Source organism: Patella vulgata, chromosome 4 (assembly GCF_932274485.2).
Source record: "Patella vulgata chromosome 4, xgPatVulg1.2, whole genome shotgun sequence".
NCBI lineage: Eukaryota > Metazoa > Mollusca > Gastropoda > Patellidae > Patella > Patella vulgata.
Genome location: NC_065882.2, coordinates 20,070,767 through 20,191,869, shown reverse-complemented (window position 1 = coordinate 20,191,869; position 121,103 = coordinate 20,070,767). Strand labels below are relative to the sequence as shown.

General features: G+C 35.8%; 4 protein-coding genes and 1 long non-coding RNA gene across 5 annotated transcripts; 2 read left to right on the top strand and 3 right to left on the bottom strand.

Annotated features, from left to right (window-relative positions):
• Positions 1 to 9,993: 9,993 nt before the first annotated feature.
• Positions 9,994 to 15,798, top strand: LOC126817446 (polypeptide N-acetylgalactosaminyltransferase 1-like). The gene is made up of 2 exons (XM_050544425.2): positions 9,994 to 10,057; positions 14,021 to 15,798. The coding sequence occupies exons 1-2, from the start codon at positions 10,032 to 10,034 to the stop codon at positions 15,702 to 15,704; spliced, it is 1,710 nt and encodes a 569-aa protein (XP_050400382.1). The 5' UTR covers positions 9,994 to 10,031; the 3' UTR covers positions 15,705 to 15,798.
• Positions 15,799 to 33,085: 17,287 nt separating this feature from the next.
• On the top strand, positions 33,086 to 37,139 carry LOC126817444 (polypeptide N-acetylgalactosaminyltransferase 1). Its single transcript, XM_050544423.2, has 2 exons — positions 33,086 to 33,215; positions 35,246 to 37,139. Exons 1-2 carry the CDS (start codon positions 33,199 to 33,201, stop codon positions 36,996 to 36,998), a joined length of 1,770 nt encoding a protein of 589 aa, XP_050400380.1. The 5' UTR covers positions 33,086 to 33,198; the 3' UTR covers positions 36,999 to 37,139.
• LOC126817842 (lim and transglutaminase domain protein ltd-1) lies at positions 37,120 to 40,235 on the bottom strand. The gene is made up of 3 exons (XM_050545003.2): positions 39,988 to 40,235; positions 38,449 to 38,911; positions 37,120 to 37,296 (listed from the first exon to the last, which is right to left on the bottom strand). The coding sequence occupies exons 1-3, from the start codon at positions 40,233 to 40,235 to the stop codon at positions 37,120 to 37,122; spliced, it is 888 nt and encodes a 295-aa protein (XP_050400960.2).
• Positions 40,236 to 53,053: 12,818 nt separating this feature from the next.
• Positions 53,054 to 55,079, bottom strand: LOC126817467 (uncharacterized). Its single transcript, XR_007679017.2, has 2 exons — positions 54,902 to 55,079; positions 53,054 to 54,538 (listed from the first exon to the last, which is right to left on the bottom strand). It is a non-coding gene; the product is annotated as an uncharacterized LOC126817467 (long non-coding RNA).
• A 14,597-nt stretch (positions 55,080 to 69,676) lies between these two features.
• On the bottom strand, positions 69,677 to 111,981 carry LOC126817440 (hillarin). Its single transcript, XM_050544417.2, has 9 exons — positions 111,809 to 111,981; positions 110,979 to 111,635; positions 80,822 to 81,049; positions 77,610 to 77,840; positions 76,651 to 76,875; positions 76,209 to 76,291; positions 75,312 to 75,455; positions 74,641 to 74,796; positions 69,677 to 73,728 (listed from the first exon to the last, which is right to left on the bottom strand). Exons 2-9 carry the CDS (start codon positions 111,570 to 111,572, stop codon positions 72,213 to 72,215), a joined length of 3,177 nt encoding a protein of 1,058 aa, XP_050400374.1. The 5' UTR covers positions 111,573 to 111,635; positions 111,809 to 111,981; the 3' UTR covers positions 69,677 to 72,212.
• Between the last annotated feature and the right edge of the window lie 9,122 nt (positions 111,982 to 121,103).

Genomic DNA, 121,103 nt, shown 5'->3' with positions numbered 1-121,103 from the left:
ACATCAAATTTAAGAACTATATGGTTAAGAAAGCCGACAATGCCAGTGTCATCTGTTGCCTATATACCCTATTCAGATTAGTATCATGAAACAGTTTCATTGCAAGCTATATCGCACCCTTATTCGACCCCCCCCCCCTTCGTCCCCTTGAATTACGAACTGAAATTTCTTGTCTACTCGAGTTTAAATCTCGCTGGGTGCCTCGGACCCGGTACTTATCGTGTAATCGCCCCCCCCCCCCCATGGCGGGGTATTGGGTTCAAAATGCAATCTAGAGTAAAAAGCACAAAGTCAACAGTAAAAAGTAGAAAATCTAAAGTAGATGGGGAAATTATTTATCTAAAAGGGTATTTTTATGGTGAAAACCTGTAAATTTATGTACTTAGTCTGCAGATACCTCAAGCTTTTCAACTTTTAATCGCTATAATTCTACTTTCATGGACATAATATCTACTATCAACTTTTGACTTTCCGCTTTCTACTTTCTGCTGTCAACTTTTGACTTTCGACTTTCCACTTCAGATTTTCTGCTCACGATTTTCTAACGCAGATTTTCTCCAATATTATGGTGGCTGATAGTGGCCATGTAACTTTTCGCCATTTTCATAACCCGACAACACGACATAACAACAGTATTAGTGAGGGCATACATCAAAGTAGACTTGGATATTAGAGACTTTTGGCAAGCGTAAATTCCCGGTCCGCATCGCGTATCCATATGGATTTTGTGTATGACGTCATCAATGTGTGTGTATTCCTCATACGTGATACGGCACACGGATACGGCAGCACGTATCGAACAGCTTTCATACGGAAAGATCCGTATAACATCGTCGTCTTTTTATCGCCTTTTTTGCTACTTTTATACGCTGAAATGTTGTGGCATAGCGTTTTTATGAATCTATGTGTATCCTAGAACACGAAGGTGTATATTTGATGTGATTTTGACCATGATAAAGACGTGTTTTTAATCATTATTTTTTATAAGTTTTTCTCGGAATTTTCATATTTTTCCTGTTTGTCTGCATGCTGATTTATCTACGTGCTAAATTTAGGGAGGTGTAAATGGTGTGATTCTACCGTAAAGGGGTATAAACTTTCTGAAATGAGTGAAACCAAAAATTGCTGTCAAGTCTAGGCATTTGTGGCTAGGCACTTGACTAGCACTGATGATGATTTTGGTAGATAACCGTCGTCATGTTGTAAGAGAACTAAGCTCGGCTCAGCTACTCATACGTACGGATACGCGATACGGATGTGAAAAATTCCGATTGCCAAAATTCTATAATATCCAAGTCTACTTTGACGTATGCTCTCACTAATACTGTCGTTATGTCGTGTTGTCGGGTTATGAAAATGGCGAAAAATTACATGGCCACTATCAGCCACAATAGTATTGGAGACAATCTGCAATAGAGAATCCTGAGTAGAAAATCTGAAGTGGAAAGTCGAGAGTCAAAATTTGACAGTAGAAAGTAGAAAGCGGAAAGTCGAAAGTCAAACGTTGAAAGGAGAAATTTTGTCTATGAAAGTAGAATTATGACGATTAAAAGTTGAAAAGCTTCCACTGACTAAGTACATAAATTTATAGGTTTTCACCATAAAAATACCCTTTTAGATAACAATTTTCCTGTTTACTTTAGATTTTCTACTTTTTACTGTTGACTTTCTGCTTTTTACTCTAGATTGCATTTTGAACCCGATACCCCGCCATACCCCCCCCCCCCCCTCCATCCACCTTCATTTCTGTCTAGTACAAATAGACCTCATTTTTTTTTATTTCGTTCCACAACCTTCAAACTACAGTAAAATCTATTGGCGTTTTTGAGAAGTACAATCAGACCCCATATCCTTTTCTCTTTTCGTTTCATAATCTTCAAACTACAGTAAAGTCTAATGGCGTTTCTCAGAAGTACAATTATACCCCATATCCTGTTATCTTTTCGTTTAATAATCTTCAAACTACAGTAAAGTCTAATGCCATTTTTCAGAAGTACAATTAGACCCCATTTTCATTTCTCTTCTGGTTATATAACCTTCAAACTACAGTAAAGAGTCTAATAGCATGTTTAAGAAGTATACGTTCTGTAACGTCTGGTTGATTCCCATTCAGGGGCGGGTGCAGAAAAATGAACAGGGGGTGGGGGCCCTTGTTCAGGCTCTCTCATGGACTCACTCCTGGGTCTCCCCAGTATAGGTCGAAAATGATAGGCTCGAGAAAATGGCTCGTGAATTGAACTGAAATGGGGTTTAACGTCCGGCCTGGCTAATGAAGTCGGGTATTGTAGCGGTATTTGGTGCTATGATTATGCAATCGTATCGTTAACATGACAGACTGTGAAATTGCAAGTCATAATGATATCATCGGTCTCACCAGACAAGACAGTCGCTAAAAGTGTAGGCCAACGAAAATCGAAACTAAATAATAAAGATCTGATTTTTATCCCAGGACTAGATACCGGTTTTAAAGCAGTGTCCGAATAACAATATGAAACATTAACTTTATTCAGTTTCTGTGGAAATGTGTAACAAAATACACTGCACATGCCACTGTTTTAAGGTCATATGCAGGCCTACTGTATAGAGAAAGACGCTCGATGCAATATCCTACCTTTCGAAATCGCATGAAACTGTACACAAAACGTGTGTTGATTCAGGGAGGCTTATATTAGATTGGACAAAAATTAATCTTGACCGAGTCGTCAATTAAAAAATGTCACATCAGTTTGAACTTTAATATCATTCTGAATCATTTGTTTCGAATCCTTGAAAATGACAACACAGAAATAAGAGTTTTTATGACGATAAACTGAGTTCACTTATACACAATTTGAAATTAGAGATAGTATTAGAAGAAACTTTTTAAAGATGAAATTACTTTGATTTTAGTTTAAATTCCCACATCTAACATATCCAGCCATTATACTTCCTTTTTTCCTATTTGAGTTAGTCACTAAAGTTTCGGTCGTTTGTTGTCAACGTGAGATATTGTGGTATTAATGTTTATAGACGACATGATGACAAGGATGTTAGCTGTAACAGCCTGGGAAAGGGGAAATAACTCCTTTTAACACAACACACTTAAGCAGGGATCAAACCACTAATTCTAAATAATAAGATAAAAATATTGTTTCAGCCATCATATTTCTCCATTCCTTGTCGCCACGACAATATTGTTACATTATATTAGAGAAAACTATGTCATTAAACATATTTGTGTATTATATACGCGAACCTTGGTGCTTATGTCCGACAAAATAATCATATTAATACCATTTTGAATACCGGATTGTCAAATAGTCTATACTAAACTTATCGAGTCACTTAATATTTACAAATTATTGATTCTAGGTTCATAACCAAAAAAAAAGAAAGTATGCTGGTTATTTTGTTATGTTAACTGAGCTATAGATTAATGAACATGTTGGCCATTTACATGTTTCTTTATTATAAAATATATGTCATATTTGTTGACCAAATTAAGTAACAATCCCTGTCGATATCCAGGGTATGGTGCATGCCCATTCCATATTTGGAATTTAGCTGTTATCAGTCTTTTCGTAAATACCGCAGACAAAAGAATACCCACATATAAAAGACGGAGTGAGGCCTAGAATGGTCAGACATCATTGTATTCTTTAGAAGACGGTTTAGACATCATTGGGTTCTATAGAAGACCGGTGGCTCCTAATGATGTAGTGTTTTCCTGAGTCTAGCCACGCTGGTTAGACTTTTACAGGAGTTGGGGTTGAGAGAAAGAGATGTTAATTTTAAATATTGTAATGTATGATATAAAAACGTATAGCAAAAAAACTATCGTTGTTCCTGTTACATATTTGATATGGTATCCGCACTGAGAAAATACAACAGTGAAGTCCTTAAAAAGAGAGATACAGCAGCAGTCAGTCCAGGGTTAAATCAACCCCTAGACGATCAGGCCTAAACAATGAAATGAAATGAAATGGGGTTTAACGTCCTACTGTTTTGCTCCTAAACTGGGCTAATGAAGACGGACATACGCAACACAGTGTGCTATGAGGGAAATTTTGCCCGGGCAGCGGCGCTACGGCCTACTCTTATATCGAATTCCAACTGTCAAGGGATCTTTTACGTGCACGTCAATATGTACAATGGGACCTCGGTTTTTCGTCCCATCCGAACGACTAGACAGCTGTTCTTGCCAGGCCCTCCGTCCTGCATCACTGACAAGGGGAAACCACGCCGGAAAATCTGGGTGAACTTTCTCTGCCAATGCAGGGATCGAACACCCGACCTCCCGGCTAGCGAGCCACGTGATCCCTAGGCCAAAACAAAGATATGTGGTAGCGGTAGTGCTACACATGCTATTTTAAACAACTTTAACGTTCGAATACATTGAAATGACTAGGCATCTATAAAACATTTGCTTAATGGCGGTGATTTTTGCAATGATATCTGATAATACAGCAAAGGCTTGGCTGTCTAACGTCCCATATATGGCCAAATGTTCATTTATATAGAATATAAATTTGACTTTCAGAATCATGAAAGAAAAACTGATTATAAAGTAACTAAAAGTGTAATTTATACTTTCCTCTACATTGATGACATAAAAATGATAATGGAGCTTTTGACAAATATATAATGTACATGAAATTCACCCCACCAAGGCAGCGGCTGAACTCTGGTGGGTCCATGCACTCGTCCAAGCCTCTCTTCTACCCCCCCCCCCACACACACACACCGCTCGTCCCTGGTCGTCTAGTATCTGCGTCTCTCCTCCTCTCTCTAGACATCTCAGGTCGTCTCCAAACTCCTGGTTATATACCCTCCGACAATAGATAAGACTCATGATCATAGATGCAATTGTCTCTTTATCACGTCATGGTATGCTTACTGACCAGTGCGTATTCCTTTGAAGTCATGTGGAGCTTGTACACAGATCATATTATGTAGTTTGTAAATGACATATGGGATTAATTACATGTTTAATTAGAACGTGACTAAACAGAAGTATATAGAGTTGTAAGTCAATATCATATATATTATCAGAACCAACTGGGGTCAACAAGTTCACAGAATCTAAATAATAGTTCGAATTTTATAAAATAGAAAATTAAGCACTTTGTCACATTGTAGACCTACTAGTCTACCATAGATAAAATACTGGTACCGCGTACTTGACTCGGATCTAAATATGATTTTAATGTCGAAATTGCGATAGCGGATGAATTCGGTCTTGAAATTTTAATACCCTTCCTTCAATTAAAACGCAGTATATTTGTTTAGGGAGCAGGGCATCCTCCTCGGAGGAAATGTGGAAAAATCAGAGTGTCAATGGTGATTTGTGGCGCATAATATCTGGACCTGAATATAACATTCAATTTACATGTTTCATGAGAATGAGTTATTTAGGGGAGGGGGGGGGGCTTGGGTCCCCACCTAGACCCGTCTCTGTTTGTGTTTATAACCAAATTATATAAGTGATCTCTTTGATTTTATAAACTGGTACTGTATTGTTGTCAGATTATTTAATGGAATTCTTTTTACTTGATATAATGCATATCCATTGTCATGGTAATCTAAAATTCTACTTATGTATAAAGCTGCATGGCTTTAGTATAATTATTAATATGAAATATAACACCTGTTAACGCCCATTAATTGCAGACAGCTAGGTTATTTGACCTATATCAGAATAAGGAAGTAAAAGTGGTCTATTCGCTAATTTTTCTCCTATTTTGTAATTATATTTTGATTCTTAGATAACATATCGACTGAAATGACTTTCTTGTGAGTCTTGGTTTGAAATTTAGATTTCCCGGTGGTCTCATCAAGCATCACCTGTATGTATTTAAAGACATAAGTGGCGTTCGGTTCGTTCATTTTCTACGAAGAAATCGGGAAAAGTTCGTGGTTAAAAAACGAAGTACGAAATCGCGATTTTCTCGCTGATTTATGGATGAAACTCATATTTTAACGGTTTTATAGAAAGCTTGAACATTTACAATTCAGTAGAAGGTTGATCAGTGTCAAAGTGGTCGGCAATTGTTCTGTTTTTGGGCAAATTGCAATGAGCTTCTTTAACCAAACTAAACAGTGTTATTCCTTGTTTCAGGTGAACAACCGTGGAACTAAAGATCGTACTTCGGACTTCGCATTTTGGCGGAAAAATCTGTCAAAAACGAAGTACAAAGTACGTAACCGTGCTCGTAGTTCGTATTGGTTGCGGAACCTAATAACGAACCCCAGACTACTTTGTAGTTCATTATTGGCGAGTAACGAACCACGAACTAGTTTGTAGTTCGTCATTCACCAAGTATAGAATTAGTAATATAATAAAGGCGCTTTTATAGGGAATACGTTGGATGTGGGTTTTTATTAGCTGTTATAAATATCACTTCAAAGTCTTAATAAGCTATCTTTATACCCGAATAACGAGCTATTATCGAATAACAACCACGAACTAGTTTGTGGTTCGTTATTCTCCAGATTTAGATTTAGGACTATTATAGCATAGTTATTATAGTTGGAATACGCCAGTTCCTTATTTGGCGAATAACAGCAACAGACTCACGAACTAGTTTGTGGTTCGTTATTCACCAGATATGGAATTAGTAATATAATAATGGCACTTTTATAGGGAATACGGTGGGTGTGAGATTTTTATGAGCCCTATATTTCAAAGTCTTTGGAAATAGATTCTAACAAGCAGTCCTTCTACCTGAATAACGAGCTTTTATCATTAAATGGTGATCGTATTTTAATCCGTTTACATCTGCGCCATCCGATGGTCTAGAGAGTTGATTGAATTGTTTAAGTGGCATTTAGTAACTGGATGAGAATAACACATGACACAATTATATGGAATACAAGTTACTTGAAGAGTTTATTTAGCGACGTTTGGACATGGAGACCATTTTTGTTGTCAGGTATTACGCCCCTGTAGTCTTAAATAGAAAGCCACAACATGTCATTGAAGAATGACATCGCAGGTCAAACACACTAATTTTCCAATCTTTTAAAAATGGTTAAACGTTAGAAAATATTTGATTTACGATGTGTGAATAATACGCTCTTTCATAATTGGTTCACCAGCGACTGAAGGTTCCAATATTTTAAAATTTGGAAGACAGGGAGGGCGGCCTAAGTATCTCGAGAATAAATCTTGAAAAAATGAACGACGGCATGTGACAAAATAATGATTTGATTTTTAATAAATGAGTATAAGAATATTTCTTAAATAGTTACGAAGAATACCTCTAATTATTTGAGTTACAATTTTGATAACGCGTTCCCGTTTCTTGTTTACTGGATGTGTAGTGACCATTTAATCATGTTTGAATTATCCATAAGGACAAATTGATTTTATATCAAGAATAATATGGACTGACAATAGAACATGTTATTGAGAATATTATTTATTAAAATTGCATGCAAGTATGGAAACATGCTTTTGATGGATTGACTTTGTATGAAATCTCAATACATATTTGCAAGTATATGATTTATAACGGATTTCTTTGGTAATTTACTATTTAAAAAATCCATACTTATACTACATTATTGAGCGGTATTGACCTTTATTCAACGACAGCTTGCTTTGTGCTAAGCTTATTTTATTAATATAAGGCTTGGACAAAAGTTGCAGAAACTTATTTAATAGGTACATGAAATTATCAAAGATAATACAGGGGACAACATAGAATTGAGAAATAAATTGCAAGTTTGACACAAGTAAGAAATAATACGCGATAACTATTCCGATGTGTATAAGTTACTATAAGAACCTTGATATTATAAGTGTATCTGTAATTAACTTTCAAGCGAAAATATCAAAAGAACAGTTAAAGGAGGAAAGTCGCTAACTCAGTATCATCCACAATCTTTGACATTGCAAACACGAATTATTGGTCAATGAAAATTAACATTGATTTAATGAAAAACAAAATATTTTTTTTTTTAGAGCATTTACAAAATCACTTCTCTAATATACTATTCAAAAAAAGTAGAGATATTTGATTTTTAAGTGTTATTAAAGTCACCTAATGAAACTGACGAAGAAACAAATGACAAAATGAAATGAAGTTCACATTCATCGATTTATTCCAAATGATCTTTAGACTAAGTAAGGCACAGATTGACCATTATAAGGGTAAAATGATACCCGGGGTCAAACAGCAAAGTTACCACAGCATCACAACCAAGTCAGTAACGGGTAAATCCTCCTCTGTTTGCCAAACAAGCATTGATCCGACGTGGCATACTCCTAATGAGACGTCTAAGGTCATTTTGGTCCAGATTGTCCCATTCCTGTTGCAACGCAGCAGCAAGTTCTTGGACATTGGCAGGACGTTGTTGACGTTGACGTAACCTCTGTCCAAGCATGTCCCAGACATGCTCGATGGGGGAGAGGTCGGGACTCAGTGCTGGCCAAGGTAATGTGGTGATGTTCTGTTGTTGGAGGTAGCCTGTAACGATCCTGGCCCTGTGACATCTTGCGTTGTCATCCTGGAAGATGAAACGGCGGCCATGACGTCGTGCGAACGGCACAACATGGACTGCCAAGATGTTGTCCCGGTAGTACTGGCCTGTAACACGCCCTGCAACAACATGTAAAGCCGTTCTTCCAGCAACAGTGATGCCTCCCCACACCATAACAGAACCACCCCCAAATCGATCATGTCTGATGACGTTAACGTCTTGGAAGCGCTCGTTTCGACGACGCCACACCCTCCTACGTCTGTCCAAAAAATCAACAGTGAACCTTGACTCATCTGAAAACATCACATTGCTCCAGCGTCGATTATCCCAGTGTTGACGATCCCTACAAAAACGACGTCTTGCCTGAATGTGATGATCTCTCAAACAAGGGATCACGCGAGGACGTCGGGCGCGAAGGTGACCCCTATGCAGTCGATTCCGAATCGTCTGGCCACTCACTCTCACACCAGTGTCTGTTTGAAGACGAGCGCTGATCTGATTTGCTGTGATGACACGATTTCTCAAGGCCAAGGTACGGATAAATCGATCCTGGGCTTGAGTTGTCGCCCTTGGTCGACCTGAGCGTGGTCTGTCCTGTACAGATTGTGTATCACGGTATCTGGACCATAGCCTGCTTATGACAGACTGAGAAACATTCATCGTCCGCGCCACAACCGCCTGTGTTGTGCCGATCTGTAGCATGCCAAGGGCACGTAACCTTTCATTTTGGGTAAGCCGACGCATATCAAAATTTGTTTTCTGGTCACTAAAACAATTAAACTGATGTTTCCACCCTGGAATTCAATGCCACAATGACTGTAACATTCAAAGTCAGAGTCGTGCAAATCTTGGGTTGGACCCCCATGATGATCCCAAGCATCACCTGCATTCCATGCGGTAGCTATTGGTGCGTTTGGGCGTCACATGTAACTGGAAATGTTTCTTCTGTTAGGTTCTATAGTGACTTTTTTCGTAGTCATTTGCATATTTTAGTATCAAATATCCCCTACTTTTTTTGAATAGTATACGTTCAGATGCTATAAAAATATGGCCATGAAAGATATAAAATGTTAAGAGAGACTAGGACATTTTGGAACATATTTTTATTTGTTTATTACAAATGGGGCTCGAAACCATAAAATACACGACTCGTGTACTGATTATAAAGCAGTGTCTTAAATGATCCCGACAACATTCGAGCAGACTTCCATATATACCAAATTTGGAATACTTTTATTAGAAATAACTTCGTAATAAATACTTTCGTGAGAATGTATTTTAACGGGTTATTTCAAATAATACATGCATATGATATGGATTTAGAACACTAGATTTCATTACAATGTTATTACATTGTCTAATCCTTGAACTTTTCACCACCCCATAATAATGTATTAATATTAATTTTTATATTAACTTTAAGAAATCCATACCTTTACTTCATTAAAATTTGAGCTATATTGACTAATATACCATAACGGGTAAGACACGTGTCACATTTAATTTTATACTATTATCAATACACTCAGTACTTTATTTTTAACGGAATAATTCAGGTGTACTCAAGTATGATTCAAATGTTGAAGATGTTCAGGTATAGCAAATCAAATTATATTTTTTTATCTGAAGAAGTGACATTTTATTTTTAAAATTAATATCAGTACTGTGATTTAACTTCCGTATTTCAGTGAACAAAAGTTAAGCTTTTCGAATTTAGCAACAAAATTATATATATATTTTTTATTTTCTTTGATCTATCTGTTGTTATTAAAAGATCAAATACTTTAGCAGTTTTCAATTAACTTTAACGCTTCACGCTATTGTGAAAATATATGTATTAATATTTTATTTGGCATCTAGTGATTGTATACTAGTTCTAATCTTCATAGAAAAATTTAATTGATATTTCAGTCAAGTGCGACATAAGCCCAAGACACAAATGTTAAGGTCTACTAATTAAATTTACGATAATCACTAAACAAATGAACATAGTCTGTGTGTATTCCTTAAATATACATTATAGGAGATTAAATAAAGAGGTGACAGTTCTCACTATAATAGTTAAAAACTCGATAATGTAAAGGGAATTTGCTGAAAATTTCAGTCAGATTAATCCTAAAGAAAGACCGGCAATAGACAGATTTAGCTCTTGCATAATGTATGTTTAATCTGCTGGTATGAGAGCTTACTCTATACGTCAATGTATATTTCAAATGATCAAAGAAAAATATAGATTTAAATGGCATAATAAGCACATAGTAGCATAGGCGTACGGGGAAATTTTGACTGGGGGGGGGGGGGCGGTGGTGGTTGGTGCCCAAAAAATGTAGTTAGGTTCTTAGTATGTTACATAATAATAATAAATTCGCTGTTAAATTGGACACATTCAAGAACACACTATCTTTTTTTACAAAGTACAATTGTGTGCCCAAATTTTTCCCAGCATTTGGTGCCCAAAATTGGGGGGGGGGGCGCCCCCCCCAGCCCCCAGCTCGTACGCCTATGCATAGTAGTGATTAGTACCTGTCCACCAGGTTCATTCTAACTTTGAGTCCATTGTCATAATTGACATGAGATTGTTGACTAAATGCTATTACCTGATTGTACTAACTTGATAGAAAATTGGATCGTGATTCCTATTTATGGCACACGCCTCCCGCCTGGAAACCTTGTGTACATTTAAGAAATAAATCACGAATCTAAACGTGGACGATGAAGCTGCTGGTTGGTTATGTTACATTGCCTGGCAATCTATGTTTATATTGCTTTTCAATAAAAGTATATCTTGATGAATTATGTCCTCAACCAGGGGCGGCTTAAGGGACATGCAGGCGGGGGTGACCAGGCCCGAAAGTGTGTCCCGGAATCCTCTGTTGAAACACAGGATCAACAACTAGATTGCAATTAAAACATCTGACATGTATACAGACATAAAACTCACAAAATATAGGAAGCTCATTTAAACCCTACAATTGTCTCTGGCAAGGCTTTCCTGAACCCATGGCGATTAGAGTCGCTTCAATCCAGATCGGGGATGTTGGACATTGTTTGGAAATTACGTTCGGTAAAAGTTGAATATTTATACAATTAGCATACAATCTATGATCCCCAAAACTTGCACACATTGTTACTGAGGTTTTAAAACATATTTTTTAATCTTCAAATTGCCTTAGATTCAGTTTCACAGATGGTCCCTATCTTCTGAAATAAATAATAGGTTTTCAAACCTTCTTTTTAGATCACTACAGTCACTTCTCTAATGCCAAATTTGAAATGATTGACATTTCACGAAGAAAGAAGCAAAACTGTTTAATAATAATGATACCTGAATATATTTGTTCGAATGTAATAATGTAGACATAGAAATGAAGCACAACAGACATATCCATTTGATCAGATTTTTGGACACTCGAGTGTTGATTCCAAAAAGTCAACATGCAATTTAGTAGAAATAGGACTACAAGTAAAAATTTCTACTGTATAAGCAGTCCAAAAGTTTACCCCTCGGTTAAATGAAAACACTCATTATACAATTAAATATTTGATTAATGCGATTTTCATTTTCGAGGGCTTACACAGTGATCAGACATCTGTTATCGAAAGAATATTAATTGGGGTTTTTTTTCTCGAAAATTTGTCTGGGCAGACAATGATGACTTTCTCCTTATTCTCCACATATCAAAGTAAAACCCTACATATAACTATTATCTTCAGTCTGCTAATCACGAAAAACGCGACAGGATTAGATTGGCCTGGAAGGAGGCAACTGGCCAGAGATTACAGAGGAGGCATACAAACAGCACGGGGATGGGTCAAATATCTGTACATTATTTGACATGCATGTTCCCACAGTTTACAAGGTAAATGTAAGTGCTGTAAACTTTCTTCGGTAGCTAGGTGTGCCCAACTTAACTACATGTACCTTAATTGGAATTATAGACACCTCAAGGTTATTACAACATTTAGCATGAATGTGAAGCCAAAAGAGGTGTCAATGAAATTTCTACTGCCTTTACTCATAAGTTAGGAGAAAGAGATCAACAGGGTTATACCAGTCGTATCTTTATCGAATTATGTAAAAAGGCAGCTCTTCAGTTCTTTGAGTCGGGCAAACACATTAAATCAATTGAAAGGGTTACAGCCAAAATAAAAGAGCTTCACACGAAGACGTTACCAGTAACACACGAAACGTTCGAACAACCATAAACCATCCGATGTTTCTGAACTGAAATGGTGTTTAACGTCCTACTTTTCTGCACCAAACGGGCTAACGAAGACAGACAGATCAAGGTTATCAAGTTTACCTTCTTTCAAGTTACCTGGAACACATGAAAGATTCGAACAACCGCCAGTTATACAATGTTTCTGAATGAACTGAAATGAAACTGGTAGTGAAATGAGATCGAAACGCACTGCTCAAGACAATCCACCGATGTCCCGAAAAAGTCCGATCTATTCAAGTTGTATAATCTTATTCCAGGGCTGGGAAAATTACATTAAAAATGTTTTTAATTATATACATTACATTTATTTTTAAAGGTAATAATAATAATCAATTTCTCAATTTAATAATGTAATTTATTACCATAATACTATACTACTAATAATATATTAAGGTGTTATATGGACTTATTATTTACAGATGTTTTTGAAACAAGAATACTTTAAGTTGAGGGCTGGGAGATCGGGTGTTAGATCCCTGCATTGGCCGAGAAAGTTCATCCAGATTTTCGCGTGGTTCCCCCTTGTCAGTGATGCAGCATGGAGGGCCTGACAAGGACAGCTGTCTAGTCGTTCGGATGGTACGAAAAACCGAGGTCCCGTGTACACATTGTCGTGCACGTAAAAGATCCCTTGACAATTGGAATTCGATATAAGAGCAGGCCATATTGCCGCTGTCCGGGCAAAATTTCCCTCATAGACCACTGTATGGCGTATGCCCGTCTTCATAAGCCCAGTTCGGAGCAGAACAGTAGGACGTTAAACCCCATTTCATTACATTTCATTTTTTAAGTTGAGGGATTGAAACAACCCACTGCTGTTAGTTGTTGAATTTACTGTGGTAAATGGCTTCCAAAATGATCGGGATAGGAAAAGACATTCCCCGGTAACAAAATTGTACACAAAAAACTAACTCAAATTTGTTTCCATAATAACACAAACATTACCAAAAGCACAACTACTGTAAAAGGTTGATGTGTGTACAAAATTTCATAAAGATATCTTTGACGGTTTATGAGATATGTTCCGGAAACAAAATTGTACACCAAAAACTAAGTCAGCTACTGTAATAGGTTGATGTATGTATAAAGTTTCATAAGCATATATTGAACCGTTTATGAGATATGCTGCGGAAACGAAATCGGGACGGACGGACGCAACTCATTTCAATATCCCTCCCTAACTTCGTTCGACGCGGGATAAAAAGAGACCATGACTCTACGGGATAATGGGGAAAACGATTTACTATTCCAGATATAGCATGAAATTGATACTTGGCGGGGTAATTCCATTCTCTTACAATGCTTATTCTCTCTTTGTTTTTGTTTTTTTTTAGGTTTAAAAGAATTAGAAGATCACGTCAAATTATTATACTTCTCGGTTTTCATCTTGTCATTTTTTCATATTTCCTACTAAATGATCGTTTGAGAACTGCTGTACGAAGAAATACATTCGATGATGCCACGGAGCAAGTTGTTGATAGAAAAGTTCCTTATCATTCTGCTGAACCTCTAAATGGGGCGGAACTAAAATCCGAAGATTCCTTGGAGAATATAGATGTGGATTATTTGATATATTTGATCCATCGTACATTTCCGAAAACAGGTGACCCAAAATATCGACGCTTTAATGAAACCAAGAGTCATTCAATACCACTGGATAGAACTTCTAAATATGTTAGACCTAAAAGAGCATGTTGGGGTCACAAGTGGGTTATCCCCCCTGATATGAAAGTCGGCATAGTTATACCGTTTATAAACGAACCGTGGTCAACTTTGTTTAGAACTGTTATCGGAATATTAAAGAGGACGCCATTAAAATATGTACAAGAGATAATTCTAGTTGATGACCATAGTACCCGGGAATATTTACTGGAACCTTTAGAGCGTGTCCTCGGTCCCTTTAAACATATATCAGTGATTCGTACGCCATACAAAATGGGACCAGCGTCAACGAGAAACTACGGAGCCCGGCACACCAAAGGCAACGTTATCATTTTTTTCGATTCACATTGTGAGGTGGACAGTGGATGGATAGAACCATTACTAGATGCAATATCAAAAGATCGTACACGAATTGTTGTTCCTGTGATTAATGTTATTCGTCCAGATACAATGGAATCAGTCGGTTCTAATCAACGCATGAAAACTCAGATCAGTTGGTCCCTCGGTGCCTTATTTGGACCGTTCAGAGAATCAATTTGGGAAAAGCACAAAATTACGGACCCCATTCAACAACCATCTCTGATGGGTGCTATGTTCGCTATGGATAGAGAGTACTTTTTTAAGATTGGGGGAATGGGAGATTATTTTAATGGTTGGGGTGGAGAGGATGTTGATCTAGCTATTAAAAGCTGGTTGTGTGGCGGTGGTCTTGCTCTATGTAGATGTTCTACAATTGGCCATGTTTATAAGGCGCACCCTTACGTTAATACCAATAATCCTTTGAATAACGTGGCGTTAATGGCGGAAGCCTGGATGGGGGAGTATCTACCTATCGCCAAATGTGTTTTATTTGGAAGAAAACATTTGCCAAAGGTGGACACGACCATTCTTAGGTCAACTTTGGCTTTAAAAGAAAGGCTGAAATGTAAACCCTTTAAATGGTACCTAGAGAATGTTCTGCTTGAGTTAGAGATTCCAGAAACGAATACTACCTTCTACATGCTGCATAGTCATAGTTCTTCACTGAGTGTAGGTACAGACATGCAGACTCTTAAATTTATTCCCGATGTACTTGAAATCACGTGTCGTATTTCAGTCGTTAATGATAGACTTAAATGTAAAGGCCGGTGCTTGACCATCAAAAACGCTCGTTTAATTTTTGACACATGTGATGCTGACGACAAATATCAATACTGGAAATATACTGGTAATAAAATCCGACCCTACTTTGATAATAAATTGTGTGTCGCCGAAAGGCATGATGGAACGGGTACTTTAAAACCTTGTAATGAAACAGTAGCTAAGATTAAGTATCAATCCAGATTTGCATCGGGATGCATCAAGACAATTACCTGAGTAAGTGACGTTTGAATGCATCACATAAAATATAGACAAGAAAATATGTTTTATTTGATTACATGTATTATAAATAATACCCATGGCAATCACAGTGTGAAATGTATGAATTAACCGAAAACTATAAACCGAAAACTATGAGCTCACTAATTAAAAAAAGATAACAAAGACGCTGGCCAGGACTTATCAGCATCAACATAAATAAGAAGGCAGTTCTAGCTATGTTCAGAAAATATTATAAACAAGCCAACAGTGAGGCTTGTGTCACCCGCCGAAACCCAAAATAAACAGATGACATATTAATTAATTGCACATTTATCTCGTTTGGTTGATGCTTCAGGACACGATTACTTTAGTTCTAATTAAGTGAGAGTGAAGAAACTTAGTGTATAGTTTCATTACATCAATACCTTGCTTAGGGTAAGCGGAGATAATGTAACACTATTTTAGTGATAACAGAGATCAGTTTCGTAAATATAGGATTTATTTACATCAGGTATATAAAACATCTGCAGTTACATACATACAACAACAATATGGGAACTTAAACTATACAGGAACTAGACTACGACAGGAACACATATAACTATATTAAATCCACCATTCTGCCCCTCTGCCAAGGCAGCGGCTGAACTCGTGAGAGTCCATACGGCGGTCTCTCCGTCTCCGATCGTCTCTAGTCGTCTTTGGTTGTCTGCCTAACTGTCAGCAAACTTCCGCTTATATAGCGTACGACAATTAGGGAAAATGGTTAAGAGTGATCATCATAATATTATGATGATGGTATTGTTTATTTATCAGATTATGATATCTGTAATTGCACTGCCTATTTCCTTTGAAGTCATTAACAGGTCATGGTATGATGCACTGACCACTAGTACATTCCCTTCGAAGTCCTGCCGAGTGTTGCACATAGATCATGTGCAGCCCGTAAATGATATATTGAATTAATTACATGTTTAATTAGATCATAGCCAGTTCGTGCCTTAACAGAAGTTTATCAAAAACCAGCAGAGGTCATAAAGTTCTAAGCACCTAAAGGATCTTTCAATTTGATGAAAGTTATAGAGTACTTTGTCACAATAAGCAATTTGATTGGTTGATGCTTTAGGACACGATAACTTTAGTTCTAATTAAGTGAGGATGATGAATCTTGGTGTATGTTTCATCACATCAATATCTTGACTAAACACGATAATGACATTTTCGGCTTAGGGTAAGTAGAGCAATAACCCCCCACCCTGGTTCTCCTAATATTCATTGTCAGGCGATCCGTGCTTTGTCAATAAAACCTTATACTAGGCCCTGTTTATATATATATGACTTTATTTTTACGAGTATCCGTGCAATGGTTTCAATATAAATCTCCTATGTAATTGCCGTAATTTGATATCTTTGATATTCCAAACTCAAACGACCAGGCTTTGCTTTGATTGCAACACGTGGATCTGACAAAGTTACCCCCCCCCCGCAACATCAAATTCATTGGTTTCGCCCAACGCGTAACGAAAGTATTGTTGTCTTCCACGCAGTCGAAATTAAAAGTAAATAGACAAATTTTTCAAGAGAGAACTCTTTTGTTCGTTGGAATATTGTTCAACGGATTTTATTTAACCGGAGTTGATTTCAAACACACAGGCAAGTTTATGATAACCAGAGTTAAGTAGTTTGTTCATAATCGAAGAAATCCGTTTAAAATTTACGACTGTTCGGACAGTAGTCACCTATGCATAGTTTTGAGACCGTTTGCGGTGACTGCACTCATTTTGGGACCCAGGGGCGGATCCAGAGGGGGGTTTAGGGGGGTCGACCCCCCCCCCTCCACACACACACACACACACACACACCCACACACCCTGCTCAGCTACATAATTTATTTTTTTTTTAATCAACACTTTTTATGAGAAAAGTTTCTCGTTCGTGTGCTTTACCCTTTATCGTCAGATGTGGGACAGGATGGACACTCAAAGCACGAGATAATGATATAGGCATTATGTAATACCATAATTAATGCTTTGCATCAATGAAATTGAATCACAATGTCACTGTATTAATTCATAATAAAAATTGAAGTCAAACGGGGTGTTTAATTTCTCTGTTTAAAAAGCTCAATGTGTATGTTTATACGCCAAAATGACGATAGAGGCCATGCGGGAGGGGGGGGGGTACATTGTCTCAGGAACCCGGTAAACCCCCTCCTGCAAAAATTCCTGGATCCACCCCTGGGGACCGACCATGTTCCCCCACTCCACACACATTTACGCCCCCTGAACTTTGAATCTAACTGACGGAGAGTCATGAAACATAGTGTATATAGTTTTACTACCAGGTTCTTCAAAACCTTGACTGAATTTGATTGTGAAGAGTTTATGCTTCGACAAAGTATAGATAATCAGTTTGATTGCTCGATACTTTCAAAAAATAGTGACATATGGTTTATATATCAATAAAGTACGACTTCTACTAAAGACACGGCCTATTCTCTCGCTTATTAAAGCTTAAAATTACATTATCTTGTTTATGTTAGGGTCGTCTGATGAAAGTAGTTGCTATGCATGATACCCACACACTTTGAAAAAGATGGGTGGAGAACAGGGCTCATCCTCTCATTGTCCCAATGTCAGAATTTGAAAACAAAAACAATTCCCTTTGCAAAATCTTCGGAACCGGGAAGTCACGGAACGATGAATATCGATGGGGTTAGTTCCTTCGAACCCAATGCTTCACAGTATTTTCGAATTTCCTCTTAAAATCCTCTATTCCGTTCACAAGGTTTGCGGCGAAGGGGTAACTCCGGAACACAAGATCGCGGATTGCTGATTATTAACAGTGTTCGTCCATGACGGACAGACTGACAAACAGAGAATGATGAGAATCGATAGGTTCCTTACTACCAATTCATCAAATGTTGTTCTTAATGTTTAACGTTATTTTTCATTTCATTATCTCAGCGCACGCGCATGGGTCTTTCCTGTGGGACTAAACCGGAGTACGAGGAGTAAACCCACGAGGTTGAGAAGGCGCCGCTATCTCCAAGCCACATACGCTCACACCAAAAATTCATCACACTAGGAGTTCCACAAACTTAGTTACACAGTTTGCGTAAAGGGTAGGGAGGGGTGGATGGAAGTGTGCTATAACTAGCTAGATGAACTAGGATGGAAATAAAAGTTCATAATCTTATAATCTTCATCCTATATATAGTGGATATCTTCTCTTAATTTTTCAGGTTTCTAAGAATTGGAACATCACGCCAAATTATTATACTTGTAGGTTTTCAGCTTGTATTTTTTTCATATGTCTTACTAAATACTGCTGTGTCTTACTATATACTGCACGATGATGACAAGATGCAAGGTGTTGATAGCCAAGTTCCTGACCTTTCTGCTGAAAGACTGACTGAACGTAATTTACTTATAAATGGCCAAGAATCGAGAATAAACAATGTTGAAAATGTTCACAATAATAATAAGAAAACAATCTTGAAACTTTTCACAGTGCTAAACCCCTAAATTGGTGAGAACTAAAATCCGACGACTCCTTGGAGAATATAGATGTGGATTATTTAATATATCTGATCCAGTTTACATTTCCGAAAACGGGTGACCAAAAATATCCACAATTAAATGAAACCAGAAGTCATTCAATACCAATGGATAGAAGAACTAATGAATTACCCTCTAAACAATGTCGGAGTCACAAGTGGGTTATACCCAATCTGAACGACAGACTCACCCTACCTGCAGATACACAGGCGCATTTCTGCTCACTAATAATTCCTTCGAAGACCAAAAGTTATTATATGAGATTGTGGGGGGGGGGGGGATATATGATAATACAAAAAATATTGACTGTCACTAGATAAGAGAAAACGAGAAAAACAGAAAAAGTCCGTTATTCCCTATGCACAGGAAATAGTTTGATTACGGGCGGTTTTGGCTGCAATGTTAGAGCTAAGGACGTGCGAGATGGAAGGGAGGGGCCAGGGATAATCCTGCTTGTTGTCTAAGACAATTCCCAATGAATGCAGCATACGCAGAGATTTACCAATCAGATTAAAGTAATGTAATTAAATATGCGCTGATGGCATTGATATTGGGACCCGGACTTATTATGACGATATGTTCTTAGTGTGTTTTTATTTATCGACCAATTACATTGCAATGAGCTAATTAAATATACACTGATGATATCTATATTAGAAATTATATGGGAAACTGATACATAGAGTGAAGGTTTATTTGAAGTAGTATCATCCTCGGTCCACAAAAGGCTCATTTGCCTGCAGCCAAAATTTCTAGCTTGTGTATATTCCGCTACAAGGTCCGACCAACTAAATAAACTATACGTTATTGTCAAGTTAATGTTATATTTATACTAAAAATTATAAAGTTGACATAAAATTAAATATTGGCGATAACACTGAATGCCTTCATACTCGACAACAAATATGACATTAAATTTTGATTTAAACCAAAATGCAGAAAACATAATGTACAAGGGAACATACAGAATTATTTTTGAAATCCATTAAAGATACATTCCCGCGTACAAACTGGGTGATTTCATGATATATTGGGACTAAAAACATATTCAAACTAATTAATTTATCATAATCTTTCTTCGAATCCTTCTCAAAACATTGTAATTGCCAAGGAATACACAAGACGATGTTGTCTTTAATCGCTGACTATTTATTACAAATATCGAATTCTAATTAAATTCTCGGATTATCCACTGCCCGCGTCTTTTTCCGTGATTTTTTATCTCAGAAAGTGTTGTACGTCTAATTCTTCATAAAGTTTATCAACACGTACATCAAGCGCTCAATCTTTGCGTGCAACTTTCGACGTCACGCGTGCAGGTATTCCTAATCGTCGGGCTGTCGATTAGGGGAACCCATACATTTTTGTCCTGTATACGCCCCATGAGTGTTTTTCAGGGAATCCAGTATTTTTCTAGTAAGATTGGATATCTCTACTTTCCATATATACCAAAATTGCCATAGTTTTATTGGAAAAAAACATCCGATAAATACTTTTCTGGGAGCCTATCTTTAACGGTAATAGAGAATTATCTCCCTTTGTGTCAAATGTCTGTGTTGACTGCTGATGTTGTATGACGGAGAAAACTATGTGTGACCACACAAGCCCAATATTTATATCGTTAATGGGGCCCCAGGGGCCTGTAAGGTGAGCGGGTGTTTACTCAGAACCCATTTGCCCGAAGATTTTCTGTGTCACCCAAATTTTCTGAATGAATCAATCATTAACTAAAAGGAATTTTCCACAAAACTGTGGTGGTTGTTTATTTTTAATTAAAGATACATTATGGGAGATTAGATAAAGAGCTCGCAGTTCTCACTATAATAGTTAAAAACTAGATACTGTAAAGGGAATTCGCTGAAAACTTCAGTCAAATTGATCCACTATGAACCGCAATTATAGCGGTTGAATTTTCGGCTTAGCCTCGATCATCATTACTAAAGTCGGTAGGATAAAAAAGAAACATAGTCTCGATTATCCAATTTTTTATTTAATTATGAATGGAAGTCGAACAGCCAATCGGAACATAATCCAATAAACATCGCAGCCTAACTATGCCATCGAGAGTTGATTATGGTCTGGATAAGTTAATTAATGTCTAATTAATAATTTAAATAACATTTCAGGCCTAAAGAAAGACCTGCAATAGGCAGATTTAGCTCTTGCATAATGTATGTTTAATTGGACAATTATACAATTATATTTCCATGATATGGTCGCATTCTCGATTCTCTGATGTTTGCGCCCGAAAAGCTGAAATGCTGTGTCCTAAAAATGGAAATGAAATGAAATGAAATGGGGTTTAACGTCCTACTGTTCTGCTCATAAACTGGGCTAATGAAGACGGGCATACGCCATAGAGTGTCCTATGAGGGAAATTTTGCCCGGGCACCGGCGCTACGGCCTACTCTTATATCGAATTCCAACTGCCAAGGGATCTTTAACGTGCACGCCAATATGTGCAGGGGACCTCGGTTTTTCGTCCCATCCGAACGACGAGACAGCTGTCCGTCCTGCATCACTGACAAGGGGAAACCACGCCGGAAAAACCTAAAAATGGACGGTTTACCGAATCTGTGATGGGGTGGGGTGGTGGGGGGCATATAAGTTCTCCCAAAACAGTATATCTGTAAACTAATATATCTGTAAACCTTTAGTACATATTAGATCTGAGGCTAAATTCCTAACAAATATATGAATTGTGCAACAGAGTATCTATAAATATGCAATTTTCTCACTAAAATAGATATATGGAATAATGTAAGGGAGTGGCAATTGTAATGAAGAGAAAAAAATGAAATGGAGATTAATGCTAACTGTTCGGTATCATCCGGGATAATGAAGATGTACATACGCCATATATTATGCTATAGAGGGAATTTACGGGATCTCAGTTTTATATTCCATCCGAATAACTACACGCTGCCCATCACAGCCCCCCCCCCCCTTCCTGCACCACTGACAAGGCAAAAAAACGCTGGAAAGTTTGGGAAACTGTCTAGGTCAGTACGGGGATCAAACCCCAGACCCCGTCGTTAGTGAGCCACGGACAAGGGGAAACCACGCCGGACCAGTATCAAACCCTGGACCGCCAGATAAGTGAGTCCACTCCTTACTGACTCACCGCGGCCTCTTGCACACTAATGACACTTGCATGGAAAGCAGGAATAATAGCTCTACACGTACCCCCCCCCCCCCCCACACACACACTCACAAATAAACTATAATTTATGGCATATGCTCATCTTCATTATACGGGTTAGTGCAGAACAGTACGACAATAAACTCCATTTAATTTCTTTTCTCTTCATTACAATCGTGTCACTCCCATTACAGTATAATTTAGTTTTGGCCATATCTATAAAACTAAATATCTCTAGATGCTATGTTTCACTTAAAATATTTGTTAGACCATTAGTCTCAAATCCTATCTGAAAAAGTTGAACTTATATAGGCCCTTGTCTGTAGTTAAATCCTATTCAGTTTATTGAATAAATTCTTTAAACAAAATACTGTTATCAATAATTATTGATATTTTTCATAAGGGGGGATAACTCCTCTTACCATAAACGGATTTCCAAACTTCTGTATGTTCCCTTGTCCATTATGTTTTCTGCATTTTGCTTTCAATCAAAATTTAACGAATAGCATATTTTTGGCATAGGATGGTTTGTTTTCGTCAATATTTAATTTATGTATAAATATAGCATTTACTTGACAATTATCGAAATTTCCATCTGGCCCTAAATCGAGTTATTGCAAACATTTTGCATAGAACTCTCTGGATTTGTGTTCCTATTGTTAGAAGCTTTCCAAAAATGTATAGTTTGTTTAGCAGGGAGGACCTTGTAGCAGAACTTCACGCAACAATTTTTTGGCTGCGGGCCTATTATCAAGTAAAGAAATTCCAGCACTATGATAAAATATGGATAACATTTATGTTCGAACTTCGGCAATTGACCCTGACAATGAATTTATTATTTAAAGTTTTAATTGAAAAAATCTAACAATTAGACTAAATGTATAGCGACATTCTTTGAAAAGACCCTTAACTCGGTTTAATAGATTGGTTTGCTTTTTCGGATGGTTATAGCCAATATAGCCAAAAATGCAACATTCATTTGGAAACAGAAAGCCAAAAATGAATTTTAAATTAGTAAAGAAACATACTTCCGCTTAATCGTTTGTAATCGAACTTTAATTTTACAGAACTTAGTCCATCATTAATTAGGTCAATATTTTCTTTTGACCTACATCAACGCGATTTTAGCCCTTGAAATACTCCACAATTGAGAATGTTTTGATGGTTGCATACAAAGAAGAGGATATTGGTAATTTGCATTATTCGTATATTAAACAAAGGAATTATGATAAATCCTAGCCTGTAAAGATAATAGATCTATTATCAAAATATTAATGAATGTGACTATCCTACTACAGCCCTTTATTTTGAAAGAAGCATTAGAACTTCCGGTAAGAAAGCTTTCATATAATATATTCAAAATAACCAACGACCAGACTACTTATCGTAAACACAAAATCTAATCTACTTATACACCAACGCACTGAAATTACAATGGGCATGACGGCTAAGGAATTTTAAAACGCCTAGGCCAGACAAATGATAGGCAGATGTGTCTCAAATTTAAAACAGCCCAGATTTTTTTTTGTTACCGACCAGTGAAGATCGTCAAAATTCTAATTCAGTACCTCTTCAGACTTTACTTCATGCATGTAGTCTCCATCTACTAAGCAAACTCTTTCATTATCACATTATAACACTGAAAAAGTAAAACAACAAAAAGTTGAAACATTTAGCATATCATGTTTCCTAGTCCCTTTCTAAACTTTTCATCTTTTTTGGAAAGAATAACAAAGACAGATGAAATAAATAAATAAATATTTTACCCAGATATAAAATGCTGCTATGCCAAGTGTAGCATTTTTAGCCATTTCCACGTCATATCGATATATTAAAGCATGGGCTAATTGTAATTGGTCATATGTTGTCTCTTCTACTGTAAACCTTTTAATTCTTCTAATTACACCATTCTTACCAGTTGTTCTCATCTGGGCGGTGATATAATCCCAGTCCTAACAAATAAAATAAATAAAATGCACAGTCTTCGACATTGCAATTTAAATCAACATTGATGTTGTTATCTTACCGTGAAAAGTATAACACTATCTTAGTATAACAGAATATAACATTACTACATCAATACTACAGAAACTAGACTATACTGGAAATAAACTACATCGGAACACATATAACTATGTTAAATCCACCATTCTGCCCCTCTGCCAAGGCAGCGGCTGAACTCGGTGAGTCCATACGTCGGTCTCTCCGCCTCTCTCTGCCATGTCTCTGTTCGTCTTTAGTTGTCTTCAGTCGTTTGGCTAACTGTCAGTAAACTTTTGATTATATACCTTCGGATACATGGTCATACATGCAATCGTCTCTTTTATCTCGTCACGGCATGCTTACCTACCAGTACGTATATCCTTTGAAGTAAAGCGGAACGTGTGCACAGATCATATGTAGTTTGTAAATGACATATGGGATTAATTACTTGTTTAATTAGATCATCGCCAGTCCCTGCCTTAAGAGAAGTTTATACAGAGTTGAAAAGCCAATATCATATATTATCAAAAATCAGGTGAGGTCATAAAGTTCTAAGCACCTAAATGACCGTCAATTTGATGAAAGTTGAAGAGTACTTTGTTACAAAAGATGGGCTTCTGATATTCAATAATTAAAACAAAATGAAAATTTTAAAATTGGCACACGAATCGCGTGCCAGAATGCTTTCGTCTCCATTTTTAATGAAGCGACTGCATATCCCACAGAAAAACCAGACGCCAAAGACTGCCATACAATTTGGACTCTTCGCATATTTCGCCGAACAGAACTGATTAGAAATAACAGTAAAACAGAAACGATTGATTGTAAATCAGTTTATATATATTCATATTATATTATTATATGCGTTGCTACCCGTTTGTGCCCATTTCTTGGTGCCAAAGAGTAGAGATTTAGCTCTTTAAACATTCAACAGCTTAGCATTTCGTATTTTGCACCTATCGGTGATTACAATGTTTTGCCTTAACCCTTTCGAAAAAAGTGTTACGGGATTATCATAGCGTCGGACATCTATACGCAATATTAACTATTATTGATGTTGGGAACCGTGTGTTCGTATTCACAGTGCACCGTGTGTTTTTAAGGGAAATAACTCTGAGGGTTTAGTGACGTGTAAAAAAGGAATGCCATATGTGGCGTGGGAGAATTTGTCCTTTAAGTCAAATCAAGTATTTTTGATTGTAAATCGTGAAATGTTCGTGAAAACATATCAATTCGAACAACTGTCATTCGGAGAGTTGGGTTTTCATATATGTAGTCTAATAGTACTCAAATATAGATTGCCAGGTTAACACATTTTAGTTGACAGCTACACAAGAGAGCACCATACAAAATAAATGGTCATCAGTACATTGTCATCATCATTATTCTATCAAATTTGATCGGGTTCAGACGATAGTCTTATTATATTTTAAGAAATGACAAACTCAGAAAAGAAATTTAAACACTGTTTGCCATTCAGAAGATGTTTGTTTTTTTTATGTATAAATATTCCAGGTGCTAACGTCATAAATTTATTCTGAGAAACAATATGAATTTCTTGTTAATTTTTTGGGTGTCATTCTATAACCTTGACTAAAACAAGAATTACACTTTGGTGATAACAAAGTTTCTGGTCGCCATTTGGGGCTTTTAATCCCTCATTATAGAATTTAAATCAGCGAAAGAAAACCCATACAAATATGGTTCGATTCCGTTCAATATTTATAGAGATAATGAATTGAAAATGTGTCACAATTCGGCAGATCAATCCAATGGCGCTTAACCGAGAAGCTAAAATTAGATTGTAACATTTGCCCGAAATCAAACAGTAAGAACACGAGAACCACACCATACATAACCAACCATACATAACCAAACAGAAAACAATCTCACGGATAAGGTACCCACAGGGACAATTTTAGTGATAAATAAGAGTATTATCAAAAAAGCAAATAGACCGAGGGGGTGGGAACGAACCGTAATAGTAGGTGGGCACGCCGTTGTCCGGGCAAAATTCTCACCCCTAGCTAGGGGTCCCCAAATTGGTTCTAACAAAATTAATTTGTGATTTTATTTATAAATATATTTATCATACACTGAAAAAAAACTTGTGTTGAAACAACACAAACTTGTGTTATTTTCAACACAAGTTAGGTGTCTCTATTTAACAACACAATCTTGTGTTAAATGTTGAAACAACACAAAACTTGTGTTAAATGTTGAAACAACACAAAACTTGAGTTAAATGTTGAAACAACACAAAACTTGTGTTAAATGTTGAAACAACACAAAACTTGTGTGAAAATCTACACATTATTTGTGTTGAAATTTCTGAAACTTGTTTGTGTTGAAATTTCTGAAACTTGTGTTGAAATTTCTGAAACTTGTGTTGAAATTTCTGAAACTTGTGTTGAAATTTCTGAAACTCGTGTTGTTTCGTACAAACGTATGTATAACAAAAACTTGTGTTGTATTTTACCAATTTATATCCAGTATAACAACCTTTCGAATGCAACCCCTTCCATTCGTTCTGTTTAAACTGTAATTATTGATAAATGACATAATAATTTTGTTTGTTAAATTATTATTTATTCAATAAATGATATGAAAAAATAAATTAATGCCTAATTAATACCAATACAGACATCCCGAAGGTTAATAAACAAAGTTAATTCCAATACTAATAAAATTGTGTTATACAATGAAAAAATACCCCCCCCCCCCCATTCCCAATTATTAAATAAAAAGTAGCTATTTAAATTGAAAAATAAAGCACCGAGACATTTGGAATATTAATCAAAAAAGTTAATTTCAATACTAATAAAATTGTGTTCAATAATAACAATATCCCCCCACCCCTCAAAAAAAGCTATTTAATTTTTTTTTACAATTAACCTTAAAAAGAACTGAGAATATAATATATATGTTCACAATATCCCTACCCCATGGTCCCAAAACATACATTTTAAATATATCTAAATTTAATATCAACCAAACCAAGCACTAAAGACATTAATAATGCACTAAATTGAAATACTTTTAAGAAAAAATAGTCCCTTTAACAGATTAGGAATTCAAAATTTTCTACAGTATATAAATGGGAACTAATAGATAAAGCACAGGCAAATAATTATAGATAGATAAAATAAATATAGCATAAAAATCAAACAAAATGGAGAAAATTAAAAATTTGTAAAACAAAAATTGATTAATTAATAAAACCATTTATTAACATTCGAAATGTTCACTAAATGTTTAAAAATAAAGGTTGATTTCTTCCTACAATAATACATTTTTATAATTATCGAATGTTACTATTAATTATTGATGATCCCTCTATATTATTTCAAATTTTCAGGCCAAATCTTTAGTGTTTAGGATTACACTGCATTCTATATAATGAAACAATATTAGAGATGGTTTGGTATTTGACATTAAAAACAAAAATGTGATTAAAAAGGCAATGGTGACATATAACTTTTGGGTTTCCACAATAAGATCTGTAAAAGAATTTGATGACTTTATATTCAGAATTTAGAGTTGTTTTCTTTCTTTGGTATTAATATTCACTAAATAGATATAATTCTCCAAGGATGTTCAAGTGATTATTATAAATACACTTATCGACAAATGGGGTTTTGATGTGGATTTAACTTGGTACACCAGTCATGGGTATAGAGTTATTTAGATGGCAGAATAAAAGTAAAATAACTCATTGAGCAGGGGGCGGCGGCGGGGGCGGGGGAGTTGAAAAGAGCATAATTTAACAATATATTATATTATTTTGAGACTCATATGTATGACTACATGCGAATGCAAGAGGGGGGGGGGGGTATTTTAGTCAGGTAGCATTATTGCTTACTCATGTACACCAAAAACACGTCATCTCGCCTAAACAGATGTTTTACGCCAAAACGCTTCAACTTGATTGATTGCCATGTTTTTGGTGTATATTTATATCTTTTCCTGGGCGCCGAATCGAACTACGGCTTTTAAAATGTTCAAAAATCGACGTAAATTGATTTTTTCAACGATAGTTGGTATACAACGATGAGCACATGAGTGAGTAGACAGTGGGAAAGTTACGACAACTCATTTCCAGGCGCCATTTTGGGTCCCAATTATGACGCCATAAAAGCTATGACGTCATGGCTTCATACAGGTTTACATACCAAAATTGGTTTTTTTCTTGCAGTATTAGGCGTTGAGGGATAATATAATGTTTTACCCTAAAAAAAATGCAAAAGAAACCAATGCAGTTTGGTTCAGTGATAAATATATCAAACAAAATCATACCCAAAATCGGGGAATTTTCTGAGAGCGATATCTCGTAATCAGTGTGTTTTACTATTTACTCGTTGGATTATAAATGATTTCTTTTTAAATTCCTCAAACACAGAGTGGTTATGCAAGCGAAATGTGCCGAAAAATCGAATTTGACAAACGTCAAATTAAAAAAAAGAAGTATTTGTTATATGGTGCCGGGCGTTTCTTTCATAATGGCCGCCAAATTTGGTATTATTATTATTATTATTATTATTACAGCATATTTATAGCGCGCCCTTTCATAAAACATGTTCAGGGGCACTTTACAAAGTGACAATGTAATCATAAATAAACAACAAGATTATGGACATGTTAACAATTGTATACAGAGTCAGTTAAAAGCCTCATTAAATAAATGTGATTTAAGTTGTTTTTTAAAAGAATATAGCGATGTACAACATCTTAAACTAAATGGTAGATTATCCCATAAAACAGGTGCTTGATAACTAAAAGAGACTAGTTGAACAGTTTTGGGCTTTAAAAATAGTTTATCTGATGTACGTAATGTTCGACCATTATATCGTGGTTATGTACGCGAAATGTGCGGAAATCGAATTTGACAAACATCAATTAAAGAAATGTATTTTCCATGTGGTGCCGGGCGTTTCTTTTAAAAGGGCTACCGAATTTGGTAATACATGTATAAGGCAATTTAACAAAAAAAACATAAATTTGGTAGACTAAAAGGGCATCTCTTAAGATACGTAAGATATGACTTTTGCAATGTCCTTTATATGGTTTTCGATGGGAACCAAATGCTGGGAAAATTTGGGCACACAATTGTACTTTGTAAAAGTTGTATAAAAAAATATTGTGTTCTTGAATGTGTCCAATTTAACAGCGAATTTATTATTATTATGTAACATACTAAGAACCTAACTACATTTTTGGGGCACCAACCACCACCGCCCCCCCGTCAAAAATTTCCCCGTACGCCTATGGTTATGTGTAAGAATATTCAGTTCAATATATTCACGGTGTATGATTTTATTCATACTTCAATTTTAGTGAGTTACTTCTGCAACGTTTTTAGAAAAAATTGCTATTAATTTGGCCAGTACTGTAATAGCAAGTGTATTAATATTTTCTGTTCAGTCTGTACACAGTAACATATCTGAGAACCATATTATCATTTCTGCCCAAGGCTCCCTGTGATTTATAGTTAGCAGTGATACAAGGCAATTACCAATTTTCCATGCTCTTGGCCTGAAGAAATAAAATAATAAAAGTCAAGTTTTTATTATTATGCAAGTGGAAAAATACAATTCTTCATGGTATGATTTGAATAAATACAACTGATTTGAAGTTGGAATTATTATTTGTCTAAGATGACTGGGCATTTACAAATTGAAATAGCTACTCTTCATCAAGAAAATACATGAATGTTTTTCCCAATTCACCTGGATTTTATTGTAGGTCTTTGTACGTGAAATAGCTTTATTTAACGTCCGCTTCCACCGAAGTGATATTGCAGAAAATTAACAAATTCGGATTCCCTTTTAAAGGAATTAGACTACACTATCGCTGGATTGTATTATATTCAAAATGGCGCCCAGAACACAAAACAAACATTGCAATTCAGGGCGGACTGGTGTCGAGGTTGTATCCTAAGAATGATTTTTTGAATATTTAATCAAACAGAACACAATTATGCACATGCAGTTATGATATAATATTAAATTAGCTTACCTCAAATACCTCGAAATATACTGTTTGGTCAGTTTGTCCGCCCGTCATATTTCTATTAGTCACACATCCTTCGGCCAATTAAAATGGACGTATATTTTGTTTTAACCGAAACGAAAAATTTGCGTTATAAATACATTGTATTAGAAAATACCAAAATCACAAACCTGATATTTTTATTTTCTGAACAAACTTTTTTCACAACAATATCACTTTTTTCGATACTAATGCTTAATAATACAGTTAACATTTGCAGTACCACAGGGTTTAATACCGCAAAATTACTTCAATAAATATTTCTTTCTTTGTTTTAAGAGTAATTCATTTTAATTGGTCATTTACAGGTAAGAATAAATTTCCAATTTCGATTTATGAACCAATTAAATTAAATAAAAAGATTAACTCGACTATTTCCACGCCCATTCAAACATTTTTTAAAACGTAGATATAACACAATTGTTATTGTCTTTGATGTGTCAAGTTTATTGGGACGATATCAATCAGACACTTCCAAATGCAGACATTGTAATAACCTGTCTCTGTATATTGTCTGAGACAAGATGTGAAAATAAACAAAGAGTAGAATCAGAATAATCTTTTATTATATCTAATTAAATAAATAGTTTATATTTAGATAATAATTGACTAGAACTTTGATCTCTTATATCAGTATACTGTTATAAAATACGTTGTTTTAAAAGAGATATTAAATGCATCGCACGATACATACATTGCGATTTCTACTTAATGTTTGTAATAATTAATATATCCTTTTAGATAATTAGAAATATTAAAAAATAAATCAAGTGAATTACTCGACATTCAAATTCAGGAAGAGTGGTTTTACATATAGGCTAGGCCAGATCCCTAATCCAGTTCCCCAATCCCATTCAGATTTTCTCAATAAATAAAAAACATAATGTGATAAAGGAACATAATAAATGTTATCTTTAATGTCGACGTAATTAATTATATGGAAAAAAAAAACCACATAAGATTTTATAAATGTACACAAGTTTGTGTTAAGACATTGAAAAGAACACAAACTTGTGTCATTGCAATGCAATACAACACAAACATGTGTTAAATATTTTTAACACAAGTTCTTGTGTTGAGATCCAACACAGGGTTTTTTTCAGTGTACTGGCATACCAATTACATTTGTGTGAGTGTCACGGACAATGACCATAATATGCCCACTTTTCACAGTTAATGCAGGGATCCCAGTGACATAATATTCATTTCTATCTTTTGATTATATGTCGACCTACATTTTAAACCTCAAATATACACATTAAATGATATTTGTTGTAACGGCCATTATTGACCTATGTTATTTGCAAGCAAATATTCTGACAGATAGTAGCTAAGTGCATTGATTTCCGAGTCATTTTGTGTTGGATACAGTAACAGATGTCTTTAAATCTGCGTCTTATTTTTATTTTATGTTTTTTTTAAGTGACGGTTGGTTGCTGAAGGCGGTGGCTTTTGTTGAAACCCGATCAAATCTGTTCAGGATTTCTGAAGTTGGCGAATTTTATACGGAAAAAAAAAGTCACAAATGTACAAGAATGTCATTGTAACGAATGAACGAATCATAAGTGAAAATAATTATAAAAATAAGCAACAAAAATTCTAAGAATGTCCACTGTTTTCAAAGTCAATTCCGATTTTGTCCTAATTCCAATTATTTCAGTGGGTCGAGAAGAAATTAGTAACCTTTTTCAGTTGTGGGTAAGGTGAAGACGGCAGCGAATACTCTTATAAATAAAAGGGGGGGGGTGTATGGCTTAGTGGTTAGCACGTGCGCGCTGTATCATTAAGTCTGTCATTGAGTCAACTGGCGTGGGTTTTCTCCGGGTCCTCCGGTTTCCTCCCACTGCTAAAGACCCCTACGCGCAAGCGAATTATGGAAATAAAATTGAACCATATGTTAGTCCCGAAATGACCTAGTTTGTGTCGAGTGGACGTTAAACCCCATTTCTCACTCTCTCTTATAAATAAACCATATCACGTAGATACCAAAGGCTATGGTGATCTTCAGTACAATTAAGCCAAGAACCCCACCCACAGCATTCTTTAAACCATAATTATTATGCTAATTGTTGTTTATGACCAATAGACCTGGTTAATAAAATTCATTTCTGTAACACTCCGGCCATTATCGAGCCATTTGAATTGTTATTTCTGACCTATAGACCTTCTTTTATAGGGTTAATGGAATTCCTTAACAAATACAATATAATCATAAACGAACCGAGAATACATTCCTACATAAATAAAATTTGTTTTTGCAACAGATGTCTAAGTCTATCTGACAAAACGGCCAAGTGACACAGTTTTACAACAATTACGGCAACCATGTAACGACACTAAGCAGAGCCTGGATATTGTGGAAATGGATGAAGAGTTGTCAAAAACGCATTCACCAAGCAAATTTCTGGGTGGCATGGGAATACAAAACATTACTATTTTTGTTCCAAGCAAATAACCAGATGCCAGTCCCCATTCCATTGCACTTAAAATCCAAAGATTTAATTCATGTAATATAATTAATATATATACGTGACGGGAAATATCAACGATTAAATTATAAAATTATAATGTATTTCTATTTTATTGTCAATGAAATATCCATACATGTACATGTACTTCATTAAAAGTTGGGCGATATTGACTAATATACAACAGCAGTTGAGAATTTACTGAACGTCACATGACGTATGTTAAATAATAGTACGGCCTAAAGTCGAGGTAATTCACTTGTAAAGGAATTATCCAGGTGAATTTAGGTATAATTCAATTATACAAGATGTACAAGATGTTCAGGTATAGAGAAGTGATATTTATTATTAGCTTTTATCTTTAAGATTAAATCAGATGTATTTAAAATCTTTATACATGTATTCCATAAATTGTTGTATTTACACAGACTTCCGACTGCCATCCTAATATATTGTAGTTTAATTTTCTAAATAAGACATTGTTCCTGACCATGTTTAATGGTTTATTACTTTATGTACATTATATGAATTGTAAAAATTTTAGTACAAACAGTACTTAATCTTACTTGCATTATTTTGGGAGATGTTTTATAATATATGTTTTAGACATAACTATAGAAACAGTTGATGCATGGATTGAACAAGAGAAAGCAGAATCCAACTTTATCATAGGGCAACATTTAACAAATTAAATATAGTAATTATCAAATTGTTAACATTAATTCTAACTCTCATCACTTTCACTTTATCATATATATAACAGCATAATATACTGTTTAAATATAATGGTCGTACACAACTCTTTGGATTATTTTATTTGCAAAATAAAGTCTGATTTCTGAAATAGATATTATAGGTAAAATTAATTATATTTATGATGTGTTCGTTAAAAAAGTATTAACATTAGTGTTACTTTGCTCTTATTTTTTTTTAACAAATTTTCACAAGTTGATTTCCTTTATTTTGTTAATGTAGAATGGTAATGAACTGCTCTTTTCATTTTCTTTGTTTTATTTGTTTCGTTTGAATTTGATTTATCAGTTTAGTTTTTGATTGTTTAATTTTTGTTAATGAAGTTGATTCTTTTAAACTTCGTTTTTATTTTTGAACTCTACTTGGTGTAGGTGTTCATCAGGTAATACCTCGACTGAGTTCAATATAGAGATTAGCCGGTTGATTTGTTGGATATAAACCTTTGAATAATAGCGCCTAACAGGCAGCTGTGTTTAATTATATTCTCCTGATTTTGATTGTTTTTGTGTGTTTGAAGTATATGTTTGTGATATGCGCTTAGAAACACTTCACGTGTAATGAAGCGCTATATAAATCGAACAATAATAATAATAATAATAATTATAATTTACACTTTGTCTTGTGAAATGGAATTATTTTAATTCCACTTAATTTTCTTGTTTAGCAACTAAATGATATATTTTAAAATCTGTGATGTATCTAATGTTAAAGGAGCTAAATCTCTAATATTTGGGACCTACAAATTGACACAAATGGGTCGCAACTTATATAATAATGTAATATGAATGTAAATAAACTGATTTACATTCAATCGTTTCCGTTTTTACTCTAATTTCAAAGCAGTTCTGTTCGGCGAAATACGTCAGAAGTCTCAATCGAATGGAAATCTCTAGCGTCTGGTTATTCCAGTCCACACCGATAGTATTTATTGCGCATTCTCTCCAGATAAGAATATGGGGTCACCGTTTGACACGACTTGTGGAAAATGTCTAACCTCGTTCTTCCGAGTCGCTTGTTACAAATTGCACTGAATCGCATTATGGTACACGATTCGTGTACCAATCGTAAAATGTTTATTTTGTCTTAAATATTGGATATCAGAAGCCCATCTTTTGATTATATATGACAAATAATTCGTGTTTTCATTGTCGAAGGTTTTGGATGATACTGAGTTAGAGACTTAGCTACTTTAATTGTAAAAAGTAAACAGCTAGGGTTTGAGTTACTATTGAACAGGTGAAAATGGTTAGGGTTACCATGGCATCGGTAAAGGGGTTATGGTTGTTATGGAACAGGTTAATAGGGTAGGGATCTCATGGAATGGGTAAAAGGCTAGTCACATTTTTTCCGATTTTGAATGAAGTTAAAACATGTGTTTATATCCCAACGATCTCAATTCCGTTCGATATTCACGCATATCGGACCGTAACTTCCTGGATTATGGCCCCTGATTTTTACGGAAAATCACGCTTTCTTTAGCTTGTTCTCTGTCCATCTCTTGCATAATGTGGGCCTATCTTGTTGGGTACTTTGGTGATAATAGTCGCAGATAAGGCATTACATTAAAAGTAAGCATTTGTTTTCTTCTCGTTTCTGTTTCAGGTTCATGAGAATTAAAACATCACGCCAGGGTATTTTAATTCTCTGGTTTCTTCTCGTCATGTTTTTACTATATCTAATAAATGATGGTTTGAAAAGTGCCGTACAAATGCACGAAGCCGGGGTTGATAGTGAAGAACATAATTTTGTTTCAAAAAGAGTGACTAAAAGCAAGCCTTTTATGGAATCTAAAATGAAAAACCTTCAAACTTTTAACAGTGAAAAATCACTAAACAATAGTGAAACGTTGTACTCAAATCCGCCGGAACTAAAATCCGAAGATTCCTTGGAGAATATAGATGTGGATTATTTGATATATTTGATCCATCATACATTTCCAAAAGAGGGTGACCCGAAATATCCAGGATTTAATGAAACCAGGAGTCATTCAATACCACTAGATAGAACTACTAACTATCATACATCCGAACAATGCCAAGGTCACAAGTGGTTTATCCCCCCTGATATGAAAGTCAGCATAGTTATACCGTTTATAAACGAACCGTGGTCAACTTTGTTTAGAACTGTTATCGGAATATTAAAAAGGACACCATTAAAATATTTACACGAAATAATACTAGTTGATGACCATAGTACCCGGGAATATTTACTGGAACCTTTAGAGCGTGTCCTCAGTCCTTTTAAACACATTTCAGTAATTCGTACACCATATGCAATGGGACCAGCTTCAACAAGAAACTATGGAGCGCGGCACACTAAAGGCAACGTCATTATTTTTTTTGATTCTCATTGTGAAGTGGGCAGTAGATGGATAGAACCATTACTAGATGCCATTGCTAAGGATACAACTAGAATTGTGACCCCTAAGATTGGTGTTCTTTCACCCGACACAATGGAAGCACGCGGTGTTGGGGATAACATAAGATCTCTCATTAATTGGTCTCTCGGTTCCTTATTTGGATCATTCCCAGAGTCAGTTTTAGAAAAATACAATATTACCGACCCAATTCCGCTACCATCTTTAATGGGGGCTGTCTTCGCTATGGATAGAGAGTACTTTTTTAAGATTGGGGGTATGGGAGATTATTTTAATGGTTGGGGTGGAGAGGATGTTGATCTAGCTATTAAAAGCTGGTTGTGTGGCGGTGGTCTTGCTCTATGTAGATGTTCAACAATTGGCCATGTTTATAAGGCGCATCCTTACGTTTTTACCAATAATCCTTTGAATAACGTGGCGTTAATGGCGGAAGCCTGGATGGGGGACTATCTACCCATTACCAAATGTGTTTTAGTGAGAGGAAATCTTCTCCCAAAGGTGGACACGACCATTCTTAGGTCAACTTTGGCCTTAAAAGAAAGGCTGAAATGTAAACCCTTTAAATGGTACCTAGAGAATGTCCTGCCTGAGTTAGAGATTCCAGAAACGAATACTACCTTCTACATGCTGCATAGTCATAGTTCTTCATTGAGTGTAGGTACAGACATGAAAACGCTTAATTTTATTCCCAATGCACAGGAAATAGCTTGTGGTGTATCAGTTGTTAATGATAGACTTAAATGTAAAGATCGGTGCTTGACCATCAAAAACGCTAGTTTAATTTTTGACACATGTGATGCTGACAACAAATATCAATATTGGAAATATTCCGATGATGAAATCCGACCGTATTTTGATAATAAATTGTGTATCGCTAATAGTTATAAATCTGCTATTTTAAAACCGTGTAATAAACACCTATCAAAAATTAATCACCAATCAAGCTTTGCATCGAGATGCATCAAGAAAATTGCTTGAAGACATACAATAATATTCCGATTCAGTCAACTATGAATATTATTGGATATCCAGCGAAATGATGTGCCCATTATAACTTGATGGGAACTTTAAAACAACCGGAACCTGTAAAGTATTGGGACTAATAAATTAAAAGGTTTACCTCTAGTTTTTCTTCTTCTTCTCCCAATAAAATAAATGTTGCTTTCATGATGTCATGGATTATTCTGATTGGTCGTCTATAATTAAGGATTTCACTTATCAAACCCTGTTGTACGCCTCTGCTGTATACGTCTATTGCTTGTCCCTGGGAAGGTACCTACAATACCAGAGTCACAATAATTGAAATGGTTATAATTGCTTTAAGGAAATTTCCCAAGAAGTACACCCTACCTTCAGCCAAAAATCTAATTTAAATAATAATCAAGCACATTGTATATTTGCTGCATATTCTCTATTATTTGTCTACCACTGACATATTTGTATCATTTATTTTATAAAGACGAGTGTTTCCTCGTCGAAACATCGCTTAGTAATAAACACAGTAATAGTGTATCAATAAAATTGTAGCTTTTGTTAATATTGATCAATTAATAAATGCCTATCAAGAAAACATTACATTTATTAAAGTGAGAGGTATTAACCAGTATCACGGTGTGGCTTGGTACCCGATTTGGCTTGGTTCCTTGTGCATAGCACTTATGTTAGAAAGCACATGTTGGGGAGCCACTTGTTTAATTGATACGCTTTTCATCTCCGCGAAATCTATTACACTTACATGTTGTTAATAAATGTCAAATACAACTTTAATGTTACTTACATTAACAGTCTTCTGTTCTGTCTTTGACTGAATCAAATAATTACAAACATTTCTACACGGGCGTGATCGTTTCTTATCTCTCGCGTTAATCTCTAGAACTAGTTTATCATCAGCAATTTCCATTGGAATGACCACCTTAATAGTCAGTTTGTTGTCTGCAGACACGTTGGTACTAACACATTCTTGGAGCTTTTGGTGGTTATAGAATCTGTGATATAAAACTGGGTTAACGGCGATTCCAGGAGATATCGTAAACTGGAAAATCTTCTCCAGATTCTTCGGAGTTAGAACAACCCCTTGGTAAACAGATGGTAAAATCAAACCATTAGTCTTGGTACGAAGGTTGTATCCAAAACCAATAATAGGATTTTTGGGCAGAGGTACACAATTTGGAAATGGACTGGAACAATGGATCTGAAACTCCGCGACGATCTCTTGTCGCGTCCATCCAGCCCGTATACTCAGTTTATAAATACCAGTAATAGGAAGTCGGGCTACAAAAGAAATTTTGTGTCTATCAGTGTAAATGTAGGAATAGCCTTTCAGTCGTAACGTGTCCTGGGTGCTTTTACAAGGTAAACGTTCATCGTAGTACAATCTATAACTGAACAACATCTCGGAATCCAAGTTATTTTTAAACCGTATCTCAGCCTGCCCGTCCGGTGCTTGAATCACCCCTTTTTCTCTGGACATTAAATTCATCTCATAAAGAAAAAAGGATTCATGCAGGAACGGCACGGAGACGAATTTCTGGTATGTCCACGGATTCTCCATTAACTGCCATCTTTTCATTTCTTCATTTGGTAAACAAAAGTAACAAAATTCGTCAGGATCGGTAAGAAAGTAAAATTCATCAATTCCAAAGACTTGATAACCACCCGATGGTTTTTGGTGATCGATCATTCCACGACTTTCCGCTTCTAGAGTTGTCCATCTCCCATGGTTGTATCCAACAAGACCAGTGAAAGCCCAATGACAGTGGATGATTCGCCATTCCCCGTCTATAAAAACACAATTCCAGATACTTCTCGAGTCATATAGATCGTCATCCCCAACCTCATATCGTGCCCCTTTAGCAATACCTCGTACAATAACACATGGTATATTTATAAATCTGTAAAAAGAGTAAACCACGGTTTTAAATTGGTCATAACTCTAACAATAAAAGATATCATTTTCTTGGATACATCTGTTTCTATATTCTAACAAGCGATTCTTAGTGTATGGATTTTCGGGCCCAGTGACCCCACCATTGCTCTTTTGGGTATCGTGGTTTCAATCTTAGATTTTTATGTGAGAGAGAGAGAGAGAGAGAAATGGGGTTTAACGTCCACTCGACACAAACTAGGTCATTTCGGGACTAACATATGGTTCAACTTTATTTCAATAATTTGCTTGCGCGTAGGCGTGTTTAGCAGTGGGAGGAAACTGGGGGACCCGGAGAAAACCCACGAGGTTGGACAGGCGACCCTACTCCTTGTCATGTACAACCGGGGATTCGAAACCACGCCAGTTGACCCAATGACAGGCTTTATGATGAAGCGCTAACCTGCTAACCATTCGGGTATCCACCCCCCTTGTACGTGCCATGGTCACAGGTTATTGTCACCTGTGTTTGGGAACCTTCGCGTGGATTTAAAGAACAATATTGGTGTCAGTCATTATCACATATGTGTGATAGAACTGGTTAAACACGTTCCAAATATAATTTTAACACAGAGATCATATCTACGATAGATGTGTAACGATAGTTTCTTCAAAGACCAAGTTGTTATATGAGACTGTGAGAGGATATCTGACAATTCAAAGAAAAATAATTGAATGTCATTACGATTCTTCAAATCTTCGTTGCGCATCTATCGTAGAAATGATCTCTGTGTTAAAATTATATTTGGAACGTGTTTAACTATAGTTCTATCACACATATGTGATAATGGCTGACACCAATATTGTTCTTTAAGAGTTAGACACGACAACAGACATTCCCTGGGATACTGTTAACGAAAGATGGGATGCAAACCAAATGATAAGTTGGGCTAGTTCGCAAATATAAAATTTCCACCGAAACCCCTAATTATGCGAATCGTTTGGAGAGAGAGAAAAGATTCTACAGAAAACTTAGTGTTACTTTGTCACTATGAACGTCACCCCTCGTGCGTAAACCATATAATTTTAAATATATTGTCAAACCTGCAAAGCTGTGCGAAAAATTCGGCGAATGTTCCATTTCCATTCTTCATATAAAGCATGTAGCCAAAAGGTGTTTTAATGTCGCTCATAACATCGTCCAAATATTTAATTCTCTGACTACCCAGCCAGATAAAAATAGATCTAACTTTCTCCAGATCAGTACTCAAACCAGTAAGCAGACTGTCTAACAATATCTCATAGGAATAACTATACTGTTGTGGAATCTGAAATGGATGAAATATACTCATTCTGCTAAGCTATATATTAAAAGTAGCATTGAATATTATTTGATAATGGACCTTATAATCTGCGCAATGACATGTAATTTCATATCCTGTGGTGGGAGGATTGAGGTCATTGGTTGGATTCAGAAACCAGAAACTGTGTTTATACAGGTTGTTAGTTAAATACTGTATATCTCAATTCTCTACGCCAACTAAATCCGCAATGCATCAGAAAAACACATATTGTTAAACATACATTATGCAAGGGCTAAATCTGCCTATTGCAGGTCGTTCTTTGGGCCTGAAATGTTATATAAACTATTAATTAGACATTTATTAACAAAAAAAGACCATTATCGACTGCTGATGGCATCAGATACTCGAGATTTTAACTAGATTGAAACGGTTCGCCATTTACAAATTTAATTTAAAAATGGGAAAGCGAGGCTAAGTCCCGATTATACCAGTGCCCTGGTTACCACTGTGCACACATCTTGTCAAAACTACAAACAATGATAACTTGGCTGAGAATGATGTAATTTGAATGAAATTTTCAATATTTTCTCTTTTTATCATCTATTTTTGAATTATTATAGCAAGAATGACCAACTCTTTATTAAACTCTTAACTAATGTATCTTTAACTCTTGTTGCATAATTTTATCCTAGCACTGTACAAACGGGAGTCATCTGTTGATCAATGAGTATGGCGCGGGCACACCAACCAAGAGATCCCGAAAAATGAACGCAAAAAGCGTCTGATCGTTCATTTGTGATGAAAAATCAAGGTACACCAGTGTACTCGTTTTATGTTTCACCATAAGATTGTCCTGAAGTCACAAATTTAAATTTCGTGCTATGTAAGTACCGGGATAACCACGCTTATATGTACTCATCGGAATGGTGTTGACATGGGGGTCATAGCGATTAATTAAATCCCATGTACAAGTTCGTAGCCTCGTTAGGCAAATCTAACCATTTTTTTCATATTTTGATTTGTAGCTGTGATAAATTGAGCTGCTGTAAATTGTGTTAACTCTCCAAATTTTATCCCAAAGTCAACCCACTGTATTTTCTACAATAAATCCTTTTGTCATTGTCAAATGATAACGCAAACTACTTGTAACCCATCAAAAATTATTGGTAACTTAAATATTTGATAATTGTAATTTTTTGAATGGACTTTTTCAATATCAAGCTTAAAACGTATAGTATGGCATCGGGCCAATAGAACGGAATGGAACAGTTTTACCTACCATAGCAGCTCTTTTATCTATGTGTAGAAAAAGCTCTGGTTCATAAAATGTTTTCTTTCTTTTTATAGGTGGACATGGTTCTGGATAATCATTTAAACAGTATTCTATATTCAGCTGAAATAGATTTAGTTTTAAACATAGACCCCTTCAATTATTTCAAATACTGACAACTCCCATTCAAAAATCGTGTTTTGGTTTCTTAAGATACTTACCTCAGCAACATTCTGAAAATCACCATCGTCACCATTAGGTTCCACAAGGTTACTGTTTCCTGTACCCATGGTAACGACGAAAAATATTTATATCAGCTTATAACATAAATGCCTGAAAATTAGACGTAAGAATATAATGGTCATAATCTTGGTTTGGACCGAATATTATATTTTATATATTTTGTTCAGTGACTTTTGCAATTGGGCTTCTTTTACAAAACTTTGTCGAACGCAGACGTTCCTGTCTATAAAGAGATTATTTTATGTTCAAGTAAAATAATGTTTTCCGTGTTCGCTGATGATATACGATCACGAGACTTCCCGAAATAACATGGTAGAAGGCTGCATTATGTGGCTGCAGTAGTGAGCAGACATCCAAAATGTGTTTTGAATGATCTGAGGCAATAATTAGTATGAATTCCCCCCCCCCCCCAACAAAATCTCAAATATACCTGTATGTTCTCTTGTCTTGATTCTTTCATTTCAGCTACATATAATGTCTGTTTTCAACTGATGTTTCCTCGGTGAACCGTTTCTATTTACCGTTTTCGATTTTCATGAATAATTTAGCATTTCATTTTAAAGAGCTGTTGAAGATTTCTGATCTTCAGTTCTTTACCCAGATTGAATATCATCCCAGATTCTTCATTCTAGATTAAACGTTTACGATTACATAAAATGAAATGAAATGGGATTTAACGCCCTACTGTTCTACTCCGACTGGGCTAATGAAGACGGGCATATTCCAGTGTGTCATGAGGGAAGTTTTGTCAGACAGGGGCGCTAAGGCCTACTCTTATATCGAATTCCAATTGCCAGGGGATCTTTTACGTGCACGCTTATGTTACACGGTACCTCGGTTTTTCGTACCATCCGCACGACTCGACAGCTGTCCTTGTCAGGCCCCATTCTGCATCACTGATGAACTTAATTGGCCAACACCGGCGGGGCGAACCCGCGACCTACAGGTTAGCGAGCCAGCGTCTTACTCACTTAGCCACCATGTCTCCACGAATACATAAATACTGACAGATAATTGGTTTATAATGAATGGCGTGGGTGCCTTTTACCGGAATAAGCCATTTCAAATTGATTCTAGCTCTACTAGAAAAATATGAACAATGGACGTAATCCCTTTATTGCGTCAAAACAATCCCTAGATTAGTTTTCATTAGATTCTCATATAGCACCAGAGCATAAATCATTTATCTATGTCTATGATATCACCTTGGGTGGAAGCGGGCGTAAAACCAAATAATATAGTATTTACCAATAAGTTGGCGTATAACGCCCTACTTTGTACATCGATTGGGCTCATGAAGACGGGCGGGCGCCATACAGTGTGCTATGAGGGGAATTCTGCCAATGTGTACACAGGACCTCGGTGTTTCGACCTTCCCACCTAGACACTAGTCTCTATCATCCAGACATATATTCTACGAATATTAGTCTGGATACGTTGTCAACATTTGAGAATAGTAGGTCATTGGCTAGATTATCCGGTCTTTTACATTATCATAAACAACGTCTAAAGGAGGTAACTCCTCTTAAAACAAGATGTTTACGCTCATGAAATTAATTTAAAAATGTCATTTCAAAAAAATCCATTTGATTGCATGTCAGTTAATTTTTTCATTGTAAATTTTCTCTCTTCATGGGCCATATCTATGCTTTTTAAATTAATCCCAATTCGTCGTCACGATTCATGTTTGCTTATATTAATACAAGAATTATGGTATTTATTATGAGAAGGGGTGCAACTCTTACTTGACTTGGCCAAAGATACTGGATAATCAACCACATTAAAAACCAAACTCCCGGTTACGCATGGGCAATGGACTTTACGTCAAATAGTGACAACGGTCCCAGACCCTCCGTATGTTTAAGACTAGGAGGTTCTGGGTGACCGAGACTACCTAGACACTGTCCTTACTAGGTCTTTCGTCCTGCATCCACTGACAAGGGGTGGACGCCACACTGATAAATCCCGGGATCTTTCTAGACCAACGTCAGGATCGAACCCCGCAGATCTTGGTAATTGAGTCACCGCCTTACTCACTGAGCCACCGCGTATCCCCATGTATCGGGTTATATAATAAAAACATGCAAAGTTATATGTCTTGACATTGCGAAAACGAACTAGCGTATTCCGGGATTCGAAAACTGAGAAAAATCTGAATTATTCTAACGCGTTTGGTATTAGCCAGTGATTAATGTTACAGGGTTTTGTTGAATACAACAGATGGGGGAAGTGGTATCAGGTATTCTAGAATACAATGTCTCAGTGATAATAAGAGAATATCCTATATAGGCATGATGTGCTTCACCTTTCTGAACGGACTATAAAAAGAAATTGGACTAAGGATAAAGTTGGAACCATTAAATACACTTATGATTTCTATTTAATTCAACACAAAGTATATAATATGTAGCTTATTTGAAGCAAACACATACAAGTATTGTGCACAGTGATATAAATCATGGTGGCATTTTAAAGATGTGGAAATTTATAGGAGTGCTGTGTACGTATATATATATATATATCATTATGTGAATCTAACACGATTTCTAGCTTTCTAAAGCAGGTCGATTACAATAAATAACCTGAGTAATCTTATTATCGTTAAATATATTTTCAAATAATATAATCAATAATAAATATTTCTTACTTAATGTTTCTAACCAAAGAATATAAATTCGGATGTCAAAATGAAAATAAAAGATGAATGGAAATCAGTAAAGATTGAGTGTTAAAAAATCAATATTCATCACAGCTGGTTGGTAGTTGAGATAATTTGTCATGAAATTATCAATATATAATACTGATAGATGGGGGGTTGTATAATCAGTGAAAATAACTTCAACAAATAATCAACAGCTGGAACATACATAATGTATATCAAAACACTTATCTGGCATTACATCATTCCTTCAATCAAAATATTAAATCTATAACTTGGAGTGGTAAACCAATTTGTACGGCCACAGATATTCGCATATTAAAAGAATATGTAAAGCAGTAATTGTGGCCTTCTAACCCGAACATGCCACAAACCTTGAATCTTAAAAATCTGGGCTTTTGGTTACGGAGGTCAAAAAGAAGCTATAGGTCGCCAGACACATTTTTCTTTAACAAATTTTATCTTTATTGAAAGCACTGTAAAGATTTCCCAGTGATTACCACGCGAAATTAACCCACCTTGCAAATTTGTACGTTCTTGGTTGACTATCGTTAGGCTTTGCATCAGTTTTCATTTGACATTTTATAGCATGGCAGATCACGTTGGCTGCTTCAGGGCCCCTTAAAACAAGTTATCATGGACACGTTCATGAATTAGACGAAAAGTTAGAGATTGATAGAATAATTTAATGATAAAATCTTCATGTTCGTGTTCGTAATCGACTCTTTATACACCTTTTGTAACACTATCTTAGTGATAACAGATATCAGTTTAGTAAATATATCATTTATTTACATCAGGTATATAAAACAGCTACATAAATACACCAGTAACATAATATTATACTATACTCTTCAAAAAAAAGTAGGGGATATTGAAATGCAAATACCTATGCAGGTCGCGATATGATAAATAGTCATGGACATTTGACATGCTTTGAGAGTATGTTCACTGATGAAGAACTTATCGCCCCAACAGAACCAGTGTCAACTTTGACACTTCATGGAAGGGTTGATGAAAACTGCCGCGCGCTGGTTTATCTTTCCACGTTTCCTTTCCTATCGGTTCTTGCATAAGTGTGTTACGTTTAATTTGATCGGGAGACGTGTTTGTCGACGTCAACGTCAACCGACAACACTGCAGGAATTGGCCGTGGCACTGCAAGAGGGGTGGGTCAGATTGACCCAAATCGCGATTGGACGGTTGATTAGGAGCACACCACGACGAACTACTGAATGTCTGAGGATTGGTGGAGCAATTACTCATTATTAACTGTTTATGTTCATGTGTAGGTAATTGGCCTGTTATTAACATACACTGGTTACCTCTAATAAAAACAGCAGTGCATTTCCGCAGTTTTGTATTGTTTCTGAATATCCCCTACTTTTTTGATGAGTATATTAAACAGAAACTAAACTACACCAGGAACATAAACAATAAGATCAACATAGTACATTAAACTAATATATGACTATATTTCAAGCATTTCGCCTTTCTTCCTCGGCAGCGGCTGAACTCGGATGCGGAGCTTGTACACAGATCATATGTAGTGTGTACATGACATATGGGATTATTTACATGTTTAATTAGAATATAGCCAGTTCGTGCCTACTGGGGTTAATAAGTTCTAAGCATCTAAATCATCGTTCAATTTAGAGCACTTTGTCCATAGCGGTTGGCATATTTTTGCAAATGCAGTGATGTTAACGTCTATGTTCTTCCATAGATTACAATTTATTAGTTATCTGTTAATTGATATTAGGGAAATTTGGCAGGGACAGATGCATTTCCGCCTTCCATTTCAACCGTAAAGGGTTCTTTTACGTGCACACCAACATATACATGGGGCCTCCACCCTGCATCAATGACAAGATGAAACCGTGCAGGAACTCTCTCAGCCAACACCGGAATGGGATTCGTGACCTCCTGGTTTGTTGGCCGACGCTTTACTCACTGGACACCATGGTTCCTTAAAATAACCTAGTATTGTGTTGACGAAACATTAAACATCTTTCCATTCTTTTCAAACCCAGTTAATACTCTGTACCGCCTGTGGGGCTGGTAAACAAAATGTGTTTTATTTGGTAAACAGAAAATTCATGTAGAAATTTGTAGTGCGTATAGAAGACATTTTGACAAAAAAGGGCATTGCACACGTAACCATTGTGAAGATTTTTTTACGTGACGTCTTAAGGAATGTATAGCTAAGTTTACAGACTTGGTATTTTTAAAACATGTTGCATAAACAATATATCGCTATGTAAACATTATTCGACGTACACGTCTCATATTCAGCACAACGGATCATATATCACAGTTTAACCATAACTTAAGAGATCACTTAATGGTTGCATGTTATAAAACATTCATTTTAATAGTCAATATTAGACACTTTATTGCTCAGCCAATTAGCTTATGCAAAATATAATACGAAACTAAACTAAATGAATTTATGGAAGATATATGTTTGAATAGCCCCATTAATGTCATAAAGCCTTGTGAATAGACTCATGTACGTAATAAAGATCACATTTCAACTGACATGGATGAATAATAAAGATATATGTACATAGGTATATATAGGTATATGCATTATGTAGATATATACTAGTATATAGATTGATTTATGACTTGAGAGTACAGGTAAAATAAATCTTAAGTAAATATAATAAAACTAATATAAGACAGGAGCGTTGATTTGTGAAGCAGAATTTGTGATTAGGTAATGGAGATATTAATAACGACCCCAGGTAACTTGATTTAAATATGTTTTTAGTTATTCGACGGTATGAAAATCAGTGAATGCATTTTTGTGAGTTCCGTATGGCAATTTCATCTAATTTGCTTGCTTCATGATGCAATAATCTAATTTAAGGTAAGTTTTAAGACCCATTAATGTGCATGACATAACACAAGAATAGCAACTGTATTGTCATGACATAATATATATATACTCTTACTCAAATGACGTAAGCTTTCTCTATTTCTGAAATAATTTTAATTACTTCCTTGAGGAGTATCCGTTTACAGTAATTATATCTTGTAATAAGCAAGGTCGACAAGGAAGTGGTTCGAGTCCCGCTTATGTTTTTATACTGGTTATGGTCCACACTATTATTACGTATGTGAACTGAATTGTAAACTGAAAGGAGATATCAGCTCGAACCATAATATTCACAAGCTAATTCCGATATCTCCCCATAATATCACATAACAACTCTTCTGTTAATGCTCAATGTCATCTGATTTTACTGTCGTAACTTCATCACAGAATAATTAACTGAAGTCGGCGGTATCGGCGGGTCTAGATTACGGGTCCACTACAGTCTATAATATTTTTATTTTATAATTATACCCTTGTGTCATATTCTATCTCATATGTAAAAACTGTAAACGGCAAAACAATCCATGATCAAATGTATTAAGAGATGGTAGCGCAACCTTGTTCAACTTCAGAACGGAAAAAAAATAATGTATGAAGATTTTCTGACGTGATGTCAAAACAGACTCATTCAATTATTTATATACCTTCCAAACATAAAATTCTCGTTTCTTTTATCTTGACGTAGTTTTCAAAAGAACAACATAGTTCGGCTGTGCCATTTTGTTCAGGTCTGAAAATGATAATGCGTCAGAAAATCTGCTGACGTGATGTAAATCTGATCCATTCCATTATTTATATATATTCCAAACATAACGTTCTCGTATCTGTTATCTTAACGTGATTTTCAAAACGACAACCTTGTTGGGCTGCGCCATTTTGTTCAGCTCTAAAAACAATAATGTCTGAAGATTTACTGATGTCAAACCTGACGTATTTAATTATTTATATATCTTCCAAATATAACATTCTTTTATCATGTCATACAATCAAAATTAATAAGGTGAAATTTGTGTCGCATTCTGTTATATCTGTAATATCAAATATTTCATTTTTTCCAGTGTCGTTATCGACATCTGCAAAAACAGTTTTGTTAGCCGGGGGTCACAGAATAATAGTGTGTAAATACAGATTTTGTTTGCTTTCAGATCTGTCGTCGCCATACTTGTTTATCACAAGTCAATGCCTACGGGTTACAAACACTGTGATTCTATTGAAATAATGATTAGAAGCTTTCCGTTTTTGGCACCGCGTTTTTAGAGACCATGAACACTTTTAGATTGGAGAAAATTGAAAATAGATTTCAAAGGCCTCTGTGCTTTGATTTGTACAATAAAGCCACCAACAACAATAACGGGTTACAAAATAACTTACGTACAGAATTAACCACGATCCAGAAAGTCTGCAAAAAGATTACATCTCAGAACCTGGAGCAAATCAAAGCAGAACAACGAGGAGTACAATCTTTAGTAAACGCACAGAATCATCCGCATTACAGCGATAGATTAATAAGTAACATGCGTGAAAAACATCAGGAGTTTTTCTTGCCGCCATGCTCAAACTCAGGAAGTGACGAATCCTTGTACAAAAACAGGAAACATTCTGCTTATCGTTGCTGCAAACACCGTGCAACAACTGCGTCCCTTCAACATTATAAACCTCCAAATGAAAAGGGGGGTAAAACTCGGCCTAAAACAATTAATGGTCAGACTGATTCGTCAAAAGGTGATAAGACAATCAATCGCAGAAAGGGTTATATGCTACCTACGACCGCATCTTTAAGTCGGTATGATATACGGGATATGACGTCAGTACCATTACGAATTTCCCTTCTACCAAGGAGACAAAATAATAAAAATAGAGAAGAGGCGGACATGGAAATAAAGGAACCGGAAAGACAACGCAATTACTCTTATACATACATTCCACGGAAATTACGATCACGGCGTCAACTTGAAGAAGCTAATCGCTTAGGACAATTTATGGTCGAACAGCCGTCAATATCCGGTTTTCAAGACATTCACAAAACAAAACTTACCAGTGTTCTGATAACAAATAAACTTTTAGAAAACCGGGTCAAAACATTTGTTCGCGAAATTGAAACTTTTAACAAATCTAAGATGAAAACAAATGATGAACGAGTGAGTTGACAAATATTAATAATGTTTTTCTTATCCTGAACTTATTTCAGTCGGTAACCCGATTCCAATTTCTTAATAGTCTACATGTCTGTGGCAAGAAAGAGAATTGAACAATAGACAATAGTGTTATCTACAACTGTTATTTATATGAGGGGGCCTTGATGTCTCAGAGACTAATACGCTTGTTCATAAATCAGGAAGTGGGCTAGGTTATCGAGTGATGTGACGCGTGTGCTTTATATCATAAGGTTTTTCGTTTAGTTTTTCGTTTAGTTTCAATCCCGAGCTTGTACGTGATATGCTATAGGGTCGTCTACCCAACCTCTTGGACTTTTTCGGGCCCTCCTGCTCCACTGCTAAAGACTCCTACCTACACGCAAACGAATTACTGAATTAAAATTGTGCTATTCCTCGGGACGTAGAGCCTAGTAAGGGTTATACGAAAAACCGAGGTTCCGTGTACACGTGGGCGTGCACGTAAAAGATCCATTGACAGTTGGAATATCGCTATCCATGGGCAAAATATCCATCAACGTACATTGCTCGTTTGCATTAACCCAGTTGGTTAAAGGTAGGACTCAAGTTAAAATCATACGCTCTGCGGTTAGATTTCAAATAATGGTGCCACTCTTTTCTTATTGGATTATTGTCATGGGCCCAGCCCATTTTCTGCTACACGAACTCTTCCAATGGATTTTGTATTGTATTGTGCTAGAATTATATCAGTCTTAATATTCCCGCGGCAGCTTTCTTGTCCACTGTTGTCTACAGGGCTTGAACGCGGGACCTCAACGTTGGCTTGCTGACCTGGAGGTCCCGTGTTAGATTTCTTGTGTTCATCGATGTTTTCCGGCGTGGTTCCCCCTTTTCGGTCGTGCAGAACGAAGGGCCTGGCAAGGGACAGTGTATATTCAGTTGAAATTCGATATAAGACTGGGGCCGCTATCCGGGAATAATTTCCCTTATATCACACTGGCGTATTCCAAATAATTAAGCATACTTTAAACAGTTGTGTAATGCTAGTCTTCATTGATAATATGGCTTCTAATATGTTAAAATGAAATGAAATCCGATTTAACGTCCTACTGTTTTGCTCCGACTGGGCTAATGAAGACAGGCATACTCCATGCAGTGTGCTATGAGTGAGATTGTACCCGGACAGCGGCGCTGCGGCCTACTCTTATATCGAATTCCAACTGCCAAGGTATCTTTTACGTGTATGCCAATGTGTACACGGGATCTGGGTTTTTAGTCCCATCCTGCACTACTGACAAGGGGAAACCACGCCGAAAAATCTTGATGAACCTTCTCGGCCAAAACCTGGAGCGAACCCGTGACCTCAACCCCCAATATGTAAACATTAGTTGGAAATACTTGAATCAATCGGACCATGTACAAGTCCCCAAGTGCTACTCGTCTTGTACTTTTTCTTCTTGTTGGTGCTAAGGCTCCGGTAATTCAAATAGGATCGACATGAAACTTGACATGTTTGTTTCTTGGGCAATTGTGCATTGATGCTAGGTATGACATCACATTCCAAGATGGACCCGATGATGTACGTCCTGCTTGGTTTCTGGGCCCTTTTAAGGATGGGGATTTTAAATTTGTTGATGTATAAAATCAAATTTTAGCTCATAGTCTATGACAAGTCCGTATTCTTATTTTTTTTTTAATTTTCATGAATAGGGACCCTCGCACACTCCTGCTTGTTGTAGTAGACAGTAATACATTGTTCTATAGGTAACTGAGTCTGACTATTCGCTGTTAATTATATCAACGACGAGAAGCTAGGTGTATTTATCAGCACTGACCGTGATGGTAATTTACTCCACATCAACGACCCAGCTTTAAGTGGGGGTATTTATCTTCTCTCACAGAATCGATTTTGTTATTGAGCGCTTTAATCATAACCCCGTATCTATACATACTTCCTTCATTTTGTACTCTGTATACCGTATATTTCCAAATATTAATAGATTCTCTAGCGTTATAGAACCATCAATCTACAAGTATACGACCATTTTATGAGATTTTTATGAGATACCGTGGCGATTCTGAAGTGATCATGTCAGAGGAAGAATAAATATTCCAACATGAATCTCATATATAGAGCCCAAAGGCCAGCGTACACGAGAGGTTAATACCGAATTGCATCATCGATTTCAAGATAAATCCCCATCGACTTCATAGTTATAAATCGAAACACGTGGGCCATATCAAGGGATTTAACAATTTCGGTTAAGAAAGGATGCATTTTTAAAAACTATTTTATCAGCCCATCATCTGCCAGTAATGCACGTATAACCCGTACTCGGCAAAGCCTGCAGACTCCGGAAATGAAATGAAATGAAATGGGGTTTAACGTCCTACTATTCTACTCCGAACTGGGGTAATGAAGACGGACATAGGCCATACAATGTTGCTCTTATATCGAATTCCAACTTTCAATGGATCTTTTACGTGCACGTCAATGTGTACACGGGACCTCGACTAAACAGCTGTCCTTGTCAAGCCCTCCGTCCTGCATCACTGACAAGGGGGAACCAAGCTGGAAAAGCTGGATGAACTTTCTCGGCCAATGCAGGGATCGAACACCCGACCTCCACGCTAGCGAGCCAGCGCCTTACCCACTTAGCCACCGTGATCCTGGCAGACTCCGGTACCCTACATTTAACCTCGGTTGTATGGCGAATTCCGCCACTGGAACTACTTTCAAGTTCCCGGATTAAAAATGACAGGGCCCATAAAGGCGCTTGTGAAAAGTGTTTTATTGTTTGTTTGTTTTTCTTTAAACAATGGACAATTTGCAATGAACACTCTACACACCTTCGAGCGACGCCATTTTGAGAACTTCTTTCTAAAAGCGGCAAGATTTCCTTATAAGATGAAATTCATTTATAATTTTAAAAGCAATCTACGAAATGCATTTCAAGAAATAGAACTAAAATGGAAAGAGGTAACAACAATTAAGTACAAAGGGTCAACCACAATCAAAAGCATTCTGATCCAAAAGGCGTTGGTCCAAACATTATATGAATCCATCAGTTCGGTAACTTAGGTCATAAAGAACTTTCTGCTGATTTTACGCGAGCCAATTTAATTTTCTATAGCTTTTAAAAATAATGATTCTTAGATTAAATGAGTCAAGCCATACAGATGTTAAGGTTGGGTTTGTTCAAAGATGCATTAATTAAGATGTTGATAAAGAGCTGTCCGTTCTTTATATAATAGTTCAAAAATAGATAATGTAAAATGAATATATTGAACATTTCATTCAAATTACTTTATTCTGAGCGGGGTTATCACTGTTTGATGTTTTGACAAGATGTGGCCTAGATTTTTTATTATCGTAGCAACGGTACTTGTTAACTGAGAGTAACCCTTGGTTCGCCATTTTTAGATTAAATTATTAAATGACGAACCTGTTTTTTCATCCGTTTAAATCTCCGCAATCCGAAAGCCTAGATAGATGATTATAGGCTTGTCCTATAAAAAATAGTTTATATAACATTTGAAAGAAAGAAAGTAAGACCTGCAATAAGCAGATTCAGCTCCTATATAAGGCATCTATAATTAGATTGTAATAACCATCTTTTATGTAACATGCCGCTTTAGTGGGTGTTGAAATTGTACAGGTTCTATGTTGTTGACAAACGAATTAGAAGATAACAATTCTTTTATTGATGATTTATTTTAAAACTGAGTAGGTTTAATCACAATATAATACCGATTAACCACATTGAATAGTAGCGGTTATTTACAGACTATCCTGTTCATTCCCGTTTATATACTCTGCTTTGGAGAAAAGTTACTAGAATAGATATAATCCCTTCTGACTATATATTGTGATTATTTAAGTACATGGTTATTTCCCTTGATCTTAACACGTTTTAAAGCAAATTTCAGAATTATTTTGAAACTTGATACATCCATCTGGCATGATAGACGCTGAAGTGCATCCTATGGAACCCATATATTTATTAAAGTCAGTTTGTAGATTTATTCATTTTATTCGATAAATATGTGTTCACTCTTGTTTGTTGTCAAGTCACCCCTTTTTAAAATGTTAATTGTAAGAGAGTTAATGTTTACACTGGTTCTAATGACAAGCTTGTCAATGACCCGCTTTTCGATGAAAACTAAAAAAACGAACAATAAATTTTCTTGACCGAAAATAGTTCATTGTGGTAGAGGTGTATTGTGTTAGCGTCCAATCCTCGTTAAATAGCATAATGGCTGCAAAATTGAAATAAAGTATCCTGGAATGGTTGTCCACGTCTCTAAATTGAACGGATCAAACTTTCACATTATAGTGTACTGGACATGGAGCTTCAAAACAAAACAAAACATAAACCACCATTTTACGAGCACATTTTTATCCACTAATACAAGGATTACAGTTAAGAATACACCAACTGATAAAAGGAAAACGCGACAACGAGGGATATTACAACCACAACCGCCGATACAAAATTTCGAACATTGTTTTTATCCGATTCATTATCCAGTCCTAATCTTGACAAATCGCCGCCATAAATGGAAGAGCGCCTTCTAGTGGCAGACGAAGGCCTACCGTCAGTTGGACTTAATGACAGTTTTTGTGTATCACTGCTAAAAGCAGGCAAAGAAAGTCTATGATGGTCACCGAATTTGTACTCACTTCGATCCTTTCTCTCCTCTTGAATAATCTTCGGAGAAAGATCCCCAGAGGAACTGCTCCGTGTAGAAATACTCGGAGGCAGGAGAAATGAATTCTCGTTAATTGAACGACGTCTGGATAAATCTGGTAATTGAGATTCAGATGGTATCATTAAACTCAGCCGCCGTTTCGGATCGTAACTTTTATGTAAATGTTGACGCATCATCTCGTTTATGATTTCACAAATGAATAAAAATATAACAAATCTCTAGAAACAATACGTTTTCACCTTTAGGGTCAGAGTTCAATAGTTCAGCATATTTTCTCGGTTTTCTTTTAAGTCATTTTACTCACTTTTTGAAGAAAAGATACACCAGTCTGGGTGGAGATTGAATTGTACTATTTCTTGTTGGCAAAAAAGTTGAAAATATATATGATAATTTACACTGTGGCATGAACTTGTTGTTTTCTTACACTAAAAATAAACATCACTACACTCCACGGGGTGTAAACAAACCCTGTAAAGAAAAAACAAACATTTGTTACGTTCATAAATCACGATTTAAAGCGGCTGTCGTTCACAAAGCTCCATATGTCATCATAAACGGCCCACCATCATAAAGATACGGATTTAGATCTATCACCTACCTTCAGGTCGAGTTATGTCTTAATCGGATTTTTAACAAAACAAATATACACTTGGCTTCAATTTCATCGTATCTATTAACTCGACTCTTGATTTTTAATACGAAAATTGAACTATTTATTATTCAATATATTCACGATATATAATTAAATAGGTTATATTGAATAATGAAATGGAACTCTCTCTACTTCTCTCTGTTACTTAAAAAGAAATCAATAAAGTAGAAAATATTAACCCACGATAGTTTATATAATTATGACCAGTATATAAAAACCATCAATATCCTGTACACACTATATGTTATTCACACAATTTACATAAATCAGATGTATATCAGTATAGACTAGTCATCCTTATGATTCAGTATTAAATTTACTCCCTGACTTATAAAACAAACAAACACAAAACAAATGATGTTTAACGTCCTTCTTTTCTTTACCGGCTGGGTTAATGAAGACGGAAACCCAACAAAAAGACACGTTTGTTGCATAATGTATAATCATAAATGTATTGTTAGAAGAATGGAGTGTGGATCATTAGCATCTTAACCAAAGAATATGCACAATGAAAAAATAAAAGAAAATGAGAACAAAAGATAAAATATAGAAAATATACATACATTATCAATGAATAACATAATCACGGCCAAATACTTATGTTAGTATAACCTTGTCTGTAGTCTCAGCTTGTACACGAATTCTTTTTACACAATACAGTATGTACCTTTGTATTTTAAATATTAAACAATAAAAAATCGATACTAGATCTATGTAGGTATAAAGCCTACATTATTAAAACATACATAGAATAAACGTTTTTTCTATATACTTAAATATAACCCAGCGCTAGCTCAGCTATCACTAACTTATATATATAAGAATTGATGCATGCACGGCCTTTTCTCTTTCTTCAGATTAAACAGATCCATCTAAAGATAGACAGAGCTTAAACCTTGCGGTATCATAGGGTAATTATCGAGTAAATTAGCCAGCGGCCTTTTACAGAAAGATAGAAATTGGTGTATCCAAAAATGAAACAGAATAGCCAAAAGCACCCTCTATTATAGATAGAGATCTTCTGCATAAACAACATCTTTATTACGTAGTTAAAGAGGTTATTATCTTGAAGTGTTACATGTCATTGTAGATAATGAGAGAGAGCGAGAGAGAGAGAGAGAGAGAGAGTGTGTGTGTGAGCGGGCGGAGGGGTTGTGGGATAACGTCCACTAAACACACACTACGTCAGTCCGGAGAAAACTCACAGGGTTAGGAAAATGAAATGAAATGAAATGGGGTTTAACGTCCTACTGTTTTGCTCCGAACTGGGCTAATGAAGACGGGCATACGCCATACAGTGTGCTATGAGGGAAATTTTGCCCGGACAGCGGCACTACGGCCTACTCTTATATCGAATTCCAACTGTCAAGGGATCATTTACGTGCACGCCAATGTGTACACGGGACCTCGGTTTTTCGTCCCATCCGAACGACTAGACAGCTTTCCTTGTCAGCCCCTCCATCCTGCATCACTGACAAGGGAGAACCACGCCGGAAATCTGGATGAACTTTCTCGGCCAATGCAGGGATCGAACACCCGACCTCCAGGCTAGCGAGCCAGCGTCTTACCCACTTAGCCACCGTGATCCCCAACACGGGGTTAGGAAGGCGACTCACAAGAGTGGGCTCGAAACGACGCCACTTTACACTTTATTCAATAACAGCGCACGCTTGAGACTATTTGACACCCCCCCCCCCCCCAACAAAAAAAAAAGAACCAACGTCATTTGAAATACCAGGTAATTTGGGAGTAACATAACGTATATGGAAGGAAATAGTTTTTAACATTTTTTCAAAAATTATGATCCGCAGAAAATCTTACGTACAGTTTATTAAGAAAACATCTGCCGAGCGGAGAAAGTAACAAAACAATAACACATAATTATAGTCATGTATCTACTTTTTAAAAAAATATTTTGTCAGACAATTGAGCATTATGGACTTTTGTTGTGCTGAGAATCTTTATAATAAATGCATACATTCATCTCAAACGACCACCATTAGAATGAAAAACTAACAGTACCATTTGACACTGTATCCCAAAAGGCACAACTGTGCCTTTAACCAAGAACGTAGAGGTTGTGAATTTTCATACTCGCTGTTCCATTTTTACCCTATGCTAGACGAGATTGGCTGGCTTCCCAGGCAAGTCTCCTGGTTTACACTTGTCTGCGATATCACCCTAGGTGGAAGCGGATGTAAAGCCCACAGAAGAAGAAGAAGAAGAATCTCAAACAACACGACAATACGCCTGGGGCCTGTTTCACGAAATTTTAACTAAGATAAAATCCAGATTTTAATAATTTGATTGGATAATATTGGATTGATTTTAGTGTTTAGTCAATCAAAATTGAACAATCTACTAAAATTTGGATTTTATCTTTAGTTAAGATTTCGATAAACTGGGCCCGGGTGCACAAACGACATATCAGTTTTGAAATTTTTGGTAATTTGTTCTTTTGTAGGCCTATTCCTTTAATCCGCTGACAGAAAGGGGGTGGAGGGCGGTGATTCTCCACTGCGCGTATATCAACATCAATGGAAACTAACCTTGAACGAGCTAAGAACTCTAATGTAATTTGTATGCAATATCACGAAGAAACTGGCTTGAAGTCAAAGGTTGTTTTTTTTATGTCGAGTTCAACAAACTAATAGAATAAAAGGGAGCCTATTTCAAGCACACATTCTTACACTATTGCACAACGTAATTCCTAGCAGCCAGACTTGACGTAAAATATTCACAAAGTATCCAAGCCAACAACACATTCCATATAGCATGCCTTAAAAATTTACCAGATAGATGTCCCTATCGGCACTTTGAACAAGGGCGTAAACTATTCACAAGGTGTCCAACACCACATTCCTTAAATTAAAATGACTAAATGTATCAAATTTTGGAATTTAAACATAAAACGACAAATTGTCCGTTGAAATATCACAAACAAACGCTTTAAATAAGAAGCTAAAATATTCCCAAAGTTCCCAAAATAGAATGTTTCTTTAATTTGGTTAACTGTCTACATTCTCTGAGATATACTACGAAACCAGAGAAAATAATATTATGTCCATCCGACATTTCCAATCATTAGATTCACCGTTCTCATGTGGTCATGTTTTTGTGCCGGCTTTGACATGTCACATTCTAACTGTAACGTAAAACTGTTTTATTCTAAGATCAATTCAGATGTTGAGCTTGGTAAACTAATTATTGAGCAAAAGAAAAAATTTATCAAAGACCTTACTACTGCAGTGGTGGTCAGACGATTGGGAAATCTTCAACAGAACACGTCTGCATCGTATTACCTAATTTTGTTACTAAGACAGCTCTGATGAAAATGTCTGCGCCTGGGTTAAAATATTCAATAGAATCAAGGAATTTCAGGAAGAAAGTAAAATACAACTCGACAATATAATGATGAAAGCTTCATCCCCATCCATTGAGGAAGATCATATTTCCTCACGGTTCAGTCCAATAACCGGTTAATTTTCTGATTCCACAACACAATGAGCATAAATTTCCATTATAATGTAAAAGGCTGAGTGTATCAAAAAAGGAAGACCAAGGAGAGAGAGAAAGAGAGAAATGGGGTTTAACGTCCACTCGACACAAACTAGGTCATTTCGGGACTAACACATGGTTCAATAATTCGCTTGCGCGTATGAGTCTTTAGCTGTGGGAGGAAACCGGAGGACCCGGAGAAAACCCACGAGGTTGGACAGGTGAGGGAAATTTTGCCCGGACAGCAGCACTACGGCCTACTCTTATATCGAATTCCGACTGCCAAGGGATCTTTTACGTGCACGCCAATGTATACACGGGACCTCGGTTTTTCGTCCCATTCGAAGGACTAGACAGCTTTCCTTGTCAGCCCTCTCCGTCCTGCATCATTGACAAGGGAGAACCACGCCGGAAAATCTGAATGAACTTTCTCGGCCAATGCAGGGATCGAACACCCGACCTCCAGGCTAGCGAGCCAGCGTCTTACCCACTTTGCGACGTGATGGTTTAAATGCAAAGGTACAAGTTGTTGAATAAGACGTAACTTAAATCAAGTTTTAGACCATTCTAAATAAAGACACGACTTCTTATCAGTGTAGAATATTAATGAACATGTCAGGCATAAGTTTACAGAACCGTCTGTGATTAATAAGTGACTATTTAAAAGACCTAAAATGCAAAGGTACTGGTACAATATCGTGAATTCTACTAAATGGAGCATGTCCGGTCCCATTCAGGATACATCTTTATCAATATAACATACTGATAAAATTCGACTAAACATGTTGCTATAGGATGAATCATATCCTGTCTCATTCACGACACACACGTAGACGGTTTGTTAAATATAATATATGCATACAGTGTGATAAACTGAAACAGAATAATTAAAATATGACTTAAGCTTACCTCTTTTACAAATTAGACTTGTATAGTACCATTACTGCCTATAATATCTAAATCAAGACCGTAGACTAACAGTTAACATGATGGTTAACGGTCAGCAGGCAATCGGAATACACCAGTCTAGAAAAAGGGATAAGATAGATAATTAGATGTTGAAGAAAGGAACGCCGGGTGAATACAACATTTCTCAAACAGGAAACATGTCGGCTGTAATTCCGGTATACCACGAAGAGGCGATTTTCTTCCACAACATGACCACTTTCAATGGAATTATCATCCAGTGAGAAGCTATCATGGACATGGGATGAATATCTAAAGACCTTATTGGCTGATATTGGTTCTTTGATACACAGATTAATATGATTAATTAACACCTTGATAACCTAGACTAAACTAATAGGGCGGTCGATAGTTTGTTTAATTCTTATCCTGTAATTGCAGAATTCGTTCCTTATCTCACAGTTTCTGGTTTAGTTGAGAAAAAATAATTAACTGTTTTCACGTGTTAACGACAATCCTGCCAAGTTATTACCTTCGAGTTTCTACACTATCGGTAATATAAATCACTATAAAAGTCGTATTAAACAAAATTCTGATTAATTTAAAGAGCGACTTTATGTAAGGTATCGATTACTTTATCGAAGAATATTCCCATAGAAAATTATTTCATACAATATGAAGATCAACAAGTAGCATGCAAGGTAACAAAATAAAATGAAATGGGGTTTACGTTGAACTGGTCTACCCCTAACGAAGGTGGGCTTATGGTTGAAATTTACCCGGCCATTTCGAATTCCAACTGTCAAGGGTTCTTTCACGTGCATGCCAATGTGTCCACGGGACTTTGGTTTTTCGTCCTATCCGAAAGAGTATACGTTGTCCCTTACCAGGGACACCGGAATCGTACACATGACCTCCGGGTTAGCGAGCCAATGTCACCGAGCATTTTCTGGTTTCTTTGTACAAGATTTGATATTGTAATATCAAAATATTTGTGAAACTTTTGTGTCATTAAAAGCATAAGAAAGATCGTTCGCATCTAAAAAATTTCAAAAAATATACACTACTTAAGGCTGTTTATATGTAATTAAGCATATTTGAGTACCAAAAAACATTCATCAACAATGGACTGACTTGTACGAAAATAAATGCAGAATTATTTTTACTATATTTGTCTAAGGGAAATAAAGATGGCGATGTTAAATCAATAGAAACCAATGCAATCTTGAAATGGTCAGTAATATACCTTTTAATATACCAATATAATATCAGTATAATAGTGATATAACAGAAGGGCCGCTGTGGCTCAGTTAGTAAGACGTTGGCTCGCTAACCTGGCGGTCCTGTCTTCGATTCCGTTATTGGCCGAAAATGTTCATCTTCATTTTCCGGCGTGGTTCAACCCTGTCAGCGGTGCAGGACAGGAGGTTAGCAAGGGGCAACGTATAGCCGTTCGGGTTTAACGTCCTACTGTTCTGCTCCGACTGGGCTAATGATGACGGGCATACGCCACACAATCTGCCTACTCTTATATCGAATTCCAACTGCCAAAGGATATTTAAGGTGCACGCCAATGTGTACACGGGACCTCGGTTTTGCGTCCCATCTGAACGACTATACGTTGTTCTGCACCACTGACAAGGAGGAATCACGCCTGAAAAATCCCGATGAACTTTCTCGATCAATGCAGGGATCGAACACGGGACCTCCAGGTTACCGAGTTAACGTCTTACCCACTGAGCCACCGTGGCTCCCACCTTCGTGCGTCTATGGCTGACATTAACACGCTTTGAAAATTCATTTGTTCTGATCGGATGAAAAGGCAGAATAATCCAAGACATAAAGCAGGAAATAACAAAACTGGGATTATATTTGATACTAACCTCTAAGATGAAGCGATGTCCCAATAGAATATGAATCAGCAACTCGTGGAATATTTCTTATTAGATCTGTTGTCGTCTAGTACCTTTCACACTGGCTGTCATTCAAATGACGTGATCCGAGCAATTTGTGATAAGAAGGGAAAAACTTGTAAGATGTGTAAAATGATTTGGAAATACTTTTAACCAATCAGTGCCAGCCCTTTGGTTGATTAGAATATGGTCGTGGTGGTGAAATATCTTGCATGTCAGCTCTCAGCTGTTTCAGTGCCAATACGATCCCTGAATTATTTCCAAATAAGATTGATTACTCGGAAACGATCTTCGAAGGTAGCGAGAGCGTGTCTTACTCCAGAGTGCTTTAGCTGAAACAGCAAAGCGACTATACGTTTAGAGACTTGGCTATCTGATAGGAATTGTTTATTGCTTTCGATCAACTACGACTAAATACACGAATAATCCATAATCAAAATAACCAAATAATGTGGGGTCAAGTGGTTATATCGTTGCATGCATTAAATTCTCTGGTCTTTGATCGACCAATGGTTAAAAGTGTTTATTTACACAAACATCAAGCCATAAATAAAAACCACAAGAAGAAAACATGAATTAAGCATGCACAAATGATAATGACGTAATTTATTGATCCAGCTAATAGTTATAGATTTATCGATTCAAACATCTCTCGCTCGTTTCATATGTTATGGCTTCAGGCATTTTCCGCGCGATTTCTTCGGTATGGCAGACGGCGTGAAATAAAAACAAAAAAAAAGCCCTGATATAATGATAGGAAAATAAAATATAGAGATAATGAAAACAAGCCATGCAGTTCAATATGTTCAATGATGACTCCCAAAAATATACATATAATAGGAGAACCAATGATTATATGTAATCCCTAAATATCTTCCCAGACGGTTTATGGCGTTCTTATTCAATAAAAAGTATACTTAAATTAGTTTATGAGTCTCCCCTGTATTAACACAAAGCCAGTACTTTTTTCTATTATTTCAGTTAAAATAGACATAAGCACGATTCAAGTTGTGCTGGCTATTTTTTGTGGTGAACCAAGAAAGAAAATCAAAACCTTTGATTCTTAAGAAGCGGTGTTCCTGTTACGCGACCGCGTGTTTTTCGCTATACTGCTCTTTAAAATGACCAAAATTAATATGTTTGTATTTCTCTAAATCACATTATTTTTTTTAAAAAAATGACTTGTTGCTGTCGTCTCAGCGAACATTTATTGACAAAATCGTGAGTATACCGTGCCGCGGCAAACTAAATTTCCCAGGCAATAAACCATCAGACGTCTTCATTATACCGGTTGGTGAAGAAATGTATTTAATCTTATTTTATTTTATTTCCAGTAAAGCGGTTCATTGCAGTCATGGATGGGAATAAATCTGTTATCAAACACAAAGTAAACAGTGTCAATTTTCAGTAGCTCTATTTACTCACACGACCAAATCGAACCTGATCAGATTAGTTTTTTTGAATACTAAATCAAGAGCAACGAAAGTTTCCTTCAAGAAGGACCGGGGTTAAATGGCATCATTGTCTCGTTTTGGAGCCCAAGTCTGAAATAACAGTAAAAACGGTAGGGTCGTCTACTTAAACTCACACTTCTAAATACTTAGCGGAGTTGGGTGGCCGAATGGTTAACGCGTGCGCGTTGGATCAGGTGGTCTGTCATTGAGTCAAGTGGCGTGGTTTCGATTTCCCGCTTGTACGTGACAAGGATTAGGTTTGACTGTCCTAACTCGTAGGTTTTCTCAGAGTCAATGGTATTTTCCCCTCACTGCTTAAGACGCCTATTGAACTGAAAGTGAACCATATGTCTGTCCCAAAACCTCCTAGTTTGTGTCGAGTGGACGTTACCCCCCCCCCTCTCTCTCTCTCGAACGCTTGCTTAGTTTATCACAATAAAAGTGGGTTTAGGTATGTAAAGCAAACACCAAACAATGACGATATAGTCTATTTACCTTATCTGAAAATCTCAAATCAAAATATTGAGCCGTTCGCTATTGATCGCAACATTTGCTTACGGATTACGAAACTCGTTTAAGTAATTTCATGCTTTAATTGTATGAGTGACTTGATATTTGCGACGACCACTAGCAACTATATTACCTAAGCAAGTATATATAGACATGACAATCCAGTCATTTTCACCAACCCCCACATGGACACTGAAAGTCTGTATTTCGTCGAAAAAGTAACATATAGGGCTTCACAGTTGCACGGGACTAGGATACATATTTGGTAGAGTTTTCCACCTCAAATTTAAACAGTTTTCAGCTACTAAGTTCATCTGGATTTTCCGTCGTGGTTCCCCCGTATTAGTGGTGTAGGGCCTGGCAAGGGACAACAGTCGTTCGGATTGGACCAAAAACCGTTGTACACATTGGCATGCACTAAGAGATCCATTGGCAGTTAGAATTCGATATAAGGGTAATCCGTATAGTGCCGCTGTCCAGACAAAATTTTTTTCATAGCATACTGTATGGCGTGTGATCGTCTTCATTAGCCCAGTCGGTGCAGAACAGTAGGACGTTTATTAAACCCCTTGTTCATATCAAAGTTCTATTTTCACACAGCGAGGTCGATCCACACACATCTCTTTAAGTGGGAAATTCTTACTCTGTAGTTAAAAAAATGTTATTCTCCACCCAGGATGTCATTTTTCATTTGTTACTTTAGATAAAAATATTTGTTGTGTTGGTTATTATAGAGAATTGTCGCTTCGGTAAGTTCTGTCAGATTCATTTAAACAAAGGTGATTGTGATCGGCCATTGAAGACAAGAAAGGTTATTTCATTTTTCACAACACTAATGAACCGAGTAGTGTGTTGGATTAGACAATAAAAAGATCCAGAAATTACAGGTTCATTAGCGGTTTGTTCAGATTGTGGTGCTATGGTTAATATATTTGAGTAAATATGTCGGGAAAGGAAAATAAAACAATTACGTTTAACGTCTCATTAACAAATAATTTGAGACTAACATATGTAGTAATATCGGACTTCCTTGTTGTGTTCCTTGTGATCGTAATAAAACTACAGGTTAGATGGTTTCTACAACTTTATTGTTAATCTAGTTGACTTCGAAGGTCCCTCGTTCTAAATAAAGCATAGATGATGGCTGCTCGGAATATCTGGGTGAGCTCTGATCAATTTCGCTCAACACCCTCTTTTATAACCCCCTTATTTCTGCATGTTATAGACTGACCTTGACGTTAATTTCCTTCCCAAATATGGAATAAACACCCCATTCTCCAAAGACAAGGGGGGTGGGGGGATGTGGAGATCATTACCTTATTTGGTCTACCAACCCCATGTCATAAACAGATAGAATTTGATGGATATTTTGACAATGGTTAGGATTTTACCAAAATATCACTGTTTTTTATACACAAACATGTCGTCCGCTTTTATTAGTACGTGGGATTTGACTCCATAGAAAGAGTGAACCAACAATTAGTCAAAGACACAATATGGTCTTAAGTACCAAAGTCTTACAATTAAAACACCAGAAGAAGCCCAATGAAAACAATAGCCCATATTTGCGACCATGTGTACCAATGGATAATGAGCTGAAAATGCTACCATTCCGGAAAGTGATTGCTCTTTGGTTGCATAAATAACAATTCTGTATATTAACCACGTATACACTTTTTATTAAAAAAATTAAAGCATAACTTAGATCGATATTTGCGTTCAATCGTATCCCTATGGAATTAAAATATAATAGATATTATCAGAAAGAAATTTAAAGCGATAACAGAAAACAGTTCCGGTCTCTACGATTAATGGGACAAGATCATTTATTGACAAGGCCAAATTGAACACTGATAAAACTATGACGCCTAAAGCCTCAACAATGTAGGTCAAATTTTAAGAAATTAAAAGATTACAGTGATTATTCATGGCGCCATATCGGGTTTGAACACGATGTCAGCTTTGTAAGCCAATTCGTTTATCTGATTATAAAGACTATATACGAAGGTCGTGTATTTCAAGTCAACATAAGGTGGGCAATAGTACTGCGCTATTTCCAGTGCTGCCGTTAGCAATATGAAGAGACGAAAGCAGCACATCCAAATACTGAGTGGCCTGGAGGTTCCCTCAGGTTCAGTATGGTTTCTTTCTTGAAGACACAATATGGGGTGAACAAAAACCTGTTGAAATTCATTATAAATTCTAATGAGAGTTTTATGTAAAGCGGGATCCACTGTGGCTCAGTGAGCAAGACGCCGAATTATTAACCAGTACCAACCATATCGATCAATGGGATGCGAACCCTTTTGGTACTCAGTGTTCACGACCTGTTGTTAAGTATCTAACACCCCCACCCCAACAACAACAAAATCCGTTCCAGGGTTACCCACTGTTCTGAAAAGATTTCTTTACGCGACAAAGGCTACAATTTAAATGGAAGTTTATCAAATTTGATGTGAAGTAGGACAAACGGTACCACGAGATTTTGTTTTGGAGTTACCGAGGCCCCTTTCCCAAAATCTTGTAAAAGCAAAGGAATATTTATATACCGTTGCTCTTTAAATTAGGTTTCAAGCATGGGCTTCATGAGAGGACGAATCCTAATCTGTATTTCAGTATTCTAGGATTCCTGGTTCCTGAGATATATGATGTGTTCAGAAAAGCTTGTGAATGCGACAGAGGTTGGATTTCTTAAAGTTATCTTTATCAAATTTGGTCAATATCTAAGTTTTACTTTTGGAAAAGCTGCGAAATGAAATGAAATGAAATGGGGTTTAACGTACTACTTTTCCGACTGGGATAATGAAGACGGGCATACGCCATACAGTGTGCTATGAGGAAAATTTTGCCCGGGCAGCGGCACTATCGCCTACTCTTATATCGAATTCCAACTACCAAGGGATCTTTGACGTGCATGGGACCTCGGTTTTTCGCGCCATCCGAACGACTATACAGCTGTCCTTGTCAGACCCTCCGTCCTGCTGGATAAGCTCTGGGGTATATTGTTTTCGATACATATTTCCACGCTTTGCCCGGCTATCGTGAAGTGATAAAACCAAAGGTATATGCGAATTAACGTAAAGTGTAAGAAAAAGTCTGATTCAAACACAGATCCTATAGTTCAAAATTTCGTTTTATTTGTCTGTACTACACTAGGAACCTGAAGAGTTGTTATATAACCCGCGTTCTGTAAGGCGTGATGGATTAGCCTATGAAACCATCTGTTACCGCGACTTTTTGGCGTCCGATGCACGGAACTGTGGGTAATCTACTAGAAACGTCAACGCTGATTGATTAATCAATCAATGCCTGACGCCATAAGGTCAAAAACCGTTCGTACGACCTCTGACGACACCTGTTACTACATAATATAGATCCGTATTTTAATCAGATTGTGCAAGAATCAAACGTGTTGATGTAATATTATGTATACTGGTTTACCAAGTATCAATGTCGGTACTCGATCTGGCTTACTCTAATAGTTTAAAGAGACCGAAGCCTGGATATTTTTAAATGTAAAATGGTTGGCTTATATAATTTACGATTCAGTCGACATAACAATAAATCAAAAGGAAGCCTATATGAATAAATAAGAAATCAAAGTTTTATACTAATATAATATACACTAGGTTGTTTCGTCAAGAAATATACATTCTCGACTGTTCTAAAATCGGTTTGAGATCTTACACAAAAATACCGATATGAACGAAACAGATACATAACTGATGCCTCTTTTTATCGAAACTCTTGCACTAGAAACCTACCCAATTGGGATACCGAATAAACACAATGCATAACTCACCCTTTCCCCCTTTCAGAGTTTTAGAATAAATGGGACAATGTTCAAATCGAAATCAATGATTATGTGATTTCTCTTGGTGTGTCTTCAAGATGATATTAATACACAAAGGACAGGCGTGAAGTGGGTTTTAAAACTTCATTTTGTGCTACAGCGCATTCTGCTACTTACAGCAAATATTACAATACCTAGGGCATTTCAGACAGTTTGGGTTTGTTTTTTTGTTTTGTTTTTTTTTTTGCTCTGGCGGGGTTAAGTGTGGCGGAATGATCTAACACGTGCGCTGCAGATCATTAGGTCTGTCATTGAGTCAAGTCAGTGACGTTGTTCGTGGTGAAGTTTTAACACGCCAATATGTACTCGAATTGGGAAACACTTTCCTTGCTGTTTCAGGAGATGCCACTGCTAATGATATATATGTGCTCAAATAAAGGAAATGAAATAAAATTTAAATTGCTGTCGTTCTGTTCCGACTGGCCTAATGAAAACGGCTCAAATTTAGGTTCCCTTTAGGGCAATTAGTGGCATGTCTCTACTTGTTCGTCGTATTGGTCTTAAATGTGATAATTATAAAATCCCGTCATATTTTATATTTATCACTGCTTAATAAAAACTTGAGAATCCTAGTGCATGTCTGTAGGTGAGAGATCCGGTCATGATCAAACCCCGTCTATTTTCTACACGCATTACTATCCTCCCCGAGCTATTTTTTTAAACTAATCTTTCTTCCTCTTCATCTGTGTGAAATTTGAAATGAGTCTTGATCAAAACCCCGTGTATTACTATCCTCCCCCAGCTATTTTTTTTTAAATAATCTTTCTTCTTCTTCATCTGTGTGAAATTTGAAATCAGTCTACAATGAAAGTACGCACGGCTAGTAAGTCTGGGAGGGTATTTAAAAGCAAGTTAACAGAGAACTCGTGATCTTGAGTTCGTGTCTGGAATTAATACTCCAAATATCCAGTCTCATATCTTCCAAACTTGGCAGTGCTGTTTAGATTAACTTCGATGGTGTTTCTGATTGAATCTTCACTTGAAGATGGTGTGGCTAGACCGTCCATATAAAATAATCTGTAGCATTATGGAATATATTATATTGTAGTGTAAGATATCCTTCACGCTAGACAAGGTTAAAATATGCCCAGTTTTAATTCCTTCCGCCATTTTAGTTATTTCACCTTATGCCATGGTTTCGTCACTAACCCCTTCGTTGGTGCATGGCGCCTATTGAAAATTTGCCAAAACATCTCTCATTGAGATAGGTAAATGCCTAAATTGTCGCCTTTTCAGTTAGCTTTTGGTGATCTCGAAATTAAAGTACAAAAAAGTAAATTACAGAGGCACCATAGCCGTTTTAGTCCGAAAACACGCTCTTTATTGTTTTAACTACACGAGCTGTGCAATGAACATTTTACTATCTCAATTATCGTCCCACCACAATTTTTATTCATGTCATAGGTACACATCATTTCTAATCATGACAAGTTAGTGACATTGAGTCTAAAGCAGTATAATTTATCATTAATTTGCCTTTTATTATCTCAAAGACGGAACTTACTGTAAACAAACATTATTTTTGTCTACTTACCACCTTCAGAATTTTAAAAGCGTTTTCAAATGTAAGGAGTTTATCCGATTCAATAAAATTGTAGAATATTGTGCAGTGGTTCCAAACGTGGGGCAATTTGAAAACGATGTCAATAAGAAAAAGTTTCACCTGTTCCATTATCACTTTTACACCAAAACAACTTTTGGTACAAATCAATCTGGTTAAAACACAGATCCTATTTCGTTTCGTTTTTATAGTTCAAAATTTCGTTTTACTTGTCTTTACTACCCTTGGATCTGGAAGGGTTGTTATTTAACTCGTGTTCTGAATGGTGTCAGGGATAAGCCAATGAAACGGTCTGTTACGGCGAGCTTTAGGCGTGTTTTGCACGGAACTGTGAGTAATAGTTAATCAAATGTCTGACATCATAGAGTCATATGTCGGTCTTTTGACCCCTGACGTGACCTATCGCTATAACTTGTCAGATCTTCATGCAGCCATCGAAAGTATAAAAAAACGAAACGAAATATAGATCTGTATTTTAATCAGATTGGGTACAAATTACTCCCGAAAACGCCTGTCTCCCCTCCTCCATACATATTATCGTGCATCTGGCGCCACCTCTACGACAATTTGACTACAGGTTTGCACAAGGAAGTTTAACTCTATTATTATTAACTGCGAGTTATCAATTTTCTTTTTAGAAAACTCAATTTTTTTTCATAACAAACGGCACAAAATAATTTGCGATGTTGAGCATGGTACACAAAAGGTTGTGAACCACTGATGTAGTGCTATTGAATGTTTTAAATGAAATGAAATGGGGTTTAACGTCCTACTGTTCTGCTCCTAAACTGGGCTAATGAAGACGGGCATACGCCATACAGTGTGCTGTGAGGGAAATTTTGCCCGGGCAGGGGCGCCAAGGCCTACTCTTATATCAAATTCCAACTGCATTGGGATCTTTTACGTGCACGCCCTTGTGTACATGGGACCTCGGTTTTCCGTCCCATCCAAACGACTAGACAGCTGTCCTTGTCAGGCATCACTGACAAGGGGAAACCACGCCGGAAAATTTGGATGAACTTTCTCAGCCAATGAAGGAATCAAGCACCCAACCTCCAGGCTAGTGAGCCAGCGTCTTACCCACTTAGCCACTGTTTTAAATTCGAGTAAAGACTGGGTGTGGTTATTATTTACAAATAAAGAACAATACTGCTACTTCAATGACAGACAGGTTCCTAATCTTTCAGACAGTTGACAGATGTTATGAGTAATTCTGTGAATATATCCCCATCAAAAATACACAAAATAAGGCAAAAACGTGACGAGATATAATATTTTTAATCTCTTAAATAGCAAAACTTATATAATGAGAAAAATATAAATTACTGGTGATAAGATATTTAACACATCAAATTGGTTATTTTTACTTATATAAATATATATGAGAGAGAGAGAGAGAGAGAGAGAGAGAGAGAGAGAGAGGTGTATATTTTATAATCAGATCATCTGCTATTTACAAAGTGGAATTCTCGAATATGAATGAAGAATTTCATTTAATAAAAAAAAAAAATCTCTGAATTAAAGATGGCTAGATCATCAAATTCTCTAATACCAGTGGAAAATTTCAATTTATAACAAATCTCCATATCAAAGAAGGCTAGGCTCTAAAATAATTTATAACCATGATAATATGTTTTCCAGGCAATAGCAATATATAGCAGATAGAAAATTCATATTGTATATATCTAGACAAAGTTGATTAAGTAATAAGGTGAAACTGTACATATTATTGGATTATTAATTATATGTTTTAGTATTTATTAAATATATAATAAAAGTATTAATATATCAGTATTGCTAATAATTCACATAATATACTACTTTCATTTGAATGTTTCACAGTCAACATTATTAACAAAACTCAAATGAAACATTTCAGTTCTCAACACATATATTCAAATTGCTGTTGAAGGTTATTCCAACTTTCTTTTTGGTATTTTATTATTCGATGTCAAAAACTAATGGAACCTGGTCAATATTTAGTCTATAGGCAATTTATATAGTAATATCAATTCAATAAATTCAACTATTCAGACAGGAATATATAACAATTTCTAAGAAGCACAACTTTTGAAAATGCTAAAATGAACCAAAAATGTTCCAAAAATTGATTATAATGAATTGAATATTTAAATAATTAAATCAGCATAATCGGCAAACACAGTACATAATGTTATTTGATTTCATATCTATAATATATACAAATTAAATATTATTCATTCAGAATCACCAATTATTTATCATATTGCTGTATGCATACATAGTTATTGCATGAATCATTTGACTAGTATAAAAAAAATCAAACATAGAATATTCAATAAAATACAAATTTAACCTTTGAATTCAATTATTTAGAAAATTTACTCAGCCTAAATATTACTTCTAAATTTCTGCACCAATTTTATAAACACAAAAGCATAACAAAAGGGGAAAAAAATTAAATTATTTTTTTAAACTGTACTTATTACAGTAATTATTAGTTTCTTCTTTTTTATGAATTCATTATTTTGAAAAAAAACTAAGAGAAAATTGCACTTATTAAGAATTATACTACAAATCTTAACAATCTTAGATAATTAGCTTTTTGTCATTAAGTTACAGCAAGATGTTTCAGGGACTGCTTCCATAAATAGCCACCCAGATCTACAATTTTAATATAGGCAGTGGTCTGGGTCCAGACTATACATAAAAAATCATTGTGAAATATTCCCAGCCAGATAGTGAAGTACAGGTTGGCAGTGGTGTACAGAGAGGGGGTGACTGCCCAGTCATCTATTCAAAGGGGAATCCAATCAAAGTGTGAAATAATTTTTTTTTCAAATTAAATGTTAACTTTGTTAGATACGCTGATCTACTTAATCTGAATATATAGTTTATTTCATTGGTTTTTACATATTTTCTCATATTTCTGAGCATTAGGCCCTATACTTGAGTCTTGGGGGCATGCAATCACAGAGTTGGCCTCAGGTATCGGCAATCCTCTGCACGCCACTGCATATTAGATTTATTTGTAGGTTGAATAATCATGTGATATTTTTTTATCCTCAAGATCACTTGATAAAGATTTATGAGATATGACAGTAATATTATACATGTATACTTCTTCACATGAAAATTTAATCGATCTTTTGTAATTAATGACTTATTATACTGAAAACAGAAGACTGATCAACCATTTGAATAATTTACTAAATAATCAAGTACTGATTTTAATACAACTCAACTTTTTTGAAAGGGTCCCTGCATATCTAAGGGCCAAAAGATTTTTTTCTCTTAGCTCCATGGGTAAAAAGGTAGGCCTACTATTCAAAAAGTATTATTATCATTATTACAAATCAGATAACTGAATTTAAAGGACAACAGTTAACTTGCAATTAATTTAATAAATATAAGTATGCAGACAGGCATAATGAACATGCACCAAGCTGAACTAAATTGGGTGGGTTTTTTTTGCATGGAATGTTTGTAACTTCTTTTGAAAGTATGCCTTATGTACTTTCAACCAATTTCTTTCTATAAACAAAACTTTTTATCTACAATACATAATATCATAACAAACAAAATATATCCCCAATAATTAACATAACACGAACATATTAACTTTTAAACATGTATTTGATATTGGCATAAAATGAACAGACCTCCATTTTGAAGGAGCCATCTTGTATTTGATTCACAAAACGAACTGGCCAATATCTTAATTAATTGAAGTCTGTAAAGCCCTGTACCCAACCAGGGACATGCGTCTGCTTTTACAAGTTATCAACACAGATCTCTGTACTCCCATCATATCATTTAGGATTTATCGGAACCCTTATCTGAGCCCTTATCCGAATATTTATCAAAACTTCCTGAACTTATCTTCTTGGAGAATATTGATTTTTTGAAAATAGACGATGATTTAGATGGAACAGTCCCATTTGTATCTCCAGACGGGTGAGTGTATTGTATTAGGTAGTTGTAAATATTGGGTAGGGATTTATCGTCACTTCCTGAACGACGCCCATATAAGGACAACATGTAATTACCAGATTTGACAAAGTTTACATTTAATTTAACGTTGCCGTCTTCCCGTTTCATGGTACAATACTCGCGATAATCCTCATCAGGTTCACGGTTAAACTGGTATGACAGATAAACATGCTCGGGTACGTATATCTCGATGCAAATTTTCGTAGTGTCCGTTATTCTCATCTTAGCCTCTTTATGAGACAACAATTTCATGCCAAGATCTTCAAAGTGAGCTGTTGGTCCCCATTTGCTACGGTTGGATAAATTTGGGCTAATTTTTGGTATATCCATAGGTGATGAGACCTTGATGCAGTTAATCAAATATTTACAAGCATGGGATAGAGTACTTCCTTCCGTGGCTCCCTTTGGCCTGGCGTAAAGATCTATACCATACTGACCAGGTTGAGGTAAAGAAGCAGACACGGTTAGTACTTGACCTTCTGCTATAAGATGGATGAAAGGTTCCAGAACATAATCTTCTACTTGATTCATTCGCAGTTTGGCAACAAATTGCAATGGTCTTGGAATCTGGAATCGAATCACAAACTTATCTTCCACTGTCAGCATGCCTGCCTTGATTATCTCTAAATGTTCTGGTTTCTCAACTCCATTTGGACTTGTGGGAAGAATGGGTATGAGGCCAAAATGACGGAAGGCTTTCTTTGGTCCCCATTCTCCAGCAGCACAATTAGGTAAAGCATGCATTTTACCTACTAAACTACTACAAGTCACTTTAAATTTACAGGCACATTTCAATCGGAATGGCGCCAGGTTGGAATTATTATCTTCAATACAGCGATTTGTTTCATCGATTTTGTTTGCGAAAACTTCAAAGAAATACTCAGCAACAGTAGGAACATGAATACTAAACGTTACTTGATTATCCACCATAGCTTGAAAAACAAATCTTTCTAAATTAGCACCACGATATGTTAAGTCATTTCTACGTTCTTTATCAGCAAAACGTAACTGGTAGAAAAACACCAGATCATTTTCATAATGTTCTGGAATTCTAAGAGATATCTTAATTCCTCCCTTTTCACCGGTTTCCAGTACAGCAGACTTGTGTTGATCAAACTGCATTCCGTAATGGAAGAATACAGATCGCACAAACGGTAAAGCTTCAAAATCATCGAGGGTAAGAGGACAATCAAGTAGTTGCCATTTAGCATCATGTGGCCAGAATTCTTGGATGAATTCATCTGGATCTGTGAGGAAGTAATGTTCATCGTATTGATATCGTATCTGATCTCGTCTCTTGACCTTATCTCGCTCTTTATCTTTATTCATCACCAAATGTCTGAAATTACAGAATAATCATAAGCCAGTTAGCATAGAAATACAAGCAACTATTATTTACAGAGTGTGGTCATTTTTACTCCAACTTAAACACAGCGTCTACATTGGATCTCGAATGTTAACAAATTTTCAATTGGTCATCAAACCATATTTTGGATCAATTTTTCATTTAGAGATTCAACTTTTACAATATTGTGGTTTGCCTAGGGATTAACAAAACCCTAAACTAAACATCAAGGAAATATGTAAAACTTTATACTGTCTGGAAGAACAGAAAGACATAGTATAAATGGCTTGTAACAGAGAAATATCAATAAACAAGAGAGAGAGAGAGAGAGAGAGAGAAATGGGGTTTAACGTCCACTCGACACAAACTAGGTCATTTCGGGACCAACACATGGTTAAATTTTATTTCAATAATTCGCTTGTGCGTAGGGGTCTTTAGCAGTGGGAGGAAACCGGAGGACCCAGAGAAAACCCACGAGGTTGGACAGGCGACCCTAATCCTTGTCACGTTCAACTGGGGATTCGAAACCAAGCCAGTTGACTCAATGACAGGCCTCATGATACAGTGCGCACGTGCTAACCATTCGGCCATCCAACCCCCCTAAACATCAAGCACTTTAAATACTTGGTTGAAATGAAATGAAATGGGGTTTAACGTCCTACTGTTCTGCTCCTAAAATGTACATTGATTTCACATTGTCATCGTTATGTGTGTCTAAGACAAATCAGTAATTATTCTTTTATCTTTTTAGTACAGTTTATTTCATTCTTCAAGGGTTTTTTATACTTGGATGTGCTTAATTACATAAAAACAGCACATATTTTTTTTTTTTACTTTTGAAATATAATCGTTTGAACAATCTTATTTGTTGTGCCTTTAAAGAAATTAGTGTAGAAAATATCTCACCTAGCTCCCCAGTTACACTGTATGAGTCGCCAATCACCATCAATTAAAACACAATTCCATGTGTTCTGAAATGTCTCTGGTGTTATTTTCATACCAGGTTCATAGCCCACACTTTTAGAATGCCCTTTAATCTCAACACAGTGTAAACCAGCATAACTGTAATCAAAGCACAAAAAAAAAATACTTTAGTAGCGATACAAAATGTGCAAGTAATGGAGGCAGGGGAGAGAGTGTAATGTCCAGTGGAAGGAAACCAGAATCTGGGAGAACAGCCACCGTGTTAACCAAGCATACCTGTTTTTGTCATGTACAAGCCTGGAATCAAACAAAGGTGTATTGAAAACAGATGCTACAGCATATACATTACACCATCAGTGTTGAAACTTCCATAAGAATAATATTTTAGGTGAAAAATCTTTCATAATAAATTAATAAGTTATAAAATAGAAAATCCTTAAGCAGTGAACAATTTGCCGAAAATCAAAAGGAACATGATGTTTGCGCAAAGAGTTATCTCCCTTGACACATCACTTCCCCCTTAATCTTGTATTTAGCTTTCAAATGTTATGTCCTCCCTATATTTGGACATCCTGGACATGTCTCTACCAAGTAGACGAGAGAATAAAGCAAGGCAGAAAGTGAAGCCAGTAATAAATAATATGAAGGATTACCTGCAGAGTCTCATAAATAAAACATGATATGTCTCAGTTCCATATTTAATACCACGTAATAGTCCCATAGGAGTATCAGTTACTAGAGATTCATCAAACTCCATTACATTTAAATCTTTTACAGTAATCCAACGATAAATAGCTCTGAAATATAACAAGTTGATTAAATTAGTTGTTATTTTCATTGAAATTAAAGAGCATATATAGCTCATGATATCCAATATTTAAAGATACATTATGGGAGACTAGATAAAGGGCTGGCAGTTTTCACTATAATACATGTATTTAAAAACTAGATAATGTAAAGGGTACTTGATGAAAATTTCAATCAAATTGATCCACTCTGAACTGAGAATTTAATGATTGAATTTTTGGCCTAATCTCGATCATCATTACTAAAGTCGGTACGATAAAAACATAGTCTTGATTATCCATTTCTTGATTTAATCATGAATGGAAGTCGAACAGCAGATCGGAACCTAATACAATAAACATCGCAGGCTAGCAATGACATCGAGAGTTGATTATGGTCTGGATAAGTTAATGTCCAAAGAAAGACCTGCAATAGGCAGATTTAGCTCTTGCATAATGTATGTTTAAGAGAATGAACATTTTAAAATCAGTTATGTATATCACCGAACATAACTGATTAGAAATTACAATAAAAATGTTAAAAAGTGAATGTAAATCAGTATATATAGGCTACATGTGCTTTTCCTCCCATTTCCTGCTATTATAAGATTCAAAGAACAGAGCTACTGGTATATGTATGGTTTTAACATTGTGTTTACTCTGAGGAGGACATGTTTTTACCTTAACATTGACCTAAATTGAAAAGAATTTGAGGTACATGTATGATTATTACTGCTAGAATAATAATGATAACTATTTATTTACCTAGCTTTTTCTAGATCTGTTATTAGATTCTCTGTAAGTTGTTGAGTTAATTCTGTATGAGTTTCTTGTTCTGTTTCTGCAACCTACAATAATAATTATATCAAATTGCAATCCCTTTATAATTAGTTTCATTTAGTGGGAACTAACAAGGTAAAAAGAAACAGTACTTTGAAATTGCGATTTCTATTCCATTTTCATTCTTCTCAAAACTCCAACAAAGCATCAAAGCTCTGTGGGTTTTCATGAAGGTAACATAGTGTAATTATTATTCTTTTCAGTTAACTGTGCAATAAGGAAGAATCATATATTACTCAGTGTTGAGAATTTAGTCAGTACCGGTTTTAGCCATACTTGCTTATGAGACAATGTCAAACCATAACACGAAACTGTGACACCCCACACAATTCTAAATGTCTGGAGTTCTTTTTAATATTAAACTTACCCTTATCACTTGTTCATCAATATCATCAAAGATACTTATATTATCATACAGATCCTTTTTACGACATGACGGTGGGTGTGGTGCTGGAGGTTCTATAACGGCAGGTTTCTGTAGGACTTCTATAGCATCCTGTAAAGCTTCTATAGGGTCGCCATCTTTTAATCCACCCACGATATCTAATCCATTTTTCTTTCCCAGTGTAGCATAAAAAACTGGATCTTTTTGCTGAATTATATAATATAGCAAGGGGATCATCATTTTGAGACGAACAGCTAGATGGTTATATTTTAGTCACTATGGTTACATGTCCAATGCAAGACAAAAGAATTTTGATCAGCTGATGAAAATGTTGATGTTCAAATTCTCTTTCTCAAAATTCCTTATTATCAAAGGATCTCTTTTGCATATTACATATTTTTGCACAGTATTTCATATCTATGACATGCTATCTGACGAGTGTGAACTGGGCTTCAACCATCCGAAAGATATTTCTAGCCAATAAACCCAGTATAGTCTAGTAACCCCACATACTCATAAGATAGATTATCACAACGCCTTATCCTAAGATCAATATGAAACCTTAGTTTCAGTAATCCGATTGAATTCTTTAAAGATTATTAACCATCAAAATTTAACATTCACAGTTGAATGCACTTAAGTTTTGTTCAATGAACTGGGTCCAAAGCGCTACTCATCTTCATGTTATTCTTGATCTTGGGGGAGACATTCTTGAAAAAAAGCCTAGGCTATGAAACTTGACACGCTTGTTTCTGGAACAATTGCACATTGATTGACAGACTTCGTGTTTGGATATGATGTCACAATTCCAAGATGGCTTCTGGTCCATATAGTCCGCTTGTACATGTTTTTGGGTTGTTGCGGTACTAGTATCTGAAATGGTATTTTTTTTTGTTTAGGAGGGAAGTTGTAATATTCAAATAAAGACTGATAAAACTTACAGCTAATTCTGTTTCTTTTTCTAATTCCTTTACAATTTCTTGTTTTAATTCTTCCTGTTTGGTTGCCAGTAATTTTAACATCTGTGTACTCTGTTTCTTCACCATTTCAGATGTTGCCCTTTGACCTTTTTCACGTAACCTTAATGTCATTGTTTTCTTTTTCTTATCTCGTTTCATTGTCATGGTATTCTCTAGAGATTTTTTCTCATTTTCAAATTGAATAGTCATCAACTGTAAATATAATGAACAAATGAACCAATTTAGTCTAAATCAAATTCCTTCCAATGAATAATGAAATGAAATGGAGTTTAACGTCCTACTGTTCTGCTCCCAACCTGGGCTAATGAAGCAGGCATACGCCATACAGTGTGCTATGAGGGAAATTTTGCCCGGGCAGCGGCACTACGGCCTACTCTTATATCGAATTCCCCCTTCCAATGAATAATGAATGGATAAATAGTTTTAGATTTCATTTTGAGCTAACATAAGGGGGAGGGGGGGATTTTTACACAGGCAGTGGTATTTGTTTGAAATCATCTTACATTTACTGCCAATGTATGCACAAACCATGTTTTTCGAATTGTTGACTCTTGAGAAAAATTTTCAAATTACTGAGGACCAGTGTAACTACACATAGTTTATTCAGTAAAATTTCCATTATTAGGGCCATTATGCGATCACTTTTCTTGTATCTTTGAGAAACCTGAACATGGTTTTAATCAGGAAAATCTAATTATGGAACAAATATGAATCAAAAAGCCACCAAACAGAACAAATTTCTATTTTTAGTGTTTTTATTCATAACTGATGACGATAATTTAACATAAGACCACATAAGATTGTGAAAGTTTATTAAAGATACATTATTTAAGAGTTTAATAAAGAGTTGGTCATTCTTGCTATAATAATTCAAAAAATAGATGATGAAAAAAGAAAATATAGAAAATTTCATTCAAATTACTTCATTCTCAGCCAAGTTATCATTGTAGTTTTGACAAGATGCATTCACAGTGGTAACCAGGGCACTGGTTAATCAGGACTTAGCCTCGCTTCCCCATTTTTAAATTAAATTTTTAAATGGCGAACCGTTTTAATCTAGTTAAAATCTCGAGTATCCGATGCCATCGAGAGTCGATTATGGTCTTGTTTTGTTAATAAATGTCTAATTAAGAGTTTATATAACATTTCACGCCTAAAGAAAGACCTGCAATAGGCAGATTTAGCTCTTGCATAGTGTATGTTTAAGGGAATTTTAATTGTATGCTGCATTATTCACACAGACTATAGATCTAGGTGTTGTCATGCCCTTCAATCATATACCATAACAAGGTAGTACCCACTAAAATACATGTAGCTTCGCCCTTTCATAAATTTCATACATTTTAGTGTCGCAACACCCAGTTTTTAATATACACCCTGTGTGCACTCAAACGGATAAGACTTTATGAAAAAAAAAGATGGTCCACCTATTTCTATATTCTAAACATATGATAAATATCAATGAGTCACTGGAATCAACTTTCAAAACAGTTCTAGACACCTTTTTTTCCAAACACAACACTAATTTAAAAACAATATAAAGAAATTTGGTCAATTGACAAAAACATTTTCAGCTTTTGAACATCATATTCAATGATCCTCTAGTATTGATATTATTGAGAGAGAAATGGGGTTAAATGTCCACTCGCTACAAACATAGTTGTTTCGGGCCTAACATATACAGTACAATTTCATTTCAATAATTTGGGAGGAAACCGGCGGACTCGGGTACAAGCTTTGGATTGAAACAATGCAACTTGACTCAGTGACAGATCTTATGATCTAAAGTGCATGTGTTAGACCACCGACTCCCCATGTCATTAAAGTATACATTAATTAAACTTAGTAGAGAGAGAGAGAGAGAGAGAGAGAGAGAGATCGGGTTTAATGTCCATTCGACACAAACTAGGTCATTTCGGGACCAACACATGGTTCAATTTTATATCAATAATTCGCTTGCGTGTAGGGGTCTTTAGCAGTGGGAGGAAACCCCGAGGACCCAGAGAAAACCCATGAGGTTGGGCAGGCAACCCTACTCCTTGTCACGTACATTCACCCGGGAATGAAAACCATGCCAGTTGACTAAATGACAGACCTTATGATACAACTCGCACGTGCTAACCATTCGGCCATCCCCCGCCCCCCCCCCTTAAACTTAGCACTTGAACAGGAGAATATTATAATTTTTCTGAAACTTAAATCATTAACCATTTTTTTTGTTGGGATATACAAATAGATGGACCACCTCATTTTAGTTTTTCAATTTATAATATCCCTAAAAGTTAGAAAACAGACATTTGAGTCATCATTACTTATCAGAAATCTAGTTAGCCTAAATGATTTATAAACTGTTTCTCTTTTTTCTTCAAGTTTATTGAGCAATGTTTATCTTTATAAAGAAAGTATCATCTCTATCTAAAGGTAGGTCAATTGCCAGCAGGTATATAAACTATATGTAAAGATTATTTTATGTCACCTTTTTATATTATATTATATTATTACATTATGTACGTTTACTTAGCACAAAAACTGCTTAACATGTGTATAAAGTAGTTTCTATTTAGACAATGTTTTATGGCAATAAAATTCTATATGCGAAGATTTATACGTGGGTTGAGAACTAATAAATTCATGAAAAATTTGATATTATTATTATTAAATATGATAAATAAATGTTGCTGCTAAAGAATGTGGGTGGGTGAAAATGTTTTTTTAAAAGCTAAATTTATTTCAGAATTTAAGAAATACATATGTTGCATCTTTAAATTTCATAATTGAAGGATTATACAGAGTTTAAGACAATACATGTACCAAAAGAATATTTGCTCCTATTATTAAAATTGATTAATCAATACACTTCACTTTACTTTCTATTAATATCATGTCACCATTGTTACGATTTGTAGATTTGTAAAATTTATGAACATGATTGTAATTCTATGTCAATAAAAGCCTACCCATAATTAACACTGAATTGGGGAATATGGGAGCTACACGTATATAGGGGTAGGCATTGGGGAGAAACGATACCATACGAGACCGATATGATCTTACCATGTAAAAATGTGGACAAAAACACTATATTTTCAAATATAATATTACAGCAAAATATCAGAGTGGTGGAATATAGGTACATCAAGACTATTTAAAGTAAAGCAAAAGGTGATATATACCTTTCTGTCACTATCTTTTAATTTCTTCTTCTTTTTATCTGTCTCTCTTTCAAATTTCTCAGTAAGTTCTTTTAATCGTTGTTCCCATTCTCTGTTGATTTCTTCCGATATTTCTTTACTATTCTCATTTCTTTCTCTTGTCATTTTCTCGAACAATTCATCTTCTTCTTTCTTCAGCTGACTTTCTAATTCTTTTTGAGCATTTAACAGCTGATCTCGTTTCTTCGCCTGTAATATAAATCATGTGATAGAATTAATTTGCAGGGTTTACTTGAAACAATCGGAAAATATTTGTTTGTGGGAATAGTAAACTGGTTGTTTATTTGGTTTCAATGAAAATTCAAACCTTTGAAATCGTCAAAATAAACTGCAGTGTCTCTAAATCGATAAAATCAATGACCTTGTGGTGCGTTTTACCAGATTTGTTATCTTAAATACAACAAAGGTAATTTCATCAAATAAATGTAGAGCATTACAATCACATAAATGTGGTGCATCAAGTTTTATAAGGGAAAACTGCAAATAGCTTTAATTTGTATTCAAAGTCGGCAAGAAGCAAGTGCATTTCATTGTTAACATAACAAGATTGAATTTTGTTGTCAAGAAATTTCAGAAAAAGCATGATGTGTTTTTCAAAAAAGCATGTAGGCAGACAAACATCAAATAAAAAACATGGATAACAATTACTCTGGTTTATTTCACTGGGACGTTTCAACAACATTTCACAAGTCGTTTTATTTGATTATACGCCAATTACAAAATGCCATTCAAAGAAAGACCTATATCATCTTATTTTCAATCTTGTATTTCAATACATTTATGGGAGGTCATAAAAGATTAACAGATCAGTACGATACATCTTGTTAACCAGGAGGTCCCCATTGTTGTCTGAGAAATTAACTCAGGATTCTTTAGCCTTGTTTCCCTTCGTCAGTTTGGATGGGATGAGAAACCATGGTCCTGTGTATTCCATTGGCAGCATGTTATAGATCCCCTGACTGTTGCAATTTGAAATAAAGAGTAAGTTATAGTGCCACTGTTCTAGCGAAATTTCCCTTATAGCACATATGCCAGTCTTCATTAGCCTTGTTCGTAAAGAAAAAAATGACACCAAACTCCATTTTATTTCTACATAACTCGCCAATTATGGTAGGTTGATAGTTATTTGTCTTTAGTATGACAGCAATGACAATATTAAACAAATGGCTGTCATGAATAACGAGAAAAATATATTCAAATATTTAGTCAACAAGGAGTTGAGGTCAATTACACAATCCTACATGTACAGATTACATGATATATAACCATTATTATTACTTGAAATGTTGATCTTTTTTGTGTATGTGAGCCTGGAAAGTGTGTAGATATTACTTTAAAGATGTAGTCACACAAAAGTATTTATTTCCAATAAAGAGAGAGAGAGAGAGAAATGGGGTTTAACATCCACTCGACACAAACTAGGTCATTTCGGGACTAACATATGGTTTAATTTTATTTCAATAATTCGCTTGCGCGTGGGGTCTTTAGCAGTGGGAGGTAACCGGAGGACCCGGAGAAAACCCACGAGGTTGGACATTTCCAATAAAAGTATGGCAAATTTGGTACACATAGATAGTAGAGACAGCCTATCTTATTACCCAAACCAGTTTAAAAAAATAGACTATAAAGTTTTATGAACTGTTATTCTTAACACTAAAATTTGAAGAGCTTATCCCTTTTTAAAAGAATTTTATTTATGAAAAAAAATGCTCTGTTGGCATCCATGACCAAATATGCACAAAACTATCCCCAAAGCCATAAATGGTGTGTTCAAGTTTGGTAACCCATACCTAAACGATTTGCAAACAGGTATAAAATGGGCACATAAAACTTGTGTTGAACATAAATTAAATGTTACCTATCTTGTTGATCGAGTAAAACAACAATTATATCGTCATCAAGAGGTTGTTTATCATTATTGTCACATCCAACAATACAGACATGATTTATTAGTTTTACAGTGCAGAGGTCAAAACAACCTGATTTTAATTTCTCATAAAAATGTCAGGCATTTTAAACCTTTTAAATTATTAGATTTGTCAGTAGTCCTATTTATTCAATAATGCCTTGTTCAGTTTACTTCAACTGTTGCCGACACTGTCTGGAGCTGTTGTAATACTGTAGTTTTGCAGACATACGAAAAGTTTTATGGCCTTATGTAACTTACATAACAAGTAATTGTACTGTTACTTATAATGTACATTTAGCATATAAGTAAAATTTACAATTCAGATTTATTCTCGATAAGAATCACAATATATTAGTATCATCGCCTATTTTATTGTTTAGTAATACTCAAGTGTTAATACCCCAAAACTGCATGTCACCAAATCACGTAATCCATGTCAATTTATTCCACCCATGAAAACTATTCAGTAAAAATACTTATGTTAAAGGTTTTTTTGACTTTTGATTGCACAAATAAAACAATTCATCAGTGCGGTGTAAATGTTTAGTGGTGGCACAGGGCCAACTACCTGATTATAGGGTCTGGTGGTAATGAAGACGGGCATACACTATACATGTACAGTGTGCTATGAGGAAAATTTTGCCTGGACAGCGGCTTTACTCTTATATTGAATTCCAACTGTCAAGGATCTTTTACGTGCATGCCCATCTGGACGACCAGACAGCTGTCCTTGTCAGGCCCTCCATCCGGCATCATTGACAAGGGGAAACACACTGGAAAATCAGGATGTATTTTCTCGACCTCCAGGCTAGCGAGCCAGCGTCTTCCTCACTTGGCCACCGTGGCTTCTTCAATCTAAGTAAAGAAGCTTGTACAAGAAATGAAATGAAATGGGGTTTAACATCCTACATGTACCACAACTGGGCTAATGAAGATTGGGTTTGTACAACAAAGTTAATAGCAAATATACCAAATTCAAAAAACCTTAAAGGGACTATCCCGATTTGAACAGAGTCTCAAAAATAAATGTCGGAGTACGTATAAATTTTCAGCACCAAAATATTGAGGAATGGTGTATTTACCTTGTCTCAAAATTTCAGCTCAAAATATTGAGTCGTTTGGACGTGAACATCAAAACTGCTTATTCGGACACGTAACCCTTTTACGATTTTGGGTCAATTTTTTCGTTGGGTGACCTGATAATCGATTCCCGTTCCTTGAGAGGTCTATACAGTGAATGACCCATGTGCTGTACTTGATAACGGAAGGTAAATTTCACCTACACATTATTTTTATAAAATAAAAGTCTGGTTTTATCCAGACACCGCCTAATACAGCTTGGGACACTGGTCTCCATTTCCAGATGAAGACTGGCGGGTTTAAGTTGTTTGAAAACGTATCACAAATATTGAGTTAGTTGCTCGGCCCTTAGGTTGAGGATTCTAAGGGATTTTAACACAAAATTAAGCAGTTTTATTCTCCAGAAAATTATCGGGATTGGCCCTTTAATGTTAAGGCTGACAAGTGTCGACTCCCTCAGCCCTTAACTCTGCACACCACTGCAATTCATTGGATGTCTAATGTGTAATATATCTATAAAAAATGACAATGTATATCTATATATAAACTCTGTATAAAAATAGGGTGTGAGAACCAACGATCCTCGAAACCACCTTTCATTAATAGATTAAACATTACTATATTGACAATACAACTTTTAAATGAACCTCATAAATACCTAATAGTGTGGGAGTTATTGTATAATAGATTCTCAAAATTGATTGCTGACTATTCTAAATGTATTATAAGCATTTAAACAGGCTTCAACACACAGCTAGTCCTTTTTCAAACATTTAAAGAAAATTAAAGTGATATTCTCCTAAAGAATAAAAGATGATCATAGTCGATTGTCTGCTTTTTATCACCCTCACATTCTTAACAAATGACAACTGACAAACATGTGAAAATGGCAGTTTGAATCTACATAATTTATTGTGTGTATAGAATGTAAGCTGAGGAATGAAAATAGAAACCAGTGAACAGTTATATATAACCATCCAGCTTTTAAGATCTTGACATTTATGTTTATAGATTTAATGCACAAGATAATAAAACATTTGGTGCATAACCTTAAGAATTTATATCCCATTTCATTACTACCTAATGAAGAAACTCAAGAATGTCATTTGTTTTAAATTAGTTCCAAAGTGGCTCAGTGCGTAAGACTTTGCCTCGCTAACAGGGTCTGGCAAGGGACAACGTATAGTTGTTAGGATGGAATGAAAAATCGAGGTCCTGTTGACACATTGGAATGCACGTAAAAGATTCCTTGACAGTTGGAATTTAATGTAAGAGTATTGTCGGGACCAAATTTGTCTCATAGCATGTACTGCATGCTGACATATGCCAGTCTTCATTAGCCCAGTCAGTGAAGAACAGTAGGACTTTAAACTCCATTTCATATCATTTCATTATCTAATGAAGAAACTGAAGATGTCAAAAGTTTCAAACTAGTTCCATTTAACATGATGTCATTTGTATTCACATACAATAACGCACCCAGTAGAAATATTCCGACACTTTCATGTAATTTGATTTTTTTTATTTATCATCATTTACCAGTATCTCTCTCCCACTTAGCAAACTCATTTGTGTTTCATTCCTGTATTAGATTTGTTTAAACCAAAAAGCCTGATATTTTTTTTTTTATTTCAAAACTAAAACAAACTAAATTGATTGTATATCTTAATTAAAATTTGATGTACAAGTATTTGAAATATTCTGACTGCTATATTCGAGCTCAGTGGCTGAGTGACTATGACACTGACTCGCTAGCCGGGAGGTCTCGGGTATGCTCCTGGTGTTGGCCGAGAAAGTTCCTCAGGGTTTTACCCTTGTGATTTCCCCTTGTCAGTGGAGCATGTGGGAGGGTATGATCCCTTGTCAGTGGAGCATGTGGGAGGGTATGATCCCTTGTCAGTGGAGCATGTGGGAGGGTATGATCCCTTGACAGTTGAAATTTGATGCAAGAGTAGGCTGTATCAGTGCTGTCTGGGCAAAATCAATACAGTCGGTGCAAAAAAGTAGGAGGTTAAACCCCCATTTTATTTCATTTTTGACTGGTATAAAACATAAAGCACCATACAAAATATATATATATTTATATTATATTTATATATATCTAAAGTGCTTTCAAACTCAATGACTACAATTCTCATGTCAGATTCAATGAAGTCATCTTCGTGGGTATGAAGCAGATAATTTCTTGTACTCTCTGTCTAGACCCAACAATTTTTCAAATATCTAATATTTCACAGCTTTATAATCCATGCTAAAATGTACTCAAATAGATAATTAAGGAAACAAAATCAAAAAAATCTCCCAGCTTAGATTCCATCAGATTAGCCAAAAATAGGTGGCACTGGTTTGTTTATATCATCTGCATAGAATGCCAAATGTTTGAAAATACTGAATGGTATTTGAACATTTTTGACGAATTATAAATCCCTTAATAAAGAGCATAGAGAGAGAGAGAGAGAAATGGGTTTAACGTTCATTTGACACAAACTAGGTCATTTCGGGACTAACATATGGTTAATTTTTTATTTCAATAATTCGCTTGCACGTAGGGGTCTTTAGCAGTGGGAGGAAATCCGGAGGACCCGGAGATAACCCATGAGTTTGGACAGGCGACCCTACTCCTTAATTGTCACGTACAACCAGGGATTCGAAACCACGCCAGTTGACTCAATGACATGCCTTATGATACAGCGCGCACATGCTAACCATTCAGCCATCCAACCCCCAAAGAGCATAGACTTTGGCATACTTTTTAACTTAACAGAAATAAAATGTTAACTAAATAAATAAATGGATTATAAATAAATGTTTGGGGTGTGAGATACTGATCTTTATGACCAAATTTATTAAGAAATTTAACAGTCAATTCTTAATAATCCTGGTAAACCTCATAAAAAAAACCTGGTAGGGCTATATAACTTGACCAACATGTATTTCCAAAAATCTTATGGATATCTTTATTCAAGTGATCTAAAATTGGCTAAAATGATGTTTACATGAAGATGGCCAATAATTAGATAAAAGGCTAAATCTTGTAGCATGGACAATGGTGGGCAGTATGTTCTAGTGAAACTAGGTCACATAAAACGTAAGATTAATAGAATATAGAATTAACCTTATTTTCCTTACAAAATGTGATTTGAGATTAAACAAATATATATGTATGTACAGTGTATGCGTACATTGGGAATGTATAGTCACAATTTCTTTACACTGAAAGGTAAGCTGCTCTATTCAAACTATTGGGACATGTCGGCTAGGAAAATCATGTACAGGATCTAATCACGCCTTCAATATATTGTATATAGGATAATAAAATACATAAATATACACCAACTCAACATAATTGTCTGTGTAATATACATTAATACTTATAAATAGTATATGAAATCATTTTTAGTCAATAATTTTATACAAGTTTAGGCACATGTACCATTAATATAGTTTGATTGTATTTACATGTAACACCAGGCTGTGACTGAAATTTCGCCCCCTACATGTATTTCAAATTCCATCTTTCAACAGCCCTTTTATGTGCATGTCGCTGGCTACACGTAACCTTGGTTTTCATACCATCCGAAATGGGGAAACCATGCTAGAAAATCCCAGAGAACTTTTTCTGCCAACACTGAGATGGAACCCTGGTCCTGCCAATCATTAAATTACAACTGCCAAGGTTTTTCTTTTTAATGTATCTGCCAATATGTATACAGGACATCATCTTTTCGGCCCATCCGAAATAAGGCATAAATTCTATTGTCCTGGTAGGGCTTTTTCTTTTCCAACTTCGCTGCTTGTCTCCATTAGAAAATTTTAAAGAGAGAGAGAGAGAGAGAGAGAGAGAGAAATGGGGTTTAACATCCACTCGACACAAACTAGGTCATTTCGGGACTAACATATGGTTTAATTTTATTTAAATAATTCGCTTGCGCGTAGGGGTCAACAGTGGGAGGAAACCGGAGGACCCGGAGAAAACCCACGAGGTTGGACAGGCGACCCTAATCCTTGTCATGTACAACCAGGGATTCGAAACCACGCCAGTTGACTCAATGACAGGCCTTATGATACAGAACGCACTTGCTAACCATTCGCCCCCCCCCCCCCCCCGGAAATTTTAAATGAACTGAATTATATGTACATGTAATAGTATAATGGCTATTGACATCAGCTCCATTACAACCCACAAATAGAGACCAGGCACTTAAGATTTGTTCAGGTTGTTGTTACATGTCTGGGTTAGAAGATACAGATTAAAGGGGGATTATCTATGTCAAATAAGGACGTTCATGTACATGTATATATTATCTTGTCTAATTGAAATGAACATTTATTTAAAGCCAATGTCAGTTAACATTATTTGTGGTTGTTTAACAAGCTCAAATAATCAATAAACGAGACATGCTAAATCTTCAATGACTTTCGTAAAATACAACTTTAAACATTACCTGTGTCAATACAACCATGACTTCATCCTGGTTTATGTCACGCATGACTGGAAATTTGTTGGAAAACCCTTTTTTTTATTGCCCCATCATTTCGTACACTGATAATTATCATTTGGGGGGAGGGGGGAATGGGGTTTAACTTCCACTCAATACAAACTAGATCATTTTGGGACTAACATGTGGAAACATTTTATTTCAATGCTTCATTTGCACATAGGTGTTGTTACGGTGTTGGTGGAAACCGTAGTACTAAGAGAAAAACCACACGGTCAAACAGGCGACTTTATTCCTTGTCAACTAGAAATGGTGGATCTAAACCACACTTCTTGATTTAATGACATACCTCATGACCCAAACATTCGGCCAACCAACCAACCTATTATAATATAACCAATTGAAATTAATTTTCCAATAGACAGAGAATAATGATAAAGTGAACATTAATGTATGTAATCAATATATAGAACGTCATGCCTATCACGTTCCAACACCTAGCACTATAATATTCACTCAATATTCTCTTTCTATGTACTAATATTGTATGAATGAAACTAACTGTGACTAAGATCCAATAAACAATATTTGTAGAGGGTTATCTGATCAACCCAACAATTACCATCCTTAGTAACAACTGGTATATAATGATGATATCTTATTGATTTATTGATTAAATATAAGCTCAATCTATTAATGTCTAACTTCATTTAGAGTACTCAATGGATACCAATTTAAAGATCTTTGTTTAAGTAACAGATTATGTCATTGAAAATATCCAATAAAGACAAAGCCTGCAAAATTGAATTTGTGTGTTACTTAATACCAAATAAAGTTATCAAAAATAAAATCTAGTTTAACTTCCTTTATTAGGCCAATAATATTGGTATTAAAAGAACTTCTTTACCTTATAGATTAAATCATAGACAACTAGCAATAACGATAAATCTAGTCAACAGAAGTAAATTTCCATGTCACTCAATTCCAAATAAAGCCATCAAAGACAATAATTTATCCGACTTTAAACTTCATCTATAAAGCATAGGTCAACAAGGTTTCTGTTGATTTACATATTCAAAGATATTAAATAACGGATGATTTCAATGTTTAAAAACAGTTATCTAAATTATAAATGTCTTTGATGCCAAACATTAGAAATCAATTTTATTTCTGCATTTAAGAATCTATGTAGACAATAATTTAGTTTTCTACAATGATTGTATATCATTAATAAATGTAAACTTAATTACAACAGGCTGCACATAAAGCTATCTCAATTAATTACAACAGGCCACGTGACATAAATGCTATCTCAGGTAAAAACAACAGTCAATTTACAGAAAACTACCATGTAATTACACCAGGTCACCTGATATAAAGCTACATGTATGTCAAGTAATTATAACAGATCAATTAACAGAAAACTACAAAGTAAATATGACAGGTCACCTGATATAAAACTATCTCAAGTAATTATAACAGGTCAATTAACAGACACCCACAAAGTAAATACAACAGGTCACCTGATATAAAGCTATCTCAATAACAAAAATAACAGAAAACTACAAAGTAAATATGACAGGTCACCTGATATAAAGCTATCTCAAGTAATTATAACTTGTCAATTAACAGAAAACTACAGTAATTGCAGATAAAACCAATTAAGTACACCAAGTAGCTATATACATGTCTACTCAAAGTATCACAAAATCATTAAAATATACAATTGTGTCGGATAATGTTTAAATTATTAAAGCAGGCTTTAGCTATCCTAGATTCACCAGACACTTGTTTGCTACCATGTGCCAGGTGTAGACCATGTTACACATCTATCATCTTGTCATTTTAACTACTCTCCTTTAACTCAAGATATTTCATTAACCACCATTAAATTTCTTAGTTCTCTGACACTTTTCTTACACAAATAATATGTTTGTGCTGTCTGTTTAAATCATAATAGCCACTGTTATAATGAATTGGGTAGGATTTGCTACACTTACACTTTTTATTATTTTATTTAGCTCAGGTGCATTGAAATTCTGTAATTTATTAATACTGTAATTTTTAATATTATAGGTCATTCACACGCTCACATTAAGATGGTTTAAAAATAACAGTGATTGTTAACTTTGTTGTGTTAATGCAATGGTGAGACAAATAAAGTAGTTTTGAAACACAAGCTCTATGCCTGGTTTTCAGAAGCCTATTTTGGCCATCTGAACGGGCAAGCTTAAAATTGTTGGCTTGAGGTAGCTTTTGGGATGTGTATTTACTTTTCGTGAAAATTTATGCTTTCAAGTAGAATATACTTGTGGATAAACTAGAAACTATAATATACATTGTAGAACAGTAGTGACTGTCAAACATTTCAGCTAGTTTTGCTTTAAGTCTGTGTGTACATAGCTGTCTGATTCTATTGAATAACCTATTGATGTGCGATATTTCCAACTGTTATTTGTATTGTACATATAGGCTGTAAATTGCAAGGGTTTAACTGAAATTGTTTAAATTGCCCTTGTAGTTGGGGGATGAGAGACCATCTACATTTCAGATAAATTTATTTTCATAACTGATATCTGGCATGAATTGTAAACCGTTTCTTGGAATATATTTAATTATGCACTGACAAAAACATTAATTCACCAATATTGAGATCATTTCTATAATAAATGTTGTTCTGTCTGTCTGGTAAATATTTGACTAAAAGTATGAATATTTGATAGCAGTCTCTTGTATTTGTACAATATAGATTGTTGTGTTAATTATTTATAACATAGTAAAACTAAAGGCAATCGACAGTAATGACATCCTCAATGCTATTTGATAAGATCATTTAGAGCCTTCTGTTTGTCATTTGCTTTTTCGAACAATACCTAATTCTACAAGAATTAATCCAAGCGAAAATAGACTCAAATTGATTTTTAATTAAAAAGAGAGGGGTTTAACATCCACTCGACCCAAACTAGGTCATTTCGGGACTAACATATGGTTTAATTTTATTTCAATAATTCGCTTTCGCGTAGGGGTCTTTAGCAGTGGGAGGAAACCGGATGACCCGGAAAAAACCCACAAGGTTGGACAAGCGACCCCACTCCTTGTCACGTACAACCGGGGATTCGAAACCACGCCAGTTGACTCAATGACAGGCTTTATGATACAGCGCGCACATGCTAACCATTCAGCCATCCAACCCCCCGATTTTTAATTAAAAATCAAAACCAATATAACAATGGTAGATCATCTCCAGCTTGGATTCAATGGGATTAAAAGGGAAATGGAATGAAATGAAATGGGGTTTAACATCCTACTGTTCTGCTCCTAAACTAGGCTAATGAAGACGGGCTTCCGCCATACAGTGTGCTATGAGGGAAATTTTGCCCGGGCAGCATCACTACGGCCTACTCTTATATCGAATTCCAACTCCCAAGGGATCTTTTACGTGCACGCCAATGTGTACATGGGACCCGGTTTTTTGTCCCATCCGAATGACTAGACAGCTGTCCTTGTCAGGCCCTCCATCCTACATCACTGACAAGGGGAAACCACGCTGGAAAATCTGGATGAACTTTCTCGGCCAATGCAGGGATCGAACACCCCACCTCCAGGCTAGCGAGCCAGCGTCTTGAGCCAGCCTCTTACCCACGTGATACCCGGGATTAAAAGGAGACCCATCAAATGATGTTAACCACCATTTATGGGTGATGTTGACATCTGCAGAAGATGCTGGATGATTTCCATTTCATGGAGCTGATATTCCGTTCAGACAATTAACCTTAATAATACTGGATTATGCAAAGGATATAAAATCCCTCAAATGAGAATCAGGTAGCTTTATTATTATCTATAATACAAATAGTCTATAGATGCAAACAAAATTATTACTAACTTCCCAAATAAACAAACGGTTGCCAAGTGATCTAGAGTTTCAATATGGATTTCAGAAGCCAAAGTATTCTATATTTAAGATTATGAGATGTTCCCTTTTTAAAACTAAATGATCTTTGTTCTTCCAGTTAAATTTTAAATGAAGTGGTGGAATAAAAGCTGGATATCTAATTCTACTTTGCAATAACAACTTTTAAGTACTTAACTGTGTACATGTACAGTAAATCCTAATAAAACCACATGAATAATACTAAGTTGCTAGACAACAAGTAAATCCAGTTAGACAAGTTAGTCACAGAGAGAGAGTTGTCATTAATAATTTTACTTTAAAAGTTGTCCGAGCTCCGACTTCAAACATAATAAAAGAAATGTGGTATGTTTTTATGGCCGTACTTTACTTATTGTACACACCAATAACAAATAGAGTCTGTTAGATATTCTTACATTACGTTTGAACAGACCAGTAATGTTCACAACCACACAATAATGTTCCTCATTTTGAGTCCAAGCCAAATTTAACATTCTTGTTATCTTATATTAAAGGAGCAATCCCATATTTCGCAGGATGCTTGTTGATAAATGTGGGTTTTACTGGGCAAATCAAACACAAACTTGTGACAAGATAGTTATCATATCTGAAAGTTTGGAATCAGAATGTGGAGGCATATGAAAAATGTGGCAAGTATTGTTTACGTAATGCATACATGTACATTTGTAAGTGGCATAATAAACACACCAATAACATCTTATTATAAATTTGGGAAGTTCGTCACATATATAATGTGCTATTTATGGATTGTCGCCATGTCCAGTTGGAAAAAAAAGTTTGCATTTCTTTGAGAAGTGCACCTTCACATAGTTGCATTTATGTATCAGTGTTTCACACAGAATTAACATAAAATTAACTAAAATATATCTCTGAGATGGTTCCTTTTAAAAGTTGAGTGGATCGTCAAACCATTTATTGGATAAGCTTTTTATGATCAAACATGTTGTGCATGTATTTGAGGGTACTTAACGTTTATAGTCATACATATATTGCATCATAAAATGTAAATTTCATTGAAGGGTAACAACTTGAGTTACTAGCTCAGATTTCAGAAGTATCAGATCCTCAGTACAATATCATATAACTGACAGATTATGAATGCAATCACTTAACCCACTAGTTACTCCTACATATGGTCACTAGATGGTGCTATCAGACAATCTGTATTCTGAGTTCTTTCGATAAAACTAGTTACTTCTTTGTGAAAGACTCTTGTAAACCTTTTTTCTAGCCATGTGTTACTGAAAATTCTTTTGAGGAAATAAAAACGTTCAGTTTCCATGTTTAAATGAATTAGTACATGTAACAGTGTTCAGTAAACAACTCAATGTTTTGATTTACAATTTTCAGACGATTGGCTTTATATTGTCAAAATTGGTATTTGGTTTACATAGCAAACCTATTTATTTAGAATGAAATCTTGAATCAGCTGTTTAAAGGAAAGAAATCTCTAACTCAATATCGTCCATAATATTCAAAATTAAATACACAAATTAGAATTCAATATTATTTCATTTCAGTCAATATTGATGTTACCTTGCGGTGAAAATATGACATCCTAATATTCAATATTTAAGACACATGTTTTAATCAGTACACGAGTCATGTAATCTATGGTTTCACATGCCATTTGTAATGAACAAAGAAAAATATATCCTGCAAAATATTGTGAAAGTAATTACTAAAGGCTGATCCACAAACGACAAAATGACAATAGAAAAAACATGTAATAAGCAGGTGCAATTTGGACTGTTTGCTTATTTCACCAAACATAATTGATTAGAAATTACAATATTTTTTTTTTAAAATTGAATATAAATCACTTTATATATACATTTAAATTACATTAATATACTTTTTTAAGACCAATTTTGGTCTATTTTAAGGTTTTAAATAATAGAGCCATATATACCTTTAAGAACTAGCATTCATGTTTGCAAATACATTTAACACTTGGGGGAAAAGCTATTTTGTCATACAGTGTTTATGGAATTTTGTTATTAGTGGTCAAAAATTATGTATCAAAAAGGATTTAACATATTTATCAATACAAATGTTTCTATGCAAGTTACAAAACAAAATAATGAAGATTTTGTCACTTATAGTGTTCATAAATGATGTATTCTATTTGCCCCTAAAAATTGATTTGAGACATCTTATCCATACAAATAATTCTATGTTTGTTGCAAAAAGATGTGAAAATTTGCCATTCATAGATTAAATGGAGAATTTATAGACTATCTATTTAGAATATGAAATCCTTGTATCAACCGACATACTAACATATGTAGAGGGTTCTTCACATCTCCTCAACTCTTTCCTTTATGTTGACAAACGAATTTTTCTACCAATAGTAAGCATTTCAAAACAAGACAATGAAGGTCACAAAAATGTGTGAAATTTGTGGCAAACACCATCATAAAGAGAAGCAAGCAAACAGTAAATCCAAACAACAATTGGTGAAATTTCAATTTATGCAATAGGATTTCATTCCGTCAAATTTAACCAGATGTTTTTTTGTTCATCTGGAAATAAGACATTTTTTTAAATAATAAAAAAAGAGAGAGAGAGAGAAAGAGAGAGAGAGAGAGAAAGAGAGAGAGATATAGCATTTAAGGTCCATTTAACTAGGTCATTTCTGGACTAATATATGGTTCAATTTTATTTCAATAATTCGCCGATGCGTGCCTGTCATTTCCAGTAACAGTGGCACACTTCACTACTTTTGTAGTTTTGCATGTAGGGGAGGAAGCAGAAGGACAAGAAGAAAACAATGAGGTTGGACAGGCAACCCTACTCCTTGTCATATACAAGTGGGGAAACGAAACCACACTACTTAACTCAATGCCAGACCTTGTGATGTAACGTGCACATGTTTAACCATTCGGTCACCCCAAAACAACAAAATCAATGTCAGCAAGCATGGAAGTATGCCACTGTTACTGTAAATGATAGGCACATGTTACGACTTGGTCAGGTACAAATTATTTGTACCGCACAAGTTGGTCTTTTTTTTTCAGTGTTTTTGTTTCTCTTTTTAATACAGTCGGACACAAAATATAATATGTTAGAAACATACTCAATAGTGTCTGATATAAATCATTTCCAGACCTGAACATGAGGAAAGTATCAGAAATTGTAATCACCATGAAAGTAGCTATAAAAGCAGACAAGTTTGGGGAAACTACATGATGACAACACTTCTTTTTGTTACATCAGCAAGACAAACTATTTGGCTATCAAACCCATCACGCCTTCAAAACTTTTCAGTTCTCCTTTTTATCACAGGACATGTATCTAACAAACTAAGCATGTCAAAGGTATGGCCAACTCTATTAGAGCGGTTATTTTCAAGAATTGGTATATAAATTGTAAGATTAACTTGTATGTAAATATGCTTTACTCAACAGCGGAGATCAACAGGTAGACCTCGGCAAACATTACAATTTCTTTTTCATTTATCTACAAGGACATGTACCAAGATGATAGACTTTGACAAACATCAATTTCCACAAAGACATATCATTTTAACTAACATACAACAACAGCTAGCAGCAATAATAAAATCGAAATTTTAAATTATTAATAAAATCTGTACTTATTTATTCTAAAGGATGAGAGAAAAACATGTTGATAATTTATTAGTGTGTGTATAAAAGTGTAAGGACATCACTATAGCAACATCAAAGACAGAAGAGTGCTTAATAACAAGGTGAAGAAGTTGTTTGAAATGTCATCAAAGAATCTTCTACCAGAGCAATGTCTGTACTTCTGTACTAATGGCTGTCTGCAGTCAACCTGTATATTGACAATGCTGTAACGTTTTAGAGTTAAATCCTATCAAAAGATACAGATTCAATTCAATCTTGTGTAGATTAGCGAACATCTTGACATTCTCATCAAATACAAACAGACATTCAATTGCGGAAATTTGAAACAAACATTCAATTGAAGCAATTCCAAACATGCATCTTGGAAAAACAAATCACTTCTCAGAAATAAATGAATGAATGAATGAAACGGGTGTGTTTTCTTTTTAGTTCAAATCCTTGGAAGGACATTAGTCAGTTGTACTGCAGATTTTTCAGAAAGGCGTAAGACAACCTTTTGAGACAAGGTTAAATTTGCACCAGTCAGCGAGTGGTTACAGATAAATGTCAATAAAAGACACCAAAGCAAACACAGCAAGGTGCAAGCAGAGAGGTGGCATGAATGTGGCAGTGTTTCTCTGACTTTGGAGAGTTCTAGTGCATTTTAATTTGCATTTATTATGAAAGAAAAAGTCACCGATATTTTTGGCTGTAATTTTTGCAGGGTGAATTCGGCAATATGAGCCCTTGCACCAACAATCTGGGTTTAGAATTGGACAATTTATAAAAACAGCCCTCAGTATCTTTGCCTATACTTCAAACTGTTTATTTCGGAGTATGCCTTAATCTGCCATTGTATTCCTGGACCCGTTATTTATTAGTTGGCTGAAAGAAGTTATTCAATTTTAAAAGATCTTCCCCAAAAATGCTACTGGCAAAAATTAATTGGTTGCAGTTGAACGCATCACAATGTATAAAGAGACGGGACCAACATTTTATTTGAATATCATTATGTCTTTATTGTTCATTGATTTGTTACATGGTTTAGTGGTTACATCAGTTTTAAAATTAAGTGAAAATATTTGTGTAATGTGATCACCCAGACATATTACATTAAAATATTAAAACCCATTACTTTTACTTGTCAAGTACTATAAAAAAACCCCAACAGATCCTGAGGTAAATCTACATGACATCACATTGTAACACCTGCAAACTGCATTCTTACATGTACAGAAATGACACGATATAAATAATTAATGAAAAACTCATAACAATTTAGAGGTAAAAAAACAGAAAGCATCAATCACCTACATATACGTGTACATGCCTTTCAAGATCATACTAACCTATTTGTCTGAGGAGAGAGAGAGAAACGGGGTTTAACATCCACTCTACACAAACTAGGTCATTTCGGGACTAACACACGCTTCATTTTTATTTCAATAATTCGCTTGCGCGTAGGGGTCTTTAGCAGTGGGAGGAAACCGGAGGTCCCGGAGAAAACCCACGAGGTTGGACAGGCGATCCTACTGCTTGTCACGTACAACCGGGGAATCGAAACCCCGCCAGTTGACTCAATGACAGACTGTATGATACAGCGCGTGTGCTAACCATTCGGCCATCCAACCCCCCCATATTTGTCTAAGGAGCCAAAGTGGGAATTTTTGATTGGCATAAATTAAATGGACAAGACTAATAAGAAATTGTCTCTTCAACATACATGTATGGTAGGGTGCCTCATGCAGTCAAAGTTGGCAGAATTAAAATTTGGAACTCACCACACCGAATTTAGCTTTTTGTTTGTTATACATGTAGCAGCTATAGAAACTTATGTACATTTTGTTTTTTAATTTGCTTTATTATGTTAAGTGATTTATATTCAATTTTTGAAAAAAATATTACAATTTCTAATCAATTATGTCCAGTGAAATAAGTGAACAGTTCAAATTGAACGGCAGTCGTTTACGCCTGCTTAGTGCATTCTCCACGTTTTTCAAATTTTTATTTTGTTGCTTGTGAATCCGCCTTTACAAATTACTTCCACATTGTGTTGTAGGATATGTTTTTATTTGTTCATCCCAAAATCACATCCGAAAACATAGGGTACACAACTGGTGTACTGATTATAAAATGTTAAATTGTGTCATATATTGAATATTAGGAACCTATAGTTTTGCGGCAAGACAACATCATCAATATTGATTGAAAATCATCAATATTGAATTCTAATTCATGTTTTTCATTTCGAATATTATGGAAAATATTGAGTTAGAGACTTAGCTCCTTTAAGTGATTACTTGTGAAATGCAATGGAACTTGGGAATATTGTTTGAACGACAGTGTTTTTGCATATCCTTCTTCAATTGTAACTGTCAAGGGATTTTCTACATCAAAAAATCCTCTTAAATTAATCATACATTATGCAAGAGCTATCTCTGCCAATTGCAGGTCTTTCTTTAGACCTGAAATGTTATCTAAATTATTAATTAGACATTAATGACCTTATCCAGACCATATTCAACTCTCGATGTCGTCACTAGCCTGCTTTATTTACTGGATTAGAACCCGGTCTGCTGCTGCTGATTTAATCAAAAAACGGATAATTGAGACTATATTTTTTTTATCGTACCGACTCTAGTAATGATGATCGAGGCTAGGCCCAAAATTCAATTGCTAAATTCTCTGTTCAGGTTGGATCAATTTGACTGAAATTTTCAGCAAATTTCCTTTACATTATCTAGTTTTCAACCATTATAGTGAGAACTGCCAGCTCTTTATCTAATCTCCCATAATGTATCTTTAAATATCTGAAGGTTCTTACATTCGGATTTGAACCAGGAACATTCTGGTTGTATGTCCCGTGTCATAACATCACAACCAAACAGGCCACAGAGAAAAATGAGAGATATAAGAATTTTATATCTTCAACCAATGGTGGATATGCTTACACTTTTTTGAAACAGCTTGTGCAACTTTGCCAGAAGGAAAAAAAAATCCCCTGGTAAAGTCCATGTACTATCACCTCAGTGTTAGTGACAGAGGGTTAATATAAAATGAAATTCACCTTTAAAAACATAAATAAATTACTGTATAGCATTTTATACTGTAATACATGAGGACATGGTGAGGATGATTAAACCCCAATTTGAATTTATTTTTGGATTGTGACGACACATACATGTAGTCTATACACACAAACACATTGAATATCTTTTCACTGCTACCGGTATACATTTAAAGTAGCAAAGTCTCTAACTCAATATCATCCAAAGTCTTCAACATTAAAAACACAAATTACTTGTCAATTTAAATCAACATTGATGTTGTGAGCTTACCGTAAGACAATACCATAATGCGTTCCAGTGACATTTGTAACAAGGGACTCAAAGAACAAACAGCGACTCCATATTCTTATCTAAAGAGCATGCGCAATAAATACTATCGGTGTAGACTGGAATAATCAAACGCTAGAGATTGCCATTCTATTGAGACTTCTGGCGTATTTCAATGAACATAACTCATTAGAAATTACAGTAAAAACAGAAAAGATTGAATGTAAAACAGTTTATATACATTTATATTACATTATTATTATGCGTTGTGAACAATTTGTGTCAATTTCTAGGTCCAGAATATTAGCGATTCAGCTCCTTTAAATATACTATTCAAAAAAAGTAGGGGATATTTGATTTTGGGGGCATAATACTAAAATATGCAAGTCACTATAGAACCTAACAGAAGAAACATTTCCAGTTACATGTGACGCCCAAACGCACCAATAGCTACCACATGGAATGCAGGTGATGCTTGGGATCATCATGGGGGTCCAACCCAAGATTTGCATGACTCTGACTTTGAATGTTACAGTCATTGTGGCATTGAATTCCAGGGTGATAACATCAGTTTAATTGTTTTAGTGACCAGAAAACAAATTTTGATATGCGTCGGCTTACCCAAAATGAAAGGTTACGTGCCCTTGGCATGCTACAGATCGGCACAACACAGGCGGTTGTGGTGCGGACGATGAATGTTTCTCAGTCTGTCATAAGCAGGCTATGGTCCAGATACCGTGATACACAATCTGTACAGGACAGACCACGCTCAGGTCGACCAAGGGCGACAACTCAAGCCCAGGATCGATTTATCCGTACCTTGGCCTTGAGAAATCGTGTCATCACAGCAAATCAGATCAGCGCTGTCTTCAAACAGACACTGGTGTGAGAGTGAGTGGCCAGACGATTCGCAATCGACTGCATAGGGGTCACCTTCGCGCCCGACGTCCTCGCGTGATCCCTTGTTTGAGAGATCATCACATTCAGGCAAGTCGTCGTTGGTGTAGGGATCGTCAACACTGGGATAATCAACGCTGGAGCAATGTGATGTTTTCAGATGAGTCAAGGTTCACTGTTGATTTTTTGGACAGACGTAGGAGGGTGTGGCGTCGTCGAAACGAGCGCTTCCAAGACGTTAACGTCATCAGACATGATCGATTTGGGGGTGGTTCTGTTATGGTGTGGGGAGGCATCACTGTTGCTGGAAGAACGGCTTTACATGTTGTTGCAGGGCGTGTTACAGGCCAGTACTACCGGGACAACATCTTGGCAGTCCATGTTGTGCCGTTCGCACGACGTCATGGCCGCCGTTTCATCTTCCAGGATGACAACGCAAGATGTCACAGGGCCAGGATCGTTACAGGTTACCTCCAACAACAGAACATCACCACATTACCTTGGCCAGCACTGAGTCCCGACCTCTCCCCCATCGAGCATGTCTGGGACATGCTTGGACAGAGGTTACGTCAACGTCAACAACGTCCTGCCAATGTCCAAGAACTTGCTGCTGCGTTGCAACAGGAATGGGACAATCTGGACCAAAATGACCTTAGACGTCTCATTAGGAGTATGCCACGTCGGATCAATGCTTGTTTGGCAAACAGAGGAGGATTTACCCGTTACTGACTTGGTTGTGATGCTGTGGTAACTTTGCTGTTTGACCCCGGGTATCATTTTACCCTTATAATGGTCAGTCTGTGCCTTACTTAGTCTAACGATCATTTGGAATAAATCGATGAATGTGAACTTCATTTCATTTTGTCATTTGTTTCTTCGTCAGTTTCATTAGGTGACTTTAATAACACTTAAAAATCAAATATCCCCTACTTTTTTTGAATAGTATATTACAACACAAAATCAAAACCCACAATAGAAATGTTTATAAATATCAATTTAAAGTAAGAAACCACAAACAATCTATTGAAAATTCTATTCAGACTGTTATATACCAAGTATTCATCAATGCAGTGTATCGAGAATATATTCACTCAACGCTTTCCATTTGACTGATTTTCAATTGAATTTATACAATTGCATCTATCATATACAGTCTAATACACAACAATAGGATAGCCTTACCTACCTGTGTATAGGATCTACCCTTATTTTTTTATTTTTTTTTTTGTTGACGTAAGCACAGAAATGAGTCATATCTAGTACATGTACATGTACATTACCAACTTATCTATTACAATTTAGTAGAAATTTGAATTAATGTTTTCTATAAACTAGTTAAAGGGGGGATTCCTTTTTGACATAAGCACAGAAATAAGTCATTTCTACATGTAGTACATGTACATTACCAACTTATCTATTACAATTTAGTAGAAATTTGAATTGATTGTTTCCAAAAATGACGAATTAATGTTTCCTATAAACTAGTTAAAGGGGGGATTCCTAAATTGGTTAATTCAGAGCAACTGTCCATGAGCAACATCAAGTTAACTGGTGTATGTATAGTTGGAGATATGCCGAACAGCTACAGCCTAGCTAAGCTACAAGGCACTCTGATTTATAAATTTCTTTCATAGTACTGTATCTCCCAATCCCACCTACATTGTAACTGTCGATCAAAATTTATATTCTCAACAATTATAAAGACATCCTCTGTAAATATGAAGCGGATTGTATTTTCTATTGGTCAGAACACACAGGGATCAATTTCAGATGTGTCTATTGGTCAGAACACACAGGGATCAATTTCAGATGTGTCTGGCCGGAAATACAGGTTACGATTCAGCTCAACGATTATTTGATCCTCAGAAGCACCAGATTCTTCAGGTAATTGCTTGATAGTTCTAATAAGTACATATCTTTAATGCAATCTAATTATATATAATTACTGTCAGCACCCATATTTCAGTCTTTCACAACAATCATCTTGTTTTTGTTTATTTGTTTTGGGCTTGTGCTCTCCATGGCAGACCACACAAAATCTTATGTTGATACATCTATATTCAAGTTAACAAAAACTACATGAAAATCCTTGTCAAAAAACATGTACATAGTATCCATACAAAAACAACATCATTGGAACTGGTTTTTAACAGCAGCCTTGACTTGAGATTACCAAGATGTAACTTAACAGGTTTGACAACATTATGGTTTTCTTCTCCACCCAAAACAAATCTGGTTTTGTCTCAAATTGAAAATAATTCAGATTGTAACCTATTTTAAATGTACATGTACATTATTCATGGCCTCACCTAGTATTTTGTCAAATTGTTGATAAATGTGAGTAAATGTTGGGTAATTTGACCAAATTTGGTGTTGGAAGTAGGTCTACTTGTAAATTTACCATGATCACATTGGATGAATTACATGTAAAGAAATGCACTACCATTGAAGCATAATTTGAAATGTCCAAAAGATTCAAAATATGTTAAAATAATTCAGTTGGTTTTTGTTTGGGTGGTATGACCAAAAAAGAGTATCTAATAACATTAATAGCTTATGTTCCAAATTGGTAAAATGATTCAAGTGTGATTTTAGAGACTGATAGGGAAATACATGTTTGTACTTTTCATAATTCCAACTGTCTTTGTTTTGCATCTCATTTGAAGGACTAGACATATCTCTTGTAGACTTCAAAGACACTACGGAAAGGACATGCATTTGCATTAATATGTAAATACGAAGACTTTGTTACATCACATTATATTTAATAAAATTTAGCTCAAGCAAATATCACCTCATAGAATTTACTGCTGGTTTGAATGCTGAGGTTTCTAGACAATGGTTTCATCAAGAACAAACAATGTTTGTATAATTTGAAATATTATCTTTTTGAAGATGAATATTATCCACCCTATCTTCCATCTTTAATACATCACTCAACAACAAAGACGGCCAATATTAGATCTTGTTTTAACAAGAAGACACAAATAATCAAATAAATATTTTTACTTCTGGCAAAGCAACAACAGAAGTGTTTCTTACCCAAGGCCACAAATTGACAATGTTAACTAAAATAATTTTAAAAGATGGTGATTCACGATAAGAATTTTAATATTTATATGGTTTTTACAATTTTATAAATAAATAAAACAAGTTATAAATCTTTTTATTGTTTCCATAGATATACATGTAAAGAGCGTGAACATAAACCAGGTCATTTCGGGACTAACATATGGTACAATTTTATTACAATAATTTGCTTGCATGTGGGGTTCTTTAACAGTAGGAAGAAACTGAAGGACCCGGAGAAAACTCACACGGTTAAGCGGGCAACCTTACTCCTCGGCACATACAAGTGTGCAGATTTAAAGAAAATTGATACTGTACAAAGGGGATTATTAAGTACAATGATTAACAATCATCCATAATCCACTGTACATTCCAATGAGTCATTCATTGAACTATACATGTATGTACTAGCAGGTCGTTTTAACTTATCAATAACAATTTTCCAATACAAGTCTATTTCTCAGAGAAAAATCTAAATTATGCATACATTTATGATATGGCGTATGTCTATTCAACATATCTTAGTGATTTTTTTCCTTTTAGTTCTTGAAAATCCCGGATGATTTGTTTATCTATAACCCAGACCCAACAGAAATTCCAGATTCCCATACAGGTGTCCAACTGCAGGAAATGTCACAATATCTCAATAAAGTAAAAATTCTCAACATTTAGTCAACACATATGAAATGAAAATGTAAACATGTGTATAATGTCATAGTTGATAAAGTTACAATTTTATCCAGAAAATGTGTGACAAAGACAAAGATTTGCATATCCATTATCAGAGTACTAAAACAGGAAGTTCAGGTAAAAAATTGTTGTCATGCAAAGCAATGGGACATATGCTCACACAGCAGCTACATGTAAATGGCCCAATACATGTCACGTAAGTTATGGTTCGGCACAGTTTAGAGCTCTGTCAAGTTGTCTTTTGTCAATTAAATCAATAAGCAAATGCAATAGACTAGAGTATCTCAACCCTGCAAATTTTGAAAAATAATAATTATCAGAACTTTAAAGCAGATGTTTTTTTCATAATTTAACACAATGCAACTGTCATTTACGTTACTATCATCCAGGGTTTATGGACCTGCTTATAGTCCAACCTTCGACGATGGGTTATATGTTCAATCTTGTTGGGGGTGTGAGATGGGATTGAACATACAATAATTCAATAACCCTTTCTTCTTGGTATAATCTTATATTCTGTGAGAGAGAGAGAGAGAGAGAAATGGGGTTTAACGTCCACTCGACACAAACTAGGTCATTTCAGGACTAACATATGGTTTAATTTTATTTACATAAATCGCTTGCGCGTAGGGGTCTTTAGCAGTGGGAGGAAACCGGAGGCCCCGGAGAAAACCCACGAGGTTGGACAGGCGACCCTACTCCTTGCCACGTACAACCGGGGATTCGAAACCACGCCAGTCGACTCAATGACAGACTTTATGATACAGCGCGTGCACGCTAACCATTCAGCCATCCAACCCCCCCCCCCCCTTATATTCTGTAACAAATACTTAAACAGTAATAATATATATACAATACTGACCCACAGGCTAGGTAACTTTTTAAGGAACAGCATCTAAGAAATAACTTATCAGAGACCTGCACTTCATTATATCCTTTGCCTGCCTGTGGTTAACTACCTATGATCTACAATCTTTCCTGTAATATACTAGAGGTTACTTGGTAACAATAAACAATGAATAGTAATTATATATATTTACACTTAATAATATTTCATAGTTGTTAAGGGGTAGTATTTAAATGACATCCATTCATTCATTTACCACATTGACCATTTGGGCCTTGATTATGTAATGTTTATAGATGGATTATCTCATTACTACTAATTGTCTATTATCTCTGTCATAGCTGACTATTGTTAACTTGAGTGCCCATTTATGGTGTAAGTCTATTACCTTATACTGAGTGAATGGCTGTGTTAAATACTACCTGGTCATACTACACAGAAAAATTAAATAAACAAGGTGTTCTTTCATCATAAAATTTACAATTCACATCTATCAAAACTAATTTAATTTTTGGTCATGATGAACCCCTTTTCATGAAATGGGTCATATCTCGAAACAAAAAAAAATAACCACAGACAACAGCTTATCCAAAAGGAAAACTTGGATGTTGACCAAAGTTAATAAGGATCGTTTATGTCTTCAAGTAATCTGATCTGTCATGTTCACAAGCTTTTCTGAACAAGTAATGTATATCTTCGCGAGCAGAAAGTCCTAGAATGTTGAAAATCAACAAGATGAATCCTCTCCAATCCCAATGCCTTACACCAAAGTTGGAAAAAAAAAACCTCTTCAGATCGGTAGCCTCTATCACATTCACAAGCCAACTGTTAATGGAGAGAGAGAAATGGGGTTTAACGTCCACTCGACCCAAACTAGGTCATTTCGGGACTAACATATGGTTTAATTTTATTTCAATAATTTGCTTGCACGTAGGGGGCTTTAGCAGTGGGAGGAAACTGGAGGACCCGGAGAAAACCCACGACGTTGGACAGGCGACCCTACTCCTCGTCACGTACAACCGGGGATTCGAAACCACGCCAGTTGACTCAATGACAGGCCTCATGATACAGCGCGCACGTGCTAACCATTCGGCCATCACCCCCCCCCCCCCAAGGGTTAATGGACAGATCAACGAACTGAAAGGGGTAACGACATGCATGTACATGTATTATGCGCCCACACTGAAATGTGGGCATGTAAAAATTAAGAACTATCTAATCCTTTTTGAGGTGTTATAAACCCTATATTTCATACATGTACCAGTATATCAAACCACAATATTTATTTACTTTATCTATATATCTTACCGATACACTAAACATGTCAGGAGTTTTTATCAGAAATGTTAAAGGTGTGATACATGTTTTTCCTTTACCTAAAGTAAGTTTGAGTGCCCCTATATTTTCCTGGTAGCTAATGATTACTTTTATTCAAGTACAAGTAGGCTATCAATAAAGAACACATTTTTTACCTATTTATAAAAGAAATATTTGATATAAATAATACAATGAAAAGCAAGTAAGAGTGCCCCTAAATTATTCTGGTAGCTAATGATTACTTTTTTTCAAGTACAAGTAGGCTATCAATAAAGGACACATTTTTTGCCTATTTATAGAAGAAATTTTTGACAAAAATAATACAATGGAAGCATATGTGTAATTATAAAGCTGCTATTATAGAAAACAGCGGTTGCCAGACAAGATACACCCACATTTTGCAAGGCGTTTTTCGTACAATCAGGGGCCATAATCCAGAACGTTATGGTCTGAAATGCTTAAATAACGAAAGGGGCTGGGATCTTTGAGATATAAAGATTTATCAAAATCAGATAAAAATTGTGACCTCTGATGGGTCCACAACCTTCGTATTACATACATGCACTATTACATATATACAATTTGCATACAAAGAGCGGCCATTTTGTCGGGCAGTTTATTTTAAATTTTCTCGAAATTCTAATTCAACCTTCATTATGGTTGAATAGTGATATGTTTAAACAATTTTTAAAATTGGATAAAATTGTGACCTCTAGAGAATCCACAAGCTAAAAGACACGATTTTCTGTACAATCAGAGGCCATAACCCAGGAAGTTAAAGTGTGATATGCGCAAATATCGAAAGGAACCAAGATCTTTGGGTTATAATCGGATTAAAATTGTGGCATCTAGAGGGTCCACATTTCAGAACCTTGATATACAATATTTTTACACTATTTGCGTACAATGGGGGCGGCCATTCTGTCCGATTTTCACAAAATTCAATCTCAACCATGATTAGGGTTTAAATCGGATAAAAATAGTGACCTCTAGAGGGACCACAAGCCTAAAAAAAATTTGATTTTCGTGCAATCAAGGGCCATAACTCAGGATATACGCAAATATTAAAAGAAACCAATATCTTTGGGTTATAAACATGTTTTTCAAGATTCATCAAAATGGGATCAAAATTGTGACCTCTAGAGTGTCCACAAGTTAAAAAAGTGATTTGTCATACAATCACAGGCTATAATCCATGAAGTTATGGTCCAATACATGCTAATATCGAAGGGAACCAAGATCTTTGGGAGATAGACCTATATTTCAGGTTTCGTCAAAATTTGGATAAAATTGTGACCTGTAGAATGTCCACAAACAAATTCTGGACGGACGAACGGACAGACAGATGTGCAGAGGCGACAGCATGATACGTCCACATGAAAATGTGGACGTATAAAAATTCTTTTAAATGAACTGTAGACCTTTCATGGTTGATCTCATAAGAAAATGACTGTTTCCTAATATTAGTCAGTCATATCGGCTTTTTATTTATATTAATTATACTTTATAAATAAACACAAGGTGCAATTTATTCATTTACAGGTGTGATGTAAACCCTGAAAGACCCTAAAACTTACTCTTGAGGCGCATCGCTACACATGTTCAGGCTTACACTGAGAAAGATGACAAGCTTACGGCCTAATATATTTGTATATCAATGACAGTACTCTTCTATTCTTTCTTTTTTTCACAGTACAACAAACAAAGTTTATTGTATATATTAATCTGGTGTGAGGCAATCAAATTGTACTAAATCTAAATTCTTAAGATACCATATAGTTTATAACACTCTTGATAAGTTGGTCAAGGTAAAAGATTACTAGCTTGGATTAGAAGTTCATCCGTTTCACAGCCAAAAATATTTCCAGTTGATAACTAAAACACATGAACACAAATATTTCCAGTTGATAACTAAAATATTTGACCACAAATATAACTGGACAACCATGTTCACCAGGACAGAGTGAATAAAACCAGAAAAGTTCTGTTATCTGAAGGTTTCGAAGAGTTACATATCAGACCAGGCCTTTTAATATGATTAATTACACTAGTTCAGTAAAAGAGGTGCAGTGAATGTTTGATTCCAAAACTGGTTTCAAGTCTATGCCCTTATCCCTGAAATTTTCAGGTTACTGACCTTACATGTACAATATCTTTAAATTATATTGAATTTGTTCTTGAACACTTATGCTTAAATCTAAATCTGTCTAGTCAATAGTGTTGCCCTGACAAAATTCCTAAGCACTGTTCATAAAATGTAAAAGCATCAACCATCTGATGATGTTAAAATCCCTTTAGGAGAATCGAAGCTAATAATAGATACATAACGCATTTAATATTTATTACCGTTTTGTATACCAACCTATTGATACCAACTTGTATTCAACGCTATTGATATTTTCATTAGCCTTAAATGAAGTTAACTTCTATTTACAATGTGCAGTAACTCTATTGTATAGGGTTTCAATTCCAATGCAACAGATGTTCCTTCAGATAATTTTTTCTAATTTGATACACACAATCTGTGAATGTGACAAATTTGAAACATATCTAAATTTCAGACTGGTAAAAGGAATTGAATTGATTGGGCATTTCATGGAAATGTTTATTAAATGTTTGATGAGACGGAATATACTGTTCTAAACTTTATAAATCATTAACATATACATATTTATAGTTACTTTTAAAAACCTTAATTGTACAATGGCTGTACTGTGTAATGAGTCAATGACTATTTACCTACACTGTCAGAATTTACTACTCAGTTTTCAATATCTTTTCCTGGGGAATGATATTTAATATATTATTTAATTTTCAGATTTTAATTACATGTATGTTCAAAAGCTCCTGTGTACTAATGTGTATAAGTATTATGTATATTAGTTGTGGTATATTATCTATATATTTACATGTAGGGTAATAACAATGTTGTCATAATACAGGTAACATGAATATACATGTATTCATATAGGGAAATGAATAGTCTCTAGCTACCTGTGTGAAGATAATACAAACACGAAGTCGAATAAAAACATCATTATTTAGATTATACACAAATCAGTACAAATGTAAGCACTCATATTTCAAAACCTTGAGTCCAATTCAAACTTCAAACCATGGCCTATCTTCCAGGAAAAAAAAACTTTCCCGATCATACCACTGTCAAATACAAACCTTGTAAGGACAATAATAAATTTTATTTAAAAGCAGTAAAACAAGTCTATGTGTAGTACAGAAAGGTAACACTGCCTGTAGCAGGTTCGTAAAGACACATGCTCATTGTTTGATGGTTTTTAATAAATTTATTCCAGATATTAGACAGTCAGTTAATCTATTTAACTGTTAAAAACTTCAAACAATATCCAAACCCATGTGTTCAGCTACAGGTGTACATATAAGTAAGACGATGGTTTGCTAGCTGTTGATGGAGAAAGTTTATTGGGATTTTCCGGCGTGGTTTCCCCTTGTCAGTGGTGCAGGATTGAGGGCCTGACAAGGACAGTTGTCTAGTCGTTTGGTTGCGACAAATACCAAGATCCCGCGTACACATCGGTATGCATGTAAAAGATCCCTTGGCAGTTTGACTTTGATATATGAGTAGGCCGTAGCCCCACTGTTCGGGCAAAATTTCCCTCATAGCACACTGTATGGCATATGCCCGTCATCATTAACCCAGTCGGAGCAAAACAATAGGACGTTTAACCCCATTTAATTTCACACATATATATTTAACAATTCAATTTGAGTCTGAATTCATCTCGAGAAAAAGCCAACTAACTCTGCCCTTTTTCATTGATATTTTTAAAAGTGAAGGCCATTTTTTTTGACATTTTAGTCAAGTTGCATGTTCAGCAGATTTCTTTTAGATTTGTAACACATACTGAATCTGTTTGGCATACATGTCCCTGTCATTATACAATGATCGGAAGGTTATTAAGTACCTTTCAATAGATAAGTAATATCAACATTGCATGTGACCACTTAAGACCAGTATAAGGCTAAAATGGTAAATAACACAAATAAAAGATGTAATTATAATATTGGAAAAGTTCCACAAAGGCAGTACCTTTCAAAACCTCATTAGATGCTGTTCCTTATTAAATGACCTAGTATTATTGTTGTATGTGTTATATCAAGAAGAAGTGAGTGGTCCAGTTATTGTATGTTCAATCTTACACCCCCAATTAGATTGAATATACAACCCATCTCTAAGGTGGACTTATAAGCAGGTCTATAAAACCTGGATAATAGAAGTGTAATGATACTCCTCTATGTATGAACATATACAGTTACAGAAGTAGAATCTACCCACCACTCCGACTAGCCATATAGTATGAACATACAGGTAGTTGATTATATCCACTACTTAGATTAGCCATATTGTATAATCTATCCACTAGTCAGATAAGTCATATAGTAGGAACACACAGATAGTAGAATCTATCCACTACTCAGATTAGCCATATAGTATGAACACACATAGAAGAATCTATCCACTACACAGATAAGCCATACAGTATGAACACACAGATAGAAGAATCTATCCATCATGCTCAGGGGGGCGGGGGAGGGGGTGTGGCCGAATGGTTAGCACGTGTGCTGCATCATGTCTGTCCATTGAGTCAACTGGCCTGGTTTTGATTTCCCGGTTGTACCTGACAAGGAGTAGGGTCTCCTGTCAAACCTTGTGGGTTTTCTCCAGGTCCTCTGGTTTCCTCCCACTGCTAAAGAATCCTACAGGCAAGCGCATTATTGAAATAAAATTGAACCATGTGTTTGTCCCAAAATTACCTAGTTTGTGTCAACTGGATGTTAAACCCCATTTCGCTTTCTCTCCAATGCTCAGATTAGTCATACAGGTAAATCACAGGTCAGAAAAAATTGGGACAGATTATAATATTCTTCCCTGGTCTAAGTTAGTGAATTAATAAGGATAATGGAATTAAATCCATAAATAAAGACAAGTTTGAAATGAAATGGCTGATCAATTAAACAATACAAATAAACTTACAATGTGTGGAGGAAAGTGATGTTTATCCAGTTTTCTCTGATATCTCCTCTGTAAGGCTTGAGCATCAATTTGTTGTCTGATATATAGAGCATCAGCTCCAACACTCGACAGATGGTCATTTTTTTTATCCGTTTTAATATTCCCTCCCAATCTTGATGCTGCCATGGCACGACTTATTCCAAAGGCATCCGTATCCATAGTGGGCGCGGTTCCATGTACCCTCACTTCTGCTGTCGGTCTATTCAGACCACCAGGGGATTTATTCAACATATGCTGCATGGCCATTGATTGAGAATCTATTTTGGCACCTCCAATTCTAGGCACATGCTTTACACAATAAATTTCACTATCATTTGGATCTATCTGATTGGAATAATAATTTTTCAGGTTTAAGGTGGTTCCACAGAGGCAACATTTAAAGCATGTTTTATGGAAAACAGCATCATGAACGGGGCCCATTCGTTCATTATGATAAACAGTTTCACCACATCTTTTGCATTTCTGTAAATTAATTCCTGGTGGTAAAAAAAGTGAATTAAGTCTTTTTTGGCCCCGATCAATGGACGCATTGTCTAGTTGTTGTACGGTCGCCATAGTTTTCTTCGTCAATCACCGATACTTTTACCCAATTACTCAATACAAATTTTGTTCTCGGCTCTGAAAAAGACAGTACACAAGATTGAACTAAACAAACGTGCTCCCAACACAAATGTATGATCTATATAGGCGAGTCCATAAGAAAAAAGACAGTTTAAAAAATGTTCCCGATCATTCCTGTTGTCTAAAGACAGTTTAAATAAATCATATAAATATATTTAAAAGTCACTTACTAAATATACCATAACCTTAGTCAAACCCGTCAATACACCTTGATGTATTCTTTTAAATCACATCATAATAGTTTTAAAGTCACCGGTGAAAAGAACTCAATTGAAGGCAACGACACACAGACTGCCTTCATAAACCATGCACCTCTCGTTCAGTCAGAATTACCTGACAGCAAACTGAAGGAGAGTCGATTTTCTCACGTAGGGAACACAGGTGTGTTCAACCATCCATGGCTGTGATTGTATTCGTAAAGGTAGGGTCTAAATAATCGTCATCAGGTTGGCCAACGAGTATCCCTATCGATTATTTAGAACAATACAAATTCTACATTGTTTCCACTATGTTGATGATTTAAAGTTCCTTGCGATCCGAGAATGTTTGAAAACTCTTGCTGAGTTGACATAGCTAAGAAAAGTAATGTTAGTGTGGATATTTCGCAAGAAGCGATGTTGAACGGGGGCTGTAATAGGTCGGATTCAGCACACCTCCACAAGAAAAAAAACCCCGCTAAATCGTATCGAGTTTTCAGTGATTGTAACTTAATACTTTTGGAGTTTAATATTTTAATTGGTGCATTTCCAGTCATTCATTGAAAACTGTCTATTAAATTCTGTAAAAAGTGAGTGAGTGAGAGAGAGGGGGTGGGCGGGGGTGAGGGGATTTGACGTCCATTAACACATGTATGGTACAATCTTAGGCGTCTTAACCGTGGAAGGATGCCGGTGGACCCGAAGAAAACCCACGAGGTTAGGCATGCGATCCTTCTCCTTATCACGTACAAGTGTGAGATCGAAACCGCGCCACTTGACTAAATGACAGACCTTATGGTCTAACGCGGGCGCTTTAGACCATTCGCCCTCACCCTACCCGCTGTAAATCGGAATGTAGCCCGAATTGAGTTTTTTCTCCCTCGTTTTAAAAGTAATTAATGCTAGATAAGATAAAGTAGTTCACTGTCCCTTTACTTAGCGGATATTAATAAACTTTTCCTTGATATGATACATCAAAGAGAAACTGTGATCTCTAAAATAATACGGACATTTTCAAAACTTAAATAGACACCGTATTGGATAGAAATATCACTGCACTGGCAAAAAGCACACTTTATCGTTTATCCGGCCTGAAAAGGGAGCCTCGGTCAAAAAAACGTTGACGCCTTTTATTAAATAATAGCGTTGTAAATTTGGAACAGTTGGACCTTATACAGGAACGACCATTATAATGGTTTGCTTACATCTATATGGAAAACAGTAGTGCTTTCAGCAGAAAATAAAAGTAATTGATTATACCTATTCTAAATTACGACAGATTCACCTAATGGGGCCCGAGCTTCAATAAATTTATATAACCTACTACAACCACCTGGGGTTATATCGCAAACAGATTTATACAACCGGGTTCACGGAGCTTTTATAGTTTGAAAATAATTATCTAAATCTTGCGTGACCTGTACACTTAGCCTTTAATACAGTGTATATTACATTGTGTATTGTTACTTCTTTGATTTATTTTCGAGTTGTTACCCCCTGATGAGAGAACCAATGGCTTATTGTTCACACCTTATCACTAATTAGACTTCGTTAAACTATCGTTAATTACTTTTGCTAATTAGCTTACGTCGGCTTTCACCATAACTTTTCGATACAAATAAAAACAATTTCTTCTGTGAATCCTGTGAACGACATTAAATAGGTACATCAATATGTACTTGGAATGGTGTCAAAACATCATGTAAGATATGTCGATAATGTTGGGTTGGGGTTTTTTGTTTGGCGGGGGGGGGGGGGATAATTTTTGCCTGAATTATAAATGAAACCACATTTTTGTGGGTATTTTTTAAAAAATAACCCCTTAGAATACCTAAGATGTCGTGGTATAATGTTATGCAATCTTCATTGTTTGCAAGGTAAAATAAATTGTATTGTATCGAAGCACCCATATTACAGGACAACGTGCAAATATTGGTTCAGTAAATAAAAACATAAACTTGAAGTGATGCCAGCAGATGCGTTAAAATGGAGAGATCATGACCAAATGTACAAGTATTGTCAACAAATATTGTTTTGTTTTTTTAACCGCTGGTCTACGTCTTTGTTGATATACGTCATCTCCCAAATGCAGAGGTAAACTGAACTACCCCTATTGAACACTTGCATTCCTAGGCATATATTTTTGTCTCAATTGTCTTATTGGCTAGCGAGGATACTGTGCGTGTAATTTAAACAGGCATTATGTAAGAGCGACATCTGCCTATTGCAGTTCATTCTTTGGGCCTTAAATGTTATATACATTATTAGGCAACACAAATAAAATAACTTGTTTCTCGGGCACCGCCCGCACGCAAAATTGGTTGCGCGTGCAGTCTATTTATTAGTCTTGATGAAAAAAAATAAATATGTAACGCCCGCCCGCACATCGACAAGCAAGTCGTAAAAAAAATATCCCGCATGTACCTACATCCGCCATACATGTATATCTATTCAAATGTATTAAAACTGATTCAGATGAACATGCTGTCTTTTTTATCCGAACAATGGCGAAGTTTGGCAGATTTGCCTTTTTTATTGATATCGAAAGAACCTCCATTTTGTATCACGTGATATTAATTACCTCCCCTGATAAACCAGAATTTGATTCGTGTTAAAAGTCATTGGCGACAATATTTCAATCATTCGATCGTAATCGGCTCATTATTGCCGGCTTCAGTCGGTCCTTGTTTGGAAAATCCTATTGATAAAATAATGAACCGTAGAACAGGTTAATTAATTATAGCTAAGGATACGATGACGATAGTCGTCATAATGCATACCTTAGAATCTGGGTCATTATTAGCACATTTACGGTAGTTTCGATAATCCGGAAAATAATAATTGGATTACCGATTTGATGGTTTTACTGACCAGTTGTTAGTTAGATTTAAATAGTCATTCAATATAAACACCGGATAGAACACCGAATATCCTGAGAAACACACCGAATATCCCAAGAAACGGTATTTCCGGCAATCTCCAATACCGATGACACGGTGTGACATGCATTGGTTGGAATTCGGTAAATAATTATAAATAAACCGGCGATACTAGATTTAGTTTTAAATACTGTTTACCATGATTATTATTTTTGATACACCTGGTGAAAGAGGCTTAGTTTTTAAAAATATTGTTGTCTTTATGGAGGGCTATTACATAGTCGTATGGAATTTTATTTTAAACCAATTTCAATTATGTGAATTAAATATGGAAAATTATTTTCCTTTCAGTCAGTGTTGTCTCAGTGTTTTAGTAGACTTGATTTTGGGTTTATGTTTTAAGTATGTACAATAAAGTTGAATATAACGGAAAGCAAAAACGTAAACAAGTAATGACTTTCTCATTTAAAAAAAAAAAAAAAAGAAAGACCGCCCTCCCGCCCCAACAATTTTCAGCAATAGCCAAATTTTATTTTGCACCATCAATGAGTAAAAAAAAAAAAGAAACCGCCCTCCCTCCCTACAGTTTCAGCTGTCAGTTGCCCGAGAAACAAGACATTTATTTTGTGTGGCCTTAATTAGACGTTAATTAACTTACCAAGACCATAATCAACCCTCGACACCATCTGATGGATCTGATATTTAGTCGATTGGAATATGTTTTGTGGATAATCCAGACATTGTTTATTATCGTAACAACGGTAGTAAAGACAATAAAGGCTATAGACTATTGTGTCGCCGATAGCTGGCTCAGAGCAAAGTAATTTGACTGAAATGTTTAGCTTATTCTCTTTTCATTTTCTACTTTTAACTATTATAACGAGAACTGCCAGCTCTTTATCTAACCTTACCTAATGCCTCTTTAAATGGGATAGCCATAAAGTAGATACATGACTGAAAAATGATTTCCCGTTCATATGCTTGTATACAATTATTTAAAATTGATTATGTAAGTTTTAGCAGCTTATATATTATAATGTGAGGCGTGTACTATCGATGCCATGTTTTCGTTGATTTTGCATTTATTAAAAATACTATAACCTAAGAAATACGTTTACCCTGTGCTGCGCTTGGTGCTTGGTGTGGGGTGGGGGGCGGAGGACTGGGGCGTGCCCCCAATGTTATGGTAGGCACTGTACCCCCCCCCCTCCAAATGCTATATAAATTACTAATTAGACATTTATTAACACGACAAGACTATAATGGAATCTCGGTGCCAACGGAGGGCTCCTATTTAAAGATACATTATGTAAGATTTAGATAAAGAACTAGCCATTCTTGCTATAATAGTTCGAAAGTAGATGATGTAAAATGAATAATTTGAAAAATTACTCTATTGCAAGCGAAGATATTAGCCTTTGAAGGTTTGACAGACGTGTGCAATAATTTCAAACACCGTACTGGTTGATCGAAGCTAAGTATCGGTCCTCCATATTTGATTAAATCAAAGTATCGCTGAACCATTCTAATCTATTTAATATTGATTAAGGCCTGGATCAGTTAATTAATGTCTAATTAATACTTTAGAAAACATTTCAGACCTAAAGAAAGAACTGCAATAGGCAGATTTAGCTCTTGCATGATGCATGTTTAAGTAGATTAGAACGGTTGGGCCATTGAATGGTTTAATTTAAAAATAGAGAAGCTAGGCTAAGACTCGAATGACCAGTACGGTGGTTCCGATCAATGCGCACATCTTGTCAAAACTACAGCCATTGCTAGTTAATTTGAATGAAATGTTCAATACATTATTCATTTTGCATTATCTATTGAAATGTTATAGCAAGAACGACCAGCTTTATATCTAAATCTTATATAATGCACATGTTGTGCAGTTATTTCAAAGCAGTTGAGAGGTACCAGTCTAACTTATAATCCGATTATTGTTTCGTATTGTTAAATGGTTATCTCTCATTTCCAAAGGATACACAAGCGTTAATTTGTCAGAATTGGTAATAAGTTAGTTATAATTCAAGTGTCTTTGAAAAGTGTCATCTGAAAATAATCAGACATGAATGGAGAAAGGGGGCGTATTCTTAGGGTAATTGTCACAGTAAATATAACATACAGTTACAATATTTTTCATAAATATTGGCATTATCACTATAATGTCCAATACATTTGGTTTTCAATTGATGACGACTGTTCAGTTTAAAAGCAACAATTGCCCGTGTTAATAGAAAGATAGTTTCACAAAAAGACTACATCTACTAATTTACATTGCAATGAACATTCTTATTAGAAATGAAGAAACACGGCCTGGAAAGCGTCACCACTTAACCACACCGTGATCGTTTTCGGCACCATGCACCAGTTTTCTGCACACCAAAAATATTTTTATGAAAAAGATACAGCATTTTATCGTTAAAGATACATTATTGGAGATAAGATAAAGAGATGGCAGTTCTCGCTATAATAGTTAAAAACTAGATAGTGTAAAGGTAATTTGCTGAAAATTTCAGTCAAATTGATCCACCATGAGCCGAGAAAGAAGCCGGTGAAATTTTTGCATAGTCTCGGTTATCATTACTAAAATCATTAACATAAACAGCATAGTCTCGATTATCCACTTTTTCTGATTTTTAAAATTATCTTTGGCCGTTAGCGGCATATAGGAATCTAATCCAGCCTACATCGAAGGCTAGGTCTGGATGAGTTAATTAATGTCTAATTGATAATTTAGATAACATTTCAGGCCTAAAGAAAGACTTGTTATAAGCAGATTTTGCTCTCGCATAATGCATGTTTAATACAATTAGACCGTTTCTTTCTTTAATATTCTTGATGACTTTTTGACCACTTCGTCTAGACAGTAACAACTGTATTCGATGTTTGGTCAAACAAACTGTCACTTTTATATGTAATAAACTGGACTTTGTGAAGCCTCGTCGGTCATTTAGCTGTTTAACACAAGTTCCACAATGTTTCGAAGTCATAACAATGGACTGACATCTCATGTTCTCAACATAACACGTTGCTTACAACTCCTAGGTATCAACAAACTAAATAAAACGCCAAAACATGCATTCCCATCGTTATTAAATAATAAATAATAGTTCTGATGTGACAGATTACATTACCCCTAAATATGCATAAGTTGACTCGTCCAAGATTTGTCACGTGGTCATGATTTAATTGGAAATAAAACTGTCTGGTAGCCATTTGGTGACTTTACGGTTGAATGAATGGGATACGTACAGTGAAAGGTATTTCATTCACTCGTAAAAATGGAGTTAATAAATCGTCATGATCTTAATAAATATCGCCATTCTGATTCACCAATTTGATGAAAACATACCTTTATACTATAAGTGACAAACCCCAGACAATTTATTCTTTAGTTCGAACTAACGATAATAGACTGAGAACTTGTCCATATATTCAGTTGTAAATTGAATTACCATGGATTATACATTAATGATAAGTAGTCCTATGTTGTAAATGTCTTCACGTTTTCACCAGTATCACCAGGCTTAAATTAATCCATCGGATAGCTTGAAATACAATTCTCTTGTTTAGCCCATAAAATCTATTTTCTAAATTTAATCTACTCATTTAAAAAAAACGACCCAGTGATTAATAATACGTAATTCGAGTATATCAGATACGTATTAATGTCTTACTCATAATCGACCTACTTTTTTGTGAATGGCTTATTAATGCTTTTCAAGGCTTGAGTTGTCCGGTTTATACCACCACTGAAGTATTATAAACACTATTGATGATAGTCACACCCAAAAAGTCGATACGACATTGTTGGATTGTAGAAACCAGTATTATGTTTACATATTCTATGCATATCGACGTGTGTTTTTTTTTCAATAAAACTTCCCTGAAGGAAGGAATACGTTTCAGATAAATATTATTTGTATTTGTACAGACGTTATAGCGATTTTCTTTTTATAGCAAGTTATTTGACATGGTAATTTTCCTTCCTTAAGTAACAGGTTATGTTGGAGACTTTTGCCCGGAGCAGCGGCGTGTACGCCAATTTCAACGGATAAGGATTTTGATACATGAATATCAATGTCTACGACTGTAGACATGTATAGGCAAGCGGGGAAACAATTAATGTCGCTGTTTGACCAGGAACCCGACTTGGTTCATTTCCCGGTGTGTGTGTGGGGGGGGGGGGACCGAATGGTTAGCGCGTGCGCGTTGTATAATAAGGTATGACATTAAGTCAACAGGCGTGGTTTCGAGTCCCCGGTTGTACGTGACAAGGAGTAGGGTCGCCTGCCCAACCTTGTGGGTTTTCTCCGGGTCCCCCAGTTTCCTCCCACTGCCAAAGAGTCCTACGCGCAAGCGAATTATTTAAATGAAATTGAACCTCTTCAATAGTACAGTGCCAGTCACTGATGTTTGGTATTTCTTAGGTCTGTTGATTTTATGCATGGCTACCATTTTGAAATATATCATGGCTAAGGTCGCCCAGGCTCGTAACTAGGGGGCAGGGGAGCGAGCCCCCCCCCCCCCCCTGTGAAAATATTTTCGACCAGAAAAAAAAATAGATATACATTGTCCGTCAATATTACAGCACCCCTGAGAACACTTCCCGCCCCCCTAGTTGCTCTGAGCTAGTTAAGGCCCTGAGGTCGCCTCTTTTGTAACTAAATAAATGGTACGAGTCAACCAGGGCACTGAATCAAACCGCGAAACTTGGCTTGAAGGTAGGCCTACTTCTCGACCCACGATTTGAATCCGTTACCTATAATAAATTGACGATGGTCTGACCCTTTCCTAGAGCGGAAATATTAACATGGCCAACGCCCCCTTTCAAAACGTTACCCCCCCCCCACACACACACACACCCACAATATATACTATTCAAAAAAAGTATAAGGGTAAAATGATACCCGGGGCCAAACAGCAAAGTTACCACAGCATCACAACCAAGTCAGTAACGGGTAAATCCTCCTCTGTTTGCCAAACAAGCATTGATCCGACGTGGCATACTCCTAATGAGACGTCTAAGGTCATTTTGGTCCAGATTGTCCCATTCCTGTAGCAACGCAGCAGCAAGTTCTTGGACATTGGCAGGACGTTGTTGACGTTGACGTAACCTCTGTCCAAGCATGTCCCAGACATGCTCGATGGGGGAGAGGTCGGGACTCAGTGCTGGCCAAGGTAATGTGGTGATGTTCTGTTGTTGGAGGTAACCTGTAACGATCCTGGCCCTGTGACATCTTGCGTTGTCATCCTGGAAGATGAAACGGCGGCCATGACGTCGTGCGAACGGCACAACATGGACTGCCAAGATGTTGTCCCGGTAGTACTGGCCTGTAACACGCCCTGCAACAACATGTAAAGCCGTTCTTCCATCAACAGTGATGCCTCCCCACACCACAACAGAACCACCCCCAAATCGATCATGTCTGATGACGTTAACGTCTTGGAAGCGCTCGTTTCGACGACGCCACACCCTCCTACGTCTGTCCAAAAAATCAACAGTGAACCTTGACTCATCTGAAAACATCACATTGCTCCAGCGTCGATTATCCCAGTGTTGACGATCCCTACACCAACGACGTCTTGCCTGAATGTGATGATCTCTCAAACAAGGGATCACGCGAGGACGTCGGGCGCGAAGGTGACCCCTATGCAGTCGATTCCGAATCGTCCGGCCACTCACTCTCACACCAGTGTCTGTTTGAAGACGAGCGCTGATCTGATTTGCTGTGATGACACGATTTCTCAAGGCCAAGGTACGGATAAATCGATCCTGGGCTTGAGTTGTCGCCCTTGTTCGACCTGAGCGTGGTCTGTCCTGTACAGATTGTGTATCACGGTATCTGGACCATAGCCTGCTTATGACAGACTGAGAAACATTCATCGTCCGCGCCACAACCGCCTGTGTTGTGCCGATCTGTAGCATGCCAAGGGCACGTAACCTTTCATTTTGGGTTAGCCGACGCATATCAAAATTTGTTTTCTGGTCACTAAAACAATTAAACTGATGTTTCCACCCTGGAATTCAATGTCACAATGACTGTAACATTCAAAGTCAGAGTCGTGCAAATCTTGGGTTGGACCCCCATGATGATCCCAAGCATCACCTGCATTCCATGCGGTAGCTATTGGTGCGTTTGGGCGTCACATGTAACTGGAAATGTTTCTTCTGTTAGGTTCTATAGTGACTTTTTTCGTAGTCATTTGCATATTTTAGTATTATGCCCCCAAAATCAAATATCCCCTACTTTTTTTGAATAGTATATATATACACACCTTATCCAAAAATATTAGCACAACCGTAAAGCTGCACTACTTTGTTTCACGGTAAGCGATGTAATATATAATGTATAAGCATGAATTGGGAATATCTTATTTAC

What these genes read in the sequence shown, in the direction of transcription:
- LOC126817446 (XM_050544425.2), top strand. Translation starts at nt 10,032, where the DNA reads ATGATTCAAATGTTGAAGATGTTCAG. An exon ending in CAAATGTTGAAGATGTTCAG is followed by an intron (nt 10,058 to 14,020) that starts GTATAGCAAATC and finishes GTTTTTTTTTAG; the next exon opens with GTTTAAAAGAATTAGAAGAT.
- LOC126817842 (XM_050545003.2), bottom strand. Translation starts at nt 40,235, where the DNA reads ATGAGTATATTTCATCCATTTCAGATTCCACAACAGTATAGTTATTCC. An exon ending in TTTTTCGCACAGCTTTGCAG is followed by an intron (nt 38,912 to 39,987) that starts GTTTGACAATAT and finishes CTCTTTTTACAG; the next exon opens with ATTTATAAATATACCATGTG. An exon ending in TTCAAGCACCGGACGGGCAG is followed by an intron (nt 37,297 to 38,448) that starts GCTGAGATACGG and finishes CTGGTATTGTAG; the next exon opens with GTACCTTCCCAGGGACAAGC.
- LOC126817440 (XM_050544417.2), bottom strand. Translation starts at nt 111,572, where the DNA reads ATGGCGACCGTACAACAACTAGACAATGCGTCCATTGATCGGGGCCAA. An exon ending in TTGATGAACAAGTGATAAGG is followed by an intron (nt 76,292 to 76,650) that starts GTAAGTTTAATA and finishes TTATTATTGTAG; the next exon opens with GTTGCAGAAACAGAACAAGA. An exon ending in ACAGATCTAGAAAAAGCTAG is followed by an intron (nt 75,456 to 76,208) that starts GTAAATAAATAG and finishes GTTATATTTCAG; the next exon opens with AGCTATTTATCGTTGGATTA.